Source organism: Stenella coeruleoalba (genome assembly GCF_951394435.1).
Source record: "Stenella coeruleoalba genome assembly, chromosome: 1".
Taxonomy (NCBI): Eukaryota; Metazoa; Chordata; class Mammalia; order Artiodactyla; family Delphinidae; genus Stenella; species Stenella coeruleoalba.
The window spans coordinates 74,228,226-74,342,265 of NC_137169.1; the positions used below are offsets into that span (position 1 = coordinate 74,228,226).

The 114,040-nt window shown below is 41.8% G+C and overlaps 2 protein-coding genes across 4 annotated transcripts; both read right to left on the reverse strand.

Annotated features, from left to right (window-relative positions):
• Nucleotides 1-7,993: 7,993 nt before the first annotated feature.
• MCOLN2 (mucolipin TRP cation channel 2) lies at nt 7,994-68,955 on the reverse strand. The gene is made up of 14 exons (XM_079941404.1): nt 68,836-68,955; nt 53,622-53,781; nt 46,544-46,717; nt 44,632-44,785; nt 37,739-37,823; nt 37,538-37,634; nt 35,661-35,760; nt 30,412-30,524; nt 29,073-29,222; nt 27,805-27,906; nt 27,579-27,701; nt 12,635-12,841; nt 11,125-11,246; nt 7,994-8,761 (listed from the first exon to the last, which is right to left on the reverse strand). Exons 1-14 carry the CDS (start codon nt 68,910-68,912, stop codon nt 8,725-8,727), a joined length of 1,701 nt encoding a protein of 566 aa, XP_079797530.1. The 5' UTR covers nt 68,913-68,955; the 3' UTR covers nt 7,994-8,724.
• Nucleotides 68,956-72,863: 3,908 nt separating this feature from the next.
• On the reverse strand, nt 72,864-103,882 carry MCOLN3 (mucolipin TRP cation channel 3). Of its 3 annotated transcripts, none has more exons than XM_079934088.1 (13): nt 103,466-103,882; nt 98,379-98,608; nt 94,407-94,574; nt 88,277-88,430; nt 87,045-87,126; nt 86,872-86,968; nt 83,090-83,189; nt 79,903-80,015; nt 79,670-79,819; nt 76,417-76,518; nt 76,186-76,308; nt 75,076-75,282; nt 72,864-73,383 (listed from the first exon to the last, which is right to left on the reverse strand). In XM_079934088.1, exons 2-13 carry the CDS (start codon nt 98,604-98,606, stop codon nt 73,249-73,251), a joined length of 1,659 nt encoding a protein of 552 aa, XP_079790214.1. In that variant the 5' UTR covers nt 98,607-98,608; nt 103,466-103,882; the 3' UTR covers nt 72,864-73,248. The 3 variants fall into 3 exon arrangements, with proteins under 3 accessions (XP_079790214.1, XP_079790213.1, XP_079790215.1); XM_079934087.1 differs by having other exon boundaries at nt 103,349-103,882; XM_079934089.1 differs by lacking the exon at nt 103,466-103,882 and adding an exon at nt 102,802-102,858.
• Nucleotides 103,883-114,040: the final 10,158 nt, after the last annotated feature.

The window sequence follows — 114,040 nt, forward strand, 5'->3', positions numbered from 1 at the left end:
TTAATTCTCAGGAATTTTCCCTTTTTGTGTAGTAAATCTGTCTGATTTTTCTCTTATGGTTTATTGGCAGCTTTAAACTCAGAAAGCCCTTCTCTACTTCTTGGGTCAGATCAATATTCATCTATATTTCTTTCTAGTTTTTTACAGGCTTAATTTTTCATGTTTAAATCTTTAATCCATCCAGAGTTTATTTGGCTACATGGTTGCAAGGTTATCTTTTTTTAAGACACATTCCTGATGATGCTGGTTGATGAGACTAGCTCATTTGGCTTGTACGCATTTCTATCTCAATAACTTACTGTCTGAACTGCCTGCTGTGAACGTGAATCGCCCTTCTTGGAAAAGGCCCATGGGGTAGAAATATATATCTACAGGGTTTATCCCATTTAGTTGCTTCATTTTTAATGCAGAATAACAAATGTCAACTCTTTTGTCTCAATCATATGCATGTGAAAACTGTGACAGAATATTTTGCATAAGGGCTAAAGGTTAGGGCTTCCTGAAGCCCAGAGAAAAGTGTGAGAGAGATCAAGCCCCGTCATCACCCATTAGCCATAACCATGCCTGCACACAAACTTCCCTCGCCTGCCTGTCATCTCTTCCCATGTTCACATCTTTCCCAGGTGGACTCTGGAGCCATTTATGCAAGGGAGAGAAAAGCCTAGTAGAAGAATCATCACTGATCCACCCATCCCTTCCTCAGTCCATTACTATGGTTCCTTAAGTACTGTTCCAGGAACTTGACTTTCCTGAGAAAAGATACAGGAAACAGTCTCCGAGTTAGTCTGCCTGGAAACTCCAATGCATTTTCCCCAGAGATCAGACTCGGGCTGGGCAGCCTCACTGTCCAGGAACAGCTGTGGACAAGATAGTTTGCCCGCATAGTGTCTTGCTGGTCACCCAGGGTCACAGTGCTGGTGTAGAGCGCCTGAAGATCACGGTTTGGCCCTCTGGGCATGCTGAGAGGGTGAACCTCCAGCGGCCGAGCCAGGCTGCCTCTGTGCCCCTCAGGATGCCCAGCCTGCAGAGCTTTGAGAGTTCTCTCTCACCACCAACGCCCAGCCTGGCTTCCCTGACCTCCTACTTTGAGAGGTGAGGAAACCCCTGATAGGGTTCCCACTCCCTGCCCCTCACCCATTCCATGAATTAAGGAAGTGTTAAGAGTCTCCCACCTCTAGTCCTCATGAGGTGAGTTCACTGGAGCAGGTAGACCTTGAAAGGAGGAATGACTGGGGTTGGTCTCAGCACAAACTGCTGACCTTCTCTGCAGGGGTCTGGAAGGAAAGAGTGCACCTGGGCACCTGTACATGCCAGGTTTTCTACATTTGTGAGATGGAAGCTATGCCACCCGCTCCGCCCTGGCTCTCCTCCCAGTCTCAGGCTACTTGAGCCCAGGAATATTCCTCTAACATGACCACATTCACTACAGACCTCCAAATCACACAGTCTCTTCTCAGAGTCCTTTAATCAGTTCACCCCGCCATCCCCTAACCCTCAACCTCTCCACACCCCTCTGCCACGCTTTCCTAACCTAAGGAGGCATCAAGGCAAAGCACTTCCCAGTGACACCGCTTTCCCAGGTGGCCACACTCAGTCTGACCTTTGTGATCTTGATGGTTGTCCTGGGTAGGGGGCAGGGAGATGGAAACCTCCAAAAGTCTGTGTGCCACCTGTAAGCTTCAGACTATAGATGTCAGGCTGGCTTTGTAAGCGGTCACACCTACAAGTCTCGCCACCTTTACAGACACAAACTGTGGCTGGTCAAGTTCAGGGTGCTGCAGAGTGGGGTGTGTGTGTGTGTGTGTGTGTGTGTGTGTGTGTGTGTGTGTGTGTAGGATAGACGGGGAGGGATGATGTGGAGACAGTCTTAGATAAGCTTCTTCTTTTTTTTTTTTTTTTTTTGCGGTACGCGGGCCTTTCACTGTTGTGGCCTCTCCCGTTGCGGAGCACAGGCTCTGGGCGCGCAGGCTCAGCGTCCATGGCTTACGGGCCCAGCCGCTCCGTGGCATGTGGGATCTTCCCGGACCGGGGCACGAACCCGTGTCCCCTGCATCGGCAGGCGGACTCTCAACCACTGCGCCACCAGGGAAGCCCTAAGCTTCTTTTTAAATATGTGGGAAGGAGAAATACCATGTGATAGAAATATGCATTCAACACATTCATCCTAATAAATACATTTCTCAATAATAGAAGTTATGAAAAGAGACCCTCCCTCTAAATGCATACTCTAAAAGCACAAACTCTCAGGGAAATGACAGGGTATTTAGCAGAGAAACCTTTTAAGAAAGAAAAAATATACATACAGATAGATAACACATATATGTGAGAGCTGGTATATTCCTCAGAGACAGTTTTCAGGCAAAAGTTTCTCATTGTGTTTGTTTTTGAGTTTAATTACAGGGTAATAGCATCACTTTTTCTTTTTTTTTTTTTTTAATTTGGATGATTGCAGCCACTTTGTAACTGATTTCCTTGCTTATCTCCTACCACTCTGATCCATCCTTCCCAGTTCTGCCTTCTCTGGTCATGTACCTCCCAGGTCTAAAGCCCTCCTTTGCCATTTCTCGAGTTTTGTCTTCTATCATTTTCCCCAACATGTGACCTATATTCTGACCACCCCAAAACATAGTTTCCCTAACTGGCTGGGTTCTCTCTCAGATGTCCAAGCCATTGCCACACCGTTCCTTTTAGCCAGAAAGCCCTACCCCCCAACCCTACACCATGGCCATCTAGTCGAATAGAATGTGTTATTCAAGTCTCAGTTCTAGCATTGTCTACTTCTCCTTCAGAGGCCTTCATTTGTACTCCAGGCAGGCAGGAGCTACTGCCATTCTGCTCTCATTTAGTACCGTGGGTGACCTTGTATTATCCTTGCTTGGTACATGGTTGTCCCTCCCACTAGACACCAAACTTCGTGAGGGCAGGGATCGTGTCATTCATTCCTTACTTCCTAAGTTCCCAGCACAATGTTGGAAATCAACAAATATGTATTGAATTACAGTCCTTAATAGCATCACCATTTTCCATCTACACACATCATTATCTAATATTTCCCAAAATTAATGGTGCTTATCACTTCCCTTGTTTAACTTGTCATCCTGGAAATGTCCATGTTTCTTATCTAAGTCTACCTTTTAAACCCCCAAGCTGGAAAAGATTAAATATTGATAGCAGCTCCCTGATTTTTCTCCAAAGGCAACCAAGAGCTAAGACCCAACACACTGTCCTGTTTTCATAGATAACACGTGCAGGATAACACAAACACCCGGCGCTAGGTCTGAAATCAGGCATTATTAATACCCTCTCCTTCTGTAGACCCGGCATGGCAGGCTCACAAGTGAGGATGTAAATTCACTTTGTCAAAGCAAACATTTCTCTTGGGGGACATGGGCTCAACCGCCAGGAGAGAGTAATGACTGTAGCCCACAGGAAGCGGGGGATGAGTAATTTACTGCTGCTAGGCAATTAGTGTTGCTAGAAAAAAAAAATTGCTTTCATCTAAAATTCTCTGTAGACCATATGTATCATGGCTCATGGGATAATTTATGTATCATTAGAAACTAAGGAACATATATCACGCTAACAAATTGTCTTTTCCATCCACCACAGCTGATAGCTCCCAGAGATCTTTAAGAAGTCAGAATTTTGCTGTCCTTATTACAAAAGGTGGTGTGGAAATGTTCATGTGTACCCATTTATCTTCTCGTTCACTCCCTGGTTCTCTGGCAGAGACAGATGGCAAGAGAAACATTGGCCATCAGTTTCATCCTCTGGTTTGCAGCCTCATTTGCTGTAAATGAGCCTATGGTGGAATTGCCGTGAGTTGTATTGTTTTCCCTAACAACCTGAGTGTCTGTTTTGAGATTTGGTTCATATTGAAATCTTCCCAGTGCTACTATGTTATTTTCTCCAATACACAGCATGCTGAACAATTCTACGGCTTCCCATTCAAAGATGGGTCCTTCTTCCTAAAAGCAAATGACTGCAAAGACCTTGGAGCGAGGGCTTGACTATCCGGTGGGTGGAGCAGGTCCCAAAGGACTTTGCTGAGCAAGATGGAAGGTCATATGGCAACTAGGCACACATGCTCAAGTTTAGAAGAACCACCCTAAGCTGATTCTCTGTCAAAGGAAAAACATGAAGTGGAAATTCGGAAAATGAGGCTCTTCATTGATGGGGGGTAGGGGGCAGGGCACTGCACAGGGAAGGGGGTAAAGGTGAGCAGCCCAGCTCCAACCTGCCAGTGTGACATGGAAATGATATTGGCCAATATCACCAACTACAGTAGTTTAATCTGTGAAACAAAGATGTGAGATGAGAAGAAGCCCCACAGCCACTTACTTGCGAGAATAGAAACTGAGAAAAATGGTGCACCCAAAAGTCTGTTAAAAAGTATTCCCAGGGCTTCCCTGGTGGCGCAGTGGTTGAGAGTCTGCCTGCCGATGCAGGGGACATGGGTTCGTGCCCCGGTCCAGGAAGATCCCACATGCTGCGGAGCGGCTGGGCCCGTGGGCCATGGCCGCTGAGCCTGCACGTCCGGAGCCTGTTGCTCCGCAACGGGAGAGGCCACAACAGTGAGAGGCCCACGTACCACAAACAAACAAACAAACAAACAAACAAAACAACAAAAAGCATTCCCACTCAGCTTCACTCTTTCCTTTTGTTACATTTCAATTGTTTTAAAGAAAATGTACAAGGCTGGGATCCTAGTCTTTTCCTAAAAGGCCATGCTTTAATCATTTTGTTAGTCGCTGAGTTATACAGTCCCATCATCAGAATTTGCTACATCACTTGTGAGGCCCTCTGTTAAAAAAATATTGAGAATTTCAAGACTCTGAGGGCAGAGCATTAAACCTTTTCAGATGCACAGGTCACACAGCCACGAAGCTGCCTTTTATCAGTACTGAGAGCTCGGAACCTCTCAATTAGAAAAAAACAAGGAGGGGAGGCAGAGGTGTTCAGCACGAGCTCCAGCACCAGTTCCCAGGCCATCATTCATTGTCCTTCCTGAAGTGCCCAAGATCCGGATGCTGCGCTCGGGGTTTCGCCTGTGAGGTCCTCAATCATCCTGTCACACAAGAGCGACTTCGTGCATGTTCTACAGTTATGTGAAATTCTAAATCTTTGTTAGAGGAAGACTCTACGTCATTGGAATACCGTGGTCGAGATGTTCAAACTTCAAGTCATGGGTAGCAAAACAAGGTTTGCTCAAGTTACATGAAAATAAAGGTGAACCAGTGAGTAGTAAAATGGGGTCTAGTTATTCAATGTTATTGGAATAATTGGCCGACACACATGAGTGATACAGATATCCGGGATCGTATCTCTAAGCATCACGGCTCTTTATATCGTCAGGAGCAATCCATGGCCAAGACCATAGCAGCAGGTCGGGAAACACACTTTCCCAATGACTCTAGGGCCCCTGAACCTCAATGATAGTGCTGGGCTATTTTTACAGGGAGGCCCTCGGGCACTATAGGGTGACTAGCTAGTAACCTCTAAATCAAGAGGCTGGATCACTGTGCTTTTCATAAACCTTAGATGCTAAGCCTAGGCCTCCTCGGGCAGGAGGGTGGGTCAGGCAACCCTCCCACGATTGTTACGATGTGAGCCTTCAGCAGGGGTTGGAGACGGTGACTGGAATCTCTTGAAGACCTTTTCCTAAATACCCTTTCTCACCTTTTCACATTTGCTACCCCAGATCAGCAATAGCTGACCTGTACGTCACACATTCTGACAAATTTGGTTGAGACGGTGGGCTCCTAGCTGAGGACAGAGGGTCTCACCCAAGGTGAAGGACTGGGGATTCGTGACACTTGTACACCTCGGGGAATTTTACCCTCTCGTCAGGACTGACAGCTTTGCCCCTGAAGGCAGGGCATTTAGGCTGTTCATGTCCACAGGCTCCTGTACAACTGCGTGAACTTTAGACACTGAATTGATCACTGCCTCCAAGACAGGGCTGGATATGGGTGTCTACACACTCAGAGTCCTAACAGAGTCCACCAAAAGTGTGTGATGAGCTCGCTTCAAAGCAAAGATCTTCCTGGCTGGCCCAGGTGATAGATTTGTACATTTGTAGACCGTGAAAGAAAAGCTTTTTGAAGATCTAACATTCACTGAGCACTTATAAGTCATGCCCTGCTCTACTCACTTTAAATTTGACTCATTTAATCCTTGCAAGCCCCACTTTACAGATGAGAAAACTGAGGCTGGTATGACCTGTCCAAGGAGACTTGAATAGTAGGAGGACAGGTACCCAGGCAGACTAAATGTCTTAACATCTTCACTCCTCCACGATCCCATGGAACCTACTTACAAACATGGCAGAAAATCAAAAGAAAAGAATGGCTCAAGTTTCAATTCAGTGCCAGGCTTTGCATGAGTTACCTGACTTAAATGCCAATCCCACAGTTTAAGGTTTGTCATCATCACTTAGAAGCAGAAAGTAATTTGCCCAGGGCCCCAAAGCTACAGGATAAACTGGGATTTTGACTCAAGTCTGTCTAGATGTCCTCCACGCCCATGATCTTTTCTACCACCCCAAGTCAACAGGCTTAAGGATGCTGCATCTGGCTTTCAGCAAGTCACTGCAAGCCAAGGAGGTACGTTCAAAAAGAACAGGAGATCCCATAATGAAACCAATAGGCAGAAAGAATGTGTCTCCTAACTTTCACAGTGAACTCTCCAAGTGGAGGCCTAGGGAAGGAGAGAAAGTGGATTGTCCCAGATGTGTCTATTAGCGGAGCTATGAGAAAACATTGTTCAATAAAATCCAAATAGATAATACAGTTGGCAAGGTGACAATTGTTTAAAATTATTAAAAAGAGAGAAAACAATGTTTCCACAGATACAGGGTAAACTTGAAAAAAGATTTTTCTTCCTGAAAGGGTTTTGTCCAGCTGGAGGGAAAAGAAATAAAAGGAAACATGAAAGCCAATAAAAGAAAAATATAAGCATAGAAGACCGTCATTAATCTTCACTTCAAATGGTAGTCACAGCGGCATCACAGCGGCAGATTACATAAAAGGCATTAATAGCAATTCTATTCAGAGATAAACGATGTACTGGGGGTATACTCAGAGGTGAATAAGTGATCTAACTGCACACTGATTTTGGAGTCATGGGAATGATCCTAGAACCACGGGATAAATGGTTCTTAATTTAAAAATTGAGGGCTTCCCTGGTGGCACAGTGGTTGAGAGTCCGCCTGCCGATGCAGGGGACGTGGGTTCGTGCCCCGGTCTGGGAAGATCCCACATGCCGCGGAGGGGCTGGGCCCGTGAGCCATGGCCGCTGAGCCTGCGTGTCCGGAGCCTGTGCTCTGCAACGGAAGAGGCCACAACAGTGAGAGGCCCGTGTACCGCAAAAAAAAAAAAAAAAAAAAATTGAATATAACTCTTGACATTTTTGGTAAGTAGTTTATAACTAAAATGATAATTTTAGCAAAGTGTTTTGTGTATAGACCTGAGTCACCCACCTACAGACTTTAATGGCCTTAACTGGAAGACTTTCCTGGCCTAGATTTGGTGTGGGCACATGAAGAAAGTATGGGGGCATGGAAAGAGGAGTGGGGCACCAGAGGGACTCTGGCAGGGGCTTGGTGGGGAGGAGGATAAAAAGAGGGAGAGCCCTGGGATGAGAGTCCTACTTAATTCAAACCCTACTCTTCACCAGTAAATTTAAAATAGTTGACCCCTAAAATAGCTCAGGTATGAACTAAATCAATGCATGAAGTGATCTTAATCTGAAGTCATTCTCATAAATATTTCTTGAATAACTAGCCCCTATATCTCCTTCACTGCTTTTAAGAAAGTGGGAAATCCCTTTTGGAGACCAGATAGCTGATAGAGATGTGATCCGAATTTTTCACTAAGTAGATGTTAAGAGACAATACATTTTTAAGAAGTAGTAGGAGTTCCATATGTTATGATAAAAGTTAATTTAATTTATTTGGGAAAAAATACCATCTTCCTTGCTTGACAAGGGTAAATCCCCACCACGGTGGAGTTTGGTTGTTAAAATGAATGACCACTGCTGTAGTATAATGTCCACATGTCATGTGTGTACAATCAACAATTAGCACAAGTAGTAACAAGGTGTCCAAATGACTGTTTCCAGTTTATCCCACTGACTTTGCCGACAGTTTCATATCATGCTGAGAAGAGGACCACAGGAAAATAAGCCAAGAAATGTCCATTGCAAGAGGTCTTTTTGTTGATTTAAGTGTAATCTTCACAAAGCTTAACAGTTCTCCAGCTTTGAGTGCCTAAATTGTTATTGCAACCAATTTCAGTTTTGTGCAGACCATGAATTAACAAATGTCTTCTAACCCAAGAATCACTTTTAAGACAAACCCGTATTTGATGATAAACTCATATCTTCAAATGCATGGCTTTAAACACCATTGTTTTGCACACTCTGAAATGTGATTTTTTTCCATCCCAACATTGTGATGTCATAAATTAAAAGACTAATACAGAATTTCACCAGCACTGCTCTATTACACCAATGCCCAGTAGTTGACTGTGGTCTAGTCTTCATCATCCAAGTTTATAAAAAGGAATTTTGAAACTTCAGTTCTATTCAGACAGCTCAGAGCCAGTCCTCTTTCCCACTCCACAATCAGTATTTTTGGAAGTGCTGGTCCAAGCCATTTGGGGGCCCTCTTCATTGTCACTTGATATGGAGACCTGAAACCCGATTATCTTCAGCAGGAGGATTTTAGTTAATAAGCATCAAGTGGTCATCGTTTCCATTCCTGTAATAGAAAGGAAGGCAAGGAAAGAGAAAAGAGAACAATGGCTTAAAAATCTTTGAGATGGAACAGGAATACATACTCTATCATGTAGGCATACATAGGTTATTGGCATGCTGAGTGTGACATTTAAGAGGAAGAAAACTTAAGAAGGACAATTTACATTATTGGAGGTTTGACTAGATGCTTTTGGTCATTTTGAGGAGCTGCCTACCCTCCATCTCCCTTTGACAAAGCTTCTCAATGGCTAGAACCACAGATTTTCCTCCTTGTGGTAGAGAAGAAAGGTTAACTCTGTATCTGCTCAACCAAGCACATCTCTCCCAAGAACCAGATCACGTTAGAACTAGAAGAGGTTGCAGAGGCTACCTGTTCCACTCTGATGACACTGGAGGAACCAAGAGGTTTAGGAAAGGTCAGGGGACACATTCAGTAATTGGCAGGGTCCAAAATGAAAACCCAGGTGTTCTGACCATCTGGCTAGGGGCTCAGTCAACTATTCAAGGGAGAATCAGTCTGTGGGAGATTGAATCTGTGGTGGTTGCTGGACTGCTTGGTTGAAAAAGAGCAACCTGGCCACGCTCCAGAGTAGGTGGAGCTGTGATAGCTGGGTTGCATGTCATGGGCACTGGAGAGGGGCCCAGACACCAAGTCTTATGAGGCCCTTCTTCCCCAGGTTCCCTCAGTGAGGTCTGTCTCCAATACGTACTCTCCATTCATAGCCTTCCTCAATTTTATTCCATTCTTAGGTTTCCGGCTGTTAAACACATCCAGGTGTATTTAATTTTTGGTGATTCCAAAGCCATCACTTGTTCCAAGGCCCCAGTACAACCCATTTCCTTCATCAGGCCCTATGACCCTCATTGACTCTCTGCAGGGTCCATCCAGACCGCCCTAGGTTCCAGGCTTTGATCTGATTATTCAGCTAAAACTGATCTAGCTGACTTCACCCATGACCACCTTCAGCCACTTCTGTTTTTATTTTTGATATCCTCTTTTTTCAAAACTTTCAGCGTCTTAGTTCTTCAGCTGATTTCCTTTGGTGGACTCTTCTGTTCCATTTAATCCTTTCATTCCTCACAATGGGCAGACCTGCCTCCGCACCAGGCACCCTCTCTACAACCCTTAGCATGTCTTAGGGAAGACTGTCTGCTGACGTTGCTCTGTTCTTCTCACCACTCAGGTCCAATCTTCCAAGTTCACTCCTTAAATCTTTCACTCATTCCATATGGCTGCAAAGAAACCATTTAACAACCTCCCAGGGCTTTTTGTGGTATAAACTGAGGCCCAAAAATCAAACACCAAAACCTATCCATTACTTTCTAGAATTCACAACCACATTCTCAAATGCTTTTTTTTTTTTTTTTCTTTACAGTCAACTACATATTAGAAAAGCAACTTTGAGAGACTTTCCTTATAATACAAGGTGCCTCCTAGGAGGCAGCTGCCTATAAAGAAAAGTAATTTCCCTTTATCCTTGCTTCCATGGCAACACTTCAATGCTCTGAGAGGATAAACTGTGATTGTAAAAACTTAACTCTTCTCAGAAGACCTCATTTCATATTTACCAGACATTCTTTGGAAATGCTCCAACATACCATTTCAAATCCCAAGTTGCAGTATGAATTGATTAACGGAAAATACATCCTGGGATTTTAAGTAGCAATTATGTTCTCCCATCTTCCTTCAGGAATCTGGTTTAGAGAATCCTTCTCGAAACACATGAGTAGGGGGTACTTGCAGTTAACAACCCCTACTCCTGACTTCAGACGAAAACAAACATGGGCATAATTAAGAAAATTATCCTCATCTGACCCCCTTTCTAGTCCCCCAAGCCACTATGTGGAGGCTTTGCCACTGAGGTCCGGACTATTTTTGCACGTGCACTGATGAATGGCGAGCACACAGCAGGTGATGAGCTGATTTGTTTGCAGCCAAGGACACGTACGGCTTCCTCTCAAGCAGGTTTCCTGCTCTGCTCAAGGAAGGTTATTTGTACCACAGATTGCGAAAAGGGGAAAACACCTTTGACGTTCCCAGAACTCCATCTCTAAAAAGAAGAGCTTTGACCTCTTCCTTTGGCCAGCTCACCCTCTCGACTTCAGGGACGTAGCTCATGCCTTCTCAAAACAGTCTCATAATATTCCCAAGAGATTTCAACCATGTCATGTACCTTTCTACCTTGTTCTATAAGAAACAATTCATTTCTAAAGTCAATTACAGTGGGAGGAAAGCAAAGAGGGATGCATTATTTCCCCCAGTCAGCTGATTCCTGAGTGTAGCATTTGACCTGGGAGGACCCTTTGTTAAGGCAGCAGGGCGTCTCATCCCGGGAGCACAGAGACCCGACTGAACACAGTACTGACCTCCTCAGACAGCAGATGCAGGACAGGAAGGCTGATGACTCTTTCTGACACTTCTCTTTGCTACCACACTCCTTCAGGAATTCCTGAAGATCCGTGGCAGGAAACCCATTCTGTTGGTATTTCTTTAAAAAGTACACAGTGTTGTTACCTTAGTTATACTGAGAGAAATTGCTTCTTGTCAACAAACCAAATCCATCTCTGCTAAAATAAAACTCTCCCACGTTGCTAGCACAGATCCAAGAACTGACATTAACAATGATCAATCATCAATCAATCAGTCCCTTGAAAGCCAAGCCAGGGTCACCATGGCTTGAACAGAGAGCCATGGGAACAAAGAGCCATCCAGAGGAAAACTCCAGAAATCAAGCCATGGTGGGGCAGGGGAGAGGTGTGTTAATTAAAGGAGTGAAGGAAATAGAAGTCTAAAGCTTTCACGTTAATTGCAAGACCAGGTAAGACCTCCTCTTCCCCACACTGCCCATAGAGTCTGGCTGGGAAGTAATCCCCATTTCTTCTACTTTTGTAGAAGTTGGTCACTTAGTGAGGTAGAAGGCAGTAGGTCCCTCCAAGCAGACATAAAGACCCTGAGAGACCCCTCCCCTCACACTTAGTGAGGTCATCCACCAGGTCACCGAGGCTTGGCGCACTCACGGGGACACGGCCGCGTCAAGGACAGGCTCCCACTGTGAGCAGGGCACTGCTCATCCCCCCACGGCCAGCCCCGCTGTGGAGCCAACCACCCATTCCCACAGGAACACGCATCTCCTTGCGCACAAAGTGCTCAGAAGTATTTCCAATGGACTGGCTTCTTCTGAGATAGTCTGAGAAGGGTTCAAGAAGAGGACAACACCCCAAGACACGGACATGGCACCCCTGGTTGCTCAGATGCTGGCCCCGAAACAGGATTTTCTGAGCATGACCATCTGCTGCGGAGACACCACTGCCCCCGAGGCAGCAGAGCTTCCTTCACGCTACACATAAGTTAAATGGACCTAGTCTGAAAGGACACACAACCCACCAGGTGGCTTAGGAAGGCAGGAGGCTAAACAGCCACAAAAGGCTTAGCTTTTAAAATGTAAAGGAAACCTGCACCACACGAGTGGCATCCAGTGTATGAGGTGTGCCAATATCTGGACACTTGTCAGGATGACGGTCACCCCTTATCACTGAAACTTACTACTCCAAGTCTAAGTTCCGAGACAGGCAGGTACACCTGTCAGTGCCAAGACCGACAGCCCAACTACTTGATTTACCAAACTCAGCCCATCTTTACCCATTTCCTTTCTCTTTCCCACCACACCTCCAAACCAATCCACTGGGCACCAGGGACAATGTCCTAAATGCATATTTAAATTAACCTCCAGCATCTAAAAAGTTTCTTTTCTACAAAACCTCAAAATCTAAGTAAAACTACAGTATTTTAAGTAAGTAAAATATTATAGTATTTTCCCATGTTCTGATCTATACAGAATTTGCAATCGTTTTTTGGCAGGAAATAATAACTGCTTACCTTAATGGTGTCATAAGAATCTGTAATAATTGCAATGAAAAGGCTGAGAATCATATATATGAAAAGACTGATGAAGGAATATAAATACAGGCGACTGAACAGCCACACCAAGAGGCTCTTCTGCTGGATGTGAGCAAAGGTCGCATACATGTCATCACCGTTGACCAGGGAAAACAAACACTCAGCAACCGTGTTCAGATTTTCAAACTGTGCGGGGGAGACCAAAAGTAGCTTTTGAGACATATTAGCCAAAGAAGCAGAGAAGTATCTAGTTAGCTGGTTTTGTTGAAGTTGTTGCTGCCATTGTTATTAACATTCACTTTAGGGAATCTGGAATACCACACGTAGGAAAGCGTTACTCAAAACTTTCCTCCACACTCACAAAGATCATCTCTTGACACTTCCCTCAGTTTTTTTCCTTTGCACTTTTTATATTTGTGGTCATATCATCTAACAATTCTGGATCCAGATTCTTCTTTCTTTTCTATTTAACATAGTCTTATGTTATTCATACTTAGCATTTGTTAGATAATGGAACCACTCCTTGGAAATGTCAAATTTAACTATTTCCCTTTCACTGGACATGCCAATCATGTTTGCTATTATAAAGAACAATGCAATGAACGTTTCTTAGCATAATGTTTTTTTCCTATTACTAGGTCTAAGCAATTAACTTTTTTTTTTTTTTTTTGGCTGCATTGGGTCTTCGTTGATGCATGCAGGCTTTCTCTAGTTGCAGGCTTTCCCGAATCAGCTGCTCCTTTAACCCTGTCCTGTCTGAGCGAAGAATAGACGCCCTCAGGTGAACTACATGCAGAGGCGGAGTCAAATCCAAAGCTGAACCCCGGGAGCTGTGCGAACATAGAAGAGAAAGGGAAATATCTCCCAGCAGCCTCAGGAGCAGCAGATTAAATCTCCACAATCAACTTGATGTACCCTGCATCTGTGGAATAACTGAATAGACAACGAATCATCCCAAACTGAGGAGGTGGACTTTGGGGGCAATGATATATATATATATTTCCCATTTTCTCTTTTTGTGAGTGTGTATGTGTATGCTTCTGTGTGTGATTTTGTCTGTATAGCTTTAGTTTTACCATTTGTCCTAGGGTTCTGTCTGTTTGTTTTTTTTCTTTCTTTTATTACTTAAAAATTTTTTTCTATTTTTTTTTTTTTTTTTTTTTGTGGTACGCTGGCCTCTCAATGTTGTGGCCTCTCCCATTACAGAGCACAGGCTCCGGATGCGCAGGCTCAGTAACGATGGCTCATGGGCCCAGCCGCTCTGCGGCATGTGGGATCTTCCTGGCCCGGGGCACGAACCTGTGTCCCCTGCATCGGCAGGCGGACTCTCAACCACTGTGCCACCAGGGAAGCCCCTAAAAAATTTTTTCTTAATAATTATTTTTTATATTTTATTTTAATTACTTTATTTTATTTTATTTTATCTTCTTTCTTTCTTTCTTTCTTTTTTTTCCTCCCTTTTATTCTGAGCCATGTGGAGGACAGGCTCTTGGTGCTCCAGCCAGGCATCAAGGCTGTGCCACTGAGGTGGGAGAGCCAACAAGTTCAGGACACTGGTCCACAAGAGACCTCCCAGCTCCACGTAATATCAAATGGCAAAAATCTCCCAGAGATCTCCATCTCAACACCAAGACCCAGCTCCACTCAACGATCAGCAAGCTACAGTGCTGGACACCCTATGCCAAACAACTAGCGAGACAGGAACACAGCCCCACCCATTAGCAGAGAGGCTGCCTAAAATCATAATAAGGCCACAGACACCCCAAAACACACCACCAGACGTGGACCTGCCCAACAGAAAGACAAGATCCAGCCTCATCCACCAGAACACAGGCACCAGTACCCTCCACCAGGAAGCCTACACAACCCACTGAACCAACCTTAGCCACTGGGGACAGACACCAAAAACAACAGGAACTACAAACCTGCAGCCTGCAAAAAGGAGACGCCTAACACAGCAAGTCAAGCAAAATGAGAAGACAGAGAAACACAGAGCAGATGAAGGAGCAAGATAAAAACCCACCAGACCTAACAAATGAAGAGGAAATAGGCAGTCTACCTGAAAAAGAATTCAGAGTAATGATAGTAAAGATGATCCAAAATCTTGGAAATAGAATGGAGAAAATGCAAGAAACGTTTAACAAGGACCTAGAAGAATAAAGAGCAAACAAACAGGGATGAACAATACAATAAATGAAATTAAAAATTCTCTACAAGGGATCAATAGCAGAATAACTGAGGCAGAAGAACGGATAAGTGACCTGGAAAATAAAATCGTGGAAATAACTACTGCAGAGCAGAAAAAAGAATGAAAAGAATTGAGGACAGTCTCAGAGACCTCTGGAACAACATTAAATGCACCAACATTCGAATTATAGGGTTCCCAGAAGAAGAAGAGAAAAAGAAAGGGACTGAGAAAATATTTGAGGAGATTAAAGTGGAAAACTTCCCTAATATGGGAAAGGAAATAGTTAATCAAGTCCAGGAAGAACAGAGAGTCCCATACAGGATAAATCCAAGGAGAAACACGACAAGAGACATATTAATCAAACTATCAAAAATTAAATACAAAGAACAAATATTAAAAGCAGCAAGGGAGGGCTTCCCTGGTGGCACAGTGGTTGAGAGTCCGCCTGCCGATGCAGGGGACACGGGTTCATGCCCCGGTCAGGGAAGATCCTGCAGGCCGCGGAGCGGCTGGGCCCGTGGGCCATGGCCGCTGAGCCTGTGCGTCCAGAGCCTGTTCTCTGAAACGGGAGAGGCCACAACAGTGAGAGGCCCGCGTACCGCAAAAAAAAAAAAAAAAAAAAAAAAAAAAAAGCAGCAAGGGAAAAACAACAAATTACTCATAAGGGAATCCCCATAAAGTTAACAGCTGATCTTTCAGCAGAAACTCTGCAAGCCAGAAGGGAGTCACAGGACATATTTAAAGTGATGAAGGAGAAAAACCTACAACCAAGATTACTCTACCCAGCAAGGATCTCATTCATATCTGATGGAGAAATTGAAACCTTTACAGACAAGCAAAAGTTAAGAGAATTCAGCACCATCAAACCAGCTTTACAACAAATGCTAAAGGAACTTCTCTAGGCAGGAAACACAAGAGAAGGAAAAGACCTACAATAACAAACCCCAAACAATTAAGAAAATGGGAATAGGAACATATATATCAATAATTACCTTAAATGTAAATGGATTAAATGCTCCAACCATAGATTGGCTGAATGGATACAAAAACAAGACCCATATACATGCTGTCTACCAGAGACCCACTTCAGACTGAAAGTGAGGGGATGGAAAAAGATATTCCATGCAAATGGAAATGAAAAGAAGGCTGGAGTAGCAATTCTCATATCAGACAAAATAGACTTTAAAACAAAGACTATTACAAGAGACAAAGAAGGACACTACATAGTGATCAAGGGATCAATCCAACAAGAAGATATAACAATTGTAAATATTTAGGCACCCAACATAGGAGCAACTCAATACATAAGGCAAATACTAACAGCCATAAAAGGGGAAATCAACAGTAACACAATCATAGTAGGGGACTTTAACACCCCACTTTCACGAATGGACAGATCATCCAAGATGAAAATAATAAGGAAACACAAGCTTTAAATGATACATTAAACAGGATGGACTTAATTGATATTTGTAGGACATTCCACCAAAAACAACAGAATACACATTCTTCTCAAGTGCTCATGGAATATTCTCCAGTATAGATCATATCTTGGGTCACAAACCAAGCCTTGGTAAATTTAAGAAAATTGAAATCGTATCAAGTATCTTTTCTGACCACAATGCTATGAGACTAGATATCAATTACAGGAAAAAGTCTGTTAAAAACAAAAACACATGGAGGCCAAACAACACACTACTTAATAACCAAGAGTTCACTGAAGAAATCAAAGAGGAAATCAAAAAATACCTAGAAACATATGACAATGAAAACACGACGACCCAAAACCTATGGGATGCAGCAAAAGCAGTTTTAAGAGGGAAACTTATAGCGACACAATCCCACCTTAAGAAACAAGAAACATCACAAATAAACAACCTAACCTTACACCTAAAGCAATTAGAGAAAGAAGAACAAAAAAGCCCCAAAGTTAGCAGAAGGAAAGAAATCATAAAGATCAGATCAGAAATAAATGAAAAAGAAATGAAGGAAACGATAGCAATAAAAGATAGATCAATAAAACTAAAAGCTGGTTCTTTGAGAGGATAAACAAAATTGTTAAACCATTAGCCAGACTCATCAAGAAAAAAAGGGAGAAGACTCAAATCAATAGAATTAGAAATGAAAAAGGAGAAGTAACAACTGACACTGCAGAAATACAAAGGGTCATCAGAGATCACTACAAGCAACTGTGTGCCAATAAAATGGACAACCTGAAAGAAATGGACACATTTTTAGAAATGCACAACCTTCCAAGACTGAACCAGGAAGAAATAGAAAATATTAACAGACCAAACACAAGCACTGAAATTGAAACTGTGATTCAAAATCTTCTAACAAACAAAAGCCCAGGACCAGAGGGCTTCAAAGGCGAATTCTATCAAACATTATAGAAGAGCTAACACCTATCCTTCTCAAACTCTTCCAAAATATAGCAGAGGGAGGAACACTCCCAAATTCCTTCTACGAGGCCACCATCACCTTGATACCAAAACCAGACAAGGATGTCACAAAGAAAGAAAACTACAGGCCAATATCACTGATGAACATAGATGCAAAAATCCTCAACAAAATACTAGCAAACAGAATCCAACAGCATATTAAAAGGATCATACACCATGATCAAGTGGGGTTTATTCCAGGAATGCAAGGATTCTTCAATATATGCAAATCTCTCAATGTGATAAACCATATTAACAAATTGAAGGAGAAAAACCATATGATCATCTCAATAGATGCAGAGAAAGCTTTTGACAAAATTCAACACCCATTTATGATAAAAACCCTGCAGAAAGTAGGCATAGAGGGAACTTTCCTCAACATAATAAAGGCCATATATGACAAGCCCACAGCCAACATCATCCTCAATGGTGAAAAACTGAAAGCATTTCCACTAAGATCAGGAACAATACAAGGTTGCCCACTCTCACCACTCTTATTCAACATAGTTTTGGAAGTTTTAGCCACAGCAATCAGAGAAGAAAAGGAAATAAAAGGAATCCAAATCAGAAAAGAAGAAGTAAAGCTGTCACTGTTTGCAGATGACATGATACTATACATAGAGAATCCTAAAGATGCTACCAGAAAACTACTAGAGCTAATCAATGAATTTGGTAAAGTAGCAGGGTACAAAATTAATGCACAGAAATCTCTGGCATTCCTATATACTAATGATGAAAAATCTGAAAGTGAAATCAAGAAAACACTCCCATTTACCATTGCAACAAAAAGAATAAAATATCTAGGAATAAACCTACCTAAGGAGACAAAAGACCTGTAAGCAGAAAATTATAAGACACTGATGAAAGAAATTAAAGATGATACAAATAGATGGAGAGATATACCATGTTCTTGGATTGGAAGAATCAACATTGTGAAAATGACTCTACTACCCAAAGCAATCTACAGATTCAGTGCAATCCCTATCAAACTACCACTGGCATTTTTCACAGAACTAGAACAAAAAATTTCACAATTTGTATGGAAACACAAAAGACCCCGAAGAGCCAAAGCAATCTTGAGAATGAAAAATGGAGCTGGAGGAAATCAGGCTCCCTGACTTCAGACTATACTACAAAGCTACAGTAATCAAGACAGTATGGTACTGGCACAAAAACAGAAAGATAGATCAATGGAACAGCATAGAAAGCCCAGAGATAAACCTACACACATATGGTCACCTTATCTTTGATAAAGGAGGCAGGAATGTACAGTGGAGAAAGGACAGCCTCTTCAATAAGTGGTGCTGGGAAAACTGGAGAGGTACATGTAAAAGTATGAAATTAGAACACTCCCTAACACCATACACAAAAATAAGCTCAAAATGGATTAAAGACCTAAATGTAAGGCCAGAAACTATCAAACTGTTAGAGGAAAACATAGGCAGAACACTCTAGGACATAAATCACAGCAAGATCCTCTTTGACCCACCTCCTAGAGAAATGGAAATAAAAACAAAAATAAACAAATGGGACCTAATGAAACTGAAAAGCTTTTGCACAGCAAAGGAAACCATAAATAAGATGAAAAGACAGCCCACACAATGTGAGAAAATATTTGCAATGAAGCAACTGACAAAGGATTAACCTCCAAAATTTACAAGCAGCTCATGCAGCTCAACATTGAAAAAGCAAACAACTGAATCCAAAAATGGGCAGAAGACCTAAATAGACATTTCTCATAAGATATACAGATTGCCAACAGACACATGAAAGAATTCTCAACATCATGAATCATTAGAGAAATGCAAATCAAAACTACACTGAGAAATCACCTCACACCGTTCAGAATGGCCATCATCAAAAAATCTACAAACAATAAATGCTGGAGAGGGTGTGGAGAAAAGGGAACACTCTTGCACTGTTGATGGGAATGTAAATTGATACAGTCTCTATGGAGAACAGTATGGAGGTTCCTTAAAAGACTACAAATAGAACTACCATATGACCCAGCAATCCCACTACTGGGCATATACTCTGAGAAAACCACAATTCAAAAAGAGTCATGTACCAAAATGTTCATTGCAGCTCTATTTACAATAGCCAGGACATGGAAGCAACCTAAGTGTCCATCAACAGATGAACGGATAAAGAAGATGTGGCACATATATACAATGGAATATTACTCAGCTATAAAAAGGAACGAAACTGAGTTATTTGTAGTGAGGTGGATGGACCTAGAGTCTGTCATACAGAATGAAGTAAGTCAGAAAGAGAAAACCTAATACCGTATGCTAACACATATATATGGAATCTAAAAAAAAACCAAAAACAAAAAGGTCATGAAAAATCTAGGGGCAAGATGGGAATAAAGACACAGACCTACTAGAGAATGGACTTGAGGGTACGGGGAGGGGGAAGGGTAAGATGGGACAATGTGAGAGAGTGGCATGGACATATATACGCTACCAAACGTAAAATAGATAGCTGGTGGGAAGCAGCCGCATAGCACAGGGAGATCAGCTGGGTGCTTTGTGACCACCTAGAGGGGTGGGATAGGGAGGGTGGGAGGGAGGGAGACGCAAGAGGGAAGAGATATGGGGACATATGTATATGTATAACTGATTCACTTTGTTATAAAGCAGAAACTAACACACCATTGTAAAGCACTTATACTGTAATAAAGATGTTAAAAAAATAAAAAATAAAAATAAATTCCAGAACAACAACAAAAAGACAAGGGACAGTATCTAATCTGGGTTTCTAAATGGTAACCACAGCTTGTGAAGATCTCCTAGAATGAGAACAGCCCAGGGCCTGGATGCCAGTGAGAGTGAGTGCAGGGGCCCAGGACTGCAAGGAATCCACAGGAAACTGAGGAGGAAACTGGAGAGAAAGTAAGTCCAGAAGGGGGCGGGGGAGGGATCTCTGCTGGACTCAGTTCTAGACGAGGCGAGTTTGAGAGGCCAGGTAGAAGCGGTGACATGAGGTAGTTAGCTGGAGGCTGACTGAACACGTGACAGCCCTGAGGGGCAGAGCTGAGCAGGGGCCAGTGTGGAATGTCCCCGGAATCCCTCAGCCCCCATCTGGCTTACGTGGTTGACAAATGACTGCCACATCGACTAAAAGCAAACAGCAGGTGCTTAATGAATGAACATCTCTGGGGTCAGAGGGTTAAATATTAGATGAATGCGAAAAACTTCTATGTCAAGAATGATAATGACTTAATAGGCAAAAGACAATATAGTTTTCAGAAACGCAGATGCAACAAGTTACTGTAGAGTTGTGAACCAATTCTGTTCTTAGTGGTGGGGGTCTATACATCCATCAAGTCAGTAAGTGTGGCTTTGGGGGCAGCCAAGTCCCTCATGAATGTCTCTGGGACATTTCCAGTTGGCAGTCGTGCTACTAGTTCACATGCAACACAATAAAACCTCCTACCACCTGAACCCAGAAAACGTGCTGTCCTTCCAAATTTCCCTATTTCTGTCAGTGATTCCAGTCTCCTACCAAAGAAAAATTACTCCAGAATAATCAAGTGCTTAAAACTGTGTGTCGCTTATATGTGGAATCTAGAATATGACACAAAGGAACCTATCTACGAAGCAGACTCATGGACATAGAGAAAAGACTTGTGGTTGCCAAGGGGGAGGGATGGAGTAGGAGGTTTTGGTTAGCAGATGTAAGCTACTATATAGAGAATGGATAAACAACAAGGTCCTACTATATAGCACAGAGAACTATATTCATTATGCTGTGATAAACCATAGTGGAAAAGAATATTGAAAAAAGAATGTATATATATATATATATATATATATATATATATGTATGTATAACTGAATCACTTTGCTGTACAGCAGAGATTAACACAATATTGCAAATCAACTATATTTCAATTTAAAAAACACAAAACTGTGTGTTGAATCCATTTATCTTCACTGCTCTACAATCCAATACGGTCTGTCTATTCCTATGATGCTTCTCTGACCCACTCGTTCTACTCCATAAAAAAAAAAAAAAAAAAAAAAAAAAGGGACTTCCCTGGTGGCACAGTGGTTAAGAATCCGCCTGCTAATGCAGGGGACACGGGTTCAAGCCTTGGTCCGAGAAGATCCCACATGCCGTGGAACAACCAAGCCCGTGTGCCACAACTACTGAGCCTGCGCTCTAGAGCCCATGAGCCACAACTACTGAAGCCCATGTGCCTAGAGCCCGTGCTCTGCAACAAGAGAAGCCACCGCAATGAGAAGCCTGCGCACTGCAATGAAGAGTAGCCACCGCTGGCATGGACTTATACACACTACCAAATGTAAAACAGATAGCTAGTGGGAAGCAGCCGCATAGCACAGGGAGATCAGCTCGGTGCTTTGTGACCACCTAGAGGGGTGGGATGGTGAGAGTGGAAAGGAGACACAAGAGGGAGCAGATATGGGGATATATGTATATGTATAGCTGATTCACTTTGTTATAAAGCAGAAACTAACACACTATTGTAAAGCAATTATACTCCAATAAAGGTGTTAAAAAAAAGAGTAGCCCTCGCTCGCCGCAACTAGAGAAAGCCTGCACGCAGCAATGAAGATCCAACACAGCCAAAAATAAATAAATAAATGAATTTATAAAACAAAATACTGTACGTTGAATCCATTTATCTTCCTGCTCTACAATCTAATAAGGTCTGTCTGTTCCTATGATGTTTCTCTGACCCACTCTTTCTACTCCACTCTGATGTCAACACTTACATACTTATTACAGAAACCTCCAAGGAAGCCTTCTTTACTTCAGTTTCTTCAGCTTCCAGTCCAAGCTGCAGTAAAATCTAAACTTCAGAGAATATAGCCTTCAAGGTCATGTCTCTTGCTTAACAATATTCAAAGTGTGGAGGCAAAGCAGAAATCCAAACCAAGAAGTTTGGAGTAAGGTTCCTCCTTTGTGTGGCCTCATTCCATCCCTTCATGGCAGTATTAACATCCTGTGTGTGCCCCCTTCTCTCACAACACCCAGCCATCTTCTCTGTCTTTAAATCATGGGATTTATTCTCTTCATCTGGTATGTTCGTTGTTGTCTGTGTCTGATGAAGCCAACGTTGAAGGGCCATTTCAAAGTCTGCATCAAGACAGACTGCCCTGGCAGCTCTAGTCTGCTCTCTGTGTCAGTAAGAACCACAGAGGAAACTACTGGTTGGTCTTCTGATTGTTCTCTACACGCTTCTCTGTACCCCAGCCAACAAGCAAACACCAGGTCCTACCCTCCCTGCTCCATGGCTGGATGCATGGGGTAAAGTCTGTAACCAAGGGAGGGTACATAAATGTACCCCAAACAAGAATCAGGCCCATGGTCTCTCTGAACAGCAGTACTAAAGTCGCTCTCTACAGAGATCTGGAGGGAACATCCATCTGAGCAAATCACTTATTAATATGCAGATAACTTACCAGTAAGACAGCCAGTTCGCAGACTAAATAGTTTCCATCCCCACCACTAGCCTTAAGACAATGAAATTCAAGTTGGTTTCTATGGACGTCAATTACAACTCTGACAGCACCATTAATCATTCCTATTTCTCAGAGTTTCTTTTGGAATCTGGCCAATTCCTTTCTGTAGTGTCAAGAACCCCTACAAGTCTGTGTTTCGGGTTCCAGAATTGCAAGTTGGTGGGCACAAAGCAAATTCATCCCTTAGTTTCCTGTGTAGTTACTCAGAATCAGTCTAGACACAAAATCCATCTCAGCATTAATGTTATTCAGCTCCCTCTTCTCTGGGCATGTGAGATTTATTTTAACCCACCAAAAAGTTAAACAGAGACCCAATAAGGTAAGTCATTGGAACATACTCTATCATTTCGTCCCACAAGAAGTGGCTGTGAGCCAGTTCCAGTGGCCAAAATCCATAGTAGAAATCAGCTTTTAAAATACCCAAGGTGGAGAACAGTATGGAGATTCCTTAAAAAACTAAAAATAGAGTTACCATATGATCCAGCAATCCCACTACTGGGCATATATCCCGAGAAAACTCTAATTCGAAAAGATACGTGCACTCCAATGTTCATAGCAGCTCTATTTACAATAGTCAGGACATGGAAGCAACCTAAGTGTCCATTGACAGATGAATGGATAAAGAAGATGTACATATATACAATGGAATATTACTCAGCCATCAAAAAGAATGAAATCATGCCATGTGCAGCAACATGAATAGACCTAGAGATTATCATACTAAGTGAAGTAAGTCAGACAGAGAAAGACAAATACTATATGATATCACTTATATGTGGAATCTAAAATATGATACAAATGAACTTATTTACAAAACAGAAACAGATTCACAGACACAGAAAACAAACTTATGGTTACCAAAGGGGAAAGGCTGGGCGGGGGGGAGAAATTAGAAATTTGGAATTAACAGATACATGCTACTATATATAAACCAGATAAACAATAAGGACCTACTGTATAGCACAGAGAACTATATTCAATATCTTATAATAATGTATAATGGAAAAGAATCTGAAAAAGAATACGTGTGTGTGTGTGTGTGTGACTGAATCACTTTGCTGTACACCTGAAACACTGTAATCAACTATACTTCAATAAAAAAAATTAGAGACTAAAAAAAAATACCCAAGGTAAGGAGAAATAAGGTCCTAATGCGCTTCTGGTCTAGAAGGACTGCATTCATAGGAAATTGTTTTTTGGTTCTTACAAGCTTGTAAGTCCTTGGAAAGCAGATACTGTTGTGTCTCTGTTTCTGGTTCATTCAGCAAACTTGCTGAGTCCTTACCATGCTCTATGCATCACACTCAACACGGGCAATACAAAGAGCAATAATCCATGGTCCCTGCCCTCCAAGAACCTGGGCTAGAAGAACCCGACAGTGTTTGGTGTATAGTAGACATTTAATAAATATTAAATGAATATCTCCGTAAAGGGTCCTCCCAGGTTCCAGAGGAACATAGTGAGAACCCAAGCATTTGTTCCACAAATGATAATTTTGCAGTTGAGCCAAAAAGAACTTTCATTTGAATGAAAACATAACCTGCAATGGCTTATGTCAGAGAATGACATAAAAATTTGCTTCAAGAGCTGGTGCTAAGAACCTCATGCAGCATTCAGATAAAACGTTTTAACCAGCTAATAGTTGTTTCGAATAAGAGAGGTGCTTGGCTAAAAGCAGAGGCCTTGAGAGCACAAATGTAACACGGGTGCTGCTGAACTTTTACCGAGGGCAGCAGCCAAGTCCAACGATTTTTCAGTGCTTTGCCTTCTCATCTGTAAAATGGGGACAATGAACGCAAGACAATGGTTTATTCCTCGGAAAGTCCTCGGGGAAACGTCAAAGCCACATGAGAGTAACGTTCCTCCTTCCCTCATCTTGAATTATTAAACATCAACAGTCTCCAGCCCGCCGTGCCCAGACATTTTGAAAGGGCGCTGTGCCAACACCCATTAGTGCTGGAGTCAACATTGGTGGGACACTTCTTGTATTTTTATACTCTTTCAGTTGAACCATTGAAATCTGATGTCTAACTGGAAAATTCAAAGCTGAAATGTGAGATTCCTGCTGCCATACAAACAGCAGGGTGAAATTCTAGTTTTCCCGATACCTCCTCTTCAGAGTTTTTTGTTTGTTTTTTTAAAGAAAGAGTTCGCTTCCACACCCAAGCTAGCTGTGGTTCTAGAAATTCTAGAAAATGCTCACTATGGTGCTGTTTTTCAAGGCTCCAGGCAATCCTGAAGGTCTTCTGATTCAACAGATACTGACTGACTGGCAGAACCTGAAAATTCCGACAAGTTGGGTTAATTTGGAGAGGGACGTGCAGGGGCAGTAAACATTTCTAACTTCAGACTCAAAGAAGAAGTAACACAGAGAAGAAAAGCACATAAGTCCAGATCCAGACTGAAGGTTTTCTCATGCTACTGACTAGTGCATTCACTGAATTAACTCAACTCCATTTCCGCAATATATCAGCCTGGCTAGAGCTGGGAGACAGAAGCCATAAACAGACCTGCTAGACAACCCCAGAGATACAGTTCTTATCTCTCTACTCCTCGGGGGGAGAAGTGAAAGGCTGGCATTAAGTAAGAGACACAAGTCAAGAGGTGAAACGTCCAATATGGCAGCCACCAGCTACAGGTGCCTACGGAGCATCTGATGCGCAGCCGGTCCAAAGTGAGATATGCTGTCGGGATAAAATACACACCACATCTCAAAGACTAAGTACCTAAAACAAGGAATGTAAAATATCTCAATGTTTTATATTGCATACAGGCTGAAGTAATATTTTAAACATATTGGGTTAAATAAAATATATAATGAAAATCAATTTCATTTGTTTCTTTAAAAATTTTTTTTTAATGTGACTACTAGAAAACTTAAAAGGATAGACATGGCTCGAACAGAACTGAACATATGAAAATGCAGTCAGACTCACAAAGCAAACAACATCATTGTTCACAAGGTAACCTTGATGCAAAGAAATAAGACTGATTACTTGGCTTTCCTCTCACGGCTGATCTACTCTTGAGTCAGACTGAATGCTCTCTTGTAATGGTCTGTTTTAGATAATACCAAGAAAAGAAGAAAAGCCCTACGGGGTATTGCTCAAAGCATGTGTATTAGGGTCAGGCAGACCTGGGTGTGCGTCCTATCTCTGCCATTCACTAACTATACAACCTCAGGAAAATTAACATATTAAGATCGCTATTTTCTGTCAAAGGAAATTTCCCCGCAGGGCTACTGGAAGGGTTAACCTAGCAAGGGAGGTAAAGAACATGGGCACCATATCTACCTAGCACACAGCACTTCAGAATGGTAGCTAGTTTAGTGAAATTCAAGCAACATTTTCTGAGCACCCTCCAAAATAATGATGGCGTAGGGAAGGCGGAGGGCAGCGGAGATAGGACCGCTTGATTCACGGGCCTCGGAGGCTCAGTATTTATGCCGCGTGGCGCAACACTGCCCTCTAGTGGCAAAAATGTGGCAAAGCATCCAGACCATAAAAGAAGCGAGGAAGAAAAATGTACATTTTCCTGGGCACTAAGACAGTTCTCCGGATCAGAGAGATAACATCGAAGAACAATTTTTACTCATGAGTCACCTTTAAAGCAGTGGAATGGAACTGGAAAGCAATAAGATTACCAAGATTTACTAGTAACCCAGAGATTAGCACTTTGTTGATTATACAGTTTCTCAGATAGGAAAACGGTAATTCTCTTTGGCCATATTAAATGAAACACTTAAAGAGGAGCAAGCCTGGGTGGATGCCAAGTTACTAAGATTTATTTTAGTAGGACAATACCGAACGTTTAAGTTTTGTGGACTGCTCGATTTTTGTGAAGAGTTTGTAAACTAGATTTGACTGTGTTTTGTTTAATGCAACGATCAAGGTCAAAACTTAAGGCTGAGCTGTTATACCAGCATCATTATATTTTTAATTCTCTCCTGGTAGAGCACCTAAGCCAAGATAACAGTACTCTGGGCTATTGACGAGATTAAATGATAGAGAAGAGAGAAATGCTTAGTATAGCATCAAGTGTTAGCTGCTATTAGCTTTATTTTTGTTGTTTCTGTTGTTCCGACTGCCAGAGGCCCAGGGAAGAAAAACTGTGAGATGCAGTCATTGCTTTTACTTTTTTTGGTTTGAAAACAAGGCCTACTTCATTTCATTTCCTGCTATATCTTTGAATCAAATTTATCATCTTAAAACAAGAACAGCTGAACATAACTTTGATGTCCTTGAGCTTATGATACTGACTGAAGTCCAGCAATAGTTTAGAATTCAGATACTGACCTTTAATAAGGCACTAAGAGGACACTGAAATCAAAACCACCTGCAAAGGCAAGATGTGTTATCATTTTAATCATAAACCTAACATGGTCATTCTGACCAGTCTTTATCCTCCTCCAGTCTCCTCAGTTAACTTGGATGAAAACCTTAATATTTTGAATTAGAAAGATTTTGTAATACTTTTCCTCATTTAATTTTCATTTTTATTACAGTGATCTCACGTCCAAACACTTCTTACTTGGTGACAGGCTGGGTTCATATGTGACCCCTTAAGCCAGACCCAGACAACCAGGAAATGTGCTTTCTGGTTCCCTGCAGTTCTTCTTTCAATATCTCGAAGCCACTTCAATATCCGGAAAAGGGAAAGAAAAAGAAAACCGATGCAAAGATACATGCTTACTGATGTCCAGGTTATGTGCTGGAGAAAAGTGGGATGAAGGTCAGTGCTGGAAACCCACATTTAAGGGTCTCAAGTGCTTCACGTGTAGAAGGAAGAATGAGGCTACACACCTTGTCATGATATGGTCCTAAGACAATCCAGCCGCAGAAGGTGTAACCCAGATAGATCATACCGGCACATGCGCAGAAGCGAAGAACTTTTGGCAGTGAGGCTTGCATTGTTAAAATGAGCACCTGAAAAAAATCAGCACAATGGGGGGGAATTAAAAAGTAGTTACTAGAGCCCAAAGAAATGGACCTCAACCCCAGTGGTGCTACCCAACAGCCACATCCTTACATTATATGCTTGGAAGTAACCCAAGTATCTGATGACGCCAACCCAGACAAAGAGCGTAGATGTTCCAAGCAAAATGCTGCACAGATCGTAATTTGTGAGATTCTAGGGAATGAAAAAAACAGGCATGAGTAAAATATTCTACTCCACTCAGCTTATGAATCTCACTTTAAACTGACAAGAAGGGACCGCCTGCCTCTCTACAGTGATTCTGAGAGTTTTCACACTGAAGAAGGAAATAATACAGAGCACAAATTCCAAATGTGTTCCTCATTTCCTTTTAGTATTAAGACTGGTTGAACTGAATTCTTAGTCAAATAGTATCCTGAAATAGAAATTGCATTTACCACTGACCTAGGCACTAAAGCACATAAACTAATGGTGTCTGTTAAATATCAAACAATACCTTTCAGCTACCTTTGAAAGAACGCTCCAGCGTGATTTGCCAACAGTTCCTGCTCTCAAGGACTCTAACTGAGGAGACGCACACACAAGCGTAATTCTAATACAATACGCTGTGTGCAGTGACACAATGCCGGGCTTGTCATGGAGGGCTTCCCGAGGGCGTGACCCCTGAGCAGTGCTGGGCCTGGAGGACAGGCTAGGGGAGTCTTGCAAGCAAACGGAGAGAGGCTGAACAGGGCCCAGTGCTGAGAGCTCGCAAGACGGGCCAGAGGGGCGGCACTGAAGGGTCAGGGAGAGCGAGGGCGGGAAGGGAAGGCAATGAGGCAGCTGCAGCGATCGAGGTCAGAGAGGAAGACGGCCTGAAGGAAGCCGAAGCAGTCAGGCTGGACAAGACGGAGGTACCTCGAGGTCAGGAGGGAAAGCTGGTAAGATTTGCTAGCTGACGGCAGAGCACGGAGGAGAGAAGTCAAGACTCAGGAGACTACATCGACTAAGTTACCCAAAGAGCCAGGCGCCTAGAGGCACTCAAATATTCCTGCCCTTGCGCCACCCATCAGAGCCCCCATCGCTCATGGATGGGCACCTCGGCTCTTGACGCGATGGGTTCAGGGGCCAGCTGCTGCTTTTGCAACTTAAACAAAAACAAAGCCCGCCCAAACCACCAGTCTTCTCCAACTTCAGTTCCTATTCTGAAGATGCTGTCAAGTTTCCTAGAGGCTATTCATAGGAGTATCACCTTCCACAGAACATCCGCTTCTTCGTTTTCCCTTCATGAGAAACCAAGTCAGAGGAGGCACTGCATATCTTACCGTATTTGAGACCATCCAGAAGAACAGAAAGAAGGTTTACCATGGGCTGCCGCTTACCTTGGCTTTAATTTCCATTTTTAATATGGATCCGATTATCGACATTAGGTCGCTGACAATCACCAGGATATACCATCTGTTGATGAACTCCCATTGGTCGGCGTTACACACACATCGCTTGTACTTCTCCAGGAAGAAATTTAAGAATCTCTGCGGCAAACATTTTAAAAAGCATTTCTTACAAACCCCACTGCCCTCTGGAAGGAGAAAAGCGCGAAACAGTGCTCTCGCCTGTCCAGAGACACGGCATTGCCTTTTCCAATGCGATGGATCCTCACTTGGAGGGTGGAGATTACAGCCCACACCTTCCTCCACCATCCACCCCAGCTAGAGGTGAGCATGCCAGTTAACTAAGTGACTCAAACACGCAATGCTGTGCTCTCACTCCAACAGACTCTTGTTGAAATAGCTAACACAGAGAACATTCCAAACACTTTACATATTTTCAACGCATTCAACCAGGCGACAACCCTACAAACTAGACACCATGGACACTTCTTTCCAGAGGAGGCAACTGAGACATGGGGCGGCCAAGCCAGGGCTTGAGCGTAGGCGGTCCGGCCCCCGAGCGTGTGCTCCCAATGTGCCACCCTCGCGTCGGCAGAACCCAGACCCTGGCTTTGGATTCAGAATGTAAAGCGGCTTGTGGGGTGCGGGAGGGTGGCTAAGAGAAGTGGATATTTACAAAACAAATCGACACAGGCCAAGCCCTGGAAAAATAGGGCTTTCCTCTACATATGGTGTTCTGATGACTTCCTATGTCCACTGACCCCAGTCTGTATTTACGTACATGCCACACACCAGAATAAGATTTGTGGTGAGCTAGAGTAGACATTCACAAGAGCCCTAAAGGGTAAAAAGGTAAAATGAAACTCAGGGAAGAATTTTTAAACTAGTTTAAATAATAGAATAAAGTCTTTTATGCTTCATTAGAACCCATTTACCATGCCTCCCTGTCAGAATGAACTCTGATTTGAAGACAAAAGATGAAACCTGCCCATGTTATTACTCTGTTCTTAAGATCACTCCTGAATTTAAAAGGGTCTCATTTCTTCTGGAAGCAGTCAAAAGCTTGACCATTCACCACTGTGCATCTGTGCTTATTAGCTCAGGCTTAAGCAGTTATGATCGTCTGATCCCACCTGACATGCCGGGAGCTTTGACTCACTCTCTACACTCCAGGTTGATAATGCCTCGTAGCGGGACCGTCACTCAAAGGAATCCAGTTCATTCAAGGGCCCCAGAAAGGGCAGGATGACCCAATGTCAAGGCCCCACTGTTTGGACAAACTGCAGGGGGAGGTCAGGAAGGGAGGGAGGAAATTCCGACACACACTTACCTTTCGTAACCTTAGACCCAGAACAATGGATCTTGTGCACAGAATAAGAGATGCCAAGCAAATCACGATGACAAATGCATCGAACACCAGGACATACTGAGTATTTTTCTGAACTGAGAAACGAAAACAGAATTCAAATGTCAAACACACCTTACTTGGGAATAATTTACAAACAAGATGGCAGCTGGAAAATAAGATCAAATGATAAACGCTTCAGCATCAGAAGCAAATCACACTGCACTCATTCAGAGGTTCACAAACAAGGTAATCATTCCCTGATGTTGAGTTATACATTTAAAAACATATAAATTCTTAAGAGATGTACTAAAGTGTATTCATAAATATTTACTATAGAGTGGAATTCAGTAGAAGGTGGTCCATTTGGGCTCCATTCAAAAGAGGCAAAACTACTGACATACTCTGAGTTCTTGCACATAAAAACAAACATCAAGTTCTCCATTAATGGGGGAACACACGTTTTAAAGTCCCACCACTCAGAATCCCCATTTTTGCTTCTCAACCTTACTCTGTACTTTCCCAGCAAAGAGTGCCCATTCAGTACGCTTTTTCTGCATGTGGGAAAAATCACTTCTCAGAGTGAAAGTAAGGAGAGTAGTAATCAGATTTTTGCCTTGGAACACAGTAACACAGGGAAGGTACTGGAAGAAGATGAAACTGTAACCTTCGCTTCTCTCAGACTTCATGGTATTGTCCCAAATCCCAACCACGGCTCTCCCCTGCCCGGCCCCCCGCTCACCCGCTGTGGTCTCATCAGCTGCCGCCTGCTGCTTTCTCCGGGCCCCCAGCTTCCCCACCCTGAGGCCACTCTCTTCCTCCTTCCCTGCTCCTACCGGGCGCTGGAGCTCTCTCCCTCCCTCTCTCCTCTCTCTCTTTCTTGCCTCAGGGACTTCACACATGCTGATCCCTCTGCCTGGAACAGCACCCTCCCCATCACACATGGGGATTATTCAGCCTTGGGTTTCAGACTGAGTATCTTCCTCCCCAGAACAGCACAGGACAATTCTCTAAATTCCCATCCCCATCAGCCCTCCCCCCAATGCCCTATCGTAGCCCTGTCCATAAGTATACACACCTACATCTCCATTTACTCCCCTCTGCTTGATGGTCACTGAACTTATAGTTGTGTTTTCAAAGGCAGCACAGCAAGGAGCACAGAGACAGTGTGAAATGAAAAAGGACACAGTCTCTGGAGCCTGAGACCGGGGTCTGAATCTCCAGCCTGCACTCAGAAGCTGTGGAGCCTTGGGGAAGTTGCCTCAGTTTCCTCATCCAAAAAATGGGTAGAATGAAAAGAATACCTATATTATAGGGCTGTCGTGAGGGTTAAATAAGTTCACACATGAAAGCACTTGGAGCAGCCCCATGCACACAAGAACAGCAAACTTGGTGGTTATCATATCATTCAATGTCCATCTCCTCCCGGACATGATTGGCTCTGGGAGGCAGGGACCGGGTGTGTTTTATTCAGCATGACAGTGCCTGTGCTTATGTGTGTCCCCATAATGCTTCAGTACGCTTACAGGTAAGTGCAGAGACCCCAGCAGAGCACAGGAAGACCACTGAATAATCTAAGTCAGAACTCGTGAAGGTCTGAGCGAAGTCAGAGGCAGAGAAGGCACACAAACATGAGGCACAAAGTGGCGAAAGATGAAGAAGAGAGACTCGACCTGGTCTTTAATGGGACTTAGGGAGTAAGGAAGGACTGACCAAGAATGACTCCTTTCTGTCTGGGGTCAACTGAGCTCAGTCTGGACATTCATGACAAGAGCGGACAACTTAGTGGCAGCTGAAACCATGGGTGTGGACACAGCCAGTCAGAGAGATGACAGAGCAGAATGCACACTAGGAAGGATGGGAAGGCAGGGGTGGCAATGTTTGGGAATTAGGAGAGGAGATGCACTCAGGAACCAGATGGCGAAACGCCAGGGGAGAAGGAAGCAGTGCTGGGGACAGGCAACCTTCAGGAGAGTCTAAAGTCAGGGTGTTCCACAGCGACACCTCCGCAGAGAAGGCATTTAAGAGAAAGATGGGAGTGTGTCCACGGATTTAGAAATAACAGCGGCACGGGTGTCTGAGGGCAGCTCATCCTAACCCTAAGTGGGTTAGGAGCATGACCAGCAAGGAAATGTAATTCACTGAGCGAGTTATTTAGCCTTGCTAAGCTTCAGATGCTTCGGGTACCAAAGGGGAGCATAGCTGTACCAGCTTCACGCGCTGTCAGGAAATCAGGTCAAACAATCCCTGTTGAGTGCTTGTCAGTGCCTCGTACGGAGCACTTACCTCCACCTTTGGCCATTTTATCCTTCACAAGTTTAAGTTATCTGGAGATACCATCTAATGGGTAGGTAAGAAAACAACCTGACCAAAACCCAAGACCATTTTTGGGGGGGAGGAGCCATGGAATGAGGCAGAGGGAAGAGGGGCAGTTCTTGGGAAGGTGGGACCGCAATCTTAAAAAAATGCAAGAACAGCCTCGAGTACCTTCCTTTCTGACCTATGACTAGAACAAAATTTCTAAGATTACTTGAATTGGGCCTTATTTACAGATGGGAAAACTGAGGCCCAGAACTAGGAAGATAAACCGTCCCTCCTAACAGAGAAATCAGTATTGTATTGTTTCAATTTGATTTATTGAGAAGACTAGTTTGATGTGGCTACAAAAAGTATCTTATAAACATCATAATTGCTTTCTTCTTCTACTGAAATTATGTTCTTCTCACAGGAACAGTTCCTAAACCTGGGTTTGTATAACACTAGTCCAGAGAGATGCCTCTGGAAATGTGGTTAACAAAATCCTACCCCACCCAGTCCTTCCAGGGGCCTGAGAAGTCCCACACACACCACCACTGCCGCCTGTGTGACCCTAACCAGGGCTTCCCACACTTACTAAACCCCATTTCCCTGGGACATATGTTTACATCACCCATCAGTGGGGAGTCCTGTCCATCAGAACCTACCTCCTCCAGCTCCCATGCCCAAATGGCTACATTTATAAAATCAAGTTAATGTGAAGATTAGTGGCACACGGGGCATGGGTATTGGAAGTCAGAAAAGGCAACTTCAAGTTTGTATGTAAAAATGCGCACTCCCTTATATTTCAGCTTGAGATAACATAGGTAATGACAAGAAGGAGAGAGAAGCTTCAAGGTCAGCACATGGATGTGAATACACCTCAGAATGTTTTGCAAACAGCACAAGGATCCCACCAGCTGTCACCCTTGCCTTTGTTCTACTTCCCCAGAGCCAGGGCAATCAATCCATCAGACGGAAAAAAAAAATCCATTTCCTAAGCTGGTTTCCAAACTTCAGCTTTTTAAGACTTGTCACATCATCTTAAATTTGTGCTCTCCTAGTGATGGCACAGCCCTGGGAGAAGCATATATAAATGTCAGTGCTTCTAGCTGTGAGATTGTGTTTCTCCTCACTGGCCACAGGAGGGAGCCAGAGCGCCTCTCTTCTGAGCAAAGGCGAGGACAGCTCCCCAATATTATAAGTACGCCCGTGGAGAGGAAGGAAACCTTGTCCTGGCAAACGTGTTTGACTGACTAACTTATTTGGTCAAATGACTATACCAAACCACATTTCCTATTTGACAAGGGTTAGCTTTTATCACATAAAATGGCTGCAGCCTACACTCGGACTTGGAAGACACGTGTCTGACTTGCGCGTTTCTGCTGGGGAGAGTGTGTCTGCTGCGGAAGAATACCCACTTTTAAACAGAAACTAAAACTGTGTACTCTGATGAGAGGCTGGAGTCAGCTAATGGGACTAAAGAGACAAAACTTCAGGGGTCTTCCCTGGTGGTGCAGTGGTTGAGAGGCCGCCTGCCGATGCAGAGGACACAGGTTCGTGCCCCAGTCACGGAAAATCCCACATGCCGCGGAGCGGCTGGGCCCGTGAGCCATGGCCGCTGAGCCTGCGCATCCGGAGCCTGTGCTCCGCAGTGGGAGAGGCCACAACAGTGAGAGGCCCGCGTACCAAGAAAAAAAAAACAAAAAGAAGCCAAAACTTCAAAATCATCAGGACATATTAGGCAACCGAAAAGCAACAGGCCACAAATTGAGTCTAATTTAAAACTAATATAAAATAGTTAGGAATCCCAGGTATTTTACATTTTATTTTGTTCTGATAATCTGGTCAAAGGCAGGTTCAGTTAAACAAAACTTGTAAATGAAAGAATACTGATCACCCATCATTAACATCATCCCAACCCCCGCAGTGAGAATGGGGTCTGAGTAGCCCACTTTAGTCTGTGGATCAGGAGGTATTTCCTGAGTAATGACTGAGTAAATGACGCAGGTTTGTCCAGGCTGCTCTCTGGGCTCTGAAGGCCTTGATCCCACTCCACTGTCACAGGCTCAGATCAAATCATACCTTCTCCAAGAAGCATTGCTGGACTCTATGTCTCACTCTGTCCCCGTCAAAACGAACCTTTGCTTTCTTTTTTTTTTTTTTTTTTTTTTTGCGGTACGTGGGCCTCTCACTGCTGGGGCCCCTCCCGTTGCGGAGCACAGGCTCCGGACGCGCAGGCTCAGCGGCCATGGCTCACGGGCCCAGCCGCTCCGCGGCACGTAGGATCTTCCCAGACCCGGGCACGATCCCGAGTCCCCTGCATCGGCAGGCGGACTCTCAACCACTGCGCCACCAGGGAAGCCCAACCTTTGCTTTCTTGATGCTCATATCTTCTGTGCCTCCACCACTTACTCCTAGTCAGGACACGCTAGAGATTTTATAAGCATGCCAGTGCCCGTCACGAAGGCGTTTTCTTTCTTTTCCAGAGCGCCTACAAATACTGTGTGACAACTGTTGTTCTCAGCGCTCTGCTTTACATATTCATTTAATACTCAACACGCTGGAAGGTAAGTACTATTATTACCTTCATTTTGCAGAGAAGGACCCTGAGACAGAGAGGTTAAGCCATGTGTCCAAGATCACAGGTACAGGAAACAGAACCAAAACTCGAACCCAGGTAGTCTGGCTCCAGAAACTGCTCTTAACCGCTGGGCCACACGACCTCTCCTACAAGGTCTGTAATCAACATTTGCTGAACTGAACAAAAATGCAAAGCTTCGGGGTATGCTTAACAGAAGCGAATGCTCAAAATGTGGTATTTTGGAGCCCTTTATTCTTATCATCATCCAAATAAACCATTTATATACCCCAAATCCTAAAATGAAGTGATAAAAATCTTCCATAATCCACCATGGGCAAGCATATAACATACTTACTAGATCCGGAGATGTTCAAGTCTTTACATTCCTCGATGTTAGCGTCACTGTCAAAGTAGATTTTGATTTTGCCACTGTGAGCTTTATTGTCAAAGATAATCTGGAGACACAAATTGAGGAAGAGGTTACGGCCCAGCAGAAAGTATGACTGGTTAGATCAATTCTGCTTAAAATATCAATGGCATCCAGATAGCGTGCCGATCCAAAGAGAGTTAGACTGATGAAAATGTCCTCATCCCATGATTCCTTCACAACTTCCTATTATTAATGAAAAAATGTGGTCCAAAGGGGGAATGCATGAAATTCTACTAAAAGCACATTCGGATTCAGAGAAATTCTAAAGCAAAACAGCCAACCAGTCCAAAGAACAAACGTGAGAATTCACCACCAATTTTTGACAAGAGAACACAAAGACCTCGTTTATCACACTGAATGGAATTTACAAGCATTTGCCTTAATCTAGTCCTTTGGGTATGAAACTCTAGATTTTCACTAGGCTAGAAATTATTTTTCTATTTGCTTCAAACGCTATATATATGTTTTGAGAAGTGCTACATGTGCTTTCAGAAGTGGCAAAGATTGCTCCAGGGTTATGGGTTGAATTTAAGATTTCCAAATGCCCTCAATCTTCCACATTATGTTTCAAGCATTTAAAGTTTATAAGTGAAATATGCAGCGTATTTTAGGGGCTTTCCTGGGGAAAATGAGGCCTTGAATGCCAGGGCTAGTGAAGTTTGGTCCTAGCTCATAGGTATAGAAATGAGGTCTGTATAGCTTAATTCTCGAATCTCTGGTTTGGTCATAACGATATTCTTAGATTACACTGAGAATGTGTAATGTGCACGTGCCTTGTGCTCAAAGATGTTCAGGCACCTGTGGGTTTAATCATAGATCGCATACACGTTCAGCTCTCCAAGCTTTGCCTTGCCTTGGATTTCATAATGTGTTTTGTAATGTGTGGGTCACCCCAGGGAGATTAATCATGCTACTCCCTGGGGGAGACATTCTTCCTTACTACATGTCACCATTTATAATTAATTTTTTTGTTGACTTGTTTTTCTATCTCTTCCACTAGGCTGTAAGCTTCCTGAGGGCCATGGTACCTCTAGAGCATGGCAACTTGCCTGCTGCCTCGTAGGGACTCATTGAGCATTCAGCGATTGTTGTTGAATGAAGCATACTTCTGAATTGCTAAAACAACAGCTACATATAACATCCAACTGAGCATTCAGTTCTGCCCATCAAGAAACATGAAAGAAGGAAGGGAGGGAGAGAAGAAGGGAGTAAGGGAGGGAGGGAGGGAGAGAGGGAGGGAGGAAGGGAGGAAGGGAGGAAGGAAGGGAGGGAGGGAGGGAGGGAGGGAGGAAGGAAGGAAGGAAGGGAGGGAGGGAGGAAGGAAGGGAGGGAGGGAGGGAGGAAGGAAGTCCATGGCACATGCCTGCCCCTCCCAAAATAAAAGCTGCAGCAATTGATCCTTTGCAGATTAGCCTTCAGACCAAGGGGGCACTTTCTGCCTTGAGGTTTGAAAACATTTGCTACAACATTTGCAAAGACCTTCCTTCGAAGGTGGGAAAAACATTATAGGCACTTAAAACACAGGTCATAAGCTATTTTAAAAAATGTACTCAGAGAGTAGGAAGTCAAAGTCCACTTTGAAAACTCTTCTCAACCCCAAAATCTAGTTTTAAAAAGTTGGAATGGGCTTGTATCATTTTTAGAAGTCACGGCCTCTGGACCAACGATGCTATAAAGTGGCATTAAAACTGTTTTAAACACAACTGCATCAAACACATCTATAGGCGGAGGTGCTTTGCACTGTGCACCTACAAAAGGAGTAGAGAAAAATGATAAAATGGCTTAGTAAAATAGACACTTGCCGTATTCTGAAAGATGTAACAGTCTGGTAGCTCTCGGGAATGAATCGTCTGCAGGTCAATGCCTTTGAGATGAAAGGAGATTTCAACTTGCAAGAGGCTGAATAGAAAATATTACAAGGTATAAATTGCCACAGTCTTCCTCCCCTACTCTCCTTTCCCCATCTGCGTCTCCTGGGCAATGAGACTCGAAAGCATATTTACCGATAAAATGCCAGTCTGAAGAATGATGAGTTCTTCCAGTCCTGAGGGTTCTTGGAGAGGGTCTGGAGGTCTAGATGAATGCAGTCTAGGGCCATGAAAAAACCACAGTGACTGTCAGGCAAGAATCAGATGCTAAAACCAGTGGGCCGAAGTGTGATGAGAGCAGAGGACTCAACAAGTTCCAAGGCATCTCTCCACAGAATACTTAGTAATCACAACAGGGAGACCAGTAACTTTACAGTGGGGAACCTGGCAGATCCCACCCTAGCCACGTGATCAAAGTTAACATCACCAGGATTGAGATAAAGAGACATCATGTGCCTCCTGAAATAACGTACCATTTGTGTGGTATTTCTGCCCCAAATGCGTAACCTCAATCTAGGCACAAAGAAACAGGAAAACTAGGGGCTTCCCTGGTGGCGCAGTGGTTGGGAGTCCGCCTGCCGATGCAGGGGACACGGGTTTGTGCCCCGGTCCGGGAAGATCCCACATGCCGCGGAGCGGCTGGGCGTGTGGGCCATGGCCGCTGAGCCTGCGCATCCGGAGCCGGTGCTCCGCAACGGGAGGGGCCTCAACAGTGAGAGGCCCGCGTACAACAAAAAACAGGAAAACTCAAGGGAGGGACATTCTACTCTTTAAAAATGTCAAGGTCATTTAAAAAAAAAAAAAAAAGCCAAGAACTCAATTTTTCTCCAGATTATAGGAGACTAAAGATACATGACAACTAAATGCAATATGTGATCCTGGACCAGGCAGGTTAGGCATGGCTTTTGCTGTAGATAATGTTAGGGCAGTTGATGAAATATGAATAGGGTCTGTAGATTATAGTATCACATCCACGTTAACTCATGCTTTTGAGCACTGTTCGGTGGTTATGAGCACGTTCTTGTTTGGGGAGATGCACACAAGTATTTAGAGGTAGGGGCCTTGTGTCTGCACCTTCGTCTCATAGATTTCAGGAGAAATTTTTTTATGTAGGAAGAATGATAAAGCAAATGTGGTAAAATGTTAGCATTTGGGAAAGTTAGACGAAAGCTATACAAGGACATCTTTGTGCTATTTGGCAACTTTTCTGTTTAGTCCGATACTTTTCCACAAAAAAAAAAAAAAATAAGAGAAAGAAAGGAACTTAGATTGTACTCAAATAAAAATAAATTATGAGCTGTAAACTATAAAAGAATGATTCCAAGAGCCGCACATAAAAATTAGTCTCATTATTGTGTAGCCTAACACCTTGGCAGGAAACCAAGGAGGTCTGGAGACAATGAACACCTTTCATGGTCAACGCCCTTCAAGGTCACTCAGCCCTGATGCCAGAACTGGTGTGAACCAGCCTGGCTGACTCTCACCTGGGCTGCTGCTGCCCGCTTTGTGCTGCCTCAAGAATGGAAAAGTCAGGGCCTCCTGCAGTGCCCGACACTCAGTAGGTGCTTGAGAACCCAGGTAGGCCCTATGGCTTGTTCTCTGAGAATCTTCTCTCATAATTTAACTCTTTATTTACTTATCTATCTCCTCAACTAGAAGATAAGGTGCTTGAGAGCAAGGGCACAACTGCTGTGGCCGTTGAACACCCATTGCCTAGTATATAGGACACTCAAAATATGGAGGACACACTTACATTTTATGACAATCAGGTATCCTGGGCCAAAAACAAGGACACGGAGCTGAATGGACAGCACAACAGCCACAATATTTAAGAAAGGCAGGTGTCAGAGGGGGTGCCTCCCTGTGTTTGGCAAATGGACCATGCGTATCAAGAAACAATTCAATGTTGGTTTTCCTGACTGGGCCTTGATTGATACAGTGAGGGCAGTTGATCAAAAGAAGCTTTTTTTATAGGAAACTAAAGATAGGATGATACAGATAGCAAAAACATACAGGGACTTACTCTCTGCCAGGCACTGTGCTCGGGGCTTTATAGGTTCTCTCATTTAATGCATCATCCTGTTTAACCCCCCCAAGCAACCTTGTGAGAGATACACTATTGTTGCCATTTTACAGATGGACAAACCAAGGCACAGAGAGGTCAAGAAACTTCCTCAAGGTCACACAGCTAGCTGGTGGCCAACCAGAATTTTTTTTTTTTTTTTTTTTTTTTGCGGTACGCGGGCCTCTCACTGTTGTGGCCTCTCCCGTTGTGGAGCACAGGCTCCGGACACGCAGGCTCAGCGGCCATGGCTCACGGGCCTAGCTGCTCCGCAGCATGCGGGATCTTCCCGGACCGGGGCACGAACCCGTGTCCCCTGCATCAGCAGGTGGACTCTCAACCACTGTGCCACCAGGAAGAAGCCCCTAACCAACCAGAATTTAAATCCACATGTGCTCAGTTCCAGAGCCTGAGCTCTTCACCAGTACACTGATGAGGCTGAGCTCTGAGCACCTATTTCGGAAACTCAGAAGGCCCAGGCTCTCTACCTGACTCATTCACTTATTCAGTAAATATTTACTGAAAGCTTTCAGGGGCCAGGCATTGTGCCAGGCACTGAAGGTAGAGCGATGAACGAGACAGACGAGGTCTGTATGGAGCTCACACTGTAGTGGGGGAGATAAACCAAGAGTGAAAAAATATACACAGGACAATTTCACGGTGTGCACAGTACTGCCAAGACACAGTGAAGTGATGGAGGTTAAGTGGGTGGGGAGGCCCTACCTGAGGAGAACTGTTGGGAAGGGCTCTGAGGCACTGGGGCTATTTAATCCCGACACCTGAGGGATGAAGGAGACCCAGCTGAGCACAGATCCAGGGGGAGCGCTCCGGGCAGGACAAAAGTAAGCACTAAGTCCCAGGCAAGAAAGAGCCTGACTTGTTCAACAAACAGCAAGGAGGCAGAACCAGGGAAGCGGGGGCTTGGAGAGACAGGCGGGTGGCCGGTCCTACAGAGACTTGTGGGTTTTATTCTAAAAAGATGGGAAGCCACTCGTGGTTTTTAGCCCAGGGAATGAGATGTCCCAATTTAGCCAATTTTTTAAAAAATATCATTCTGGTTGCTGAGGGGCAGGGCAGGGGGTGGAGACCAGTCCAAGCAAGAGCGGCAGCGGCTTGGACTACAGAGGTGGCAATGGAAATGGAGAAACCAACACATTCAAGTTTGGGGCTTGAGCAACTGGGAGTATGATGGCATGATGTGAAAATGTTGGTTTCGTTTTCCGAGATGGGCAAGAGTAGAAAGAAACAGGTTGAGCCAGGGGTAGGGGGTGGAGGAGGCTTGAGATGTTCTGTTTTGGACACAGCAGGTTTGAAATCCCTATTAGAGCCACAGAGGGGGTTGTCAAGTGGTTTGTCAAGCAGCCGGCTGAATGGAGGAGGAGTCTGGAACTCAGGGAGGAACGGAGCTCAGAGATGCGAATTTGGGTGCAGAGAGAGGGAGGCGACTTCGCAGAGCTGAAAGGGGTGGGCCCTGGTGCTGTGGGAGGCCTTTGGCCGCAGCCTGGCCTCTGCAGCACCGGGCTGACGGGAAGCCTGCTGGAGGTGCTGTGTGCGGAGGTTTGCAGATGTGTGGCAGTGTGAGCGTGTTCTGCTCTGGCCCGTTTCTCCAGGAGGTATCAGCAGCTGGGACACCGGGGCTCGGCCACAGAAGACCCTGGTGACGGCTGGCAGGATCCAGGTGAGAAAGAAGGGAGAGGCCAGTGCCCGAACCGCTTCTGTAAGGGAGTGATACTGATGGACAGAGGTGTCCAAGCTGGTACAGGGGGCACTGAAGGCCGATGGTGATGGACAGTATAAAATGTGTGAAGCTGGTAAAAGAGAGAGAGGTCTGTGCGAAGTCAAAGACCGCAGCTGCAGAGTACTGAGCCGGCGCCTCCCAAGCTTCATGTGCGTCTATGTCATTCAGGGATCTCGTTAAGATGCAAATTTGGATTCTGCAGGTCTAGGGGGGGCCTGGAGAGTCTGCATGTTTCACAAGCTCCTGGGTGATGCCCATGTTACCGGGTTTAGAGTAGCAAAGACCCATGGTCACTAAATCGCTGCATGACCTTGGCCTAGTCACCAAGCTTGACTGAACATCAGTTTCCTCAACTGTAAAGTGAAGGCCAAACTGAGGCTATTTAAGGCCCTTCTACCTTCAACATTCTTATTCTAAAGTAAAGGAAAAGGAAAAAATAATATTTAAATTAAACTTATCTGGGCAAATGACTGTATTCTGAAAGAAGGAGGAATTTGTTAAAAATCTGTGTGCTCGATACTGTCCTAGGTCTTCTTCTCCTGTATTTCATTCATTCTAAGACATGAATTCACTTTGCTGTACAGTATAAACGAACACAATATGGTAAAGCAACTATACGCCAATAAAAAATTTTTTAAAAATGAAAAAAGACATTAAGTTTTTTCACTTTCAAATGTTTATAAAACAGGTGCGTTTTTTAAAAATTGATGACGGATTCAGAGAAATAGGACAGCACATGTTAGTTAATGTTACACTATCTGTAAAATTTGCCTTATAAAAGTCTATTTGATTATTCAGATTCTGTCATTGTAATAGGAGAACGACACTTTAGCGACATGCACATTCAGAACTCTCTGGAGTCTGCCATATCTCATGCTACAGTCATTGCTAATGAGGCCACCAAGCACTTGGTGGCAGCAAAACCTAAGAACTGAGATTTTTTTTTTAAAGCATGGCAAAAGCCCCGAGTAAAACATCAAACTTCAAACAGAACAAACTGATATTGGAGTAGCAGCCTCATCACTCAAATGAATCTCGTTTACAAGGCAGAACACTCCAGCGAATGAAATAACAACCCTCTCAGAGACAAAGGGAGGGTGGATTCAATATGTTCTTAAAATGACAGGTAAAATGATGAAATGGTCATAATGTTTCATGCTAAGAATACGTGGAAAGAAGATAAGAAATTCAAAATCTGCATTATAGAAAGTGAAACACTGTAGTAGAATGATATCCATCTAAATGTTGTAAAAAAAATTTTTTTTTAACAGGATTCATTACAGTACCCCCAGTGAAACTGAACTGTAAAGCTATAGGTCTAGAGGCAGGGACAGAGGGATAGGCCCTCAGCATGAATTAGGGGAAACCCTTAGCTTGAACTGTACAATCAATCGTGCAGCTAAACATAAACCCACCAGGAAAACAGCACACAGGCAGATTTCTGCGCTGAGCACACTGAAGGATGCTTCTCTTAATCATAAAGATACCGCAAAATTCATAAATAGGTAATCTAGAACAGCTTCTGCTAATTCACCTATTTAAACTATAATGCCACACCAGTGAAGTCAAACTCAATCCCTATTTATACCGCCTGCAGGCTTTCTCCAATGTGTCCAAGACAAGAAAGTCTAAAATCCAGTATCAAGCATTTTTAAGATTATTTTTTACACCTTTTGAATAGATACATCAAAAAGTTCTCTTTGATAAGTTATATTTAATTTAATAAGTCAAAAAATATAATTAGCTTGCTTCAACAGTCTCTCTTAAAATAAAGTCAAATTAATAGTCAACTTCTCTCCATTTGGTTAAAAATATTCCATATGATGGAAAGGAAATGACCGAGGACACCACTGTCCAATGGTCAGGGAATAAATCCTGCTTTCTGCTCTGTCTCGCCTAGCCACTGATACTGACTTTGGCCACATTTCTTTAATCAATTTTCCAAGAAAAATCAGTTGAGGGAAACAACATATGAATCACTGGAAAATAGTCGTATGATTCATCCAATTAAGGCTCACATTTTTAAGGGGACAAGTGGCCATGGCTCATTTGGAGCAGAGGGTCACTGCACAAGCTTTCAGCTCCACCTCTCAGTACTCCCAGTTACAGGAACTGCCCACGGCGGGGAGCACAGCTGACAGCGCAGGAGAAACATGCAGGGTGAAACTGGATCAGCCCCTGCAGACTGACTACCACACAGATCTCAGGATAGCAGAGCCTGCAGGGCAATAAGATAAGGGACATTTCAAGGCTGCTGGCCACAGAACCAAGCTACTGATGGGTCTCTGGAAGCAACCTGGGGACCCTGACAAGTGCTAGCTTATGGGCTGTTTCTTTTAGAGTCAAGAGGGTAGGACACATTTACTCATGAAAAGATTCTAAACAGGTAGCCTGTGGGAAATGAATTAGAACCTTTACTTCACAGGGATGTTCTTCTATTGTATTACCAAGGCACCTTAAAATCGGGTTATAGGAAATATGGTCAAATGAACTCTGGAGCTCTCTTTTTAATAAAACCACTCCAAATTTACACTGCTACTAGGACCTGGATTTCTGACCTGTTAGCTGCTTGAGGAGCCATGACTGGTTAATCTCTGCAACCCCAGTTCATAAAACAGGGAGTGCTTTAGGCGTGATAACTGTACACCAAAGGTTTGTTGAATGAAAGACAAAACCTCCCGAGCCTCAGTTCAGATACTTTGCATTTATATATGGAATGCTTTTAAATTCTTAACAGAATGTCACAAAACAATTCTACTTGATTAGATGTTAACTTTTTGCCAATCTCCAAACAGAGAAAATGAGTTATTAATCACAATTCACCTCTGAAGAGCATTAATATATTTAACAAATGATAAAAGCAAGAGTACCCAGCATTTTCACTCACATTATTTCATTTAACAAATACAGTCTCATTTTTTTTCAAAAAGCCTAATCCCCCCCTCACGGAGGGAAAAAATTAAACAAACAGGAAACACCTGTGCATTTACCCCCCAAAACCAAAAATCTTGAGTTGCACCAAAGAGATGCACAAATGTTCCTGGTCCTGTCACAGCAGACCCATAGTTTCCTGAGCCAAAGCTCTTTGCAGGCAAACGTTAAAGCCTCAGATAGGTCAGCCGTCACAAAGGCAAAGTTGTTTCATTTGGGCTGCCGGCGCACGAGGGTGTTTTTTGCTCTTACCACAGAAGATGATAAAGAAATATAATGAAATTATCACTGTATTACCTATTTCAATGTCGCTGTCAATATTTAGCGTCTCATTAGAAGGAAACATGGTCCCTTTCTTGTAATGCTGCTTACAGACTTTTAATCCAATTCTGTTGTCTTCATTTTTTCCATAACCAAGGGTCCCCAGAGATAAATTCCTTAGCCGATGAAACTATTAAAAATAGTTAAATAAAGATATTTATGAGCTTAACAAGTTTCATCAGAAGTTACAGCACATGGAATATACTTTTAGCTATTTTTTATTGTTTGTCTCATATCCCTCAGTAGAACTCCCCAATGTAAAACATCACAAGGTAATTTTCTTGGGTTGAGCAGAAACACACGGCGTCACAGAACTCGAAACTAAAGTGCAGCCAGAGGCTCCCACCTACTCAGAGCCAAAGTCAAGGTCCTGCCTATCTCTCTGAACTCCCAGCCCACTACCGGCCACTGGCTCCACCCCGCCACCTCCAAAGCCACACTGACCTCCAGGCAGTTCTGGAGCTCTCTAGGCACACTCCTGCCTGGGGCCTTTGCTGTTCCCTCCGCCTAGAAGCCCAGGTACCTATCTGCAAGGTTCACGTCTTCAGACCTTGACTCAAATATTACCGCCTCCATGAGGTCTTTCCTTACCACCCAAAGAAAACTGCAAACATCCATCTCCAGTGCACAGGCACCACCAGGCAGTCCAGTCTCCTCCCCTGCTTTATTCCAGTTATCATTTTCAACATACCTCTGAGGACCCAAGCCATCCACACCCACCGCTTACATTAACACAGCTTTACCATCTGCCTATCTGTACTACCAGGGCTTTACTGGCCCCTATCTTCATTAATATGAATCTATTATTCCAGGAAACTTTTGCCCAGGAACATAAAAATTGCAAGTAAGTGTATTATTTACTTCAGGAACAGCCCCAAACCTCATTTAAATAGATGATCATTTTGAAGATGTAGTCTAATAACTCCCAAGACTCTCTGAACATCCCCCACCAAAACCCTCATCTTGTTATGCCCACCAATCCTAAACTATTATAGGATCATCTTTACTCAGTTCTTATCCAGCTCCCCTCACATTGAAAGACATGCCTTAAACCAGACTTCAAAATCTATAGCCAGACTTTGCACTCTACAACCTATGGAGAATGGTCAAGGGACCATCTCTGCTACCACTGTTAGCAGTGAGCTCAGTCTTGCTTCCCAACATGCGTTTTTTTGTTTGTTTGTTTGTTTGTTTGTTTTGGTGGTGTTTTCAAGGAGTCAGCATTCTGTACTATATTTTTCACTTCTTTTCATTTCTCTGGCTCTCCCCTCTAGAATTAAGCTCTATAAGGACAGGAGTTTTGTCTGTTTTATTCATGCTATATCCCCAATGTCTAGAACAGTACCTGGTACATACTCGGTACCCAAATATTTACTGAATGAGTAAATGAATGAATGAATGAATAAGAAAGAATAAGAATTTCTCTCCTTTAAATATTTTCTTCAGGCCTACCAATCTGGTTTCTCAATACTACCTAGACACAAATATTATCATATCCTACTCCATATTCTTAAAGTTCAGCTAGGCTTATTAATGCTAAGACATCAAAATTGAGATGCTAGAATCTTAGATTTGGTCTCTCATTCATCAAACCTTCTGAGATTATAAGCCTACTTTTAGCTATTTGGCTATTTGATCTGCGGTAATCTCCCAATAGTAGCAGGTGGGAAGGGATAAATACAAACATAAATCTTAAAGAAAAACTTAAAATAGGCAAAATCTATTGTGTGGAAATGTAGCTACAGAAAAAGCAATAAACTTTTGGCAGACTATGCAAAACTTAAATCAGAATATGTTAATATATGTATAATTTTTTTCTTTGCTAAGACAACAAGGTCAAGGATCAACATATTCTCAAAGTATAGGTAAGTCACAACAAAATACTTGCCTGACTAATAGCAAAAAAGATGCTCTCATAGGTGTCCTCTTGAGTATATACACTGCAACTGTATTCATCTTCATCTACACCGGAATATCCTTTCAAAAACAAGTGCTTAAAAGCAACAGTGTTTTCTTCTTTGAAAGCAACCACCAGCTGGTTACTTAAACCAAAACGAACAAGCTAGGAAAGAAAATCAAACAGAAGTATATGAATTTTACCATTTACCAGGGGAGGCGAATGCCTTCTTATTATCATGAATCCTCACCTAAAACATCAGCCAGAAAAATCTCACTCCTTTGGTTTTTACTAATCATATCAATGTCAAAATACAGGAACTCTTTACCCCCAGAAATAACCTCACCAAGCTAAATCAGCAATTCAAAATAGCATAAAATTAGAAGAAATGAGCACTCCAGCGACTAACAACCTTACTGGCCTTTAATGATGGGGAAGGAGAAGAGGAAGGAGGAATCCGAGTCAGTTATGTCTGAATCCATTTTCCGTTTTCTTTTTTTATAGTTCTGCTATTTTTTCTTTTCAAAAAAATTTATTTGAAATATAGTTGATTTACAATGTTGCGATAGCTTCAGACGTATGGCAAAGTGATTCAATTATATATATATATATATATATATATATATTCTTTTTTATATTCTCTTCCATTACGGGTTATTACAAGATATTGAATACAGTTCCCTGTGCTATACAGTAGGTCTATTTTTCTTATACTTGCATTTCAAATTTATTGTTTTCAAACCTGATGGACATTTGAGCCTTGAACAATGCGGGGATTAATCCAAGTATAATTTATAGTCCGACCTGCGAATTCGAGGATTCAACCAACCGTGGATCGTGGATCATGTAGCATTGTAGTATTTACTACGGAAATACATCCTCGTATAAGTGAACCTGTGTGGTTCCAACCTGCTATGTTCAAGGGTCAACTGTGCTTAGTAAACCACTAATTCATGTGCTTGACTGCTATTGGACAGTTAAATCTAAATGATTTCACATTTAGAAATTGTAAGTATTTTAAAAAATCATAACAATGTTTTGCACGTGGCTTTTGAAGAACATTTTTGAAAAGTGGCCTGTATAGTACTTCCTCCAGCTAAGAGGTAATTGTCGTCAAAGGAATTCAATTCCTCTAGCTCTGCAAGAACTCGTATGAGATTTACACCTAAGAGTTCCTGTCTCCAAGATCTACAGCATCAAAGCACCACAAAGGATAACAGGGGTCACTCCACCTCCATGATGTCTACCCAAACACTGTCACCACGCACCCACCTTCTTGTGATAAAACTCCTACTTATTCCTCCTTATACTGTATCACAGTACAGGGTTAGATGCCAAGGGCTCTCTTCACCAGAAGTGAATGTATTCTTTCTGCCCTTAAGTTTTCTTCTTGGAATCCAACAAGTAGGGAAAATTAGCAGGCACTAAATGTCTACCCCTCAAACCCAGGAAATTCCATACACAAACAGCCTCTCTCTCCACTCACACTCAAACTCACACTCTGTCACATACTCTTTCACACTCACTCTCACACACCCTGTCTCACACGTACACCCTCACATGTGCTCTGCTGCTGTCGTTCTCTCTCCTTCTCACATCAACACAAATACAGACACACACATGCCATGGCAGAAGTCAGACCCTTATAAACCCTGTCCCACACACCCTTCCCCATCTACCCACTTTATCTCCTCATCTGCTTTATAAGACAATGAGAGTCCAGAAAACTTAACCCAAACCTTCACCATGCTAAGTCACCAAAACAATTTGGGACTCTGCTATCATGTGTGAAACCAGCAAGTTCAACAAGATGACCTTGACATTTGTGTTACCTGCTGTCACTCCATGGTTCAACTACCAGACCTTTCAGATGAAACAAATGTTAATTTGCACCTGCAAACTTACATAATTTTTTTAGTGATTTGTATTTTTTTAAATTTATTTCATTTATTTTTATTTTTGGCTGGGTTGGGTCTTCGTTGCTGCATGCGGGCTTTCTCTAGTTGCGGCGAGCGGGGGATACTCTTCGTTGTGGTGGGCAGCCTTCTCATTGCAATGGCTTCTCTTGTTGAGGAGCACGGGCTCTAGAGCGCAGGCTCAGTAGTTGTGGCACACGGGCTTAGTTGCTCTGCAGCATGTGGGATCTTCCCGGACCAGGGATCAAACCCTTGTCCCCTGCATTGGCAGGCAGATTCTTAACCACTGCATCACCAGGGAAGTCCCTGTATTTTTTTTATCTTTTAAATTTTGCCCGACTTTTTAAAAAGGCTAAATAATTTAAAATAGTTACCACTTTTCAGCAATTATCACACTCCAGGCACTGTACTAACTGCTTTACACGCACCATCTCCCTTACTAACACAACAATCTTATGAAAATGTTAATACTGTTAACCCCACTTTACATATGTGGAAACTGAGATTCAGTCTCATTACACTGCCCAAGACACCTAACTAGAATGAAAGCCAGGCCTAAATCCAAAGTCATTTTTATTATGTGACAGGAGTTCCATCTGCTGAAAAATCTGACTTCAGGACTCCTGTTAAAGAATTTAGGTGCCAGCTTTCCAGACCTGCAACTATTGTTTGAGAATGTACGTAGATGACACTCTTTAGCATCTGAACCTCACCAGATCACATTCCTCAAATACCAAGTCAAAGGACTGAGCCATTGCTTAACCCAGCTATTCTAAGGAAAATATCAGATAAGAAGTCCCACAACATCCAACCTGTGCTCAAAGCTAAGTAACCAAAGGCTAAAGATTCTTTCAAGCATGTGATGTCTATCAATGGTGCCTGTAGGAACTGCCAGAAAAGGAAAGGTCACGTTGCTTTCCAAAAGCTAAAAAAGTAAACCAGGGAAACAATACACACATGATTGTTCAGGGGTTTTATTAAATACTGACATACAAATGAAAAAAAAAACTGGTACACACACATGAATCAAGTTCTTCAGTCGAAGTTTACTGAGTGCTTATTCTGTGCCAAGCGGGGATACAAAGTGGACAAGGTTGACACTGCATAGTGCTGAATAACAGCTCTTACGTCCTGAGTGCCAGGCACTGTGCCTAAAATTTATAACTTTTATGTCTCACTTAATTTCCCAATACCCTCTGAAGGAGATATTACATTAGACTCCACAAGGACAGGGATTTTTCTTTTCTTTTTTCCACTACTATGGGCTCAGGAACTGGAATAGTGGCCATCACAATGTCAGAGTCAAATACCGAATCTGTCCATCCCATTTTATACACCTGCAACCTGAAGTCAGATACCTTATCCAGGTTGAAACAGAAAAGTGTGAGAGCGGGGATCCAAACCAGGTTTGTCTGACTCACCTGTTCTCTTGACCACATGGCCTACAGCCTCTCAAACTGAAATGCTGCCAACTTAACTCTAGAAGTGGGGAATATTAGAGCCACTCTTCCCACGCTCCTAGCTAAGCTAAAGAAACCCAAAAAGTGAATGGGGAGTGAATAACTCGACCAAGACAGCAGCATTCAATTTGCTGCTATTTTAAGCTACCACCTTATGTAGACTCAAAGCTCATTACCTCCATTTTGGGAATGAGAGAACATGGAGGTATAATCTCTGCTTGGAACCACCTCCATCTGGCATCAAGAACAGGAAATGTTCTCCATCGTGTTGTTCACAGAACAAGCAAAGATCCACACGTATGGCCCCAAATCAGGTCAGGGGTAGGATTTTCCAAGCAACTCTCAGCAGAGGAGAGAAACCCTGGAGGGGGAGATCATGAGGTCCCCTTCCTGCGATGGCAGAACGAAACACCCCCTACAGAGCAAGAGTGAAGAGATGATGGAGGATTGGTCAAATAATTTCATTTTTTAAAAGGGGCTGACAGGGGCTTCCCTGGTGGCGCAGTGGTTGAGAGTCCGCCTGCCGATGCAGGGGACGTGGGTTCATGCCCCGGTCTGGGAAGATCCCGCATGCCGCGGAGCGGCTGGGCGCGTGAGCCACGGCCGCTGGGCCTGCGCGTCCGGAGCCTGTGCTCCGCAGCGGGAGAGGCCTCAACAGTGAGAGGCCCGCGTACCGCAAAAAAAAAAAAAAAAAAAAAAGAAAGGAAGGAGGGAGAGAAACGGTTCCCTGGTAGACACAGGAGGAGGATTCTAGCTTAAGGAATAGCGTCCAAAAAAAAAGGGGGGGTGACAGAAAGTGCATTCTAGCCCCACTAACTAGATTTTAAGATTTGCTGAGGTTATAAGACAGAAAAATAATTACTCATTAAGTGCAGCCTGGCAAAGATTGTGAATTTAAGACCTGATTATGAAATCAATGGAGGAGAAAATATTCTGTACCAGGTAAAAACAAGACACCACTCTAATAATATACAAAGAATATGGGAGAGAAAGAGCAGATCTAGCAAAAGAATGTAGACACCTCTCTCAAGATTATAAATCACTGCAGAATGCAGGGTAGGAATGTCTAAAAAAAAAAGTTTCCTTCCCATCAACCGTGATAAAACAGAACCCATCCCATTAGACTTGAGGATGGAGTGCTAAAAGCAACAAAAAAAGAGGAGGAGGGAAAAGTGGGATTTGAAGGAAAGAAAGATATTTGAGAAATCTGTTCCAATTACATATCACCCAAGTAGCAAAACTTATTAGAAGGACCCTACAGGGGAACACAAGTTTAATCCACCACAATTTTGTTAGGGGAGGCCGGGCACAGTTACACAAAAAAGTAAATGATCGATTCCCAGAAATATTCTATTAAAAGTGAAATCAGTGATGTGGCCAGCAAGGGGTACTAGTGAACCCAGAAAAAACTACACGTTGAGTGATCAGGCAAGAGTTGCAGGGGAGGTGGACTTCAAATAGCACCTGCATGATGAGGGAGAAAAAGAATCCCTCTGGACTTGGAGAGACGACAGGGCAGGGATGAGAATCACTGGGTGGGTCCATCTGTCTGGGATGTGGCGAGAAAACAGGAGATGAAAAGCTGCTGGAAAGGCAAGTTGAAGGAGACTGTGGAAATCTGTGAATTTCAGGCCACAGAGTCAAAATTTTGTTCTGTGGAAAATAGGGCTCTACAGAAGTTTCTGAGCAGGAGAGACACAATAAAAGCATTCTAAGAAAAAATTAATCTGACGTGTATTGCATGGACTGGTGCATATGGAGATAAAAAAGGTAGGCCTAAGATGAATTCCAGAAGCAGCCTAGTTAACTGATGTGTATTCCTCGAGTGCAAACTCTGAAGATCAACATCTAGAAAGAAACAGTATTTGAATAAGAGTGCAGACTCTGGAGTCAGACTGCCAGAGCTCAGATCCCGGCTCTGCCACTTCCTGGCTGAATGGCCATAGGCAAATTACTCAGCTCTTTTTGGTTCAGTTTCCTCATCCATACAGAGCGGGTAAAAACTGAACCTACCTCATGGATTCCAGTGAGGATGGAATGAGCTAACACACATGAAGCACTTACTGTGCCTGGCACATGGAATGGCTAGGCTACATGTGAGCTGTCAGCAGTGGTAACACATTCACAGCTTACACTCCCAAGACAATGCAGAGCATATGAGGTGCTTCAGACACATTTTTAATTAACTAACAATGTAAGAGTTTGTGCTAGAGAGGAGATAGTGAATATGGCAAAACATAAAGAGATACAGTTTTGAAGGAAGACTCCATGGGATTTAGTAGTTAGCAGGACAAAAAAGGTAAGTCAAAGAGGGTGATGGTATTTTATGCCCAGGTAAGTTACAATTTTAATAACATTAATAGATCAAAAACTTGAAATGACAGCTGGTTTGGCAAGAGAAGTAATTGGGGAAAAATTAAAATTAACCAAATAGCAAAATGGGACATTATTTCTCCTTCTTCCAAACAATACTAGCAATGCACCTACTTTATAGGCAGGTTGCCAAAATTAAAACTTCAAAACCAAGAATTAAAATGAAAACAATTTTCAAAGAAAATAGGGCTTCCCTGGTGGCGCAGTGGTTGAGAGTCCGCCTGCCGCTGCAGGGGACACGGGTTCGTGCCCCGGTCCAGGAAGATCCCACGTGCTGCAGAGCGGCTGGGCCCGTGAGCCACGGAGGCCCGCGTACCGCAAAAAAAAAAAAAAAAAAAAAAAAGAAAATAGCTAAGCATATACATTTAACACTGGCCCTGCCTCTCATCTTTGTCTCGTTGGAAGTAACTTGTTTACCCTAAAACGTGATGAGCTGGTACAGCACGTCATGCAGTGACAAGACCTCTTTATGAACACAGGATAAAGATGCAACTTCAGTTACGGCAGGAGCCGCCTCTCTCATTTCTAAAACTGTAAGGAAGTGATTTTTAGAAAGGTATTTACTTTTGTGTTCCAGAAATCACATCTTTACAAACAGTTGTTACATTGATGACAGAATAATTATTTTCCCATGGAGCCTAATATCCCAAATTAGTACTGTTTTTAAAAGGCCGCATGTTTCAAATATAGTTACCTACAGAGAAGCCTCCCTAAAACTGGTTCAGTAGCACAGGCCCAAAAACTAGATGACAACTGATAATAAAGTGCTTAACAATATGAATTTAAGCAAAAGGTCCCAGTGTAGTCTTTAGACACTCCTTATAGTGCCTGGGAAAGGGGATGGGGCGTAGGTAAGGTGGGGGAGTATTTACTTAAGCACTTAGCTACTGATGAAAAGAAAACTTAGCATTCCATAAATCCAAAATCAAAACAGTCCAAAATGCAGATTTCCAAAGTATATTTATATAAGATGTATTTGAATAAAGATAAAAGATTTCAAGAACACAGATCACTTTGGACTGGGCAGCCTTCACGAGCCCTGTGCCTCATTCAGATATAGAAACCCCACACCCCCTTCAGATCTAGTATTATCTATATTTACAGAACCTGTGAGAGATGACCTCAGAGTCCCTCATTAAAACAAAGTCGGCATCTAAACTGAACTTCGACCTACCACCTGCCCTCCAGAATCAATATAATTTTACAGGTTTATGAACATGAGTGTGGCCTTTTCAGGACAAAAGTCAAGTGGCAGAACATGGGAAAACAGTTTCATCCTGGGGTAAGAAAAAGAACAAATGAACTGATAATATAATTTACCTGTGTGGTGACCATGACTATCTTCAAAATCTGCAAACCCATTTTCCACGGAATCTGTTGTCTGGCTCGGAATTTTTCACAAGGGTTCATGAAGTAAAACTTCAGGTCTTCTCTCAGACATTCTTCTGTCACCTCAGAATCAAGATGAGCCATTGCATCTCTGCCAAAGAAGATTAATTTTTAAATACACAAAAAAGCCTGTCCATCAGAAAGCTCCTGATTAATACTTTCCATTCACATGCTTTACCCATTCTTACAAGTAAAACTCTCTCCAGCCAGTGAAGTCCTTTTCACTTTAGAAATCTGAAAATGATTCAGGACCTTCTATCACCTGCCTTTACATATAGCTACCCATCTTGTTCCAAGTGGCCATTACCAAAATTATAAAAATAGGATTTTATTTGCAAGACTTGTCATTTCCTACATCCTAACAGATAGCATTCACTTGTCACTGGAGTATTAACAAAAACTAGGTGGGATACTTTTGTGATATGCTAGGTGTGAAATCACAGAAATTTAGTACAGACTAATGGAATTAAATTGTTACGGAAATAGAGAATCTCTGTTCTATAACTCTCTGTTCTATAATCCTTGAAAGAAGGATTATGTCTCTTTTTTTTTTGCATGATATATCAGTGATTATAAGATCCCAAATTATAAATATCTTTAAAGTTAAAATAGCATCTCTCTATTTATGCCCAATCATATAATTGTGTCATCCTATATATTAGCAAAATTTTGCCTTTACTATTTCAAGGACTCTGGACTAAGAAATGGGCACATGACTCAAGCTAGGCCAAAAGGAACCAATGAAATGTGGTCACAAGACTGTAATTATAACCAATGGAAGAGATGTGGTCTTTCCACCAAGTAGTCCCCAAAATGGGGCATGAAAAACAATCCACTAGGAGAATAGAAAATACTAGTACTTCCATTTTATTCTTTATCTTAAAAACAAACAAACAGAAAAACGAGCTCTGCTAATAATAGACCATATAAAATAACAGTGGTCTATAGTAGCATATAATTTATAAATAATATATACACATTGGGGATATGTGCTTAACTTTTACTGTTGAATGCATAATCAGCAAAGTTTGGGGATCACAGACTTAAAGCATAGGCTGAGTCTGGAATTCCTGGAAGTCACCTCACCGTCTCGCCTGGAAGCCAGCATAGGAGAGCTTGCCAAAGAGTGGAGCTAACACAGAAGAGCAGTTAAGATTGCCTAATGACAACGTTTGAGTTCCTGGAGCTAGCTGTGCCTGAAGCCATGATTCCAAGACTTTCAAGCTGAGCCAATAAACACTCTTTGGACCTTAAGCCTGTTTAAGTTTGATTTCTGTTTCTTGAAACAGGAAGCATCTTGATGGTAAGTTTAATGAATAAACTCTATTAAGTTTAGCCGATCATTCAAGTTACTCATTTCTTAGAAAGTTTTTATAATTGGGGGTTTTCACCTAAAATATCTTAATGACATTTTTATATTGACTTAGGACCTATGTCATTTAGCTTGACTAACAAATTTAAAAGAAGCTCAAAAAAAATAAAAATAGAGAGACTATATTAAGGCTCATTTTAAGACTTTTTAAGCCTTATACTCAGTTGTTAATGATTTTCTATTTTTTAGTTAATATTTAGACCTCCTATTTCCAGAATTAGTAGGCCAGGTTATTTTGCTGGAAAGAAGAAGGGAGGGAAGGAAGGAGGGAGGGAGGGAGGGAGAGGGAAAGGAAGGGAAGGACCCATACTGAGAAATGATGGTCACAACCCAGCCCTTTGAGCCTCTTGCCTGGGTGAGCCAGGGAATGTTACACTGTGAGCTTGCTTGGTTCAGGGGGCTCCAGACTGGAATTGCCCTCGTCTCCTAGCAAACACATGCAGACCTCTCCAGACGCTCATCCTAGGACTTGGGGAGCTCTGACAAATAACTTGTAAAACACGTTGACTAACAGGTACTAATACATACCAGGCCCACGAAGAAACCAAGTAGCATGAAGCAGTCAACTAATTTCAGAAACAGCAGAAACAGGGCCAAGCATATCAGAATCAGACGCAGATTAGAAAACAACCATGTTTACCATATTTAAAGACATATAGGTAAAAACACCTATAAGAAAACCTTGGGAAAAACAAAAAAAAATGAAAAATCAATGACCCAAAGGGGTCTCATTTCAAAAGAATAAGAAGACTTTTTAAATGTGTTTGCCCTGCAGCGGCTATAGTTACCTCCTGATTTCATCTAACCAACTTACTGAACACTTCCTGTGCTGAGCGATTTTGCTGGGTGCTCGGGCCACAAAGCTGAATAGATGCTCGGCGTCCAGTAGGAGAGACAGACTTGGGAGTGCAAATTCACAGGTTATCAAATAGCTCAGTGGCTGCTGTACTGTAAGTATACAGAGTATTATGGAAGCAGGGGTCTGCCTCTGGGGAGACAGGTTCAGAGCCAGAGGGGGAATCCCGTAACATGTCCTAATACACGGAGAGGCAGGTGCTACGGAGCACTTGATGAAGAGCATTGATCAAGGGAGGCATTTCCAAGAAGAAGGTGGCGTCTTATCTGTGCCTAAGAGCCACATCCTCCAATAGGAACCTTCAGACCCCTGAGAACACGCCTGTGGAAGCTTCGCGGGCATGTTTGAGTGATACCAAATTCAGCGTTAACCACCATTACCTCAGTGGATCTGGGTTGCTAATGTATTCATCCTGGTGATTCACAATGTCTTTTCATTTAGTAAGATAAAAAGGACATCTGAAAAGTTGTGATAGAACCCTGAGAATAAAGCATGGAAACTCCTCCCCCCAACATACCCTCGGCCTCTAGTGTGAGGAACACTGTACTGAAGAAAAGAGGAAGTTGTTTCCTGGAAAACAGTGGCGTGAAACACAGGGTAGTAGGTCAAGTGCTTGGTGAACACCTTGTGAGCCAAGCTCTGACAGAAACATTTTCCTGCCTTCCAGGAGCTCAGTCCAGTGGAAGGGAGAGATGTGAAGAGATAAAACTATAATAAAATGTGTCAAGTGATATAATTGAAGTATGCTTTGAGGGCCCTGGAACAGAGAGAAGGGAATTGATGCAGCCCAATTGCTCCAAGAGGCTTCAAGTAATTCTTCCAGCTGCTGGTTTCCTCAACTAACATGGCCACTCCATGATCAGGAAATGATAACTGCTCTTAATATTACCCTAAGAAACTTGATTAGGAAGGTAAGTCTCGACCAAGAAAAAAAAGGCAAAGTAGCAGATAACGCACATGGGGATCACTCACTGTATTAAATTATTTACATTAATTATTTAAAAACCTCCCAAAGTTTTTCACTTAGGTGTTTAGAGAACAGCTGCAGTACTCACACCACTGTGGAGAATAAAAAGAAAAATGAAAAAGCTAGCATGAAAACCTTTCCCCTCAAGCATGCAGGAGCCAATAGCTGAAATATAGGATGGTACTAGTCACATGTGATCAACTGATGATACAACGATAAAAATACAGAAAAAATATTAATGATATTTTGGTTCAAAAATTCTGGTATCTCAAGGAAAATGCAAATGTGTAAGCTTTCTAAACTCTACATTTCTGAAGGCACTTTACTGCCCCACTCTTCTCAATTTGTGGGTTTTCCCTAGTTCCCCAGTAGATGAAGGGTATTAAACATGGGCATGCACAGGTGCACACACAACCACACATCTTATCACTATATCAAAAATACAACAGTGCCGAAAAAAAAAAAGTGCCAAGTGAAAAGAGGGAACACTGAAAAACAAAAGAGAGACAGGACAATATCATAAGACTAAAACATTAAAACATTCCTGCATTTGACACATACTTATCCAACACCCTCTAGGGCTGAGCACCAGGCTGGATGTTTGGTACAGGAGGCTTGAAAGCTGCAATCACAACTTGGTAAGCAAGAATTAGATCAGCAGGAGGAATATTGCAACTTCCATCAAAAACGATGAAAATCACCAACAGGTTTAGAAAAGGACAGAGAGTTGCTAAGTGGTGGGAACACAACCAGGAGAAGTGACTACACCATAAAAACAGTTAAGGAACAGAAATCCATGAAGATCTAAGTTACACTGTTCCATCAATTGCAGGGCAGTCATGCAACTGAAACTGCAGGAAATAAATAAGAGCAATCACGACTCTCATGGATTATTTTTGTTTCACGAAACCACAGGAAACATAGATTTGTATCAGCTTGATAAATGGCACAAATACCCAAATATCAAAGGAAAAGAAACACAGTATTTGTAAGAGTAAAAACAAGATCTGGAATAGAATGGAAAGTCATCCACACAGTGGGCTAAATAAAAGCTAGAGAAGCTGGACTTAGGAAGGAAGCCTGACACTGGTACTGTGGGGAGAAGTCAGGAAGGAAGCCCATCAGAGCTACCATCAGTTATTAAGAAAATCTACTCTTACATAATCAGGACTGTGTGATGTCAGCTAATTTTAAGCCTATCATATGACCAAAGGGCAACTCCAGCTTTATCAAGTCAATGACCAAAAGAGTCTATGGAAGCTTGAAGTTTTGAAAAAAGCAAAACTGAACAAATTACTGAAAATTCTTAACCTCAAGGAACTTGTGAAGGTTTTTGACCTTTGCCTCAGAAAAATGCACACATCAGTTTCAGTGATGGTACCTTGTTCCCATTAGCACGATCTACTTAGCAAATAAGCTAACCAACTCAGACTGCTACTGATTTTCAGCTTGTATGACCCTTACCCTACTCAAAAAGAGGGATGAAAGTTTGTTTTCTACTGCAGTGGCCTCCAAAGTGGGGTGCGTGCACACAAGTCGGGTATGCAAGACCATCCAATGGGATGTGAGAAGACAGGGCTAGGGCTTCTAATTCTATTAACCAAGCAAAGGTAAGTTAAGATTTACAAGCTTCAATGTATGAATTATACACCTAACATACCCTCATGTGGTCAGAAAGCCAGATGCCTGTATTTCAATTAGGTGCACAAGACAATCTGGGGGAAGAGTGCAAGTTCCCGAAGTATGGTGCCCTCATTGCTTTTCAGCAGATTCCCATCACTTAGGGTTTACATAGGCCCATTTAAGCATTTATTAGAGTATATTATCCACTTTAGCTAACCCTCACAAAATGGACATAAAGATTCTTGCAAATCATTAGACTCCTTGTAGAACTAACATAAGCCTAAATTAACATCAAGAAAATGGGAGAGCTAACACTACCCTAATACAACCTTTGTTGGCCATGAGTTAAAAAGAGATGAAAAGCAAATCTGATCCGAAAAGAAAAAAACCCAGATTTATCAAGAAAGTACTTATAGTATTGACTAAATCTACTACTGTTGAACCTTGCCCTAAGTGTATATATTGCACCTAAGATATTAGGTAATGATACTGTGAAGTCATAATGATATTATGAAGTCACTGCATTTAGCATTTTTTTCTTAACATCCTCATCTATCTCAGCCCTTAAAATGTTCATTTTACCTGTTCTATTGTATATATGGTTTTACATACAGTATACAAATAAACATCCATTCAGAGAGAGTAGATGTTCTTTTAACTGGTGGGGATAAGTTATCAAAAATATTTGGGACTAATTCTCTAGTGTTTCAGAACTGCAGCCACACCTGAGATGTGGTTTCTCTTTTGTTATCCCAGCTGATATTATAAACTCCTTAGCTAGAGAGAAATTGGTGTCTGTTTCCCCAGCTCCAACAAATAAATGGAAAATAATCTTGATAGGCAACCCTTCTCCTATCAGGCCTGTATAGGTATCATGTACTGATGTAGTAGCACTAGAAGTAGAATGTTTTTTCTAATCCACAACTAGCACTTCCTAGTCACAGAGGATGGGGCAGGGGAAGCAGGGTGAACCAGTTCCCACATCTGTTCTTCTTCCTGCATCCTCATCACAGTGAACAGTACCACCAGGCTGCCTTCTCGGAACTGACATCTGTGTAGCTCTGCATGACCTGGTCCCACTGTCATTTCCCCCCCAAACTTAAGTGTGTACTTCATTTTAAATGGACTATAATGAACCCCTCTTCTGATTTCTGCCCCTTAGGGGCAACCACTTTTATCTGCTTTGTTGATGTTGTTATTTAACATTTCTAAATAATACCATTTCACTATTTTTTCCTCTTTAGTATATTATCAATTTATATCCTCCTATGGAAAATAGGGATGTAGCTCTTATAGCTGCCCTCCCCAGCCAACACACACATTTCACCTCCCCACTCATTGTCCCAACAAAGTTTTAATAAAATTTTGATAATAAATAATCAGATAAATTAACATTCAGAACTTATGAAGTGAACATGCAAATACTCTTCAGAGTTGAGCTATTAGTACAACTATGATTTTATTTTTATTTATATATATATATATTTTTTTAATAAATTTATTTCATTTATTTATTTTTGGCTGCATTGGGTCTTCGTTGCTGTGCACGGGCCTCTCACTACGATGGCCTCCCTTGTTGCGGAGCATGGGCTCTAGGCGCACAGGCTTCAGCAGTCGTGGCACACGGGCTCAGTAGTTGTGGCTCACGGTCTCTAGAGCACAGGCTCAGTAGTTGTGGCGCACGGGCTTAGTTGCTCTGCGGCATGTGGGATCTTCCCAGACCAGGGCTCGAACCCGTGTCTCCTGCATTGGCAGGCGGATTCTTAACCACTGTGCCATCAGGGAAGCCCCCAGTACACTACGATTTTATATTCTCTCTTACAAAAATTTTTTTCTGGAGTTAATTGCCTTTTTCTCCATTTGCTTGGTTTTCCATATACCAACCAGGACTTTATCATGAAACTCCAGCTGAATCTGCCAGCTCCTTTCAGTACAGTCAACCAAGCTGGGCATCCTGTCAACTCCCTTCTCCCAGGGACATCATTCCTGGAGCCCTCAGCCTCCTGTTCCAACTACATGGGTTGCTTTCTAATCCTTATTCAAGGCCATCAGTTTGGGAATTCCCTTCACCTCCTTCCTAAATTGGATTCTGCATTCTCCTATCAGGCCCATATAGGTATCATGTATTGATGTAGAAGCCCTAGAAGTAGAAGCATTTCCTGGATCCCATTTCCACCTCTTTCTTTACTCCCTCATTTTTGTGGAGAGTATCCTTCAATCCCTTCCTGTGAGAGGAAGTCTGGAAGGTAAATTTTGAGACCTCCCATGACAGACACTGCTAGCTGCCACCCAGTGTCTATTCATTCCTCCCTTCTTTCTGATTTTGTCTAAGGCAGGAACGTACTTTTTTTTTTTTTTTTTTTGCTGTACGCGGGCATCTCACTGTTGTGGCCTCTCCCGTTGCGGAGCACTGGCTCCGGACGCGCAGGCTCAGTGGCCATGGCTCACGGGCCTAGCCGCTCCGCGGCATGTGGGATCTTCCCGGACCGGGGCACGAACCCGTGTCCCCTGCATCAGCAGGCGGACTCTCAACCACTGCGCCACCAAGGAAGCCCCAGGAACGTATTTATACCCAGGACAGAATAACTCAAAGTATTAGAGCTAGACAAGAACTCAGATCATTGTTTTCACACCTGATTGCACACCAAGTCACCGGGGGCGCCTCAAAAAAGTACTGATGCCCTGCTTCTCCCCTCAGAGATTCTGGCCTGACTGGTATGGGCACAGCCTGGGCATGGGGGTATTTAAAAAGCTCCCCAGGTGATTCTAACGTGCATCCAGTTTGAAATCCTTACCTTAGACATTACTTGTTCCTATCTCCTCATTTTACAAACGAGGCAACTAAGGTGCCCTGAGGTTGTGACTTGCCCCCAACCATAAGGATCCAATTTAGAATAAGAATTGGATCCAAGAATCCAATAAGAATCCTTGTCCAGTGTTCCTTCTGATCCCTGAATTAATATTTCTTAAAGGGCCTTGGCCTGTAAGATGGTCACGAATGAAGGAAAAAAAATGTTACATTCAAATAAACAAATGTTTCCAACATAATTTCTCTTATTTAAAACAGTGTGATACTTTGGCAGACCACAGCATCCTAGTCCGTAAATTCAGGAGACTTCTAAATGTTACTGAAAGGAAAAGGAAAAAGCAAGTAAAGCCATGATGGAATGAATCCAGCATTTAACTTCCTCGAGGTACTTTTGTTCTTCAGATTCTCCACAGCAAACACTGGGCTTCCGTTCTAAACCCGCTCAGAGGGAACCATCGCCGGCTGCAGATTCCAGCAGCCATTTCTCAGGTCTCAGCTTGGTGGCTTCGTAGCACTTGATCCAGCTACCCACCACGTCCCTGGAACAACCTCATCTCTCCACTTCTAGGATATCCCACTCACCTAGTTTGCTTCCTGCCTCACTGGGCTTCTCTGGCTCTCCTTTACTCGCTCCTCTTCCATCTGACTTCCAGATGCCAGAGTGCCTCAGGACTGTCCAGGGCACTTCTATCCTCTATCCTCCCTTCTAGAAGAGTTCATGGAGTCCTGTGGCTTTAAATACTATCCACAGGATGTGGACTTTCACATTTGCACCTCTGGCAAATCTCTCTCTTGAACAGACTCCCTTATCCGACCTCTTCTTTGAAACTCCACCCACATGACTAATAGGTTTCTCATACCAACCCTCCACCCTCTTCTCTGCACATCTGCTCAACGCCTGATCACACACTCTTATCTACATGTTTCAGCTGCAATCCCTCATTCTGTCAATGGTCCTCCACATTGGCTGCATAGTCGTCATCCGGGAATTTTTTAAAGGTTTCAGTGTCTGGCTTCCAACCCTAGACATTCTGATTTAATTGATGCCTAGGTATAAGCTGGGCATTGAGATTTTTTTTCCGTTGCGGAGCACAGGCTCCGGACGCGCAGGCTCAGCGGCCATGGCTCACCGGCCATGGCTCACCGGCCCAGCCGCTCCACGGCATGTGGGATCCTCCCGGACTGGGGCACGAACCCATGTCGCCTGCATCGGCAGGCAGACTCCCAACCACTGCGCCACCAGGGAAGCCCTGAGCATTGAGATTTTGATAAGTTTTCCAGGTGATTCTAATGTGCAGCAAAGTACAGGAACTTTTGCTCCAGAGTCATGCTTTGATTTCCCCTTTTCCTCAACCCTCACACCCACTCAATCAAGTCTTCCTCCAAAACACAACATGGAGTGGTCCCCTTCTCTCTACATCTGCAGCCTTCTTGGTCCCAGCAGCAGCATCAACTCTCACCAGACAACTGCAACAGTTTCCCAATTCTCCACATAGTAGCCGGAGGGGTAATTCTAAAAGTGTTAAGACAGACATCACTTCCCTACCCCGTATGGCCTCCCCCTGCTCTTAGACTAAAATCCAATCCTCTTACCATGGCCTGAAAGTTTCCTGCCCACTCCTTCCCATGCCCTCTCTTCCCCCTCCTCACTACCCCACTACACCTCCTTCCTGGCTCTGAGCATGTGCACTTGCTGTTTCATCTACCCCACTGCTACTCCCCCAGCTCTGCATGTATGGATCCTTCCCACCATCACGTCTCAGCTCAAGTGGCACCTCTTTAGAGCAGGTTCCTTGATCACTCTATTAAAAGAGGCCTTTCCCACAGCCTCTCTCATCAATTTCCTTCATAACTGAGACTGCAATCTTTGCCGGTCTTCCGTACAAGGGAACTCCATGAAGGCCTGGTCTCACTTATGACTATATCCCCAGCATAAAGCAGACTACCTAACACATAATAGGTGTTCAGTGAATAATTTTTTGGAAAAAAGAAATGAGTCCGTGAAAAAGATGACGACCCTAACTATGTGAACTTTTCCTTAGCAGGTACCCATTGAGATCAAATTATAATAATAAAACAACAAATATAATAAAAACAACAAAACAATAGAAAATCTAAAATAATTGACATGAAAAATTATGTTAAAAATATACTGAAAAGTCTTGCTTAGCCAAGATACATTAGAGGGTTTTAGGTAATTTAGTTGCTTGGTTTGCTGATAAAAACCCTATTTTGTTTCAATTAATATTCCTGAAATCTTTCCAAAGAATGAATTATTCAATGAATTGTTATGAAAACTTGCAATCCACTGGGGAGAGAGAAAGTTAGAGTCCTCCTTGAAAACAAATGCAAAAATAAAACTTAGACACATTTAAAAAATAAAATTGATAGATGCATAGGATTTAGAATTTTTAAAAATATAATTTAACATGCCTTTCTAAGCATGAGAAAATTCAGAAGCCAATGAAAATAACTGACAGATCTTAACAAAAATTAAGACTTCAAAAAGTTAAAAGACAGACTGGGAAAAAATGTCTACAATATATTTAAGCAGGCAAAAGTTTACTATCCATTACCTGTAGAGAGTTCCAAATTATTAATAAGAGAAAGTCAACTGAATATTTATCCTGTTATATATAAAGGACCCAAACAGGCCAATGAACGTTTAACAACAAATTTACTAACAGTCAGAATGGTGAAAATCTACCTATCTTAAATTTTATTTATCAATAACGCAAAAAAAAAAAAAAACACCTCTATTGAAGGGAAATGTAAATTTTTGAAGGGCACTTGGCAGTAGAAGAGAATGAGATCAGAAGAGTATCTGTGATCTAGGAATCAAACGTCTATAGATTTATCTTACAAGTGTTTAAATAACCAGTCAAAAGGATGGTTACAACAATGTTCATTGCAAACCTATTTGTAACTCTGTGTTGACTCAAACATGTCTATGATATATTGTTAAATTTTTTCAAAGTTACAAAATAAACACCTTGAGATCTCATTTTTCCAAAAATGTGGACATTGATTTCTATATGTAGATATTTTAAAAGTCTAGAAGTACATAATCCAGAAAAAAAATTTTTGGTAATCTCTGTGAAGTAGTATCATAGGTAATCTTAATTTTCTTCTTCAAGTTTTCCATATTTTCTTGATTTTGGATGATTAACATGAATTCTTGAGTTATCATTATGAGTTAAAATAAGCTATTTCACAGAGTCTAATAATACATATCAGGTAATCAAATATTTCCTTGTCCTTAGTTTGTGTGTGGTGGATGGGAAGTGGAGAGTCAGGGGAAGTAAATTCAGAGACTAAAATTCGGTGTTTCTACAGCAATGATCATGTAGGGTGAACGTCCCAGGGCAATCTGGCGGATGGAAGATTTTAGCCCAATCCCAAACTCCCACATGGGTTTTTTCTTTGTTTTTTCTTTTCACTCCAGTTCCTACAATGAACTGATTTTCTCATGGTTTGCTAATCTCATGAGAGAGAGAAAAATGTTCAGATAGCTCAGGCTCTGGGTAGTTGGGCCCCAGTTAAAGGAAGTTAAAGAGAAGAAAAAAAAAGGTCAAAGAAAGAAACCTTAGTTACCTTCTCAGCACAGCTCTCAGAACATAAATGACATGGTCATTCTAACTCTGAGAAATACCCAGAAAAAAGACTGTAGGGGCTGTTCATTTTCCTGTGGAGCCACCCTTAAAAGATGAGCATGCTACAACTTTCAGGAATTTCCCTAAAGACAACTGTGCCACCAAGTTCCTATAAAATCATCTCTCATCAGCACTTTGCTGCCTCAGGCCAGCAGGAAAGCAGAACTAGGACTTGACCTCTTCAAAGTGCTCGTTCTGAACAAGCCATACCTCCTATGAAAACATATCCTGAAGCATCAGCTCCCTGAATCAGAGAGGAAAGTAAAGCAAAACTCCATTTCTAAGCAATACAGGATTCCAAATGCAGTTAAATCTGGAGAAGATGACTGGAATTACGGCATGCCTTACATTTTGCTTTCTCTAACACTTTCAGTAAGTGCTCAATTTCAATAAGTGCTCAATTTTTCAATAATACTGACGACTCTCCCTAAGGAAAAGTAAAATTAAAAGAAGGTATAAAGCCTGTGGACCAAGGGCCAAATGTAGCCAGTAGACTGCTTTTGTAAACAAGGTTTATTGGAACATTAAAAAAGTTATAAAATGATAACTAAAGTTATAATTAATCATTTTTCCTCAAACCATTGGATGAGTTTAACTTATCTTTGGACAAGCCCACCTCATTGCCAGTTGGGGAACCCCTAGATGCACACTATCTCTAGCAATTCCCTCTAGTTGCTATAGGTGACAGGATTTTTTTAAAGCTCACCCCTTAAATTGTGGGTCTTCTGGAATTGTACCAAGGACAATTTTCCAGAATCTTTAGCCTCACTAGTCACCAATTCTTGCCTGACAGGATTTTTTAAGCTGAAACCACTAGATGTATTCAAGGGAAGATAACAAAATACAACCTTCAAAGGAGAAAAAAGGAAGCGGTCCCCCCAACTGAGGGGAAAGAAATATCTATGGGCAACATACCCCGAAAGCTCTCTCCTCACACCAGGGAAGAGAAAATGGGGTCCAAGCTCAAAACAGAGTAGAAAGCTCAGCTAGGGTTAGGCTGAGGAAAGTGGGAAGGAAAAACCCCAGAAGATTGCCAAAGCAAACAAATATGTAAACAGACCAAAACATGGCTTTACGCATTTGATACTGAAAAGAATATTGCAGTTTGATAAAGAAAATGAGGTCTGGAAATAAGATTACTTTTCTCTATGAAGCCCAGAACACATGATGTAAGAGCTCACTGAAGGGTGATCTCATTCTTGGGAACTGACAGGTGGGGCTTGGACTCCAGGCCTCAGCTAGAGAGAACAGCTCAGCCTCAGAGAAGACTCCACATTTAATTTTCATAGCCAAAAAGGCTTTCTTTGGCCACAATTTTGGCCACTTTAAAAACTGTAGCCACAGGAAGACACCTGTTTTTTCATTAAGTTTCAAAAATTGTCTTAGTCTGGGTTTCACTTCACTGAGACCTAGCCAAAGTGATTAGCTGCCATATACAATCATCCCTGACTTTCAGTTCTGTATTCGCTGCCATTCTGTATAAAATTTGTCTCCCTACTCTTCCTACTTGCTTCATTAAGACATGTTATATGCACTAGTTTATTGTTAAAAACAACACATTTTATATGCTCCTCCTTGGGAGAAAAGAACATGGCCCCCTCAAACACTTCATCAGGATTTACCCGTTTTTATGTGCAGGAGACTACATACAATTGGCACTATTACGATGGCCTGTGCATGGAAATGGTCAGGAGACGTGTGGGAAATGTGCCTGTTTTTAAAGGATCCAAGCCACAGAACCTGCTTTACAGAAGGTTTGCTAAAGAAGAAGGGAGAGTTCACAGTAATGGGAGTTTAACTCACCTTAGAGTATTTAGAGGAAGATGAGCTAAAATCTTGAGAATGTTGACTCAACAGGAAGAAGCTACCAGATTCCCCCAAACTTGTGCTGTGTGGTTAGTGCATCACAGAGATGGTGAGCGGGTCCTGAAGTGTGAAGTCCACATCCCACGTCTGGGACACAGAGATGGTGAGCGGGTCCTGAAGTGTGAAGTCCACATCCCACATCTGGGAGAACCATATAGTTGATTCCCTCAACATTACGTATCAGAATTTGCATCCTAACATCCATAGGCAACCTCTCCTACCTCTTTCTTATGGACTTATTCCCTTCGCAGTGTGTGACGAAACAAAATCCTGTCTCCCACCGGTACTGTACAACCAGACATATGTATATTTAAAATTAGAATCCGTTCAAAACCTACTTATGTGCACACCCAATGGTAGCTTCTGAAGATACTCACTGGACATGATAAAACCATTTAAGTCCTGAGGAAATGTGCTAAGAAAAAACCTAAATTCAAGTTAAAAAAAAAAAAAAGTTTACACACACCATACCTACCATAAGCACAAGCCTGTTTATCAGTCCAAGCAAAAGATAGTAAATAAACCCAGGGTCAATTTGCTCCCTACCTTTTAGGACAGTGATTTTAGGGCTACGGTAGATGGAAACAGTGTATAACTTCTACCCCTCTGCTCTATTAAAAATAAACACTTAGCATTAAGAGAGATGCTTTATAAATTACACGACACCCAGTCATTTTGAGGTGACATTCACAGGTATCCAGTTGTCCAAAAAAGCTGCACCAAAGTTTTGTCTTCTAATTCAAAATTGGTCTGTCAAAAGTCTAAAAAACATATACCACAAAAAACATATAAGTATTCGTTAAATACTTATCTGGACAGTGATCAGAGATCAAATAAATCCTCCTCTTGAATTCTGGCTTTCCTTGCTAGCGTTAAGTTCATTTGTATTTAATATCGAGAGAGCTATGCAGGAAAGTCTCCACGCTATTTTAAGAAAGTTTAACCACCCACCACTGTATTTGTTTTGCGAGCTTTAAGAGGGGAGCGAAGGCCTGTTTGTACGCGCTACCCGCCCCCGGCTCAGCTGCACGGCTGGGTGGTTGGAGCTTTGACCAAGAAGTTGGGGCCCACGGGCAGCGCCACCGGGCTGAACTGTACGCCTTTTCATAAAGGCAGAGGAATTGGGGTTAAACACGCTATCACCCTCCCACCTGAGGAAAAGGCCTCTTTGTTCCGGAAGGCAAAGCCCAGCCTGATTTAACTAACTCCAAGCAGTTACTATAAGCAAGGCAGCAAGAAAGCTCTAGTCTAGAACAGGAAAGCCATCCACTTGATGAGGGTTTCTCCAGAGTCCAATACCCAGAAAGACACGGCTCAGGCGCCTCATCTGACAGTTAACCTGAAATCACCTGGTCTTTCCTCTGCTTCCTGGCCTGGGGGAAAGGACGGGGCTGCCGGGCCAGGCCTGCGCCTTCAAAACTTTCCACGGCTCTCGGGATTCGGAGCAGGAGAAACCGTTCACTGCACGCGTTTCAGCCTTGCCGGGAACGCCTCCCCTGAAGTCGGATCCCTCCTACGCGGGCCCCCCTCCTCTTAGCGCCTCTCTCTTACCCTTCCTACCAGCCGCCCGGGGCGCGCAGACCCCGGCCCTCTGGCAGGCGCGGCGAGTCGCGGGGGCGGCTGGCCCCCCTCGGGCGGCGGCGGCGGCGGGCTGCCGGGCGGGTCGTTGCGCGCCGGCAAGGAAGGGGCTCGTGGCCGGGCGTTCCCGCCCCGCCCCGAGTCCCCACCTCCCCGCAGTCGCCTCCCGCCCGGGCTGAGGAGCCTGAGGAGAACGTCTCAACTTGGTGCCCTGGGGCACTTTTTCCTCGAGTCAGCGAGCTGGCCTCTGTGAGCCCCGGGAGGCAGGTGGAAGGCGGCGGGCGGTGGGAGATAGAGCAGAGATGCGCGCGTCAGGAGACCCGTGGAGGAAAGCAGCCCGGGAAGGGGGTGGCGGTGGGCGCCAGAGGAACGGCCGTGGGATGGAGGGGGGCCCCACGGCGATCGCCCCTGGGGTACTGACCTGCACTGAGGCCCCCGGGACGGACCTGAGGCTCTGCTCCACACCTGCAGGTCCAGCGCCTCCACGCCACGAGCCATGGTGCTGCCCGGAGCGACGGGGGAAGGAGGCCTCCTGGGTGGCGGCCGGGCTGTAGGGCCGGGTAGAAGCGCCTTCAAAAGGGGCCCACGCGGTGGAACACTGGGCTGCCGGTGCGCCCTCCACACCGCCCCCGGGCGGCCGGGCTGTGCACTGCCTGCCCTGCAGGGCTCCTGACTCTACATTCTTTCCTTGATTTCGGCACTCTTTTCTTGTTTCCTACATCCATTCCTTTGCCCATTTTAAAAGTCATTTGTATTTTGATGCGTTCAAGACACAGGCCATATTCACTGAATGCCAAGCCTAGGGCTGAGTACTGTGGGCACCGAGATAAGAAAGACCAGATCCTTTCCCTCCAGGACTTCACGTTAAATGAAAAGTTCATTCATTTTGACGTGTTTTTATTCTGAAGTGCACGATCACAAAACTCTGTGACAAGGGTCATGCTTCGGAGATGTTAAAACTGCTACGGGCGCACAAGGGAAAGAGAAACGAATCGCTGTCAGCTCGCGCGGGGAAGCTGGCCTCCTGAGCGGGGAGTGAGTGTCCACGTGGCCGGGGCGGGCACAGAGGGACGGCGCAGACCTGCAAGACCCGAGCCTTGGGACTCGGTAAGCCCACGTGCTGGTCTGCAGCCACTGCTGCTCTTCCCTCCCGGAACTTCAAAGGAAGACGCCTGTCGGAAACGGGACATGAATCTTAGAGATGAGGGTCGCGGTCACTTACCCAAATGCCACTTTCAGCTGTGGGTGATGTTGACTTGGAAGGTCCGACGAGCCAATAGCCTCTTTTCCAGGGAGGCCTATTCCTATTGGTGGCAGCAGCAGCAGCAAAGTCCGCGAGTTCCAGGCTGTTTCAATCAGCAAATGTTTAAAAGGTCTCTGGGTTTAACAAGGCAAAGAATATTCTGCCAGGTAATTATTTTAATATGCATCTCCAGGTAGGAGCAGTTGGAAATACGTAAGGTATATAAAAGCATACATAACTGACACCCCTGTCCACTGAAAGACAAACACACGACTCAAAAGTTGTGAGTTAAGTTTTATTCAAGGACCTTACTGAGGACTATTAGCTCTACAAACAGTCCATCAGATAGCTCCGAGTAGCTGATGAGAGGAGGTAAGGGAGGAGCCAGGATATGCCTGAATTTTTTTGCTGTGGGAAAAAACAAAACAAAACAAAAACATGTCCTGGAACATCCAAAGATTACTGCTAATCACAAAGAACAGACATCTCAAGTTAATGATTTTAGTGCTTTTCTATGTATGAAAAGAATCTGGGGTCACTGAAATTTTCCCTTAGATATGCATCTTAACTATCTAGGTGTATACAAAGCCCAGAATGCTCCCTAGTTTTCTCCATCCTGAATTCCCCTCAGGGGCCACTGCCCATGGGCGACTGTAGTGGCTAATGGCTTGATCCTTGTAAAACTGAAATGGCAGGCAACATTTTTTTCTTTTCTTTTTTTAAGATTTTTTTTTAAATTAATTTATTTATTTTGGCTGTGCTGGGTCTTCGTTGCCACATGCAGGATCTTTTTAGTTGCGGCATGTGGACTTCTTAGTTGCATGCATGCGGGATCTAGTTCCCTGACCAACAATCAAACCCTGGCCCCCTGCATTGGAAGCGCGGAGCCTTACCCACTGGACCACCTGGGAAGTCCCAACATATTTTTTCTTTATGCCCCCTTTTGAAAGTCACTTCCAGTAGGCTATTAGGCAAATGCCTTATTTTAGAGTCCGTTTCATCAGAGACGCCCGCTGGGTACAGACAGGCTTGGAAGTTCCCGTTTGTGTAGTCACAGTCCCTGCAGGTGGGTGCCACGGTGGCATGACTCCTTTTTAGAAGAAAAGGAGAGGAAATGTTACAGCACTGTTCTTGTGGGAAGGATGTGGACTCTGGTGTAAAGAGGCAAACTGTGACTTCATTGGAGAGTGTTGGAGGAAGTATAAGAAATATTATATTTATACATATAGCATATATAGATACTATATATATTATATATAGTATCTATATATACAATTTTTATGCTAAAGAATTTTTAAGCCTTTTTAATTCAAAGAAAAGCCACTATAAAGGGACAACCCTTAACTTCAAAATACTAGGACTCCACTAGGGACCACAGTCCCTTTAGAAGGGGATTGTAAACTGGGATAACATCTTTTTGTATCAGCAAACTTCTTGTTATAAGTGTTTTTTAAAGGCGGGGCAATTCTACTGAATAACTTACCAGTGGGTAGTTAAAAGGAAAATCCATTGTCAACGTTGCATTTATTAAGAACATCTACCATGTACAAGGGCCCTGTGCTTCAAAGGGGCCAGAAGAAACCCTGAGCCCCACTAGGTACCAAGGTTGATTTATACGTTATCTCACTGAATGCTCAGCATTCTGTGTACTGTCATCTCCCTATCAAAATGAGGACATGGGTTCAGAGAGGTTTAAGTTACTTCCCTGAGGTCACCCATAGAATATGTAGTAGGTCCTAGATTTGTATTCAATCTTTCAGTCTCCTAAACCTTTATTCTCACCACACCACTACACTGCTAAGACATGACTAACCACTGCTACACTTCAGTAGCTCTCCTAATTTGGACCAGTTTCTGTAAACAGTTTCACGTCTGTAATAACCTACAACTAGTTTCGCAAAGTAGAGAAGAGATACATGTACATAAATAACTGTAATTGGTGATGCATATATTATTGATAGACATAAAAGTATCATTTAAAAAATAAACCGTAGGTAAGTTCTTGTAAAACACTATAGAGGGAGAAATAGTTGTAAAAGGCAGCTCCAAGTATCTCAGATTTGAATGTGCACATGAAATGCCAGGGGATGGTATTGAAACGGACTCTGATTCAGTGGGTCTGGAATGGGACTTGAGGTCTTGCATTTCTAACTAGAAGATGTTGCCGGTACTGCTGGTCCACTCACCACTCTTTAAATAGCAAGGCTCTAGGAAAGATTTCACCTGCATGTTTGAGGGAACTGGGGATGGGGAAGAGGGGGGGAGTATGAAACTTAAGGATAGTTGAAGTCAGATCTTTGAAATTTGTGAATATCACACATGCTAAGATGTGAATTATAGTTTCTAGGCACCAAATCTAACAATTCTAAATTAGTAAATTAATTCACAATAGGTATTATGTTTTTCACTTTCAAAAAATCATTTGTTTATGGCAAAGATCCTGGCTCATTTCTCACTGGGTGGTAATAGTCATTGTTTTGTGCTGTGCTTTGTTCCTTTCAAATGTCTATGTCCTGTTCTGTATACGACAGTACAAAGAGTTCTGTACCCTGATTCACATTTATAATGACCAATAACCAAATAACAGAAGAATCTTTTGCTCAATAATGTACTCTAACATGGAAGTTTAAACTTACACACCTTTTTCTTGAATTTCTCTAGCAGGTTGCCTTCATATAAAACTTTCACCGATTTACGATGTTAAAGGGGATTTTTTAAAGAGTCTAGAAAACATGAGACAGGCTAATAGTAAAAATGCAACAATTTTCTGGGATAGGCAGACAAGAACAATATTCACAGTGAAGTTTATGTGGAGGAAAAAAATGCTACCCTTTTCTGTGAGACTGAATGTGCCTAGGAGGGGCACAGCACATCATGCACTTTTCACAAGGCTGTGCAAGTACCAATAAAACAATCCTTGTGGGATCGAATATGCATTTGGTATGCAGTTTAATTTTCATAGGTGTATAGAATACTCCTTCAACTTTGTCCTTTAACACTAAAGGAAAAGAGAAAACTTATACTAAAAAACCTGATCTGCTCCAGAACTAAAAGCGGTATCAAATAACAGTTGTCCTTCATAGCCAAATACAAGACTGTTAGCTGGTGATGTTTTTTTCTTTCTTATTCTTTCCTTTAAGAGATTTTAAAATGCAATGATTACTGGATATACAGCAATCATCCTCTCTCTCAAGGACAGCCCCTGAGAATGGTCCAGGCCAGGGTTGGTGAGTTGTCTGAGGTCAGTTCAGGCATGGTTTCCACTGATGACACAGTCAGAATAACTGGAAGCAAGAGTAGAGAAGGGTATGGAAAACACATTCTAAAGCTATGGCAAAAATAAACAGGACAAGAATCCAACAGTTTCCCTCATCAAAGTTAGGTTTACAAAAAAAAATAAGCCCAGCCTAAAGCTGCAAAGACATTAAATATTGCTTTAAAATATAAACACAGTTCTTGATGAATTACAGCCATCAATTTGCTCAAAATAATAGTCTTCAAACATACTACATCTGATCTTAAAATATCCATTTTGTCTCCCAACTCAGCTACACATTATAGTTCCCTCCAGGGCATAGATTAGCCTAATAGCTACTTTTTACAACAGCAGAATATAGAGACTGCAGGCTCTTCTTCTAATCTGTACTTTCCAGAATTGGGCAGATCTTTGCACTCTGATATAAATACACGAAGTTCAGTCTCAGGGAAGCCATCTTGTTGGTAATGCTATACAGAAGAATTAAAAAAAAAAAGTTTTCATTAATAAGTCCCCTGAAAACAGCTTTATTTCAAATTCAAAGTGGATCATTTAGCTACACAGTGGGGATTTTTCTAAAGGGATAGTTTACTTGCTTCCAAGTATTTTCATGGGGATGTAGCCTCTAGAGCCAGTCTTAGGTTTGGCTAAGGAAAAGTGGGTCTAGGATTCTGCAGTGCCCTGCTCTCTTTTGTGGGTCTGATTCAACCCCAGATGGGCATGTTGCATCTGAGAGCTCCTTCCAGGTAAAATCCAGCCTGCACACCCTTATGGAGTCTGTCTTCCAGACAGACAGATTTATTTAAAGGCCTAATATTTATATCAGTTTGGGAGTCTAAGATCTCTAGAATGGGCCCTGACCAGCAAGGATCAGAAAGGACTCGCCCATCTGACAAGTGCTCTGAGACCATGGAAGCAGGTTAACATCTAAACTACGAGTTTTAGGCTTGTGTCATCCAGAGCTGTCAACTCATGTTATTCTTTGAGACCTCAGATGTCACCCTCTAATAATATATATATATAGCTCTCTGCATGCAGAGTTGAAGGTAGTGAATTTTTAGAGCACCATGGAAAGGGATTTGTACAGGTACAACTACCTTCTTTCCCAGTCTCCTTGGTGACTCTAAGCAAGTCTGCCAAGCAAGTATTGACGACAGTCGGTTCCTGACATCTGATTCAGTAAGAATGAAGTCAGAACCCGGGCTTCGTGAGCAAGGTATTTGTAATTATCAATTCATAATCCATCAACTCCTGATGGTCTTTCTCCTTACAATCGCATGGCATCATGTTTCATTACCCCTCTCGTGCTCAGAAAGAAAAGTCCCCAAGTGGAAGTGTCTATGCCAATAGTATACCTAACAGTATAATGTTATTAGAAATTTAAATACAGATGGATATTTATTCTGCCTTTCCATAATTCAAAGGGCTCAAACTGATTTTTAAATATTCAATGTGGAGTGACAATATGAATAACAGCTTTTCAAATCATGTTTCTGACTGTGTAACACACACATGGCTCATACTTGACACATTAATCCCCTGACTGTTCTGGAGACCAGGCCTCTGGGGTAGTCCCATGCAGGGGTTCATTCCAAATGAAGAGGTCAATTTTTCTTTATGAAAAGTGGATTTTAAAAGCTCCCACAAAATTTCAACTGTCTGTTTCACTCACTCAGTATCTACTGATCCTTATAATTCTAATAAACTATTTGAAACCCTGTCTGAAAGAGCACAATTACTCAGAGACAAAACTTTCAACATTCTAGAAATTCTATTTCTCTTTCATTTCTGTTTTTAGTATCTAAAATTGAGATCCTTCTTCTCTACCCTGAAGAAATTACCATTCCATTGATCCCCTCCCCCTCAGGTACTGTATTTTTTCTTTTTTTTTTTTTTTGCCTTACGCGGGCCTCTCACTGTTGTGGCCTCTCCCGTCGCGGAGCACAGGCTCCGGATACGCAGGCTCAGAGGCCATGGCTCACGGACCCAGCCGCTCCGCGGCATGTGGGATCTTCCCGGACCGGGGCACGAACCCGTGTGCCCTGAATCGGCAGGCAGACTCTCAACCGCTGCGCCACCAGGGAAGCCCCAGGTACTGTATTTTATTGCCACTCTGCAAGTTCTAGGAAAATGCTGCTCCTCCTTGTTCTTGATGAACCTACCTTAATTGTTTCATACGTATCAGTGATCAGTGCAATAAAAAGACTTAAAATCATGTATATAAAGAGGCTGATGAATGAGTAGAGGTAAATCCTGCTAAAGAGCCAGACCAAGTAACTCTTCTGCTGCATGTTTGCAAATGTGGCAAACATATCATCTCCGTTTATCAGCGAGAAAAGGCACTCAGAGACCATGTTCAGAGAACGGAACTGGAAAAACAAAAAAGAAAAGTTCACTTTACTAGGTGTTCCTTCCCATTGGAGACTTTGATCATGACACCATATTAAAAATAGTGGGACTAGATATCTCAAGTTACCCCTTCAAACAAATAACCTGGGGTAACCACAAGCATTTTTTTTTTAACAAGAGAAAATCACACCAAAGTTTGATAACATGTACACATTGGAGACACCCAGGAAAATGGAGTCATTCCTCCAGGCATTTGTCTTGTGATGTACGTAACATGTACATGCCTACTGTTTTTCTTGGAACAAGCAGCTCCTTCAGACGCTCCTCTTAATAGGAGCAGCCTGAACTGAAGATAGGAGAGCTGGTCTGCACCTTCAGTGCTTTTCTGAGTCAAGCTTTACCCTCCCATTTACCTTGGTAGAAAGAGATCCTTGAAATACTTCTGTGAGAAACACAGGTTCCAACCATGCATACTCATGCTTCTCATTTTAAAGTTTATGCCATTTAAGATGATGGCATTACACTCAAGACTATAACTCTGGTGAACAAAATATTCAATATTTCTTCAAGTTTCTCCCTATACTACTTTTTTAAATAAAGTCAAATTTCAATAAGACTTAACTAAATAGCCCACTCTAGTATATATCGATGAATCAAATTGGCAAGTTTGACTTCGCTGACGGTAAGAAAGACTTAATTATCTGACATATTCCACAAAAGGAGTTGAGGCAGTCAAGTGAATCAGTTATCCTCTCAAGGTGGTCTTACCTTACCAATTTATAAACTTGGCAATAGATACATTACCTACAACATTTTAAGGCTGAGCCACAAAGTAAAAGGAGCTTATTTTAAAAGGATAATAAGCCACTGGCACTACTCTGAGAGCTTAATAACAGCAAGAAAAAAAAATTGTTTATCAGTACCTTATCATGGTAAGGCCCCAGCACAATCCATCCACAGAAGCAATAGCCTAAGTAAATCATAGCTGCACAGCAGCAGAACCTGATGACGTTGGGCAGCGCTGCCTGAAGGGTGAGAATTAGGAGCTGGGAAAGTAAGAGACGTCATTAGAATCCCTTTGTCCTTTAGACAAAGCGGTGCAATAACTTTGAAAGAGAAATACCAGCAGCTTGGAGAACCGTGGAATTCCTTACATTGTATTTCTGAAAGAAACCAAGGTATCGGATGACTCCTAGCCACACGAGCATGGTAGAGGTACCAAGAAGTATGCTACAGACATCATAACTTGTCAGACTCTAAAACAGAGTGGAAAAAATAATCAGTTATGTAGCAGAAATTCATTTGGGGCAAAAATTATTTGTTGAGTAGCAATGAGTCGGCACTGTTCTAGATGCTAAGGACAAAGCAGTGAACAAACAAAATTCCCTGCCCTCGTGAAGCTTATATTCTAGTGTGGAGAGAGAGATGATAGAAATAAATTAGCAAAACCCTCAGTACGTTAGCTGATGGTAAGTGCTGAGGAGACAATTCAGGGGAGGGGATAAGGGAAGGCTGTATGTTGCATTTCAAATAGCATGGACTGATCACTGAACAGGTGGCCTTTGAGTAAAGACATGAAGGGAGTGAGGGAGCAAGCCAAGCAAAAATCTTGTGGAAGATTTCCAGGCACAGGGACCTGTAAGAGCAGAGGCCCCAAAGCAGGAGGGTGCCTCGCAAGATAGTGAGTCTGGCTGGAGTGAGCTATGGGGGAGAGTGTGCAGTCACAGAGGGGAGGGGGCAGGTAGTTTAAGGCCTCACGAGTGTAATTTAAAAACTTTACCTGTTATTCTGAATAGACTGGGGAGATTGAGGCTCTGAACAGGAGTGATATGTTGGGAGCAGATTGTTGGAAGAGTGAGACGGTTACTGCAATAATGCAGATGAGAGCTGACAGTGCCTTGGACCAGGATGGCAACAGTGAAGGTGATGAGGTGATTTTTTTAAGGGAGACAAATAGGATTTCCTCTTGGATGAGATATGGAGGAGAGGGGATTAGTGAAAGAGAGGAGTTGAGGATGAATCTATGGCTTTTGTCTTGAGCAACGGAAAAGAGTTGCCATTAAGTGAACTTAGAAAGGCCATGGAGAAGCAGGTTTGGACTGTGGAGGTGGAGATTTCAGGAGTTCTGTTTCAGGTATGTTAAATCTGTGAGGCCAGGTAGACATCCAAGTGAAGATGTGGAATAGACAGTTGGATATTTGAGACTGGAGTTCAGGGAATAATTCCAAGCTGGAGATAGAGATTTGAAAATCACTGGAAAATAGACACTATTTAACACAATGGGACAGGATGAGATCACCAAGACAGTGGCAGAAAAAGAAGGTGTCCAAGCACCGTGCCTTGAAATACTGTCACTTTCATAGGTTGGTGAGATGAGAAGGAACCAACAATGGAAAGTCAGAAGACCAGCCAGTGATTTAGGAGGAAAACCAGGTAAGTGACAGCCAGTGAAAAAGTTCATCAACAAAGAGGGCGTGCTTGCAGTGCTAAAAGCTGCTGATTGGTCAAAATGAGGATAAGTAATTGATTATTGAATGTAGCAACACGAGAGGTCATTGGAACATTGCCCTGGAGTGGCAGGGCAGCCTGACTGGAACAGATACAAGAGGGAATGGGAAGCGCAGAGTCAGAAACAGGATTAAATACTCTTTTGAGGTATTTTGCTGTATAAAGGGAAGCAGAGAAATGGGGAAGTAGCTGGAGGGAGAATAGGTTGAGATTTTGCCTTTTTAGAAAGGATAAAAAAAAAAAAAAACATGCTGATGGAAATGTCCTGGTAGAGAATGAGAAATTGAGGATGCATGAGAAAAGGAGGAAGAATAGCTGGACCCATGCCCTGGAGTAAGCAAGCAGGGACGGCATCTGAAAGGCAGGAGGTGGAGAAGTTGGCCTTGGATAGTAACCTAAATAATATATCTACAGTAGCAGAGAAAAAGCAAAGCATATGGGCACTGATGCTGGCAGGTATATAAGTGAAGTGGAAATTTGTGGAATTCCTATTTTGTTTCCATTATTTTGTGAAATAGGAAGTGAGGTCATCAGCTGAGAGTGAGGATGGGGCAGGGAGTATTACAAGCTTCAAAAGAGAAGAAATATGAAATGATCAGCTAGAAGACAGGGGGAATGAATAGCTTAGAAAAATGCAGAAAGATTGTTGGACACCATTAAAGGCTCATTGAAGTTAATGGTAGGTGAGGTTGGTAAAAATAAAGATTTGCTGCAAATCTCCCCCTACTCCTCCTTTTTTGGTCCCTACAGTTAAACATCTATTCTAATGATATATACTACATTGACATATAGGGACAGCTGCTCCATGGCCTCCTAAACCCATTCTCTCTTTCTGAGGTACATGCCTGGGCTATCTCCCCCAGTTCCCTTGCCGTTAGATGTGACTAAATTCTATCCAGTAGGACTGAACAGAAATGAAGGCTGCCATTCTGAGCCAGGTTATAAGACTGTGAGAGACCTACTACCATACCAGGTTTTCCCTTCCATGGGTTGCAATCTGTTTGTGAGGCAACCCAGCATCAGTCATGCTGTCTGGGTGAGCCCTTAATGGTCGGCAGAGAAAAAGATGGGACAAACTTGGATTCCTGAACGGTGTGGAGCTGAGCAACTTGCCAGCACGTAAAATCCACCCTGACTATTACATGAGGGAGAAATAAACGCCTGTCTTAACTGAGCCATTGCATTTGGGGTCTCTGCCCAGGAATCTGAACCATAAGAGGCTCCCCACGTGGATCATACTCATATTTAGTTGTAGTCAGGCTAGAAAAATATAAATTTGAACAAGATTAGTTTGAACAGTATTCGTTTTGTTTTGTCTTGCTTTTGATTTTTGTTTTGGGGGAGGGTTGATATCCAGGCTGGATTCCTCCTAACTTAAAATGGAAAACCTTGTAGTACATAAATAGGAAAAGTAGGAAAATGGGAATATTCTCCATTTAAATGGACAAAGGGAACAACTGCAAGGACTCACACAATAGTAGTTTGACCTCACTTCCCTCCACCTACCCCCAGCCGACTCTTTTTGTTGAAGATTCTGGTATTTCTTGTAAGAACAACAAAAAACACCTTTTACTTTAGTTACCTTGGAGTGTGTATGACTTTTGGTGTGTGTAAGAATTCACAGGCCCCACCCCCAGAGTTCACATTCAGTAGGTCTAACGTGGGGTATTTACCAACTACCCAAATGATCCTGATGCAGAGGACTGTGAATCACACTTTGGAAAACTCAACCTAAAAGATTTCTGGACCAGATTTTTACAAGTTACTGTTATTTCAGGTTTACTCAAGAAAATGTTTGAAAGAAATAATTTACTCTGAATTCTTAACGTTTTGGAAAAAATAAATGATCGTTAATGCAAATCTGATACTAACAATGACATAAATAGGAAAAAATTTTACCTTAGCTTGGATTTCCATTTTCAGAATTGATCCAGTAATGGTTAATATGTCACTAATAATAATCATAATATACCATCCATTGACGAATTCCATTCGATCAGAAACAGAAACTTCCTTCTTATAATGGAGGAGGAAAAAATTGACAAATTCCTTTTGGGAAAAGAAGGGAGGCACGGTGAATTTCTCTATCAATCAAAATGTCCATCACATTCCTAGAAAGCAGAGATCCCTACCTGCTGGAGCTGAAGTCCTTTCACCACAGATCGAACACACAGGATTAACGAAGCCAGGCATATCAGAATAACGAAGGCATCAAAGATCATCATGTAATGAGTGTTCTTCTGAACTGGAAGGAAAGTGGATTACCTGCTTATGCAGTGCAACATTAATATGGTGACACATACTTATTTTTCTTTTCATTTTTAGCCTCATTTATTTTAACGGCTGCATTGCATACTTCAGTATAGATGTACAATACTGTATTTGTAAAGACACTTGGATTGGAATCTGGTTTTCCCTGCTACAGACCATTCTCCAGGTCCTCTTTGTGCACAGGTGCAAGTGATCCTTTAGGTGGATGAATATCCAAAGATGGAACTGTTGGGGTAAGGCATATGCATCTTTCTAAAAGAAGATCTAAGAAATTGCTCTCCAAAAAGATCATGAAAGTTTACATACCTACACATACCTCCACATCTACTCCATATTCTTTAATTTTTGCCAGTTAAAAGAGCAAATGATTTGAAATGCCGTCTTTACCATGTATCACATGGCCGTTTGTATTCAAGTACCATATCTTACCCTTCTGACGTTTTCGTGTGTTGTAACGCCTAAGAAAAATACCTCTCATTACTCTTTCCTAGAATTTCTGCTGGCTAGTCTTGCTTGTTATATTTCCATATATTCTTCAGGGCCAGATTGTCAAATTCCAATAAAAATCCTACAGGTAATTTTGGGGGGGAGTCACGTTGAATTTATAGATTAATTTAGGAAGACTTGACATATTCATCATGTTGAATCCCTTGTCCAAAAACATAGTGTGCCTTTTAATTGATTCAAGTCTTCTTTCTGCATCCTTCAGAAGCATTTTCAAGTTTTATACGGATCCTTCACACTATGTTTAGAATAATTTAAATAATTCAAGCATTCTTTGCACAAAGACAACAAAGAGAAAAGGCTCAGATACAGATTCTTCCATGAGTATTTAAAGACTAAAAGTCCTTCTTTTAAAAATCATCACAACCATCCATCAAAGATCTTTATTTATCAACTTGTAGTCTTTTGTTCTTAATACCGTTAGGGTTCCTGCATATCCTATTTAAATATACTTATCTAGGTATAAAATACTTATTAAGCATCAGGTGTGTTTCTACATGTTGAGAGTATAATGGGTGAACAAGACAGACGAATCCCCTGACCTTGTGGAACTTCTATTCTACTCCAGCGATATAAGAGAAAAAAGTGAACAGGTAAATGAACGAATTATTTTCTGACAGGAGTAAGAGATATGAATAAAGTAAATCCAAATAGGTAACATGTATTGAGTGCATTTCCTGCCGGGCATAGTTCTAAGAATTTTATAGGTTTTAACTCAGTTGCACCTCACAGCAACACCCACGAGGTAGATGTGATTATCCCACTTTGCAGGTGAGAACTGAAGCACAGAGAGGTCACAGAACTTGCCCAAGGTTCCACGGCCAGTAAGTGGCAAAGTCAGTATTCAAACCTTTGCAGTCTGTCTCCAGCATCCATCACTCTGTGTTAGTGGCTCTTAGCATCCCTTGGGAACTTGTTAGGAATGCATATTCTCCTGCCTTACCCTAGACCCAGTGAATCAGAAACTGTGTTTTCCTAAGCTCTCTAGGTAACACTAAATTTTGACCACCATTGCTGAGGGAGCTTTGGGTGCGGGAATGGGGAAAAGAAAGGTTCACTTATACCACACAATGAAGGAAGGCCTCACCAAAGAGGCAGTGGGTTTTAGCTGAGACCTGAGTGACAAGGCAGAGCCACCCATGCAGAGATTCTGGGAATCAGTCCTCCCAGCATAAGCAGAGCCAGGTGAAGAGAGGTGGGCAGAGGGCTGGCCGTCACATGCTCTCTTACAGAGCGTGTCTTTACTTAACAAGCTGTACTGCTCTATGCTGATAGAAAGAACTCAAGACTATTCTGAAATGAAGCATCCCGTAATTTTGTCAAGAGGCATCTAATTGTCACACGAAGGACTAAATCTACTTCAGAAAAACTTAAAATTCAAGAAACAAACATTTGAGAGAAAGCCTATGTTCCAGGCACCTTCATATGCTCTCATTTTCCCTATTCTCAAGTTTGTGGAGAAGTATTACAATGTTTACAGATGACAAAACAGGCTTGTGTTTCAAATAAACAACTTTGTGATTGAAATAAAAGTTTGTGATTCAAGATCTTCATATATTTGAAGTTACCTATTAGTGAAAAGAATGAAGACATTTTATTTTATTTTATTTACTCATACTATCTCATTACTACATCTGAACTTCGTGAATCCATTAGTTGGAAACCCTAAAGTAATTATTATACAAGTATGGTCTGAATAAGGATTCCCTGCACATTCCTGGGTCTCACCCCCAGATCTACAGACCGTCTTGTATGAAGCTGGAGAAACTGCATCTTAGCAGGTACTTAGAATGATGCTTCTTTTCAATAGAATCTGAGACCCTCTAACCTAATCATTAAAATCTAGCACAACACACCACTACATATCAATATAAGGGACTAGGAAATTAGATCAATTCTTCCCAGTCAGTTTTATCCAGTTCAGCTCCAAAATTCTCAGTGATACTCAGTTTATACCTGAGTTTGTGTCCATATTTCTAGGAATGCACCCTTTCCTTATTTCGTCTACTTTTTTGACCTAGATAGAAGATAATTATAAGGTGTGGGATACTTCAGGGTCAAATCCTACCTGACTTCTCCCTGGCTGTATGACCCCATACACACCAACATTCACTGAGCCTTAGTTTCTTCATCTGTAAAAATAGGGATGTTACCTATCTCAAAGATATTTTAAAATATTGAAGTGAGGAAGATGTAGGTGGAAGTATTATACTTATGCAATAAGCACTTGATAAACATTGGTTTGAGTATATGTGATTTTCTTTTTGCTGGGGGGATTATAAGCATTTTTTTCTTTTTGGTAAGGAATAGGCCAGTGAGGGCACATGGAGAAGGCAGGAAAAGCCACTGTGATTACTAATAACTTGGGAATTACTTGGAACATCAGACAACTACAATGAATTGATCTACTTGCAGAGAATTAGGGACTTGGGTATGGTCCAATTCTTTCATTTAATGTTCCACACATCCTTGGGACAAGTAATTTAATAACCATTTAATATTATTTAATAACCATCTTTAAAACTAGTGAAATTCATCACTTACTTGATCCAGATACGTGCCAGTCTTTACATTCCCTGATGGAAATGTCATTATCTAAACTTATCTTAATTCTTCCACTGTGGGCTTTGTTGTCAAATGTTATCTGTGAAGAACAGGAAAAGGGTAAAAAACATGCCTATAGCTTTTCTTTTTTCTTTTTTTTTTTTTTTGCAGTACGCGGGCCTCTCACTGTTGTGGCCTCTCCCGTTGTGGAGCACAGGCTCTGGACGCGCAGGCTCAGCGGCCATGGCTCACGGGCCCAGCCGCTCTGTGGCATGTGGGATCTTCCCGGACCAGGGCACGAACCCGTGTTCCCTGCATCAGCAGGCGGACTCTCAACAACTGCGCCACCAGGGAAGCCCATACCTATAGTTTTTAAAGCCAAGATGCCTCTATGCATTAATTAGGAAACAATTCTTCCAAAGTTACAGGAGAACCAGACTCTCATCTTTGACCTGTCGCTAACTCTGCTCAACCTTGGGAAGTTCTTTTTATTTCTCTGTGAGCTGAGAAAGTTGAACTAGATCTTCCATAGAGAACATTTAGTCTCTACAATCCTGCTTCCAGGACAGTATTCAAGCCCTGAACCACTTATAAAACAAAAGAATTTCCCCCTCCTTCCCATTCTAAGCACCTCTAGATGCCCTCTTACAATGGGCAAGAGCGAGCACAAGTATGTTTTCCTCTGCCTTCCAGCAGGGCCTCAGCTAAGGATAGATTTTTAATGTTGTTGTAATTCTTACTAACACAGATGCTCATTATTTCTGTCTTGAAACATTTCAAATGGAGCTTTTTTGATTTTCCTTCTAAGACCAGATTTCTTTATCACTATAGAACCATATGTATTACAAAAGGTGTGGTCACAGGGAACCAACAGCATGTCTGGCTTCAACGATAACCATTTTGGGACACCAGGCACCAAAGCCATGCCAGAACACCTTTCATAGTTCTTCCATTGTCTTCCCCTTCTAGCTCCTTCCACTTTCCCCTTGCATACACCAAGAAGGCAAGCTAAGGAAATTAGTCTGGTTTGGGGGTTTTGTTTTTGTTTTTGGTGCCTCTTCTCTCAAGTCCTAAAGAAAAAGAAAAGTTCTTTTAAAGTCTGTCACTTAAATGAGTTTTATTGAAAATCTTCATGTGCAGTAATCAGATACCACTTCAAATATAAGATTTCAAATAAACTTAATAAGTTTAGTTACTCTGTTTCTCCTCATGTTGGACTGTAAGTTTCTTCCCTTGACAAGCAACCAAGGACATTGCTAGTGTCTGTCCATCTCCATAGCTGCTGAGGGAACCAGTCCACAGCCTCACATAAGGAAGATGCTCAGTATTATTTGAATGAGTCAGAGATCCTTGCCAAGGAAAAACCATGCTTTTCCCACAGAAAAAGCCTCAGGGTCTTACAAATAGTAGATGCTCATTAAATAAATTTTGGCTTAATGTCAATCACATCTAAGTAAGGTTTAGAAGAAGCTGAATTCTTTAAATGAAGAAGAAAAAATACTGGGTGTAATTAACAACAGATTAGATAGTACAGAAAAAAAAAGATTGGTGAATTTGAAAACACAGCAATAAAACTATTCAAAATGAAAGAAAGAGAAAAAAAAAGACTGAAAAAAAAAAAAGAAAGAGAGCTGTGGGACAACTTCAAGTACCCAAATATACATATTATTGGAATCTCTGAAGAGTGGGGGTAAAAAGACAGAAAAATATTTGAAGAAATAACACCGAGTAAATGTCAAATATAATGAAAACTATATACCCATAGATCCAAGATACTCAATGAACCCCAAATACAAGAAACACGAAGAAAACTACATCAAGGCATATCAGAATCAAATTGTTAAAATCAGAGATGAAGAGAAAAATTTTAAAGAAGCCAGAGGGGAGAAAATGCATCCCATACAGAAGAACAAAGATGAAGAAGACAGCAGATTTCTTAGCAGTGACAGCAGTTTGTATTGTTTGTATTTTTAGTTTGTAAAAGAGCAACATCTTTAAAGTACTGGGAAAAAAAACAGTCAAACTAGAGTACAATAGCTCAATTTTTTAAAAATCAAGTAATTTTGAAAATTCATAACTTGCTGGTTAATATTAAGATCAAAATCTGTAGCCCAAATAAAAACAGTCTTATAGAATTAGTGCTTTTTCTTATTAAGTAATATGCATAATTATTACATCGTCCTATATTCTGAAAATATTTTTAACCTCCATTTCTGAAAACTTGATTTCTTACAGCCAATCAGTTGAGTATCGTGGACATAACTTTTGATATAAACTACTGCTGAAGTAATAGAAATTTGGACCACATGAAGGCAAGCTGTTATCAAATGCTGTCCTGCATATGCCGATACAGCATTGTGTTACTACTGACTCAGATCCTCGTGAAGTGATGAACTCACATGAGGGGCATCTTGTGCTGCCTAGAGAGCATCAAAAGCTCCATCTGCAACTGGAAGACAGAGAACATAGATGTGATAGGGTAGGCTGAAGGCGAGGAAGCTAACCAGAGCGTTAGAGGCAGCACAAGGGAGGCACTGTGAGCAAAACCCAAAGGCTACAAACATCCACAGTGAGGAAACTGGGTAGCAAGAACCCTTGGCAATGACCTTAAGCAGACTGCCACTGACTGCTGAGAGCTGACCATACAGAGCCTACGAACCTCTGTTCCTTTTGTATTTGAACACCTACTCTGTGCCAGGCACTGACCTTGGTACTAAAGACACAGCGGTGAACAAGACAAGGTCCCTGCCCTCGGAGAACTTACACTGAGGTACAGAAGACAGATAAATAACAAGTAAACAAGTTAGTACAGTAGCCACCCCTTATCCATAGGAGATCTATTCCAAGACCCCTAGTGGATGCCTGGAACCGCAGATAATACCAAACCTTATATACAATGTTTTTTTCCTAGACATACATACCTATGATAAAGTTTAATTTATAAACTAGGCACAGTAAGAGAGTAACAACAATAACTAATAATAAAATAGAACAATTAGAACATATACTATAATACAAGTTATGTGAATGTGGTCTCTCTCTCTCTCTCAAAATATCTTGTACAAATTAAATGCCTTTTTCCATCTTAACCACGCACTTATCACACACTTTGGACATAATTTTTGCAGTTTGGGGTGCAACAGCAAAACTAGCATGGATTTCTTCTTCCGTCTTCACAACGTCATGGATAGAAGATTTCTTCTTCCTGTAGATTTAGCAACCTTAGCATACATTTTTTTTCTTTCTTTATTAAGTTGAGAGCTTTCACTTTTTCACTTAAAGGAATCTTTTAGCATATCAGAATTGTCAGCATCACTACTCTTGCCCTTTGGGGCCATTATTGAGTAAAATAAGGGTTACTTGAACACAAGCACTGTGATACTGGGACAACTGATCTGATAACTGAGACAGCTACTAAGTGACTCACGGGTAGGATACACTGGACCGAAGGATGATTCATATCTGGGGAGGGTCAGAAATTTTTCATTATGCTACTCAGAATGACATGCAATTTAAAATTTATTTCTGGCATTTTCCACTTAATATTTTCAGACCGAGGTTGACCTAGGGTAACTTACCTCAGAAAGCAAAACCGCAGATAAGAAGGGACTACTTCATAACCAAATAGAGCTAGCTGAACCAATGCTTCCCCTGTGCACATCCAAGTGGGATGGGAACATCCTATACATTTGATCACCCCTTAATACAAGTAAATAAGCCTGTAACTAGATAAAACTATTTTTCTCTAGATAGGAATCAAATTCAGCCCAGCCCACACTTACAGTCAGAGTAAAGTCGTAACAATCCGGGAGCTCGTGATGACGAATAGTCTGCAGATTAATGGCCTTCAATTTAAACTGCAGATCCACTGTTATGAGTCTAGAAGACAGGAGACTTCAGTGCAGTGAAAACGTATACACACAAACATGAGTTACACTCCCATCTGTTCCCTCACCTGTGAAAGTCCAGCAGTAACTTGAGTTTTTCTTCTAGTGTTCCAACGTGAAAAGGTTCATCTGGTGCCACAAAGAAACATTCTGCCATAGAAAGGAACAAACCATAATATAGCGCCTAAAATAAATATAGAAAACTGCATCTTGAAAGGATCATATGTTTAAAACTAGATATTCAGATTCTGGTATTTTTGTAAATTAAGATTTTTAAAGCTAAACATCCATACCACGTGGTTACAGTGATTTATTTGTTTTTAATACGTGACTATAACATTTCTGGAGTGGATGGGGGTAGAGAAAGATCTGAACTCTATCTCACTAGTCTTCTACAGAATGCCATCTTCCTTTCTGTCTTTTTAAGCCTAAACTTTGAGGCCCTTCTTCCTTTTTGTATCCTAAGCATATGTTTGAAGCATCTGTAGCGTCTAAGATAAAATTTTCTACGTTTAAAGGATCTTTTTAAAAAAATATTATGTTGACAATTTTTCCTCAATAAACACTGTTTTAAAAAAGGAAGATAGCATATTAGAAGGTTTTCACTAGTCAGTACTATACCCTTTACTATTCTTCTCAAAGAAAAAGTCCCAGTGGCTATTGTTAAAAGTACTTACTTTTTGACTCGATGACCTAAGTTAACGTTTTAGATACAAACTGCAAATAGAACTTTGCTAATAAGAATAAGCTGTGCTATTCTAAGCTCTGGTTTTCATTCCCTGCCCGGCCCCCCAGGCCCAGCCTACCCCAAAGACACTGAATAGTGAAGTGCTGTTGAGCAGAGAGAGTTTTATATACATCAAGAATTTGCAAGCAAACTGTTTTATAAGGACAGTATCTGTCTATTTAACTGGCTTATCCAGCAGAGAGGCTGTGGAATACAGTGGCTAAGGGCATGGCCTGGGTCAAATTTCAGCACTGCCTCTTACTAGCTCCATCATGAGCAGATCACTTAACCTTCTGAGCCACACTTCAGTCTTCTATAAAACAAGGATAATAATAAACTTGCCTCGTTGGTTTTTGTGGGGGGTTTTGTTTGTTTGTTTGTTTGTTTTAAGAATCATGAGTTATAGTGAAGTGCCTGACACAACTCTGATAAAGTTCTTACTATGACCTAATAGCACAGGCCAAATCAATGTTTTCAGAGATGAAATTAGTATAAATAAGTATAAATTGATTTATAAATAAGTATACATCAAGGAGTTAAAAATGGAAGTTCTAGCTTATAGAAGAACATCACCAGTTTCAATTTCTGGATCAATGTCAAAGGTATCATTTCCAGGACAGATGTTTCCTTGCTTGTAGAAGTGCTGACAGATGGCCATGGCTGACTGCTCCGTGCCCTTGTTCTCATAAGCGTGATTCCCAACTGAGATGTTGCGTAGCTGCAAGTACTTCAACCAAAAAGAGAAACAGAAAAAGTGGAACACCCAGACAGGTGGAAGTGAAGCCATGATTCCCCTCCCTCCCTGCCTTTGAAACGGCAGGTTCCCACCTCCTGTCCATGTGGAGACTTGCACGCTAATATGCAGAGTAATTAACATGCTACTGTGCATCAGGACCGCAGAGGTCAAAGAGCACTCTTGAATTAATTAGAGTTCTGGGTTCAGGTCTCATTTCTGTGACCTTGAGCAAGTCATAGACTTTATGAGCTGCTGCTTTCTTATCTGCAAAATTAAAGGCTTAATTTAACCTTAAATAAATTCTCAGGTTCTTTCCTCCTTTAAAGAACTATGTTTAGGAACTGACTTTTACATTTAATGTGAATATAAATTTTATTTATCTTTGAACTATTTACTATAAAGTCAGAGTTCTGCTTTACTATAATATAGGAAATGGGATAAAATTGTTCCAGGGTAACCAGCAAAACTTTGTCTAAAAATAATGTATTTTTTAAATCTTTATCTTTGTAAGAACACAGCTTGGTTACTTTTATAGCAATTTTCTCTTACTGAAAGCCCTCCCATGGCTTCCTGTCTCTCAGAATAAACTTCACAGCTCTTTTCCAGGGCCTGTTAAGCCCTGAGAGACCTATAGCCCTATCCCTGGCCCTTCCCTTACTCCTTTGCACACTTGCCTTAAACATACTAAATGTTTTCTAGCCTTTAGGGCCTTTGCTGTTGTCACTCCTTCAACCTGAAATATTCTTCCCCAGACTTCAAGTCCCCAGAGAGGTCTTTTCTGACCATCCTGAGTCCATTGTTAATATTTTATGCCACTTAATTTTTTTTTTCATAGCACTCATCACTGTTGGAAATCAACTGATTTTGGCTAAACTTGTTTAAAATCCATCTCCTCCATTAGAATGTAAGTTCCACAGGGCAAGGAGTTTATCAAGTCCACTGCTCTAACCCCAGCACTTAGAACGGTATTGTAGGCAGATAGGGTAGGGGAGGTCCCTGGAGAAAGAGAACAGGCATGGATTTCTTGACATAAGAGAAGCCATTTTTGGCCTAAGCCTTTTTGTGATCTAATGCTGGTCCTTGAACAGGTCTCAGTAATTAATAATATTAAGGGAACAATAGAATGCAGAAACAGGCAAGAGAAGTAACAACAGCAAAGATAATACATCAATTGTAAAGATTCCCAGTTCTGTTTCCATGGTAAAGATTAGCCCAAAACACGTAACTGCCAGGTCAACTGAAATCTAAGGGATGATGATGTTAACCTTTTCTGACCCTCGTGACTTCAATCAACTAAAACTTGGACTCTGTTGACTGCCCAAGCTCCTTCATGATTATACACGTACCCTTAGCTTAAAACTTCCCCAATTTTGCTGTTTGAGGAGACACTGCTTTGGGAAAGATCCCTGGTGTTCTCCTTACTTGCTGCAAGTAATAAATCCTTCCTTCTCCTGACCTTTGGCTCGGTTGTGTCTTTTGGTGTGACATCCACCAAGAGGCAAACCCAGTTTTCAGGTAACAGTATGAGACACAGTCAAATTAACAGTGAGGTGAAAATCACTATAACGTGATAGTGCAGGGGTCCCCAACCCCCGGTCCGCAACCTGTTAGGAATCAGGCTGCACAGCAGGAGGTGAGCAGCAAGTGAGCAAAGCTTCATCTGCCGCTCCCCATTGCTCCCATTACTGCCCGAACCATCCCCAACGCCACCGGTCCGTAGAAAAACTGTCTTCCAAGAAACCGGTCCCTGGTGCCAAAAAGGTTAGGGACCGCTGTGATAGTAGATCTTTGTTCGCTAGAGCTAATCTATGCACACCAAGATGGTAAGTTGCTCGGATACGATTTGTGATTATGGCACCAACCTTTCTGCTAGCATTGGGATTGGGAAAATGAGCCAGAAATCTACAGTGATATGATTAAGCTGCATCACTCATTAAACAGCATTATGTCCTACATATAGGGGGAAATAGTATAATGCTGGAGATATTCAGTTTTGAGCTGTTTGTTTTCCATACAAGGAAATAAGTGTCTTAAATCTTTATAAAGCTACTCTGAGCCAAACTGGTAGTTTTACATCGGGGTGTCGGGGAGTAAGAGGTAAACAGTACATTAAATGAAAAAAGACGTAAAAGATATTGAATGCGGTAAAGTACCAGGGTGCCTGGAATAGGGGATGTGTACTGGGAGGTAAAGCCAGAAAGGCAAGCAGGGGTCATGAAGCAGTCACACCTACATGGGGCCCTGTAGCCCTTCTGAGCACCCGCTCCTTGTGAGGCAGTCCCCACAGGACTTACTTAAAGATCTGAACCTCCTACCTTAGAAACTTGTGTCTTAAACCTTGTAAGACCTTGAGACACAAAAGATCCAAAGTGCAGGGCTTCAGGTACATGCTAACGTTATAAGTGATGCTACGGCCAGACTTCCTTGCTATCTTAATAAGGCTCCTCATGGAGGTCTGAGCACCTGCAGGAGATGGATGTTGTAGGCAAAGAGTGTTGCCTGCCACTCCAATAAACAATAAGTGTTGCCTGCCATCAAGCCTTCAGCCACCGCAGTGGCATCACGGGTGTGCTCTGAGGGGAATTCAGGATGGAGAAAAACAGATTACTGGTCCTGGATAGTTAAGATGCATATCAAAGGAATAACTGCCATGAGCCCAGGCTCTTGCATCTTCCCATACATAGAAAGGCACTAAAATCATTAATTTGAGATATCTGGGTTTTTTTATGATTAGCAGTAATCTTTTGATGTTTCATTACATGGGTTTTTGTTTGTTTGTTTGTTTTGTTTTGTTTCAGCAAAAGCCCTCTTTGGAACAGTCCCTCAGAGCTATCTGAGAGGCGTCTTCCCGGGCTGTAGTCTGCAGCGATGTCCTTGAATAAAACATAGTTCTCAGCTTTTAGGTTATGCATTTTTTTCAGTTCAGGGGCAAGTGGCAGGACCATGTCCAGCTAAAGGGCAGCTCTGGAGCCTGAGTCAGAGGACTCTGGGACCAGAATGTGGTGTGGGACTATCGTTGAAAGGCAGGTGACCTGTAGGACTGACTGATGGGGCACCTAACTGGCCATGGCCTCTGTGGGGCATTAATCAGGCTGGACATCTGTCCCTACTTGCCTCTGCAGCTCTGCCTTGAGGGAAGTAGTTTTTCACGCAGATCCATGGGCCCCAGGTCACCCTTTGGAAGACAATATAAAAACACGTTAAAGATCCTTACCTGAGTAACGTGGCACCCAAAGTAAAGCAGATTAAAACCGATTGCTCCTTGATTATAGATGGATTTTTTGTGGACCCTCTGTGATTACCTGATCTCAACACATGAATCTTTTGAGCTCTTTCATTCATTCACAAACATCTGAGTGCCTGGGATGTACCTCCACCTTCCCGGAATAAATATATTAATATATGGCACTTAACACTGTTATATGTATAAAATGAGGAGTATTATGCAATCAAATCTGTGATCTTAGATGAATCCTTTAGAAAACAGTCAAGAAATGGTAGGGAGGGGAAGGAGGGAAGCCAACCAGAAGTAGGGATATACAGACTATGTTTGAGCTGCAAGAATAAATGGTTCCAAGACCCTGAGACCTTTAAATCTAAGCAAGTGATCAGAAGGAGAAACATGTCTGGGGAGCAGGTGGGAAGAGAACAGGAACCCGTTTTGGTCGGAGTGGTTCTGAGGTGCTCGTGAGCTGTCTGCATGCAGCAGTGTGAGCAAATGGTTCAGGGTCACCTCTCCTGGCAGTGGCTGAGGCTGTGTAGAGGAGGAAATTCTGTAGGAAAAGGACAAACCTTTGAGGACTGCCTTAATTGAAGGGGCGGATGAAAGAAGGAACCCAGTAAAGATGGCCCAAACATGACTGATTGCTAAGAGCCAGGACATAGTATAAAAATAACTAGGTCTTTGATATTCAAATACATAAACATATATACTAAACCAAAGTGATGCTGTTATAACCAGTGTTGGATCAGGATGAACCCTAGAGGTTATGCAGTTAGATGGCATTTTAGGGCTCTACTGTTCAGGAAAACTAATTAGTCATGGAACTAGCTCTAAGGACTGAGAAGCTACTGTCTTATCTGTTCATTCTCCTTGGTGACTATCACCGCAACTATCAAGAGATTTCCTTACAGAAAACAAAGATCTTTCTTTCATATCAGTCTATATTTTCTCTATTCAGTTCTCTGGAATCGTGTAGAATAACTGACCTCATTAACAACTAAAACTTTATTTATGAATATTGTGATCAATATTGTGATCAAAATTGTGATCAACTTTTTTTTTTTTTTTTTTTTTTTTTTTTTTTTGCGGTACACAGGCCTCTCACTGTTGTGGCTTCTCCCATTGTGGAGCACAGGCTCCGGACGCGCAGGCTCAGCGGCCATGGCTCACGGGCCCAGCCGCTCTGCAGCATGTGGGATCTTCCCGGACCGGGGCACGAACCCGTGTCCCCTGCATCAGCAGGCGGACTCTCAACCACTGCACCACCAGGGAAGCCCTCAAGATACTTTTTACCTTCAGTTTAAAATGCCTGATAGTGATGTAGAGAACAAATGTATGGACACTAAGGGGGCAAAGTGGGGCTGGGGGTGGTGGTGGTGGGATGAACTGGGAGATTGGGATCGACATATATACACTAATATGTATAAAATAGATAACTAATAAGAACCTGCTGTATAAAATAAAAGAAAATAAAATTCAAAAAAATAAAAAATAAAATGCCTGATAGCGCCCAGAAGATGGTAGGGAGTCACTTGCCCTAAGTAAACCCCACCCCCATTAATATTATCTACCTATATACTAGCACAAGGAATCTACATGCAATTCTGTAAAGAACACGGAAATCTGATAAACAGAATGGCCTGACTGCCAAATATTATATTTTTAAGACTGCTCTTAGGCTTACTATATAAAACAGGTAAAAATGTTTTAGGAGGAATTTAATGAACTGTTAACATCTTGCCTCTACCCGCCCCTCCCGCCCAAAACCAAACTACCAATTTGGTTCAGCGTAGCTTTAGATGAACTTAATAATCTTAAAACAAGAATGTCAAAGCTGAATATCTCCAGCATTTTACTACTTTTTACCTTACAAATTGTAGGGCGTATTTCTATTTAACAACATATGCAGTTTACTTCTATTACTATAGATTTCTGGCCAATTTTTGTAAGCTGAATGCGATCAGAAAGCCTTAGCGTCACAAATACATATTTTATCTCACTGTGCATAGTTTGTCTCCAGGATAAGGAGAGCCATAATTGGACTATAATAATTTTTTGAAGAAGAGTTGTAATGTTTTTGAAATGTTATCTACAGACTAACTCAGGTTAGAAATACTGACTTCAAGAAAGCTTCCAACGATTCCCACAAAATAGGAGATTTTGGACTTGAGAAAGTACTATTTGTAGCAAAAACAAATTGATCAGAAACTCTGAATAGAAACTTGAATCATCTGTATGAAAAACAAGCTTCCTTTTTGAGGCAGTTAATCAATATTACAATAAAATCATTGTCATGTACGACATAAAGGCCTTACTTATTTTTTAAATGAAATTTCAGGTCTTGGTTACTATACACACTCTGCAAAGTTAATATTCTCATTATTTGTTAAGGGTCCCTGAAAGTATAAGCTCTGAAGACTTAATGACTACTTACAGCCAAGGTCATGGTTAATCATTTTAAACCTTTGAGGTTCTCATGCCAAGCCCTAGCTCTGACTCTTTTAATTAAGTCTTTAAAGTTTCTGTCTTTCTGTTACTAAAGAAAAGCTTTTCTCAACTTCTAGTTCTGTTAAAGTTTGTTGGCAACGTTAAAAAAAATTTAACTGTTTTATACATGTCATTTACATATTTCATTAAAAAATGTTCACCCTTGTACAACTGAATGTCAGTTTCTATTATGTACATTGCTAACAATTTTCCAGTCTAATCTTTTTCCCAAGTGAAGAATGCATGTGTTTGTTTACCTGGTTCACTGCGAAGAGGATCTGATCGTATACATCACTTTGTGTATACACTGCATATGTGTCATCCATTCGGTCTATATATCCTTTTAGGAAGAGGTGTTTGAATGCTATAGTGTTCTCTTCCTTGAAAGCTACCACCATCTGGTTACTTAGCCCAAAAAAGATCAGCTTAAAAGAAAAAAAGAAAAAGTAAGAGGGTCAAAAAGTAATGAAATAAAAGTTCTCTATAAAATGATCAATTCATCTATTCAAGATTCAATGCCTAATTAATCCTGAATATTTTCAATAGAAATTAAAAGTTTGGCAGCTGTGAATTAACTTGTCCTTAAAGATAAGGTGGGTTTCTAGTTTTAAAATAAAAGAAAGCGATTTTGCATACTTTCAACATTTATTTTCATGTATGATCCCACTTATGACATTTTCCCTACCAACAAAAGCTTTAGGAGTTCAGAGAAGCCCTTTAGGAGTTCTTTAGCTCAGAGAAGCAAGGTAACTGACTAAGGAAGTTGGAAGGTTTCTCTAAGGAAGAAAGAATAATAGAAACCGTAAAATATGTGCATAACTTGGTCAGGGTACATTTGAGGAACACGGGGGAAAGGCCAAGAAGGTCGAGTTGAACTTAGCACTTTGGGGGGACATTGAGGACACCAGCATAATTCAATGAGAGAAATATTGAGAAAAAATGTGAAGAGAAAGACTGGAGTCAGATGGTGCAGGGGCTTGAATGGCAAATAGAAGAGTTCAAAATGAATTCTGTAGAACAAAAAGGTCTTGAAGCAGGTGTACAATACAACCTAAGAAATATCTTACATAAGTTTAAGTCCTACAATCAAACTATATTCCTAAGTCTAATTACCAAAACTGTGACAATAAGGCCAAAAATAAAAATATTATTTCAACTCATCTCTAAATTAAAATATATTAACATAACATATCCTTAACATTCATGCAGGATTGACCCCAGAGTTTTACATGAAACTCAGCTGTCCTCTTGCTCTTTCTCTCCCATACACACACACACACACACACACACACACACACACACACACACACACACGTGTGTGCACGCTGTAAGTTTAGAACATATATTTTGACTTAGATAGCAGAGTAAGGGGGGCAACATATATTTTATATGGAAAAGGGGAACAACACTGAAAACCTATGTTCCATACACTATTGCAGGAAGTTTCTTCATACTAATACCACAGCATAGTTCCTAATACACCCATTTTACAGATGCATACATGAAGACTCAGAGAAGTTAAATAATTTTTACAAGTCACATCAATAGCAAGTATATAGTCAAAATTCTAACCCAAGTCTAACAGACTAAATCCAAGCTCTAACTATCCAAGCTCATGCTACACAAAGTATCCAGGGTCTGATCGGGGAAAAATAGAGACAGTAGACCAATCTTTTCGCCTCTCACCTCCCCTTGTGACGTAAGCCCTGTATCCCACACATGTCATCACTCTCTACCTAACTCGACTCTCATTTCTAAAGAGCCTCTTTAAGCTGGGTCCTATTTAAATCTCAGTAAGATGATAGCTTGATATTCCAGGGATTTGACATCTATCGAAGCTGATGATTAAAAAGCCTCCAGAGAATTCCCAAAGATATTTTTACCGATTCATTCAAATATATGAATACCTTCACAAGCCAGCACCGAGCTAGAAGACACAGTTCCTGCCCTCAAGGGCCTAGGGGCAGACAAGAGTACGACTGGCAGAGAGAACTACTATAATTCAGAGACTGAGCCAGGCAGTGTGGAAAGGAAACTTTTAGTAGGGTGCCTATCATCATAGTCATCTTTCTTTTGCTGCTGCAGACACAAAATCTCCAACTTAACAGAAATACCACTGTCTTTTCCCTGAAAAGAGGAAATCTGTCATCAAGTCACCCTCATTTGCTCAATTACAGAGTCTTTATGTAATATTTGTTTGATTGTTCCAATGTAGATTAAGGAAACATCACAGTTAAGAAAAACCCTCAGTTACTAAAAAAACTTACCTAAATGCCTTTTATATGCTTATTACTAACAGGCTTAACATCTTAAACTGTTAGTCAATTTTCCTCTTGACCACCCTAGGAAACACAGGAAAGTTAGATGAGCTTCCTAAATCTTTTAGGACTTGAGGATATGGGGAGGTGGAAGGGTAAGCTGGGACAAAGTGAGAGAGTGGCATGGACATATATACACTACCAAACGTAAAATAGATAGCTAGTGGGAAGCAGCCGCATAGCACGGGGAGATCAGCTCGGTACTTTGTGACCACCTAGAGGGGTGGGATAGGGAGGGTGGGAGGGAGGGAGACACAAGAGGGAAGAGATATGGGGACATATGTATATGTATAACTGCTTCACTTTGTTATAAAGCAGAAACTAACACACCATTGTAAAGCAATTATACTCCAATGAAGATGTTTAAAAATTAAAAAAAAAAAGAACATAAGTCTTAGAGGGAATAGAATCTGAGTTTGAATCTCAGTTCTATTCTTCTAGTTTCCTGACTATGACAGGTTATTTTACTTCACTAAGCCTCTATGTTTTCATCTGTGTAATGGGGATGCTACTCCCTAACTCTGATTTGTTTTAAGAATTGAATGTGATGATATAAAATGTTTAGGCCGAAACACAGTAAACACACAAGTGGTACCTATCATTCTAAGTAGAAAATATTCATGTTCAACTGACACAGGCTTTCCCTCCAACTTATCAGAAATAACACAGATAAATATTTTCACTATTGTGACACACCACATTATCAGCTGGAAGTTAAGCATTTCAATTCCAGCTTGCCAAATATACTGAGAACTGAACATCCATTTTTATGTTGATATGTTAGAGGGAGAGAACACGTGCCTCTAAAGTCTTGATTCCGCCAGTGGCAGTACTAGTCAGTACTAATCACGTGGCTCTATAAATATCAGTTCCTTATTCTGTAAACCAAAGGATTCCAGTATTTATCCAATAAAAGTATTGTTGAAATTAAATGAAATAATGTCCTGGAACAAAATAATCACTCAAATGTCAGTTTCCTTTACACAACACCTAGCATCAGAAACGTAGGCAAGAATTTCACCAACTTCATATGACTGTAGAAATAGCCCTAGCTTCTAACACCTTAAGCATTTGTTCTCAATTATCAGTTAAGATTAGCAATTTCGGAGTTAAAAAAATTCTCCTTGAATACCAGTTGTTTATGTACTTATGCATTTGTCACCAAATTACGAGAAAGTATTAATAAAAATAAACGTATCACATCTATTTTTCCTATTAAAATCTTTTATTTTTGCCCCTTTGCTTTTAACAAGAGATAGTTACTCTCACCAGCAGGAAAACATACCTTCGCAAGAGTAAATCATAAGTATATATAAAGAATCACAAAATATAATTTCCCCCCAAAATGTTAAGAGAAAGCAAGGAAATGAGATTCAACATCTCCTGAAATGAAGTCTCATATTTCACTACCTATGCTACTCCTTTTAATCAACTCCACATTCTTCCACCTCAGGGCTCCCAAGATCACAGGGACGTGAGAATCCAAATACTCTTAACAAAAATCCTGAAGTTTCTGAAGAGACAGAAATTCTCAGGAAACTAACTAGGGGGAAAAAAAGAATCCTCTGGTTGGGCAATAGCTAGTTTCCACAGTTGATTTAGAAACCTTCAGCTAAGCTTCTTGATTGGAAGCCAAATATTAAAATTTTCTTTTCCTGCAAACCAATTACATTATGTGAGTAAAATTATAACTTCATGAAAGATGAGAAGGAAAAGAGTTAGAGAAAACAAAAAAACCAAAGTCTTCTTTCACAAATATTGAAGTGGGAGGGTTTAAGATTGCATATCTCCTTAATTATTGTTCTTTATTATGCATACAGTTAAAAGTTATAAAAAATAAAACAAAACTGTCCATAGTTCTCTTTGTTAGTAAAAGAAGACTTCGCTAATCTCATGATCTGAGATCGTTACCTGGATGGTTACCATTGCCATTTTTAGAATTTGTATGGCAAGTTTCCACGGTTTTCTACCTCGAGCCCAGAACTTCTCACAAGGATTCATGAAAAAAAATTTGAGTTTTCGCCTCATCTGGTCTTCTAATAGAAGCTCCTCAGAGGGAGATGTATGCTGGTTAAAAGTGCAGCGATTTTCTTCTTCATGAGAGCTGCAGCTACTTATAACAGCCTCAGGATTTGCCATCTCTAGGAGGAAAAAAAAAAAACTGTAAATGAAGGCAACATCTATGTTCTTTGCTATTGCAGGAGAGTTGATGAAGTCCAGACAAAAGATCAGCTTTCAAATAAGCACCATTGTTCTAAACTGCACCTTTGAAGATCAATGGCACAGGATAGAAAGCCCGGAAATAAACCTGACACACCTACGGTCAATTAGTCTATGACAAAGGAGGCAAGAATATACAATGGAGGAAAGACAGTCTCTTCAATAAGTGGTGCTGCGAAAACCAGACAGCTACATGTAAAAGAATGAAATTAGAACATTCTCTAACACCACACACAAATAAATGGATTAAAGACCTAAATGTAAGGCTGGAAACTATAGAATTCTTGGAGGAAAACATAAGCAGAACACTCTTTGACATAAATCACAGCAACATCTTTTTCAATGTCTCCTAGAGTAATGGAAATAAAACCAAAAATAAACAAATGGGACCTAATTAAACTCAAAAGCTTTTACACAGCAAAGGAAACCCTAAACAAGATGAAAAGACAACCCACAGAATGGGAGAAAATATTTGCAAACGATGTGACCGACAAGGGATTAGTCTCCAAAATTTACAAACAGCTCATGTGGCTCAATATTAAAAAAACAAACAACTGAATCAAAAAATGGACAAAAGACCTAAATAGACATTTTTCCAAAGACATACAGATGGCCAAGAGGCACACGAAAAGATGCTCAACATTGCTAATTATTAATGAAATGAAAATAAAAACTATAATGAGATATCATCTCACATCAGTCAGAATGGCCATCATTGAAAAATCTACAAACAATAAATGCCGGCTGTGGAGAAAAGAGAACCCTCCTACACTGCTGATGGGAATGTAATTTGGTACAGCCACTATGGAGAACAGTATGGAGGTTCCTTAAAAAACTAAAAATAGAGCTACCATATGATCCAGCAATCCCACTCCTGGGTATATATTCTGAGAAAAACATGGTTAGAAAGGATACATGCACCCCAATGTTCACTGTAGTGCTGTTTACAATAGCCAAGACATGGAAGCAACCTAAACATCCATTGACAGATGAATGGATTAAGAAGATGTGGTACATATACACAACGGAATATTACTCGGTCATAAAAATGAATGAAATAATGTCATTTGCAGCAACATGGATGGACCTACAGATTATCATACTAAATGAAGTCAGACAAAGAAAGACAAATATCTTGTGGTATCAGTTATATGTGGAATCTAAAAAAAATGATAAAATGAACTTATTTACAAAACAGAAACAGACTCACAGACATAGAAAACAAACTTAGGGTTACCAAAGGGGAAAGGTGGGAGAGAGAGAGAAACTAGGAGGTTGGGATTAACATATACACAGTACTATATACAAAATAGACAATCGACAAGGACCTACTGTATAGCACAGGGAACTCTACTCAATATTCTGTAATAACGTATAGGGGAAAAGAATTTGAAAAAGAATAGATATAGTATATGTATGACTGAATCACTTTGCTGTGCACCTGGAACTAACACAACATTGTAAATCAACTATACTCCAATATAAAACAAAAATTTTTTAAATAAAAAATGAAAAGAGGGGGCTTCCCTGGTGGCGCAGTGGTTGAGAATCTGCCTGCTAATGCAGGGGACATGGGTTCGAGCCCTGGTCTGGGAAGATCCCACATGCAGCGGAGCAACTAGGCCCGTGAGCCACAACTACTGAGCCTGCGCGTCTGGAGCCTGTGCTCCGCAACAAGAGAGGCCACAATAGTGAGAGGCCCGCACACCGCGATGAAGAGTGGCCCCCGCTTGCCACAACTAGAAAAAGCCCTCGCACAGAAACAAAGACCCAACATAGACAAAAATAAATAAATAAACAAATGTGGTTACAATTACAAAAAAATAAACTGCGCTTTTGATGCTTACAAAATCAGTTAGAACATAGCACGTGATTTTTCTTTTGGTTTCAGTTACTGAGTGAATTTTTACCCAATTGAAAACTACCAAATTCAAGGGCTGCTATTAATAAAAGACTATATGTACCTATATAGAGAATGTTATATGCTTTCTGCCTCATTCAGTAACAGGTATAGTTAGAGCAGGGTGTCCTGAAAGCACTGGTAAGGTGTCAGAGAGTAGGCTGGACTCAGAAATTATATGCAAAATTTTGTAGATATATGGATATGGCCACTTTTCCTGGGGAGATACTTACCGTTTCATCAGATTATCAAAAAAAAATTTTTAAACCATTGAGTTAAAGGTAAAAGATGTGACGAAGAGCAGGGTTCCCCAAGCTCCGGGGACCTGTTAGGAACCCGGGCCACACAGCAGGAGGTGAGCGGCGAGCAAGCAATGGAAGCTTCATCTGCTGCTCCCCATTGCTTACGTTACAGCCTGAACCATCTCCCCCTCCCCCCCAGTCTATGGAAGAATTGTCTTCCACGAAACTGGTCCCTGGTGCCAAAAAGGTTGGGGACCGCTGATGTAGAGAACCAGATCCTGTTTGGTTTCTAATCCTGGTTCTACAGTGTGACACTTCTGTGACCTTAGGCAAGTCACTCAGCCTGTCTGAGCCTCAGTTTTCTCTTCTGCAAAATGGGAATAAGAATATCTACCCTCATGTGTTTCTAGTGAGAAAATGCAAATAAAACCCTTGCATAGGGTCTAACACTAAACAAGCAGCCTCACTTTCCCTACAGCCCCAGCAGACAGAGCAGCTTCCTAAACAGCCAACAAGGTTCTTAAGAGACAGTGTGAGCTTCAGGGGACTTACAAAGGAGGTCTGAAAAGGAGAACTCAGAATCTCAATTTAAGTCCAAGTCCCGATCAGCAACATCACTTGTATTAGCTTTTTACTGAAGGCCTTAGAGTTATGTAGCACATTTTACTTTTCAAAGCACTTCATACTTTTTTTTTTTAAATCCCTTTGCAGAGGATAGGGTTGGTTTTATTGTCTTCATAGTCAGCTTATCCAAAGTGATAAAGAAGTTACTCCAGAAACTGGAAACTGTCTTGGATTTTCCCTCAGGCTAATATTGATATTATGGAAACTTTTTCAAAATGAAATACCCCAAACCACCACGGAGAGGAGAGTTCTTTTTTATAGAATAGTAAGGCTGGCTCTGTTTGATATTTTTACTATAACTTCTACTCAGAGACTGGGATGGGGTGGGGGGAGGATTCAAACTGTACTAACACAATATCTAACAAGTCACTGTTTAGGTGCTTTCCAAGTCTAGAATCCGACATCTGGTTCTGAAATCAAACATTCTTGGCAAACCCAACATCTCCAAAAATAGATATTGGCTATAAAAACTATCCATGGGGAAGGTTTTAAAATTCTTGATGAATGAAAAGGTTAATAAGTATAGGGGACTTCCCTGGCAGTCCAGTGGTTAAGACTCCGTGCTTCCACTGCAGTGGGCTCAGGTTGATCCCAGGTGCGGGAACTAAGATCCCGCATGCCTCGCAGACAAAAAAAAAGAAAAAAGAGAAAAGAAAAGAAAGAAAGAAGGATATTGCTGAGTCAATAGAGCATGAAACATATTTACAGTAGCATATGCAGTACCTTCAAAATGAAATAATTATGATAGAACTCATTAAAGTATGGCTGGCATCGGTATTAAAATGCCTGTCAAAGTCCGAGTACAATAACTCATAGATAAAGACATAGGGAGAGAAAAAAGTTAATCCCTTAGGATTTTCACTCAAGAACATTTTATTGCCTTCTTCAAAAAGGTATATTTTTCACCAGCATTTAAGGAGACTTTACCTATGGGATTTATAAGGAAGATGATTCACGCGAGTTCATGGAAACTCGCATATGAACAGTAACATAATAATGAAGCTCTTAATAATACAGCATGTTGGTGAATGACAGATTTGAGGTCACATTCAGCCCTTTGTATTTTGATACAGGTAAAATTAAACTGTAAACAAACTAGCCACACGCCGTGTAACAGTAACCCACAGGAACAAAGAGAAAAAGAACCAACCACAATTAATTTATTTAGCACATCGCACCAAGCTGTCCCGAACCGTAAGATGTTTCATTCACAAGGACTGACCGCTAAACTCTCTGCAAACCTTAGTTTACCGTCAGAGAAGGCCTTCTGAAGGTGCACTTTAAAAACTGAGACTGTCCAGACCCCTAGCCGCTGACAGAGTGTCGCCCAACACTCCTGTACACCCACCCGGGGGGCAGCGCAGGATGCAGGGTCGGTGGAGACGCGGGTCAGGAAAGTCCGCGATACTATATCTGGTCTTAGAATCTACAAACACACCGAGGTTCCTTATTCACGGCGAGGAGGGGCTTAACTGGAATGAACTGCAGAAAACTAAAGAAAACCGAGGAATACGTGTAAAGAGTAAAAGCCTCACAGTTGATGACAGGGACGCGAGCTCCTTACACGACCCGAGCCCGGCTGGAAGCTGCTTTCGCCCAGCGCGGGGACGCCGGCTTTGGGCCCCAAGTCCATCCTCCCCCTACCCTCTAATAAAGGGACACTGAGTCAAGTCTGGCTTGCACAGTCTGGCTGCGCAAGCTGCAGAGTGTCTCCGAGCTTCCCCCCTCCCGCGGCCCCCGGCCGCAGGCCGACGGCCGCCCCTTTCTCAGACCTCCCAAGCGAGGCCCCGCCCACAGGTGGCTTCCCGGGGTTGGGGGGATGGTGGCGCGTCAGGGTCTCCCGGCGCCGCAGCTTGAGTACGGGCTACTCCGGGCGGGGGGGCGCCGCCACTGACCTTGGGCGGGCGGCCGAGGGGGCGCGGGGCCGAACCGCTGCAGCTCGCACCCCGCTCCCACCTGTGTCCCCTCCATGGCGCCGCCGTCCGGGGCCCGACCCTCCCGCCGTGTCTCACCGACGGCTTGAGACGTCGCGGGCTCTCCCTTCGCGCCGCGGGCGCCGTTCCCACGACACCTGATGCCTCCGGGCGCTTCGGGGCTCGGTTCACCTGCGGCCGCGGCGCGCGGAGGGGAAGAGGGGCGCCGGCTAGTGAGCGTGGGGGCGGCCTTCTGTCCGCGGCCGGTGAGCAGCCCTAGAAGCCTCTGAGGCTCAGCTCATCCCGGGGCCCGACGTGAGCCCGGTGGTCAGGAGCCGCAGCCTTTGGCATCCTCCCTCCTCCGGCCGATTGAACTCGTGACCCTCCGCCGCAGCGCTCCGCTCCCTTCCACGCCCTTTCTGGAGCCGTCTTTCAGGACTTGCGGCGAAGGAGGCCACCTGAAGGAGCCCGGCGGTGTCGCCGTTCTCTGGGCGCCTCTCCCTTCGCTCCCTCCCTGTACCGGTAAGGTGACCCGCTCCACCCTCCTCGGGTTTCTCGGGCTGGCCAGGAGCTGCGGACCCGGGAGGTGCGAGTGCGTGGGTTCCCGGCTTCCACTCTCTGCTCGCGGGGGTAAAAGAGACAGGCTGGAGGTAAAGTGCCTGGAAGCGGGTGAGCGCGCAGTCCTCTCCTTCAGCTTTCTAAGTTTTTTGTTTTTAATTTTTATTTATTTATTTATTATTATCTTGGGGTGGGCTGTGTTGGGTCTTCGTTGCTGCACGCGGGCTTTCTGTAGTTGCGGTGAGCGGGGTCTACCCTTTGTTGCAGTGCACGGGCTTCTCATTGTAGTAGCTTCTCTTGTTGCAGAGCACGGGCTCTAGGCACGCAGGCTTCAGTAGTTGTGGCTCGCGGGCTCTAGAGCACAGTCTCAGTAGCTGTGGCGCATGGGTTTAATTGCTCCGCGGCATGTGGGATCTTCCCAGACCAGGCATCGAACCCGTGTCCCCTGCATTGGCAGGCAGATTCTTATCCACTGTGCCACCAGGGAAGCCCTATTCTAAGTTTTGTATACAAAGAAATCAGGAAGGGTAAGATTTTTCAAGCATGAGCCTTGTACCCTCTCTAGGCCTTCCAGTTTGGGAGAATTGCTATGAAATTAGTGGACTGTTGACTAGACTCTTCTAGACTGGATTCCGGGTCTGAAAAAGCCCTGGGAAAGCTCTTAAAACAAATGTGACTGGAAACACTCGAAGTAAAGTTTCTTTGCTTGGCCAGACTTCGGTCAGGCTCCTGAAACTTTCTCTTAGGTTCACATGTGCACTTTCTTGTAAAATCCGCTTTTAGCAAGAACCCTGCTAAGTCAGTCTAACTAGAACCACTCCATGCCCCTCCCACCCCTCCAAGATGTGATCAGGTTCCTCATCCTTCACCACTCCCCAGGTGATGTCTGATCATCCTGGCCCTTTTTCAGCAAGAATCCTGCAAGGTCAATGTAGCCAAAACTCCCCTTAGCCCTATTGTTTTCTTTGAGTAATTTTCCATCCATTGACCCCTACCCTGCAAATTCTCACTTGCCCATGCTATATTAGGGGTTAAGCCCCATCTCTCTCCTCCACTGTAAAATCCCATGGCAGCGGTCCTTATAACTATCAGAATGGCCACTTTAATAAGTGTCATTGAATATTTATTTAAGAGTAGATCTCCAACCATAACCTTTTTTTTCATAAATTCTCTCTTTTTTTTAATTAAACTCATCAGGAATAGATCAGGAACTTTGATTACTTTTAATGACAACTAATTTGGATTTGTTTTCATTGATTTCCTTCTTTCTTTCTTTTTTGACCATGGGCAACTTTGTAAAGGTCACTGAATTTCCATAACAGGTAATTTCTCAAATTATATCACGAGCTTTTAGATATTTTACAAAACCTTTTCCAAATCCTAAGCCAGGATAATTGGTGTGGCTACTTTATAAATGGGAATATCTCTTCTTGCAATGGGGTACAAGAATTTTATGCTGTTCATAAACCTGAATTCCAAGCGCTGTGAACAAGGTAGTCAAAAGTGTATAATTGGCACATTCAAACCTCAGGTGCAATTTGGAAAATGTAATTTAATCTCTTATGCCCATATGCCTCCACATGATTTAATACTATCTCCTTACCATAACAGTGATGGTGGGACTTTGTAATGCTTGATTGTTAAGGAACAATCTGAACTTTAGAAAGGTTTGCAGGCATAAGTGATGGCCCTAGTTAGAGCTGAGTTAAGTAGACTGGTGAATAGAAAAAGCCAGGCATCAGACAGGTGGGGGCCCACATTCCCCTCTATGACACCTACTGCCTGACCTCAGGGAATTACTTAACCTCTCCACCTTCCCGTGGGTACAATTTGCCTAAAAAAAGGAATGATGAATTTTAATTAATTGGATGCATGTAAAGCCCCCATTACTATGACTGGCATATTTTTGGAAAATCTAAATTAATGAAAAAAATCAACCGTGTTCATGGATTGCAAGACTCAGTATTATTAAGATGTCAGTCCTCACCAAGTTCATTTATAGATGCAACCCAATCTCAATCAAAATTCCAGCAAGCTGCTTTATACATATTGACAAGCTAATTCTAAATTTCTATGGAAATGCAAAGAACCTAGAATAACCAAAGCAATTTTTAAAAATAAGGGCAGGAGACTTCCTTGGTGGCGCAGTGTTTAAGACTCCATGCTCTCAATGCAGGGGGCCTGGGTTCGATCCCTGGTCAGGGAACTAGATCCCACATACATGCCGCCAACTAAGGAGCCAGTGAGCCACAACTAAGGGGCCAGCGAGCCGCCACTAAGGAAGCTACCTGCTGCAACTAAGACCTGGCACAACCAAATAAATAAGTTAAATAAATAAATAAATATAAAAATAAGGACAAAATTGGAGGATTTACCCTACCTGATTTCAAGACTTATTATAAAGCTCTTTAAGCGTGACAGCTTGGTGTTTATGAAAAGAGACATATAAAAATAAAATGGAATGGAACAGACTAGCGGGTCCAGAAATAGATTCCTACATATATACAGTCAATTGATTTTTGACAAAAGTGCCAAAACAATATAAAGGGGAAAATTAAACCTTGACAATCAACATAGTGATATTATTGGCTCAAAGCAATATACTGACATCAAGTCAAAAGGAAGACAGGAAACCTTGACATGCAGAGTCAAAAATTAAGTTCAACATTTCTGGAATCATGACAGGAACATATTAGAAACAGTCAATATCTAAGCAGTCCATCTTGCTTGTAATTTTTGTCATGTTATAAATTGTGTTATTGAATACTTTTACAAATAACATAAATAGTAATATGTTTAATATATACTTATATAATTAATTTTAGTATATATGTATATGATTAATAATTATATACATAGAATACGTTGTGCTAATCCTGTGGATGGTATTTCAAGAAATGACATTTTGCAAGCAAAATAGCTTCATAAATTGGTGATTTCAACATGTTTCTATGTAACACTATTGATCTTGCTAGGAGATCCAAGCGTTACATTGTTTGAATATTATCTAATCCTGTGTGCTGCATTTTCCAGATCACTGAAGTATATAGTTCTTTGTAAAACAAATCAAATATTTTCATTGTGAAAACAGTAAATGAGCTTATAAAAAGCAACATATGCCCTAATGCCCAATCTGATAATAGTTTTGGAAGCACTTTTAACAGCTGAACCAACATCAAATACAGAATAAGACGAATTTTCTCTCCTTAGTCACAAAACAAAGATCAAATCTATTGGATAAGACTATTAATGTTTTATGTGTTTTAAATTGTCATTTGGGCTTCCCTGGTGGCGCAGTGGTTGAGAATCCACCTGCCAATGCAGGGGACACTGGTTCGAGCCCTGGTCCGGGAAGATCCCACATGCCACGGAGCAGCTAAGCCCGTGCGCCACAACTACTGGGCCTGCGCTCTAGAGCCCGTGAGCCACAATTACTGAAGCCTGCACACCTAGAGCCCATGCTCCGCAACAGGAGAGGCCACCGCAATGAGAAGCCCGCACACCGCAACAAAGAGAAGCCCCTGCTCGCCACAACTAGAGAAAAGCCCGTACGCAGCAACGAAGACCCAACACGGCCAAAAATAAATAAATTTATTTAAATAAAAAACAAATAAAATAAAAATAGTCATTTGAAGAATAACTTTTAAAGTATTAAATATTTTTACTTTTTATCTTTAAAAATGATTTTTATTTAGAATTTATTTTGCATTAATGCTTCCCTGTTTTAATGATTTTTATTATGAAATATCTATAACAGGTAGGATATAACTGAAATATACCATCTTGTCCAATATATTGGTTCATAAAAATAATAAAAGACACTTTTATTATTATATTTTTTAAAACAGAAAGAAACTTCTGGAACTTTTAGTATAACTCTATAATAAATAATAAATTGCTTATTATGTTTACTCATTATATTTTAAAAACATGTAAAAAAGTTATGAAAAATGCAAAATAAGTTATTATTTCAGGAATTCCTTTTTTTTTCTTTTTGTTCCTGAATCTCAAAGATTGATTTCTTTTGGGAATTTGGAAGCACTACTACAATAACCAATGAATCCCTACAGCATTCTTGGTAACTGATGGATGGAAGAGAGCTTTTTTCACATATTTATCTTCTTGCCATCTCAAAAATCCTGTCTGTTTCAAGTAACATAGGGCAGCTGAAAGTCTTAGATAGCATGAGTATTAAGTCATGCTTGTGTCAATCCAAAATATTTCTTACCTTTCTTTTTACATCTGTGCCACTCATCTTCTTTACCCCTTAATTCCTCCTCTTCTTTTTAAATTAAAATGTTTATTTATTCAATATGTATATATTCAAGTATTTCTTGAGGACCTCCTAAATTCTAGTAAGAGTATTAGGTACTATGGATAGGAATATGAATAAAACACACTTCTGGCTCTTAGAGATCTTGAAGTCTAGAAGACAATTTTTTTTAACTGAGAAAATTTCAAATACAGAAAAGTACAAAAAAAATATTAATCTCACTCAATATCCTCAAATGCAACAAATTTTACCTTTTATTTTGTTTCCAGTCTTTTTATCTTATAAGAAATAAAACAGTGTAAAATGAACAATCCCTCCCCTAATGGAACCTTCTGCCATGAATTGGTATGAATCATCTCAATAGTTCATTTGTAATATTTTTCTTACATACATGTACCCATAATAAACAGAAATAGTTTATGCATGTTTTTGTTCACAAAGATGGCCCTGCTCTGCACAGTCTTCAACATTTACCTCACCATTTTGGTTCTGAGCTATATCCATTCAAGTTTATTTATTTTAGCACTTTTATGGCAATTTATTGACTACACCATAGCATTCTATCCATTTCCCTACTAATGGACATTTAGGTTGTTTCCATCTTTTGCCATTACAAAAACATTCTGTAGTGAACATCTGTGAACCATTTCCTCATGCACATGTGTAAGAGTTCCTCTAGGGTAAATATCCAGGAGTAGAATTGCTGGATTATAGGATATATACATTTTCAGTTTTAATAGCTACTGCTAAATTACTCCCCAAAGTGCTTGTTCCAAATTATTTAATGAACAGTACGTGGTGCACCTTCTGTATGGCAAACATAGATTTAGGCACTGGGGATGCAGCAATGAAAAAGACAGAAACTTCTGACCTTGTAGAGTTTAGAGTTTAGTGGGCAAAAACAGTCAATGGCTATAATGAGTAAATTATAGAGTGTTTTAGAAGGTGATAAATACTATCAGAAAAAAATCAACCAGAGAAAAGGGAATGAGGAGAAGTTGCCATTTTAAATATGGTGGTGGTAGGCCTCACTGAGAAGTTAACGTTTTAGCAAAAACATGAAGGAGATCTGGTTTAAGTGTTCCAGGCAGAGGGAACAGCCAGTGCGAATCAGGAGCCTGCCAAGTGTATTCGAGTAACCCAAGGAGGCCAGTGTGCCTGCAAAGGTGTGAGCCACAGGCAAGAGTGGTAGGAAATGAGCCTAGTAAGAGAGGCCAGGTTAAGCTGGATCTTGTAGGCCATTGCGAGGACTTTGGACTTTGGCTTTTACACAGAGTGAAATGGGAGCCTTTGGAGGGTTTTGAACAGATGATTGGCATGATTTGACTTACGTTTTACGAGTGTATCCTCCTGATTGCAGTGTCAAAAATATATCCCAAAAGGATGAAAGATGGAAGCAAAGGAGTCAAAGGATGACTTTTGGGTTTTTGCCTGAGTAACCGTAAAAATGGAGTGGCCATCAATTCAGGTGAAGACAGCAGGATGAGCAGGTGAGTGGAGAGAATCAGGAGTTCAGTTTTGAACATGTGTTTGAGATGTCTATTAAGTGCTTTGCAGACTGTCCGTTGGAGGCGACTTGATTTGGTTTTGTTTCCATTTCTCTCACAGACTGATGCTTATGTGAAATACAGTACAAATAAATTGCTAGAAAATGCAATAAAGACATTTAGAATACAAACCAGTTTTGTTCATATGTAACATAAAACAGTTACTCTATTAAAAATGCTAGAAAGTCTTTAAGCATTTTCAATTTCTGTACTTCTTTTGTTGTAGACAAGTAGCAAACATTTCGTGGAGGGGTAAACTAGTAACAAATATTTCCTGGTTGGTTCTGATCTGAGGGGCACACTTTGAATAACTCTGTATTAGACATCTGAGTGGAAATGTCTAGCAGACAGTTGAGTATTCAAACCTATCTTTAACTGTCACCAAATGGCGGAGGCAATGTCTATCATTCACTTTGAGCAGAATTTCAGATAATGTTAATTCAACAACTGTTCATTGAGCATGTACCATGTTTGAGGCACTGTGCTGGCCTTTTTAATGGCAGTACTGTGGGGAAGGAACAGATTAAGATCTGTGGGTAGTCCGGATAGGCTAATAATCTGGCATCCCTTCATACTAATATTCTTCAAAATTTTATTTTACCATATATCTAGTGGAAATAGGGAAAAACTGATTTCCGCTAACAAACATGTATACTCTTTCTGTACATTTGGAATAATGTATTAAACACAATTTTCTAAACTAGTTATTTCTAAATAAATTGTTATTGGGAACATATTGAACTGTTCAAAATTTAAATATTAAAACTGGCTGAACTCAGGGGTGGCAACATTGCCTTTTGTTTTAAACCTTGTAATTTGTACCCTCATATGGCAAAAATATTCAACATACATTTTATTTCAAATCTGAAACTGGCTACTTGGTTGAGGGAAGCATCAATTTTATCTCTCTCCTGGTATGTACAAAGTCCCCTGTGGAAACCTGAACTAACTGACAACGTATTTCCAATTCACTACGGTGAAGTTTCATCTCTTTTGAAGAATGCCATTTACGGCAGCAGTGTGGTTGCCCTTTATCTGACTTGGCTCTGAGGGAAGCATTATTATCCCAGATTTTGCAGATGTAAAACAGAGGTATAGAGAGTTTAACAGCTTGTCTGATGTTACTTATCCAGAAAGTGACAAATTTAGGCTCCAACATAATTTTCTAACTTTAAGGACAGTATTATTTAAAGTGTCCTAATGGTAATAATCATTACACATGTAGAACTGATATTTCACTGGCTCTTTTTTTTTTAAAATATGTGTCACTTAATTAATTAATTAATTAATTATTTTTGGCTGCATTGGATCTTCGTTGCTCCGTGCAGGCTTTCTGCAGCTGAGGCGAGCCCTCGGAGGCTACTCTTCATTGTGGCGTGCAGTCTTCTCATTGTGGTGGCTTCTCTTGTTGCGAAGCACAGGCTCTAAGCACACGGACTTCAGTAGTTGTGGTGTGTGGGCTCAGTAGTTGTGGCTCACGGGCTCTAGAGTGCAGGCTCAGTAGTTGTGGCACATGGGCTTAGTTGCTCCACAGCATGTGAGATCTTCCCAGACCGGGGCTCGAACCCGTGTCCCCTGCATTGGCAGGCGAATTCTTAACCACTGCACCACCAGGGAAGTCCCCCCATTTCTTTTTTTTTTTTTTTTTTTTTGCGGTACGCGGGCCTCTCACTGTTGTGGCCTCTCCCGTTGCGGAGCACAGGCTCCAGACACGCAGGCTCAGTGGCCATGGCTCACGGGTCTAGCCGCTCCGCGGCATGTGGGATCTTCCCGGACCGGGGCACGAACCCGTGTCCCCTGCATCGGCAGGCAGACTCTCAACCACTGCGCCACCAGGGAAGCCCCCCCCCACCCATTTCTTATTGAAGTTTTAGTTCATGTTTTTTTCTAGAATTGCCACAATTGGTCCTCTCCTCCAATAGCTAACGCTTTGTTCCCAGGTCAGACTTTTTTGTCTATTTTATCATTTCTGAAGCTGAGTTCTCTTCTGGGATGCTCCTCAGTTCCTCATGTAGTAGGTTATGATAGTTTCCCTAAGCACTGTGCAAACATGTCATAATCCCAGCAACCTGGGGCTCAAACAGAGACACTTCCTTCTCTCCCACCCTCTCTCGCTCCCAGGCATACTGTTGCAGACAAACAAAAGGCATGAAGACTCCTATTCAGGGTCCTCAAGCCCTAGTTTCTGAACTCTTATTATAAAAAATTCTTAAAAGGGGTGAGGGAGTCAAGCACTAAAGTAATAAATAGTAAAAAGCCGTCTCATATTTAATTTGTCAGATTACCCTTCTGTAAACCCAATCTAAAACTTATCAAGATGTCCTTAAATCATCAGAGAAGTATCTTCAGTAACAGCTTCTTGACTCATTACATTTTCACCCAACTAATAAAACTAAAAATAATTTTTAAATATCTTCAAATTTCAGGCACATTTAACTCAGCATCCCCTGGGAGAGCATAGACGTGTTCACTACCCACCATGGGGATGTTTTGTTTCTGACCACTCCCATGAAAGAACAGATGTTGGGTCATTCATTTATAATTTGAATTTTTAAAATGAAGAAATTCCTAAACATTTTCCATTTGATTTCTAACTTTCTTGGTATCGGGATTTATGACTCATTCCTCCAAATGGACATCCCTTTGTTGTGTCTGTAAGGATGATTTGGTTTGTCATCCAAATCACAAGGGCATAATATTACTTCCTTAAATCTGACTGCAATGGATTATGAATCTTTTTAAGAAAAGGAAATTCTTTGGAAGAATACAAAGAAAATTTTTTTAGAGAGCTTTTTCTAGATTTGCTATCAAGAACAGTCAATCAATTAAATGATTCAACATATATTAAATACCCATGTCAGATACTGTGCTAAACAATGGAGTTAGAAAGGAATGAGACACCATCCCTGCCCTAAAATCCAGTGGGGGGGACCTCCATATCAGCAAGCCATTGCAACACAATGTAATACTTGCTATAATGGAAAAACAGAGAAAAAAATGACTAATTCTGTTGGGTGTCTGGATGGCTTTCAGAGAGGATGATACTTGAGTTGGGTCTTGAAAAATAAATAGGAGCTCACCAAATAATGAAGATGAAGGAAGGCATTAGAGGTTGAAGTAGACTTAGAAGTAGATGCACAGCTCTTAAAGGGCAAGGCATCTTTAAGGAGCAGTCAAGGGCTCTGCATAACCAGAGCTCCACCACTTCTCATCCTGGGACACTCAAACTCCTGGGCCTGTGCAGCAGAATGCCAGGAGCTGTGGAAAGTCACAGGATGAGCATGTCACAGCTGCCTGGGGCTTCTTTGAGTTTATTCAATTTTATGTCAATTTTAGTTAATAGTAATTTTAGACATTTTTCCCCAGTTTATTGAGATATAATTGAATAAGGATTTTAGACATATTAAAAAATGAAAACAGACGTGAACACATTGTGGAGCAGAATACAAAAACCTCATGAATTCTTTGTATGAAACAAATATATCTCAGTTGCAGAAGTCTATTTCAAGCTGTAACCCCTCTTACCATCAGCCTATTATGAACCGCCAGCCCCTATGGTTTCATGCCTCTCGGCTCTTAAGGGGTTCAGTTGAGAAACACCGCGCTAAAACGTGGGTTGAGTTGAGGCGAGAGGCAGGAAATGAGGTTAGAAACATAACTCATTATCTTCCAGATGTCTTTAAGGTATCCTTCAGAACCCTATTTGTACAGGGTTTCATATGCCAGATTGAAATATGTAAACAGGGTGATAACAGGATTGAATCTCTGTTTCAGAACACTCCATGGCACCGTAGCAAATAAATTAGAGAGGAAGAGGCAGAACAAGTCAGGAGACCATTATTACCAACTAAAATAAGTCAGAGGCAGTGAAGATGGCTAAGAAGAAATGAATTATTTGAGATAGAATTTAGAAAAGGAAAATGACAGGATTTAGTAACATGTTGACTGTGGGTGGTAGGAATCATGGATGACTCAGATTTCTTGCTTTGCAAAATAATGGACAGTGGATACTATTACCTAAGGTAGAAAACAAAGAAGTTGAAAAAGTTTCCCAAAGATACCTGAAAGACACGTGAAAGATAATAAGTTGATTTTTGCTTCTGAGAAACTGTGATACTTCTGGTATAGTAATTATTCATTCAATATCTTTATTCACTTATTCACTCAATATCTTTACTTAGCAACTCCTAAACACCATGAACTAAGCTAGACATGTTTGGATATATCCAAGAAATTCAGTGGAATTTCAAGACTGGAATTTAAGAGATGTACTAGGCTGAGAGTATAGAAATGGAA

Bases quoted from the DNA above. Each gene is read 5' to 3' on its own strand.
- MCOLN2 (XM_079941404.1), bottom strand. From the start codon at position 68,912: ATGGCTCGTGGCGTGGAGGCGCTGGACCTGCAGGTGTGGAGCAGAGCC. The intron at 27,907-29,072 runs GTAAGCGGCAGC...TTCATTCCCTAG, and splicing joins AAATGGAAATTAAAGCCAAG to AATCTCACAAATTACGATCT. The intron at 12,842-27,578 runs GTGTGTAGCCTC...TCCCCCGCACAG, and splicing joins TAGGACCATATCATGACAAG to TTTGAAAATCTGAACACGGT.
- MCOLN3 (XM_079934087.1), bottom strand. From the start codon at position 103,424: ATGGAGGGGACACAGGTGGGAGCGGGGTGCGAGCTGCAGCGGTTCGGC. The intron at 83,190-86,871 runs GTAAGTGTGGGC...TGTTCTTCACAG, and splicing joins GTTACGACTTTACTCTGACT to ATAACATTTGACAACAAAGC. The intron at 73,384-75,075 runs GTAGGTTCATCA...TCTTCTGTATAG, and splicing joins ATACGTATGAAACAATTAAG to CATTACCAACAAGATGGCTT.